Genomic DNA, 141,618 nt, shown 5'->3' with positions numbered 1-141,618 from the left:
CCATTAAATAAAATATGCAGAATAGGCAAATCTAGAGAGAAAGGAAGTGATTGCCCAGGGCTGGGGGCAGAATGAAGAAGGATTGCTGTGGGGATAGGGCTTATTTCAGGGTGGATGAAAATGTTCTAGGGCTAGGCAGCAATGATGGCTGTACGACACGGTAAATGTACTCAATGCTGCTGAACTGTGCAGTTTAAAATGGTATATTTTATGTTATGTGTATTTTACCACAATTAAAAAAAATGTAAAATAAGAAAGAAAGAAAAAAAGAAAAGGGCCAGGTAAGGTGGCTCACACCTGTAATCCCAACACTTTGGGAGGCCAAGGCAGGAGGATTGCTATAGGCCAGGAGTTTGAGACCAGCCTGGGCAACACAGTGAGATCCTGTTTCTACAAAATAAAAAATAGGCCAGGCATGAGGGCTCCCGTCTATAATCCCAGCACTTTGGGAGGCCGAGGCAGGTGGATCTCTTAAGGTCAGAAGTTCAAGACCAGCCTGGTCAATATGGTGAAACCCTGTCTCTACTAAAAATATAAAAATTGGCTGGGCGTGGTGGCGCACACCTGTAGAGGTTGAAGCCACGAGAATTGCTTGAACCTGGGAGGTGGAGGTTGCAGTGCACTACAATCATGCCACTGCACTCCAGCCTGGGTGACAAAGTGAGACTCTGTCTCAAAAAAATATATAAATAAATAAAATTTAAAAAAACATTAGCCAGGAGTGGTGGTGCACTCCTGTGGTCCTAACTACTGGGGAGGCTGAGGCAGGAGGATCACTTGAGCCCGGGAGTTTGAGGCTGCAGTGAGCTAGGAGCATGCCACTGCATTCCAGCCTGGGTGACAGAGTGAGACCCCATTTCTAAAAATGATAATAAATAAATAAAAATAAAAAATAAACAAAAGAAAGAAAAGGCACAAGCAATCTCCCACTTCTGGGCCAGGAGACGGCATGATCATCTTTTTCTTTCTTTTCTTTCTCTCTCTTTAATGTTGAAATATTGTTGGCACAACAAACCAACCGAAAGAAGGAAGGAAGGAAGGAAGGCAGGAAGGAAGGAAGGAAGGAAGGAAGGAAGGAAGGAAGGAAGGAAGGAAGGAAGGAAGGAAGGGAGGGAGGGAGGGAGGGAGGGAGGGAGGGAGGGGGAGAGAGAGAGGGAGAGAGAGAGAGAGGGAGAGAGAAAGAGAGAAAGAGAGAAGGAAAGAAAGAAAGAAAGAAAGAAAGAAAGAAAGAAAGAAAGAAAGAAAGAAAGAAAGAAAGAAAGAAAGAAAGAAAGAAAGAGAGAAAGAGAAAGAAAGAAAGAAAAGAAAGAAAGAGAGAGAGAAAGAGGGAAAGAAAGAAGAGCCAAGCTGAAACCGCTGGAGCAGCTGAAGTCTCGCAGGCATTGTGGAGCATCAACAGGTCCAAAGGGTGCTCTGATTGGTCCGTCAAAGGGTTATTTTGTCTACACAATACGGTGCAGCTGGTTCAAAGCTGGATTTTTGTTTTCATTTTCCCTCACTTTGGCTGGATGCTTTACCTCGGTGAATAAGCAATTTGAGAATGACTGGGGAAAAAATAATATTTTTACTCAAGTCCAGGTTTCCAAATTGCCCAATTAATAGAAGAAGGGGAAGTCCTTTCTTTGAAGGATCTGGCCTGAAGCATTTGGAGCCAAAGTGAGTTTTGGTCCCACCGCAAACGATGGGAAAATGACTCAACAGGAGGTCTGCCCTGCTTCACTCCTCCCTGGGGCCAAGAGAGGGAGTTTCTTATTTAGCAGGTGTACTGGGGGTTATTCATCCTACGGGAAGGGAAAAGCAACCTACAGAAATCCCAGTTGAGAACGGCTAATGAAACTGTGTAACTCCATACAAGAGAACATGATGTAGCTATTAAATACGCGGCCTGCAAAAATTAAAAAAAAAAAAACAAAAAAACTAAAGACACAAAGAAGTATTTTCACATAGACTTGAGTGAAATAGCACTTGAAACTATAGTACAATTGCAAATGTAGGGACAGGGGAAATACTGGAAGCAAACACACCAAAATGCAGGGCTGATTCCCTGGCCAGTCTTTATTTTGTTCTACGTACATTGCAAAGAGCGAGTGTGTTGCTTTTATAATCCAAAAACATTTTTTTTTCCAAATATTTTCAGGGAATATCAAGGACCAGCCTTCCCTTTGAAATGGCTTCCAGCTTGCAAATAGCCTAAACTATTCTTCGCTTTCTGCCTGTAGCTGCAGCCGCGGTGGGGGAGATTGCAGATCACAGGCAGAGAAGCGGCTCGGCTGGGTTGCTCCTGGCCACCTCCCAAAGATGCTGCCTCTGCAGAGAGCCGGAGAGAAATCCGACCCTGGAGAGGCTTGGGTTATGGGCTTCTGGGAACACATAGCCTCCCACCAGCACCAGGGCTCCTTTCTCACAGAGAATCCAAGGGTCATTTTAGATCAAAGTTGAGGCCATTCTTCCTGGAATCTTCTTTCTAATGCCCTCCATTTGTGCCTCCACCCTCTTACTGGTTGTGCGTCCTTAGGCAAGTCATTTGTACCACTTGCCAGTAAAAAGAACCAGTTGTTGGCTGGGCACAGTGGCTCATGCCTATAATCCCAGCACTTTGGGAGGCCAAGGGGGGTGAATCACCTGAGGTCAGGAGTTTGAGACCAGCCTGGTCAACGTGGCAAAACCCCATCTCTACTAAAAATACAAAAATTAGCTCGGTGTGCTGGCAGGTGCCTGTAATCTCAGTTATTCGGGGGGCTGAGGCAGAAGTACAATTTGAACCCAGGAGGTGGAGATCGCACCAGTGCATTCCAGCCTGGGCAACAGAGCAAGACTCCATCTCAAAAAAATAAATAAAATAAGCCAGGAATGCTGGCTCACATCAGTAATCCCAGCACTTTGGGATGACGAGATGGGCAGATCACCTGAGGTCAGGAGTTCGAGACCAGCCTGTCCAACATGGTGAAACCCTGTCTCTACTAAAAATACAAAAAAATTAGTCAGGTGTGGTGGCAGGCGCTTATAATCCCAGCTACTTGGGAGGCTGAGGCAGGAGAATCACTTGAACCTGGGAGGCGGAGGTTGCAGTGAGATGAGACTGCACAATTGCACTATTTGTAAATAAATTAATTAATTTAATTAAAAAAAAAGAGTGGGTTGTTCCAGCGAGGTTCAAATAAGCAAGTCCTGGGGCTCCAACCCAGCCTGGGGTGTGAACCCTGTATCCTGGCCAGTCTGTTCTGGTTCTTCACCTCTCTGGATAGTCCTGTAAGCCAGATGCTCTCTACCAAAGAGGAAATGGGATAGGCTCAAAGAGGTGAAGCCTCCTGCCCAAAGTCACAGAGCTAGAAAACTGCAGAGCCAGGATTCGAACCCAGATGCCTGGCCGCAGAGCCCAGGCTCTTTTGAATAGTTCCTCATTTTCATGTCCACATTGTCCCTCTGACTACACAGCAACTTAAGGATTGACACCACATTTGATTCAGTCAACATTTGTGACGAATCTCTAAAAAATGATAATAACACAGAGACACATATCGTAAGTCCGGGCATGGTGGCTTACGCCTGTAATCCCAGCACTTTGGGAGGCCAACGCGGGCAGATCACTGGCCAACGTGGTGAAACCCCATCTCTACTAAAAATATAAAAATTAGCTGGACATGGTGGCGGGTGCCTGTAGTCCCAGCTACTCAGGAGGCTAAGACAGGAGAATTGCTTGAACCTGGGAGGCGGAGGTTGCAGTGAGCCAAGATAGCACCACTGCACTCCAGCCTGGGTGACAAAGGGAGACTCCATCTGTTTTTCATACTTTGCTTCATTTAATCCTTTCATCAGTCCCTGAGAGGTAGCTATTATTATCATGCCCATTTTATAGATGAGCAGATGAAGACACAGAGAAGTAAACTGACTCACCCTACATCACACAGCTGTGGAGTCAGGAGGACATGAAGCCAAAGGTATCTGATACGGTTAAGATGATCAGTTTCACAGCTTGGGTATTGCAGTTGGTGTCTACATAGGACCAGGGGTGTTAAATTCTACACTGACTGTTTGCCCTGGGTGCTTTCAGCTAACAGGGTCACCATAAATCTTGATCCTTGCTTACAGCTGGGTGGCCATGCCCTGGGCCAGAGTGGTTGGCATGCTGAGTCTCCCTTACTAGACAGAGACTGTGAGAGCAGTGAGTCTGCCCAGCTGTGGCCAGTGGCCAACAGCCAGCTGTGGATTGGTGGACAGCGTGGCCCAGCTGTAGATCAGCGGACATTACCCAGCGACAGGAGACAAGAGAAGATGCTCTTTTCCTTGCAGATCACGGATGTGGCCCACGGAGGAAGTGTAGGTGTTCACTTGCCAGCCTTCCATACATCATGGTGCACCCAGAAACTGATACGCTTAGGGACAGACAAGACCGCTTGCAGCTGTAGGCACCTGGCACAGCCACCTGCTCCCACCAACACATTCCTGCCCCAGGTTCAGGGGATCCACATCTTGGCATAAGAAGTGGAAGGCTGTGTTCAGGGGGATCCCTCTCCCTTCCTCACCCTTTAGAATTTACTTTTCACTCTAAGGAAAAATAAATAATTTACCTCAGAAAGGCTTTTAAAGGAACTCCCAGTTCATCCCAAGGAAGTACTGTTTTAATGTAGATTCCCAGCTTCAATGTAAAGACATTGGTGCCAATGAGTACATTTGAATGGCCCATAGTTTGCAATTTGCAGCAATCCAGTATCAGTCAACACTTTTTGTTAATGTATCTTTTAGAGAATAAAGAAAACTGATAAAACTGATAAAAGATAAAACATATCTCCATGAATCTTCTCAATAATGCCCAGCTCCAGAAATTCAGAACAGAATAGAATTTCCAGGTTTCAAATCATGGATGCAAGCTTAGGGACCATCTGACCTCATCATTAAACAGAGGAGCACACCGAGGCCCAGAGGGGAAGTGACTTACCCAAGGTCACAGAGCGAATTTGTGCTGGAGCCCAAGTGGGTACCCAGGCTCCCCACGGTTCTCAGACCAGCACTGCCCAGAGAGGTACAAGAAATAAAAGTAATTGTCTAAATTGCAAGGAGACAAATACAACTTCTCCATCCCCAAGGAGAGTGAATGGACGGAATCTTTAAAAGCAAAATTGCCACAAAAAGTTTTCAAAGACTTTCCTAGCCTAATATATGTAAAGAAATCTTTGGAGAGTCATTCCCCATTAATCAGCTGTCAGCAGTGTTCTGAGGGAGGGGAGGGGAGTTGAGGATGGAGAACACTAACTCATTTCCCAGAGCCTGTCTTCAGGATTTCAAAAATGAGTTTAGCAGAGCCAGCCACTTTGGGGGCATCTGAGAAAATGAGAAATACTTCTAACACCCTCAAATGCTCTCAACCCACAATGGTACCTGTGATTTAGTGACTCTCACACTTTAGCATGCATACGGATCTTCTGGAAGGTTTGTTAAAACAGATTGTTGGCAGGGTGCGGTGGTTCATGCCTGTGATCTCAGCAATTTGGGAGGCCTAGGTAGGTGGATCGCTTGAGCCCAGGAGTTGGAGACTAGCCTGGGCAACATTGAGAGACCTTATCTTTACAAAAAATACAAAATTTAGCCGGGTGTGGTGGCTTGCACTTGTAGTCCCAGCTACTTGGGAGGCTGAGGTGGGAGGATCACTTGAGCCTAGGAGGCAGAGGCTGCAGTCAGCGGAGATCATGCCACTGCACTACAGCCTGCGTGACAGAGGCAGACCCTGTCTCAAAAAAAAAACAAAAACAAAACATAGACTGCTGCCCACACCTTCTCCATCCATGCAGAGTTTCTGATTCAGTAGGCATGGTGCAGGGCCTGAGAAGTTGCATTTCTATCAAGTTTCCAAATGAGGCTGATGCTGCTGGTCCATGGCCCACACTTTGAGAATCACTGTTTTGTGCTCTTGATGCTGTTTGGATGGCTCAGACAAAAGGGTGAAAACCAGTTTTATGAACCTGGGAGCAGAATCCCACAGCAGTTGGGCACAGAACTCAAAGTCAAGCAGACGTGGCTGGGACTGGAGGTCTGCTGTAGACTACAGGAGTCCAGCCTGTTGCTTTTCTTCCCTGGTGCTTGGCTCTGGGGCTGACACGCTGTGGGTGTCCAATAAATGTGTCTTTCTGGGTGCTGTCTTTGCTTTTAGGTGGACGTAAATTACACCAGTGCCTCCCACTCCCTAAAAGGAAGGGAACGGAGAGATGGCACAAGAGTGTGGAAACATCAAGAGTGGCCATGGCTCTCTTGGTTTTTCACTTTGACATTGGTTTAGGAGCAATTAGGTGCTGAAGCCTGAACATGGATCCAAAGTCCATTTATTTTCATTGTAATAATTTTCACATGGGTGTTCTTATTTTTTAAAGTTGTAACCCTTGGCCGGGCACAGTGGCTCACGCCTGTAATCCCAGCACTTTGGGAGGCTGAGGCGGGCGGATCACAAGGTCAGGAGATCGAGACCTTCTTGGCTAACTCGGTGAAACCCCGTCTCTACTAAAAATACAAAAAACTAGCCGGGCGTGGTGGCAGGCGCCTGTAGTCCCAGCTACTTGGGAGGCTGAGGCAGGAGAATGGCGTGAACCCAGGAGGCGGAGCTTGCAGTGAGCCAAGATCGCGCCACTGCACTCCAGCCTGGGTGACAGAGCGAGACTCCATCTCAAAAAAAAAAAAAAAAAAAAGTTGTAACCCTCACCAGGTGTGGTGGCTCATGCCTGTAATACCACCATTTTGGGAGGCTGAGGTGGGCGGATCACAAGGTCAGGAGTTCAAGACCAGCCTGGCCAACATGGTGAAACCCCGTCTCTACCAGAAATACAAAAATTAGCCAGGTGTGGTGGTGGGCGTTACTGGGGAGGCTGAGGCACAAGAATCACTTGAACCCAGGAGGCAGACGTTCAGAGAGCTGAGCCCGCCACTGCACTCTAGCCTGGCAGCAGAGCGATACTCCTTCTAAAAAATAATAAAAAATAAAAAATAAACAAATAAATAAATTTATATATATAATAAAGTAAAATAAAATTGTGACCCTCATTATAGAAAATTTACAAAATGTTTGGAGGCAAAAAGAAGAAAATAGCTATTACCCATAACCTCACCCCTTAGGAGTACTCACTCATCATTTGGGAATACATTCTTTGGGTGCTATTTTTCCACACAGAAGTATTTTTTTTCTTAAGTAGAATCATGCTGTTTGGGAAGTTGCCTTTTTTTCACTCTATGTTCCATGACTATTTTTGCAGGTCATGAAATTTTTCCAGGTACAAATTCCAAGGGGTGGGATATAGTTCCATTAAGAACATAGACTCAGCCAGGTGCAGTGGCTGACGCCTGTAATCCCAGCAGTTTGGGAGGCTGAGGCAGGCGGATCGCTTGAGCCCAGGAATTCAAGACCAGCCTGGGCAACATGGTGAAACCATGACTTCTACAAAAAATGCAAAAGTTAGCTGGGCGTGGTGAGGCACATGTGTAGTCCCAGCTACTCGGGAGGCTGAGGCTGGGGGATCACTTGAGCACAGCTAGGTGGAGGCCGCACTGCACTGTGATTGCACCACTGCACTCCATTCTGGGCAACAGAGTGAGACCCCGTATCAAAAAAACAAAAATAAAAATAAAGAACATGTATGTAGACTCTGAAGCCAAACTACCTGAATTCACATTGGCATCTGCCACTTACTAAATAAGGGAAGTTGGACAAGTTACGTAACTTCTCAGTGTCTCCGTTTCTTCACCAGTATAATTGGGATGATAGTATTTGTACTTATCACAACAGTTGCTAAGAGAATTCAATGAGCTAATCTATGTAAGGCATTTAGGATGGTTGCTAGCATGAAGCTGAATTTCTGGTGGAATATGGGTTATAGCCTAAAAACACTACACATTGTTGCCTCTTATTATGTGTCCTTGTAATGGCCTGGAGTATTCCATTATATGGATGCTTCATAATATATCTGTCAATATCCTATTGTTAAGAATGTTTACTTTTTTCCAGCTTTCCCTTTTAGAAAAAAAATACTGTGACGTACTTATATCTTGGCACATATGCATGTAAATTCCTAGGCATACAAAGTGACGTACTGAGGATGGTTCTAAACATTTCTAGAGCTTTTGAAACACACTTGCTAAATTGCCCTTCAGAAAGCATAGCAATTTACTCTGCCACACAGTATATGAGTCACACTTTCCAGACCTCTCAGTCATCCTGGTAGTACCATTCTCCCCTTCACAACTGCCACTTAGATGGGCTGGGCATGGTATCTCCTTGTTTTAATTTGCTTTTCTTTGAGGTTTCTGGTAAGACAGACCATTTTTCATATACTACCAGCCCTCGAGTATGTCTTTCATAAAGTGCCTGTCTACGTCCTTTGCCCAGAGATTGTTCATCATCCTTATTGATTTGTAAGTGCTCTTTATATAGCAAAGATATTAACCCTTTGCAGCGGAGGCACTGAAAGCTTTCAATCTAGTTTGCCATTTGCTCTCAATTTTATTTTCAGTGTTTTTTTCTCCCCCTGTGTGTTACTTTGTTTGCCTCAGATCCCAGCCATGGGAGCCATAGCCTCCTCCCCCTCAGCATCTTCTCTGCCCAACTCCACCAGCCTGGGGCCCTTTTAAGTCTGCAGCCTGGGGCAGTCTCTTTGATTTACTGCCCCCCACATAATGAAAAACCCCAGATTGGAAAGTGGTCTATCAGGTCTTTCCAGAAGTTTAAAACGACCCCCAAATCCACTGGATTCCTACCCCTGCTGGCTGCCTCATAAGGTCACAGGTCATAGGTCATCACGCCCCAATGACCCCCAAAAAGGGATAACTCAAGCCCCCTGGTGATAACAGTTGATACCAGCCAACAGGTTTGGCTGCTTGCTTCTCTAAAGTTCCCTGATAATTTTTGGTGGAATGTAGGTTATAGCCTAGGATAGCAAGAGGAAAAATAATATTCAATAGAGGATAAAAGATAAGAGATGCCCGTGACTGAGCCCTGCTAAGTGCCAGCTGCTCTACATGCATTATCTCTGCAGCAATCCCCACAAGCTAAGTGTCACTGTGCTCGTTTCTTAAAAGAAGAAATGGAAGTTCAGAGAGGTTAAGTAACTTGCCCCAAGAAACCCAGCTCCTGAGGGTTGAAGCCAAGATTAAAATTTAGCTCGTCAGATTTCAAAACCTGTGTCCTCTTCCTGAGCCTCACTCACCGGGCTTAACCCCTGGCTCTGCCACATGCTTGTTTTATGACACCAGAAAACCCCTTCACCACATTAGTCCCCAGTTTTCCATCATCTGGGGCTAATAACAGCTTGCCTCCACACCATGCAGTATCAAGACAGGAGCCAAGTTTTTAAAAAAACATAGACATGAAGACTCCATAACTGTAAAATGAAAGCTTACCTTTGACAAAGGTACAAATGGCACCTTCGTAGATGAATTCTCAGAAAATAGCCGTTAATTCACTTACAACCTTACAACTTGTATCAGTCATATATAGTCAGATATTTATATTTACAGAATGGATCGCCAACCCCCTTCCCGTTCCCACAAATAGTTTTCATTTATTCAACAGATATTCACAGTTTTCCAGGTCCTGTGGGAGAGAGGACTGTCTGTAACCTTAAGGAGTTTGCACTGATACACAGATGCACACACATACACACACATGCATTCTCCATTCTCACCTCCATTTGAGTTTTCCTTTACAGTGCCTTTTTTTTTTTTTTTTTTTTTTTTTGAGACAGAATCTCGCTCTGTGGACCAGGCTGGAATGCAGTGGCACGATCATAGCTCACTACAACCTTTGTCTCCCAGGTTCAAGCAATTCGCCTGTCTCAGCCTCCCAAGTATCTGGGACTACAGGTGAACGCCACCACGCCCAGCTAATTTTTGTATTTTTAGTAGAGACAGGGTTTCACCATACTAGTCAGTTTGGTCTCGAACTCCTGAACTTAGGTGATCTACCTGCTTCAGACTCCCAAAGTGCTGGGATTAGAGGTGTGAGCCACTGTGCCCAGCTAGAGTATCTTTCTCTTCCATGGCTTGAAACCTCTTGACTCTCCAAGGTCTTAGAGACACAGAATCCCTGCATTCACATGAAACTGGTTCCCTAACGAACCCGGCCTTCCTGACGCATGGCAAACCTGTGTTCACCTGAGTCCCCGTACCTGGGAGTGCAGTCAGAGCAGGTGTGGCCCTACCCTTTCAGAATGTGGCAGCCAGTGGCCAAGTGCCAAGGCTCATGCCTGTAATCGTAGCATTTTGGGAGTCCGAGGCGTGCGGATCACCTGAGGGCAGGAGTTCAAGACCAGCCTGGCCAACATGGTGAAATCCCTTCTCAACTAAAAATACAAAAGTTAGCTGGGTGTGGTGGCAGGCACTTGTAATCCCAGCTACTTGGGAGGCTGAGGCAGGAGAATCACTTGAACCAAGGAGGTGGAGGTTGTAATGAGCCAAGATTACACCCTTGCACTCCAGCCTGGGCGACAGAGTGAGACTCCATCTCAAACAAAAAACAAAAAAAGAACATGGCAGCCAGAGCCAACCCTGCATTTGCCCTGCAGAGCCCATTCTGCAGACGCAACTCCAATCAATGTCCTTCAGGATCCAACTGTATCTGCCCAGCAAATGAGACTCTTTTTCTCTTTGAAACCAACATTACCTGAGTCCTTAAGGATAATCTCAAAAACATGATGTTGAGCAAGACAAGCTTCAGAATGGTGCCTAAAGTATACCGTTACATAAACTGTAACAACCGTTTATTTTAATATACATATGTAGTAAAAAATATGGGCCAGGAGCAGTGGCTCTTGCTTGTAATCCCAGCAATTTGAAGGCCAAAGCAGGAGGATTACTTTAGCCCAGGAGTTCAAAGCCAGCCTGGGCAACATAACAAGACCCCATCTCTACAAAAAAAGATTTAAAAATTAGCCGGGCATGGTGGTGTGTGCCTGTAGTCCCAGCGATTTGAGAGGCTGAGGAGGGAGGATCGCTTAAGCCTGGGAGATGGTGGCTGCAGTGAGCTGTGTGCGTGCCACTGCACTCCAGCCTGGGTGACAGAGACCCTGTCTCAAAAAAAAAAATTATAAAAGCATGTACATTAGTTTCCTGTGGCTGCTGTAACAAATTCCTACAAACCTGGTGACTAAAAATAACAGAAACTTACGCTCTTAAGGTCTGGAGGTCAGAAGTCCTCAATTACTATCTCGGGGCGGAAATCAAAGTGTCAGGTCAGCAGAGGGCGCTCTCTCCGGATGCTGCGAAGAGAATCCCTCTCTTGCTTCTTCCCGCTTCCAGTGGCTGCCGGCATTCCTGGACTTACGGCCACATCACCCGTCTCTGCCTCCATGGCCACATTACCTTCTCCTCTTCCATGTGTGTCAAAGTTCCCTTTTCTTCCCTCTTATAATGACACTTGTGATTGCATTTAGGGGCCGCCAAGAAAATCCAGGATAATCTCCCCATCTCATGATCTGTAACTTCATCACATCTGCAAAGACCTTTTTTCATTTGAAGGTAACAGTTACACGTTCCAGGGATTAAGACCTGATATTTCTAGGGGCCATTATCCAGGCTACTACAGAATGTAGAGAAACGACAGATGCCACCTTAGTGACTGTGCTTCCTTCCGGGGAGAGAAGAAAGGGACCGAGGCAGGAAAGGGGTACTCGAGGGTGTTGACTGTGGCCCTAAATAGTTAATGGTAAACATTTATTAAAATAAATAAATAACTTAAAATTTAAAATTTTAAGCCCTGCTTTCTCCTAGCTATGCAACCCTGGGCAATTTATTTCACATCTTGGGACCCTTATCTCATCTGTCATATAAGGATGCTGACTTGTATTAGGATTAAATAATATAATGAATGGAACATGCCTAACACAGTGTCCGGCTCATTGTGAGTACTGAGTTACCATTATGATGATTATTATTTTTTAAAGACAGGGTCTCACTCTTGTTGCCCAGGCTGGAGTGCAGTGGCATGATCATTGCTCACTGCAGCCTCCATCTCCCAGATTCAAGGGATTCTCATGCTTCAGCCTCCCAAGTAGCTGGGATTACAGGTGTGTGGCATCACACCTGGCTCATTTTTGTATTTTTACTGGAGGCGGGGTTTCACCACGTTGGCCAGGCTGGACTAGAACTTCTTTTATTTTATTTATTTTTTTTTTTTTGAGACGAAGTCTCACTCTGTCACCTAGGCTGGAGTGCAGTGGCACCATCTCAGCTCACTGCAACCTCTGCCTCCCAGGTTTAAGAGATTCTCCTGCCTCAGCTTCCTGAGTAGCTGGGACTACAGGCTTACGCCACCACGCCCAGCTAATTTTTTATTTTTAGTACAGATGGGGTTTCACTATGTTGGCCAGGCTGGTCTTGAACTTACGATCTCAGGTGATCCACTCACCTCGGCCTGTCAAAGTGCTGGGATTAGAGGAGTGAGTCACTGCGCCCTGCCAGGCTGGTCTAGAACTTCTGGCCTCAAGTGATCCACCTGCCTTGGCCTCCCAAAGTGCTGGGATTACAGGTGTGAGCCACTGCACCCAGCCCATTATTATTATTATTGTGGTGGTGGTTCTACCTTTCTGAAATTGAGGAGCATTTTCTACAATGCATCTGTGGGTGCCAGCGTGTGCATATGGGCGCGCACACACACGCACACACACACACACGCAAGCACACAACCCTTTCTGAGCAAGAGAAATAAGTTTTTCTGCTCCAAGCCCTGGTTTCTGAAACTCAGCATTGGTAAGGGGGTGGGTACTCAGGCAAGCTGGAAACTACAATGGTAGAAGCGGGGGGAGCCCTTTGCAAAGGTACTTTTTGATCTGCTCTAACTGCCACTATAGAGAATTAGATGGAATTCATTTTTATGATGAAGGAATTAATGGCTATGGAGAGAATCGGGTTCAGGTGGAAGACTTGAATCCAAAGGAGGGAATAAAGCCTTGAAATTCAAATGAAAAATTATTATATAAGCATAAAGGAAACCTATTTTACACCTGTAAGACTAAATGTATAAATATGAACCAACTGCTCCCTCTGGGAAATGGGGATTGTGCTTTTAATTCACCTAGACAAATATGCAGTGCATTCTCACTTCCACCTATACATTTCAATGAAGACTGGGCACCCGCCAGGGGCTCCTGAGTACCCCTAGACTGGCCACCTCTTCCCCAGGCTAAGCACCTTCTGGCCCAGCAAAAGCCTCTCTGGCTTCCGCAGAATGCCCAGAAAGCAGGTGAGGCTCTCTAAGCTGCAAAATCCTTGAGCAAGGTCATCTCAAAGGCTGCCTCTTGGCAGTAACATTCTCTGATCCTACAGTCCCACACCCCCACCAGGACTCCCAAGGCAGTATGTAAAATTTCACAGTCATCAGAATGTTTCAGCTTCATTCATTCATTCATTCATTCATTCATTCAATAACGCCTCTGAGCACCCACCACGCACCAGTCTCTGTGCTCAGTGCTGAAGATCATCTGGTTTACAAAAGAGAAACTGATGCTGCAAGAGAAGAACAGAAGCAAGAAAGAGCTTTGAAATCTAGGAGGCCTAAGTGAAAAATCTCTTCCCGGCCAGGCACGGTGGCTCACACCAGTAATCCCAGCTACTTGGGAGGCTGAGGCAGGAGAATCGCTTGAACCCAGGAGGCAGAGGTTGCAGTGAGCCAAGACTGCACCATTGCACTCTAGCCTGGGCAACAAGAACGTAACTCCATCTAAAAAAAAAAAAAAAAAAAAGAAAGAAAGAAAGAAAAAGAAAAGGAAAGAAAAATCTCTTCCATACTGTCTGATAACTCTTTGATCTTGGACTCACCTCTGAGCCTCCCTGAGTCTATTTCTTCCTCTGTAAAAGAGAGATGCTGTTATCTTCTACTTGGGGTAGCCTTGAGATTAAGCAGACTCACTGTCAATTGTGTGGCACAGAGTGGGCATTCCAAAATTCTAATTGTGAACGTGAGTACCCAAGGTCAAAGAAGAACATAAGCATCCAACTTCAAGATCGTTCAGCTCTTTACTGTGTACCATCTGTGTTCTTTCAGACACTGAGCTCCGTCCCAGAATTGCAGAGATAAATACAAAAAAAAATCCCAGTGGCCAACTATCAAGGAAGTAGGAAACAAGGAGGCCAGCTTGCGTTGAGTGCCAACCAACTGTAGACCAACCATGACGCTAGGCGTTTTCACCCAACTCATCCATGCTCCTTCCGACAGTACAGATGGCCATGTTTTGAGTTCTGTTGGAGCACTGTTCACCATGCATATATGGCCATGCACCCTCGTGGTGCTCCAAGGGACAAGTCTCCAGTTAACCTGTGAGGAAACCTTAGCACACAGAGAGCAAGCCAAGGTTCAATGTACTGGATCATTCATTTGTCCATTCATTCACCCAATGACGTTTATTGAGCATCCATTATGGCACATAGGATACAGTGATGAACATACAGAACAAGTACCCTTGTCCCTGTGGAGCTTCCATAAGCTTCTACCAAGTCCATCTGTATGCTTCTCCTGCATGTGGGAGAGGAAAGACCCCTCCCCGTGGACTGAACCATGATAGGGGAAGGAGCACCCCAGGGAGAGAAGGAAGTAGGAGTCCTGCAAACCAAGCAGGAGACGTGCAAGCAAGAAAACTCAATTCCATCAGCTTCCTCTTCTCAACAAGCCAATCTAAGGTGGAATACAGGTGGCGTTTGATCTTTTCATCCTCATTCCCATCCTGCCTCAGCCCTGAGAAAGCCTGGGGGCCTGGAGGCAAAGTTCGCCTGGGCTTGTGGGCTTCCTTGGAACTTGTGCACAGCCCGGAGCTCCAGGCCAGCCAGCGCACTGGGCTCACCACCTCCCTTTGATTGTTTGATGAAAGTGCTTTGAAGGTCCTACAGATGCTCTGCTGTGATAAGGTAATTGTCCAAGGGCAACATCTACAACCCATTAAGGCTGGACTTGGTGCAAATTGAACTTGGAGAATGCACCTCGGCACCATCTGACACTTGGTCTTTTGTTTCGGCAACTGGGAGTTTGGGAGGAGGCTTTCCTCCCGAGGCTTCCAAAGGGTGCTAAGAAAGAGAAATTCCTGTTACACATGTGCTACCTCACATCTCTGCATGAGCATATGCACTTGTGTGTACACACATGCACGTAAGTACATATGTAGGCACACTCATACTCTCTTGTATACATGCTTTTGTATACTCTTATATAGGTGCACACTTGCTCTCAGCCTCACATATTCATATGAACGTATCCCAGTACACCTTCATCCCAATGCATTCCCCTTAAACCACTGGGACCAGACTGGGGCAGGCTGGCAGGGGAGGAGGGGTGTTCTCTTCTTCCTGGGAAAGTTCTTTCTCCACTTCAGAAATGGAAAGGAAAGACGGATTCCCAGGCACGGGCAGAGAAGAAAAGGCTTTTACAGATATCAGGGACCACTCTGTAAAAATAGCTTTAACCACATCTCTGAAAGCCAGTAGAAAAGCATTAGTAGGAGAGGTAAGTGCAGAGAGAAGAAGGAAGAGGAGTAGGAGAAGCACCTTGGCCCGTCCTGGGTCTCCTTCTAAGCTTCAGCCTCGCTTGTCTTTACTTCCAGTACCTCAAGAGGTAAAAGGCTCCCAGGACCAGCCTGACAAAGAGATGAAGGGAGAAGAGGGAAAAATGGAGGAAAAGAAAGCGGAGAGAAGGAGAAAAGGAGGAAGAAGAAGAAGAAGAGAAGGAGAAAATGAGCAGACATGAGAAACAGGGAGGAGAAGGAAGAATGGAGGAAGGAGAAGCAGGGAGAGGAAGAAGAGGAGAAAGAGGAGGGGAGAAAGGAGAACACCAGGAAAAGAAGGAAAAGAGATGAAGAGGGGCCGGGCACCATGCCCCACGTCTGTAATCTCAGCACTTTGGGAGGCTGAGGGGGGTGGATCACCTGAGGTCAGGAGTTCGAGACCAGCCTGTTCAACATGGTGAAACCCTATCTCTACTAAAAATGCAAAAATTAGCCGGGCCTGGTGGTGAGTCCCTGTAATCCCAGCTACTCAGGAGGCTGAGGTGGGAGAATTGCTTGAACCAGGAAGGTGGAGGCTGCAGTGAGACAAGATTGCACCACTGCACTTCAGCCTGGGGGACAGAGTGAGACCCCCGTCTCAGAAAAAAGAAAATAAAAAGAGGTGAAGAGGAGGAGGAGGCAAAAGAGGAGGAAGAGGAAGAAAAGGGAGGAGAAAGAGAAAATAGAAGAGGAAGGGAAGGAAGAGGAAGAGAAAGGGCGAAGGAAAAGGAGGAGAAAGAGAGGAAGGAGGAAGACCAGGAAGAAGGAAAGGAGGAGGCTCACCCGAGAGCCCACTTAGCAGTAGGCCTGGGAGAATCCTGGTTATTATTACTGTTGTTGTATCTTTACTGATGTTGTTCTTGTCCAGTTCTTGAGAACTGGAATCCAATGCATACTATTCCATTATTCTGGGGAAAATGAAAATGTCGAGCAAAATTTCAACTTGGTTTCCTTTTCGTTCCTATTCACGTTTGGGCAGATTGTTTCAAGGTCACCCCTAGAAGAGTCCCACTTCTTAAAAGAAAAGCATAATAATAAAAGGTCGATGCTTCTTGGAAATGTAGTGCTGAGAAATTCCAGTCTCCGAAACCTGGAAGGAGCCTCCCGAGAGTCCTTTGTTCCTGGATGTTCAGTTTCCCTCCCCACCCCCACGCCCACCCCCTCCTGTCATTATCAAACATTTGAAGACTGAATAATTCCATTTGTTGATGTCTTTGGCCTCCTCTAGCAGAGCGGAGCAGGCCGGAGCCTCTGAAAACGCAAAAGGCCCCCAACGAAATCAAAACCCCTGGTTTTCAAGGTGGATTTATCACCCTTTAAAGGAATATTTATTGGGTAATCGCTTTCCAAAAGTGCTCATGACACAGGGGTCTGAAATAAAGAGCGTCCTCTCCCTTGGGCGGAGGGAAGAGGCTGTTGGCCACTTGGGTACAGGGAGGAGGGAGCCCCTTTGTGGCCTATGTCTTGGGAGGGAGCAGCCAGAAACAGGCCAAGTTTCCCCAGCTGAACTCAAGCTGGGTTCTTGCTTCTGTACCTTGGGCCTACTTATTTCTCTCCCATTTCAGTTGGGTTTGGAAGATGCCACTTGGAAACTTGGGAAGAATTCCTATTAGCATTGTTGTTGCCCTTAAGAAAAGGGAAAAGGAGGAATGCAGAGATTTCAGACCAGACAGGGTGAGCCAGAGATAGGAGACAATCATCCAAACCAAACCACACTGAGATGCGAATGATTGCTGGGGGATTAGCAGGGTGGACTGGGCCCGGAGATGCATTCCCAGACCAAGCAGAGAAGGAGGATCACTTCCCGAAGGTCTTTAGTCAACCTCATCTGGACCAAAGGATCTTCCCAGGGATTCAGGTCTGAGTTACAGCCCAGAGAGCAACGGAGGCCCATACATACCTCAGGAAACCATGGAGATGGGAGACACGGTGACAAGACAGACGGTCCCAGAGAAAAGCCGCTGGGGTGAAGCCAGAAAGGCAAGGAGGAAAAGAGAAAGAGAGACCAAAAGAATAAAACAGATGGAGGAGACCGTAAGATAGACTGAGGGACACAGAGAGACAGGGAAAATGTTTGTGTACGAGAGAGAGAGACAGAGAAAAAGAGACAGAGAGAAAGAGGGTGAAAGAGGGAGAGGAGAGAGAGGGACAGAAAGAGGGGGTCAAGGGCTAAAGGAGAACTTTCTGGAACAAGTCCTGCCCAGCCCACAGACTCAGAAGCCCCTCACAGCCTCCCTTACAGCAGCAATTGGAGGTCTTAGGAGTTGATTAAGCCTGCATGGGGGTGACTTTTTCTAGACAAGGGGGTAAGCAAAGGGAAACGAGAGGAGGGGACGCTGCTCTCCCCCACCCCCCGCTACAGTTCCCAGGTGAACCCCCCTTTTCCCCTGCTGGATGTGAAATCGCCATTTCACCCTGCCACACTCCTTAATTGTTGCAAAAATCATTTGTGAAATTGGTCTCCAACAGGCAAGAACGGCCACGCTCATTCCAATAGACAACCCTCCCCTCAACCCTTCCCCCTGCAGCGGCCCGTGGAATCCCGGAGCTGCAGAAACGCTGGGGGTCTGTGTCGCTACTGGACCCGCCACTGTTAGGTCTTTTGTGGGGAGGGTGAAGCACCACGCTGTGGGCGAGATGGCCCCAGTGCAGGACTCCTGAGGTTCTGAGGGTCCCTGGCAGCAGAGGTGTCCAGCTGTGCACTCTCCCCACTCGGCTCAAGATGCTACATGAGCACTGGCCAGAAGAGAGGGAGCCTCCCACCCTCGGCACACCCTGGAGGTCTTTTCCCACTCTGAGAAGTAACCTAAACACACACTCGCACATTCCTGACGCACGCTTGGAGCCATATCAAGGCAACATGGAGGTGACCTCAAAGCAGAAATACAGACGTGGACCCTCACTTAGAAACACACATTTACTCAAACTGACCCCAAACAGACCTACACACAAAACCCACCTACACCTTGACACACAGACCCGGGCACAGGGCTATATTCACACACAAGCACACTGGCATATTCCACAAATACAGGGAAGAAGTGCTTTCAAACCTTCCAGGCAAAGAGGACAACTAGTGACGAATGAATGGATGAATATGCAATACACCTAATACATATGTGTGTGTCTTATATGTGTGTATGCATAAGTGTATATGATACAAATATATGTATATATACACATAGAGAATATATATTCACCTATGGAGGTCAAAGCAGGCCAGGTCCCCAGCAAGGCTGGTGATGTAAGGGGTTGCCATCTTCCCTGGGCTTAAAGCTTGATCTCCCAATCTCTCCTGGGGGAGGGCCCCGTAACTTGGGCCAGGCAAAGTACCCTGGTGTCCACCTTCCAATTCTAAAGTTACTTGGCATTTCCCTTCTCAATTAGAGACAGTGTGAACTTAACAAGTTTTTCATCAAGGCCCCCATTCCCAGAAGGCCCCACCAAAACCTGATGAGCCCCTTGTGCTGGGAGAGTGGGGAGAGGAGGGAGATCTGTCACATGCTGAGAGGGGCAAAGGTCACAGGTGAGGCAAAGGGGAGGGATGGGGACACCCTGGGGCCAGCCAGCAGTGAACCCCCCAGGCTAAGACAAGGCTGACCCCACTGCCGGGAGAGAGCTGGCAGGGGGCGAGTTTGAGGGCTGGGTTCATTTTATTGTATTTTGCCTCTAGCGTCGGGCCAGAGACGCTCTTTCCCCCAGGAGACAAAAGGCCTGCAGTTGTGGCGTCCTGCCCCGCTGGGAGGGCGTTTCGGCCCCCAGGACTCAGTGTCCTGAGGTTGAGGCTGCTGGTCACCCTGGCTTCAGAGAATGAAGAATTCCGGAACCTCTGATCTCCCCACCCTGACTCCCGATCTTTCCATTGGGTCCTCCCCACAAACCCACCAGCAAGGAGCTCAGAGTTGATGAGCTCAGAGCTGTACCAAGTCTTGACACGCTCCCTCCCTCCCATCTCCCACCTCTTTGGGCCCCCAGATCCTCACACCAGCACCAACTCTCTGTAAACCCAACTACCTGCTGGAAAGGAGTTATGGGCCCGGCCTGGGGGCCTGAGGAGGATGGCGGCGGCTGGAGATGTCTGCACGGGGCGGGGCTGGAAGGGGAGGAAGAGACCTGTCCCTAACACTTGGCAGACCCACTTTTCCAAGCCTCGGAACCAGATACGGTTACTGGGGGCTTCTCAGAGCGGTGGGAAGGTAGAGTAAGAACTGGACACCGGGGTCTGACATTACACAGAAAAAGTCAGAATTCCTCCCTTCAAGTCACCCTAGGCCGGTTCCAGGGGAGCCTCACTGGAGGAGTTTCAGAGGATATAAGACGAGGGAGAAGATGAGAAATAGGGCGGACTCTGCCCCTGGGAGGCCAGAGAAAAGACCAGACTCCAGAGAGGCGCCGGACCGGAGGCAGACATTCCCATAGAGCCGGGACTCCGAGAGCGACCGTGGGCGACCTGGGGGCCGGGGACTCGGCGGATCCGGACCATTCATCAAAGGAAGGCACTGGGACAAAGTTGGCCTCCTCCCCTTCTCCCCCAGCCCCCAACTCGCCGGGATCGGCTCCCTCTGTTTTCACGGCGGTTCAAATTCTCCCCCAAAACGAGGTCGAGCCGGGGATTAGAAAAGAGGAAAAAAAATATTCGTTGGCTATTTCTTTTCGTTATTGGTCCTCCGCTCCCTTGTGCCCTGGCCCCCTTCCCTCCTCATGAATAAAAGAAAAGTCCGAACCTATCAGATCGCGTTCACTGCCTCCTCCTCTCCTCCTCCTCCTCCTCCTCCTCCTCCTCCTCCTCCTCCTCCTCCTCGTACTTCGGTGAACACTTTTGCACAACTTACCCATCTGATCACTCGCGCCCCCTCGCTTTTCCATTTCTCTTTCCCCAACCCCGTCACCCCTGTCGCCTCTGTCCAGCCCCGAAACCCGAGGAGGCTCCTTCTTCCGTCTGTCCCCGGGTCTCCTAGGGGACGGGGGGTGTGAAAGCTGGTGTGGAGGGAGAAGCGAGTGTGGTCTGGAGAAAGAAGGCGTGGAGAAGAGGGAGGGAGCGAGAGCGAGAGAATAAATATATAAATAAATACGAGAACGAAATCCACTCCGCAGTCTCCGGGCTCGGAAACTTTGGCCCCGAGCGCGAGAGCGCGAGAGCGCGGCGCTCGCCACTCCGAGGCTGGCGGCCCCGATTCCGGCCGCGTTCCCCAGGCCCCCCTCAGCCGTCTGGCCTCGTCTCCGGGTTCTGCCAGGCGCATCAGCCCGCACAACTTCTGGCCGAGCCCAGCCGGCAGAGGCGGACTTGGGGTTGGAGTGTTTGTTTGTTTGAACTTCCTTGTCGTCGCCACCTTCCCTCCCCCCAACCTCCGCCTCCACCTCACCCCCCTCCCCAGCTTCTGGACGCGTTTGACTGCAGCCAGGGGTGGGGGGTGGGGGTAGGGAGTGTGTGTGGAGGGGAGGGAGAAGAGGTTAAAAAAAAAAGAAGACGAAGAAGACGGAGAGAAAGAGATCGCAGCAGGGGTGAAGGCAGCGGACGGGAAGCGATTTTTGCCGACTTTGGATTCGTCCCCGGCGTGCGCAAGAATGGCGGCCCTTCCCGGCACGGTACCGAGAATGATGCGGCCGGCTCCGGGGCAGAACTACCCCCGCACGGGATTCCCTTTGGAAGGTAAGAACGCCCAGGCTGGCCTCGCCGCGACTCCGCCGCCCGGAACTCGGGTTCCTTGGAGAGGCTGCGGTCTCCAGGGGACGGTGGCGGCGCCGGCAGTAGCAGAGGGATCCCGTTCTCTTCTGGGTCCCAGTCCGGGCGCGGAACCCAGGAACTTTCTGGGACCCATACTTGTCCGCTTCTACGTGGGTTTCACTGACCGGCGGCCTTAGCTTCGCAGGTCGCGAGCTGCCGGCCTTTACCCGCAGGGCTGAACTTCTGGTAGATTTGGACTCCTAGTAAATATCAGGTCCCGGTGAATTTCAGCTCTTTCCACTATTTCCATGCACTTCCCTGACAATTTCTCGGCTCTCCAGACTCTCTGGCTGCCGGCTTTCTACTCTTGTTTTGAATTTTTTTTTTTCCACCCCGGGATTGGTCTTCCAGTCCTTTTTATTTCGAACCACCTACCATGGGTGATACTTTATATGCCTCAACTACCACGGCTATCCATTTCTTCCGAAGCCACACTCAAACACTCCTGCTTTTCCCCCTGGAAACAAACTAATTGGAAATAATAATTAGTAACGATTTTCCCCCTAAAACTTTTTACTTGGGCTTCCGCACTCTGGAAATCTCCCGGGAGAGAACCTCTAAACGGCGAGGTTTAGAGAACCTCTCAACGGCGAGAGGGGCACGGCAATGTCCACACCAGGGGAAAGAGCTGATTTTGTAAAGCGTCCTTCCTAAATATCCAGCGCCCGCCCGGGGAGAGCTGAGAGGACGGGCGGCCGCGAACCGGTCCCGGCTGGAGAAAAGGCTGGGAGCGCACCGCCGAGAGACCCGCTCCTGTGTTTTTGTTTTCTTTTTAAACTAACGGAAGGCCTCAACCTGTCACTGAGGGATCATTTGGCTTCTGAGGGTAGGTAGCCTAGGGTGTCACAGAGAAGTCGTTAGAAATACGTGCGACTCTTTTTTTTTTTTTTTTAATTACTCTTCTTGTAATCGTATGAGTCCCTGGCGCGTGAGGAAGGGGAGAGAAGGCAGGGAGGGGGTGGGCGGGCTGGCAGCCTGCGATCCGGTAGGAGCTCCCTTGGGCAGCGAGACGGCGCCGGGTCCCTGAATTAGACAGAGGCGAAGAGAGCGGCTCCGTGATCAAGTGCGCGCCGGCAGCCACGCAGGCGGGAGAGCGCGCAAACCCGGGGATTTGCAGCGGCACTCTCCTGTAGCGAATGCAAGTAAAACAGGCGGCTGAGGATGCGCGGCGGATTAGAACAATATTTGCCCAACATGACGCAGAATACTGAGGAGAGCCGAGTGCCGGTCGCTAAAGAGGCTCTTGAATATAAAGTTGGGCGCTCGAGAGCTCTTGAGCGCTAATGGCATATCCCGCCACGGAGACCGAGTGACTCTGACTTTGCGACGCACGATTTCTGATTAAATCCGAGGGTGGCTTCAGACACCGACTTTTACAAAAAGAGGTGGGGGGACCGGGAGAGCAAGGGAGGGGGCGGTAGGAACGGCCCAGCAGCGGAGCCTCTTCTCGCCTCCTCCCTTTCAATTATAGTCAGCTCCCTCCACTCCCGCGGCTGTGAAATCGTTCTAATCTTCCAGATCTCCGCAGCCGCTGAGTCCCCAAATTGGGGGGATCGAGGCTGGATTAGTGCTCTGGGTGTCCCCCCAACCTTCTGTGAGGAAATTGTGTAGACTTCGCATTAAGGCGACCAGGGCGTTCTCCCCTCCCCAGTACACACCAGGGATGCCTGTCTTCCTGGTTCCCAAAGTCACCCCCACCCGGGGACTATGTCCCATCTGCCTACCAGCCTCGCAGAGCCTGCAGGCACCGTTCATGGATTTGTGAGGCCAAGTGAACTATTTAATTTCGGGGCTTTGGGGCAGTGGTGTCCTAAAATTGTCCCAAAACGAAATTAGGACTTCGAGGGTGGTTAGAAGCAAAGGGAGTCACCCAAGGGACAACCAGGTGCCCTTGGAGGCAGCAGCCAACAGCATATGTCACCAGTCCCTCGGCTGTGCCTCAGCTGTTCCCTGGGACAGTTCCACTGCTCTAGCCAGAGCTGTAAATGTAGTAATCAGTCAGCCCTTTCTAGCCCCCGACAAACTGGATCATTCATGACTACCAGGAGTGTAGAACTGACCAGATGAGCCACATCACACCCGTTATTGGCCTCTCCAAGACGCAGGCAGGCCTGCAGCCCAAGCTTCGGCCTGAGGGACAGAGAGTCATTGGTCCCAAGATCTCTAAGGCTTTACCAGCCTGGTGGCTCTGCTGTCTCACCCCCGTCTCTCTCCCTCCCCTTCTGAGCAGCATTCGAATCCCCCAGGTGTGTCCTCATCCCTGGTAGTGTGGCAGGAGTTGGGGGTCACAGCATCTGGAGAGATTCTTGCAGCCATGACTCCTCTATCCATCTCTGCAGGAGATTTCCTAGATTTATGACAGTTGTTTCTCAAACTACCTCCCTACCAAAGCCCCAATGTGAGGACCACCGGGATCGCTGTCTGAGGTCTTGGGGCTCAAACAAACAAAACTGGAGTCAGGGAATGAACTCAGTGTCTGCTCTCCGTCCTCACCCTGCGCCTCTCTTATTCTGCATCTCCCCTCCCTTCTCCAGTGTCCACTCCGCTTGGCCAAGGCCGGGTCAATCAGCTGGGAGGGGTCTTCATCAACGGACGACCCCTGCCTAACCACATCCGCCACAAGATAGTGGAGATGGCCCACCATGGCATCCGGCCCTGTGTCATCTCCCGACAGCTGCGTGTCTCCCACGGCTGCGTCTCTAAGATTCTCTGCCGCTACCAAGAGACCGGGTCCATCCGGCCTGGGGCCATCGGCGGCAGCAAGCCCAGAGTGAGTGTCTTTGCCACAGAGGCTGGCAGCTGGCTTCCCATGGTCCGGGGGTCCTGGTTGTGGCCCCTCTTACTACCTCGTGTCATCCAGTGGCACCAGGCTGTAGGAAAGTAGAGCTGGAGAGTGTCTCCTACTCCCAGGTATCCTCCCATTGTTTTCCTATTATTTGAATTTCTCAGAGATGGGGCTAAGTAAGGTCTAGGTTGTCCAAGACCTTGAGGCCAATGAGCCATTCCTGGACTGTCCCCACATTTGCCTCAACCCCTGTCACCTTCCAAGACCAGAAGACATCTTCTCTCAGTCTTTCCTGAGATAATGATGGGGACCCTGGGGGTCCTAAGTAGAGTTTTTTATTGCCTATCCCTGTCTCACCCCCCCCCCACACACACACACACGCCAGCAGACCCCCAGCTGCCTTCCTGGGAGCCAGGAACCAGTTTCTTGAAAGGATAAAGCCAGTCTCTTGGGGGATGAGGGGACACATGGTAACCAGAACCACCAGCCTGGTCTAGGGCTCTTAAGAGGTGATATTAAAAGTATTTCCCTCCCCCCATCCCATCTTTCCACTCCTACTCTCCCACCTCCACTTCTGAAGCAGGTGGCGACTCCGGATGTGGAGAAAAAGATTGAGGAGTACAAGAGGGAAAACCCGGGCATGTTCAGCTGGGAGATCCGGGACAGGCTGCTGAAGGATGGGCACTGTGACCGAAGCACTGTGCCCTCAGGTGAGAAGGCAGCTGAGCCGGCAGAGCTGGCCCAGAGAGTGGCCGGGGCTCCAATGTGGAGGGCTGGAGGTGGGAGAGAGGGAAGGGGAGATGATGGTTGACTGGGAACTTACTGAGAAGTTGGGAGGAAAGGAGTACAGAAAGGCAGAGAATTAAGGCATAGGCATAAATCATAACAGAATGGAATAAGATGGAAAGAAGGAATAGGGAAAGAAAAAAAAGTTAAGAAAGAGGAGAGAGAAAGAAGAGAGAAAGGGAGGAATGAAGCAAAGAAGGAAAGAAGGAAGGAAGGGGCAAAGAGTTAACCTAGAAAGTTGGATGATAAGAGAGTCCCCCTGGAGGCTTTCTCAGAGAAAACGGCTTCAATAGATGGATCTGTCCTAGGAGGGTTGATGCCCATGGGCTTCCCTGGACCACCATCTCGGAGCTATCATTTCTGCTCTGTCGCCCACACCAGCCATTTGAGTCCTAAATGTGGAGGTCCCAAATCATACTGCCTGTGAGAGAGAAAGTGATCTGGGGTGTGTGTGTGTGTGTGTGTGTGTGTGTGTGTGTGTGTGTGTGTGTGTGTGTTTGTACATGTGCATTCAGGCATGCAAGGCCAGGATGCACACCTGAGTGTGGGAGTGACAGCAGGAGCTGGAGAGACTCCAGGGAAGCCCTGGGACCTCTCAGGGGTGTGGGTGAAGTGCACCTAGGCAGATGTTAGTGTAAGGCACAAATGCTTGCAGCATCTGCATAGGAATGCACAGTCTAACTACCCTGTGAGTGCCAGGGGTGTGAGTCAGGCTTCTCCAAGTGGGTGCTTGTTATGGAGTACGTGTTAATGCCTATGTGTGTGGAAGAGGGATGAATGGATATCTGTAAGGAAGCAGGGGGCTTCCTGACTTTCTTCCAGGGGCCCAGGCCACCGCGTGATCCTCTGCTCCAACAACTTATACTTGCTCTTTTGCCTTTGAATTTCTGAGGTTTAGTGAGTTCGATTAGCCGCGTGCTCAGAATCAAGTTCGGGAAGAAAGAGGAGGAGGATGAAGCGGACAAGAAGGAGGACGACGGCGAAAAGAAGGCCAAACACAGCATCGACGGCATCCTGGGCGACAAAGGTAGGGAACTTCCAGGGACTGCGAGGCCCCAGCCCGGGTTTTCCCACGGTCGGGTGTGCGGGCCAGTGGTTCGCTCCCGCCGCCGGAGCAGGCGACCAGAAATCCAGCGGGGAAACTCTCAGGCTGCGGGGCAGCCGGGAGCTGCTCAGGCTTTGCCGACAGCGCCCCCTCAGTGCGCACCTCGGATGCAGGCTAGATGCGAAGCCCGCGCCTTCTTTGCGCTATGGAGGCCGGGCGCGGACGGCCTGTGAGTCCCGGGAGAGTCCGGTTGCGGGGCCGTGAGCCTGGTCTACCCGAGTACTGCGGAGAGTGCGTCCTCCCGCGCTGGCGTTTTGGCTGCTACTCTCGGCGTCGATCAATTATCTATAGGAAACTTGGGCAAGGGGGCGAGGGGCGGGGGGCGGGAGGGGGGGGGGAGCGAGGAAGGAGGAGCCGGCCCGCGGCTCCCTAAATGAATTTGTTAACCAGACCCGCACACGCTCTCTAAACGGTCCCTTGAAACCCCGCCTGACAGTTGACTGACCGCTGCAATCAATAAAAATTAGCTGGGGCCCCGTCTGACTCAGCCCGGCGTTGCCAGGGCGGACTGGGGGACAGAGGGTGCCTTCCTCTGTGGCGTGCGCCGGCGGGGCTGGGAGTGGAGGCCAAGTTCCCAGATGCCCAGGGTCGGAGGATCGCAGTGGGGGAGATACTCAGGCTCCACACACCCTCTTCCCATTCTTAGCACGGCTTCCGCCGGCAGGCTGGAGTCCGAGCCCTGCGCCATGCTTTTTCTCAGGACCAGCTAAGGAAGGCGTTTAGTTTTCAAGCGCCCGCAAGCCCGGGAAAGGGGATTGTGCTTTTGTCTCTTGACGGGAGGAAGTTTCGAGAGAAAGAAGGGAAAGTTCTTCCTCATTACCCTCTCCCCTTCCTAATTGCCCTCATAGTTCCCCTAAGTCTCTTTGAGACTTGGTAACTGCGCGTTAAGGGGTGACAGGGAGATGGAACAGAAGCAGAAATGGAAGACCCAGAGTCACAAAGACTGACAGTTAAAAGAAAAGGCCCCAAACACACACTCGGGGAGGCGGCAGGCTGAGGGAATCGGAAAGACGGTGGCCATGGGAAACCGCAGACTGATTGCTTTGGAAAAAGTGGCCAGTGCCCTGGAACCTGAGAGCTTGCAAAGAGCCTGTGTTGTTCCAGTTTCCCTCCAGAGGTTTCTCCTAGCACCCCTCTCCTCACGACCCAAGCACTCCTAGCCCAGGTCTCTCTCCAGTTCTCAGAAGACCCTCCCAACCTTGAAGATGAACTTCACAGACAAAGCGGGCTTGCTAAGACAACTCCCATCTACGCCCAGCCCCCACAGGCGTGGTTCGAGGAGGAAGGATAGGGGGCCGGGCAGCCCTGTGCGAGAGCGGCCTAGGGCGAAGGGAAGGGGCGGGCTATTGACACACAGGGCCCCTAGTGATGCCGCAGTTCCGTGGGACAAAAGGGCGAGGGAAGAAAGGGAGTGAGCTGTGCCGGGCACCCCGCTGTGCCCGGCCTGCCGAGGGGCCTCGGGTCTGCGGCGGGAGGCAGCCCTGCACTGTCAAGGGGTCCTTGGTTAGGCCAGTCAGCCCAGAGCCCTGGGACACCTGCCAGAGGACCCAGTCCTTATTTCAGTTCCCACTGGAAGGAGACTAGATGGACTTTTTGTAGGCTGTGGAGGGGAGGCATAGAACTTGAATAATCTTTCCTGGGCAAATAATCTTTCCTGCACAACAGACAACTCTTCTGAGAGTTATCCCAGGGAGAAGCAGAGGAGGTTTGGTTTTCCTTAGAGAGACTTTAAATGTGTTTGCACGCAGGGAGTATACCCAGTTCAATCTGTGAGGAAGCACAAATAGGTAAATTTCCTCTGAGAAAGAAGGGAAGGGAAGGAAAGGAAGAGGATGGAAAGATCGTGCGGTCTGGAGGATTCCTCTGATTTCAGGAAATTCGGGGGCTTTCCGTGCTGGCCTGGGCTCACCACACCAGCTAACAAGCCACTTCGCTGGACAGAGGTTTTCCCTGCAGCAGGAAGCACCACGTCTCCAAGGGTTTAAAGAGGAACCTGTGCCAGATGCGGGAGGCTGAGGACACAGGTGCTGAGTCTAGAGCAGCTGAAGAAATGAAATGATCTGATGCAGTGAGTCTGGTGTCCAGAAAGTCCCGCAGTTTTTGCGTGACGGTGGGCGTGCTGGGTGCGGTGATTGTGCACTGAATGGCTGTGTAAGTGCAAGCATCTCTTGGTGTGACTGTTTACCCACGGGCCTTTGGATCTGAATGCTGTAGGTCATATATCTGTGCAAGTGGAATTCAGCATAGGTGTGCAGGGAGCGTGTAGATGGGTGTGAATGGGCAATATGATGGTGCAGATGAGAGACAGCCATCTATCCATCTGTGAACAAATTGTGTCCGTTTCCTACTTGAGTTCCTGGGCCAGTCAGCAGGCGCCCCTGTGAACCCCTCATCTCTCTCCCAGGCCCCAGACATCAGTTTCGTGGCCAAGTTAAAGGTGAAAAGACCTTCCAATCTCCATCTGAGTCATTCAGGTAGGGAGAGGCTGAGATGCCCCATGGCCAGAGCAGGGGGTGTTGTGCGCACACACAACTTTGTTTTGGCTTCTTGCTCTTGAAAAATGCTTTCTCTGGGGGAGTTGCCCCTCTCATGGCAGGGAGCCGCCAAAGAAGGGGTTTAAGAGCTCTCCTCTTTAAGCACTAAAGAGAGATCCCTCCCTGAGTCCGTTTTTTCCTATCGTCCGCTTGGCATTTAATAATGTTAAGACTTATTAGAGCTGGTAATGAAAACTGGGACTGCTGAATAGGAAACTGTGTTGGAGAGGGGTGTAATAGCTTCCAGGCATGGTAAGAAACTATTTATCCGCAATCAGTTCTCACTCTCAGAGTTTGAAGCACAAACGTTAAGTTGAAGGGTTTTAAAGCAGATTAAATTGAGCTTTTATTTCTGTGCACTTTCATCTCTGAACAGCTCACTCCTGCTCCCCTTGGGCTGATATTCATGAGGCTGTTCATATTTTTTTTTTCTCTTATCCTTGTTAAGACTAAGTTATTAGGATTGTTGGTTGTGAGTATTCTCAGACCGCTGCCGATAGGTGCTTGCCCCAGCCAAACTCGGCTCACCTGGAGAGGGAAGTGGACAGTTCCTTGCCCCCATGCACTTAGACTCCCTCCTCTTCACCCCTTTCTCTGAGGATCAGGGGATAGACAGGCCAGGGACCCAACAGGGAGGGGATTTGAGGAGAGAAGAGAAAGGAAAAGATTTTTCACAGAATCTGAGCTCAGAGATTCTTGTGGGGAATTTGATAGGGGTTTGCAATGGGTCAAACCATTCCTCAGTGGGAGCTGAGGTAGTGAGTGTGAAGAAATAAGCAATAATATAAACAACAATAACAGCAGTGACAAACAGCAAGAACACCAAAACCGCACGCATCTGACAGTGCACCAGTTGAAGCCAAAACTGACTGGATGGGACGGGGGCTCCACTTTGTTCTCCAGGATGGAAAGGCCAATGAGGTTACAATTAATATGAAATATAGGGAAGAGTTACAATGTGAGAAAAAAGAAGCAGTAGTAGTGGAGGCAGCATTTTTCTGGGGGTGGGGGGGGAACCCTGGGGGTGTCCAAGTCCAGCTGGAGAATTTGTAGACTTCCTGGGTGTGAAAGACCATCTGAGATGGGGGGAGGGTTGGCGAGGAGGGCGTGTGAGGCAGATTTGTTTCTCTTTGCATTTTTCCTTTATTTATTTTTAAGGCAGCAAACTTACAGGTGTGGAGTGGGAAATGACGGGGAAGGATCGGAAAGGAGGGGAGAGACCGGAGTGTGGGTTTTAGACACTTGTAAAAGGAGGTGGGAAACAATTTAATTTGGCAGCAGCGATAGCTGCTAATGCGGTTTTCGGTCGTTTGCTACACTGGAGGAAGCTGTTTTGATTGTGTGTACAAGGACCTGCCAAATTTAATTAGGCTCCGGGGGAGCCAGTGAATAGGGGAAGGGGGGCACGGCTCCCCTCAGCCCACACCATTTTTTCGGCTTCACACCTGGAAGGGACATTGTTTACGGGATCTTCGAGAACCAGGAAGGGGCGGGGGCGGAGAGGGACAGGAGCCTTGGAAGAGGGGGCGAGGGAGGGGACGAGGATAGTCCATTTATCACGAAACAATCTGCATTGATTTAAACCAACAAGTTCCCTCCTCTGTAAATGTGTGTTTAGAGAAAGGTAATTGACACTCCACCAAATCAAAGGATTACCCCGGGTTGGCAATCTAATCAAACAGAGTCCAGGCGGGATTTGAAGCTGTTCAGAGTGGGATCAGCTTCGCATAATGGGGGCTCGGAGGAAGATGGGAGGGTGTCAGGCAATTCCCGGCTTTAGGCAGCGCTCGGCGGTGGATATCCAGTGCGACCAGAGGGAGAGAGGGAGGGGGCGCGGGAGGGGCCCGCCGGGCCGGGGGCTGGGGGGGATGGGGCGAGCTGAGAGGGGAGTGCGGAGCTGGGAACGTCCCGGCGGAGGCGGAGGGGGCTCCCGGCGAGGGGCCGAGCCCACACTGAGCTGACAAGGCTCCCCTTTTCTTCCCTCCATCCCCCCAACCGAAGAAGAGAGAGGGGGAGGCGGGAGCAGAGACTAACGAGGAACAACAATGAGGAGATAACTATTACAAAGGCAAACACTGGCGCTCGCGCGCTCGCAGCCCCAGAACCCGCGGTAAATAAACAAAGTCTGCAAACTGTTTGCTAGATAAACTCGTGCCTAAATCGAGTGTGACGGGCAAGGAGAGAAGAGACAGAAGGAGATAAGGTTGGAGGGGGAATGAACGAGCATAATCTAATAGAAGACATTTAGAAAACAAACTTTAAACAAGGGAGAACAGGCGAACGGAGGGCAATTATCCGCCCCAGAGAGCGAGGGAAGCCGTCGGAGGTCTGGGAAGGGGTGGAAGGGAGGGGACTGGGAGCTGCGGAAGAGCCGAGTGTTGGGGGTGCCTTTGGGACTCCGTGGGGAGCCAAGAGGGGCTCCCTAGGGCGCACAAGAAAAGAGGCTCGGTTCCCGGATTGAGTGAGGTTCCCGCGCTCATCCGGTCTTGGAACGCAGGCACGTCTAAACCGGGTGGGGTCCCCCGCTGCGAGGGCGTGCGGGTTTTGTGTTTCCCTCGGGGCACGCACCGCCACACATCGGCTGTTTCAAGGCGTTTGTACCTAAAAGGCTAGTGTGCACGGCGCAGCGGTTAAAGGAATTAGATATTTACCAGTTTGAAATAAGCCTGGCTAAGAAGAAGAGAGAAGAGAGAGACATTGAAAAGATGAGGGTGGGGGAAGACTTCAAACGAATTCATCATTTGGAATGGTGGAGGGGAGATTTACCAGACAGTATTGGGAAGTTATTTAGATATTAATAACACATTTTCCTGAGGCGCGACCACGGCAGCCATCTGCGCTGCTCTCGGAGCTATTTGGCTGGGTAAAATATGGGCGTCTCAAATGTTGGGAAGAGATAACGCAATCAGGCTAACCCTGGTCCTAAGACTGCATCGCAGCGTTAAACCCGGATTAACCTCCCCCCCAACTCCCGCGGCCCCCTCCCCTTTCACAGCTTTCCAAATTTTCAGTGGAATTTACATGGAAGGATTTAAAAGCACATATAACAGTAGCCTTAAAGCAGTAAGGTGATTATTTGGGCTTTTTTTTTTTTTTTTTTAAGAACGTCTTTCTGAAAATGATAGTTGTCACACGTTACATTATGTATAAATAATATTATATAAAAACATATTTTTATACAGGAAAAGAGGGCTGAGCAAATGAGATTTCCTACCAGGTTACCTCTTTGGAGTTTCTATTTGCCATCATTCTATCATCATCAACAAAGTTGATGAGGCTTCATTCTGTACTGTTGGGCAAGAGCGCCTAAGGATATAAACATGCAATGTACCAAGTTCTGGCCGTACCCTTGGAAGCTCAGAGTCTAAGACCAGACAGAACTCACAGCCCTGAAAAGACAATGCCTGGTCGAGGGAAGGGTTTCTGCACAGAGGAGAGACCCCCAAAGAAAGCTTCTCCAGAGGCTGTGGGGCCTTGAAGGCTATGACTAAGGAGGGGGGGGCACATTCCAGAAATTCCAGAAAAAGTATCTCTTCTCTCCCTTCCATTGCAGACTAAAGGGGTAATTAGGAAACTCAGGATGAGGGTAAGAGGCGCTTGGAAGACTGGGATACCCCCCTCAGTTTTTGCTGTCCGGGGCCTTCCCTCTTTTCCCCTTCCCCCAACTCTGGCTGAAAGAGGAAAAGGTGGAAATGGGGTCAGCGCTTTCTGACCTGCTCTGGAGCGATTGGCCCCGGCTGGGGTCGGACAGGGGGAGGGAGGGAGGGAACTAGCCTTCCCAAATCGAATCAAGGCAGAACGGTGACCTAAGGGGGAAACTTCGCCATTAGTAGATAGATCTCTCCAAAACTTCAAACGAAGTGGGGTGGGGGAGAGGTGAGGCAGGGAAGGAGTCCAGAAGAGCGCAGGGGGAAGTACCAGCATGCGAAGGGGAGGGGCCTGGAGGAGGAAGAGACGGGGTCGAGGGCAAAGGGGAGGCGGGGGCCAAAGGAAGGGGTGTGGGTAAGGGGATGCGAAGAGAGGGGGTCGGCTGCACTTGGAACTTCAACCCCTGGGAGAGGAAAAGCGTCTGCGGGTCCCTGCAGCCTCGGGAGGGGTGAGGGGAAGTTGTGTGCGCCCCAAGTCCAGCTCCGAAGAGGCCCCGAGGGCATTACAGGGCGCCTTGGGCACGCGTGCCAGGCCCCGGTTTGGCAGCCGAGCTGAGCGAGGGTGGATTGTGAGGACCACTGGGGCCGCCGCGGGGCTCTGCGTGTCGGCTGCCAGGGAATTGGCCGATTTCCCTAGTCTGAGGGTCAGCGAATGGACCTTTCCATGGCTTGGTCGCCCTAGTCCTGGAGGTGCGCTGGGTCTGAGTTCCGGTGGAGACCAAGGGAGGGGTGGGGAGAGGCAGCGGAGACAGAGAGCCACAGAGGAGGAGAGAGCTAGAAAATTCAGAGTGAGAAAGGCTGAGCGCAGCAGAAGAGAATCTTGCGTACAGTTTGAGGACGCTGAAAAATGCGGAGGGGCCGAGGGAGGCGCCGAGCAGCAGGAAGAAAGACAAAGAGATGCAGAGTCACCGAGAGGCTGACCCTGGGACGGGCGGATCAGGACAGCCAGCGGGACCTAGAGACAGAGCCCGCGGGAGAGCATTGGCGGAGAGGGCGAGCGCGCAAAGCCGGGCAGCGGCGAGGGGAAGGCGGGAGGCGGGCGAGCCGCGGCCGCCCTTTTGATCCTTCGCGGCTTCCCCTTATCAGAAGCGCTTTCGGTGACATCGGTACAAAGGCAGTTCATCATATTACAGCACGTCCCGGCGGCTCGCTGAGATCCTGCCGCTTAATTAGAGGCGAGCGAGCTGGGCTGGCGGGGCGGGAGGCAGGCCGACCCCGAGGCGGGGGCCCGGGTTCCGTGCTCCAACCCGGGGCGCTGGGCAGGGGCCAGCCCGCGTGCCTGGCGGTGTTGGGACGTGGAGTGAGGGGGAGGCCGGGAACGGCATTCAGAGCCTCGCTAAATTAACAGGACGGCCCGGGCTTCACTGCCCGGAGAGTGAAGCTCGCCGCCTTCCAATTTAGCCGCCGCCCCTTCTAAGTTGTCGGCTTTGGGAAGGGATGGCGCTCTGGTCACTTTCCCCGCTTCCAGGATGTGAACGCTGCGGACTGGAGGGCGAGTAAGGGGGAGGGAACCCAGGGTGAGCTGAAGGCTCAGTGCAACTCCGGGTCCAGGTCGCACCCACCAGCCCCCCGAGGTTGTGTTCCATCCCCTCCTCCCACAGCTTTGCTCTCCATCCGAACACAGGTGGGCGAGGGTGGAGCAATCTGAGAGGGGCAAAGCGCATCGTGGTCGAGGTTCTAGTGTCCATCCCGCCCGCAACTCACTAGCAATATCACCCTAGACAACCCATTCAAACACTTTGGGCCTCAGTTTCCTTCCATGAAAAAAGAGAATTAGCTAAGACAAATGTTATCCTTTTAGGGGATCCTGGATCCCTTTAAGAATAGGCTAAAACCAAAAAATAATTTTAAAACCTTGCCATTTACATACTTACATACTTTCATACAGGCATAATTTTTCATCTGGTATAAAGGGGTCTTTGGGGCTTCTAGAGGCCACACCCCATTCAGAACCTCACATCCGCGTGCTTCCTGATGACTCCCGTATTCTCCAGGGAGCTTCTGATTCCAGGATCAGGAAGCTCAAAATGAGGCGATGGGGAGGAGGGGCACTGAGATTCTGCCCTTGGTCTGATCCTTGCTACTTCCTCCCCTCTCCAAAACAGAGAAGAGAGCTTCTCTCCCACCCCACTTGGTTACTGGGAGGGTCCTTTGGGAAGCGTTTATATGCTGGTATAAGCACGTGTGCTATGCTCACCTTTTACCTATACCACCCAAAAGAGAAATTTTCCTCTGGAGTGTATGTGTGTGAATGTCTTCATTCATTCTGCAAAAATTTTGTTGAGCACCTACTAGGTGCCAGGTATTGTGTTAAGTGACCTCAAGAAGGTCCCTGCCCTCATGGAGTTCTGAGCCAGGCGGTGGAGACAGAAAATAAGCCCACGAATAAACAGATGTGTATCATGGATGTGTTTGTTGTGTGTTTACCTGGATATCTTTGTGGGCTTCCCTCTTTGCAAGGCTGTCTTGTGTCTGGGTGTTTGTGCATGGTTTGTGTGTGTGCGCGCACGTACGACAGCAGAGTGTGTTTGTGGGGCTGGGGCTGAATTTGGCAGGCAGCCCCCAAGCTGACCTCTGGAGTGGCCCGAGTCAGGGAACTGGGACTTGCTTCGCCAAGGGTTCGAGGGAGAGGCGGAGGGAGGAGCGGCTGGACTAAGGAGCCTCTTGCCTTCACTGCACTCTTTGTCTGACACCACGAAAAGACCGAAGATCAAAGAGGCCCCCGGGCCGGACAGAAAAAGGGGTGGGGCGGCGGACGCGATAAGTAGCTCGGAAAACTCCACCCTCAACTTTTCTGGGTCCTTTCCATGGGACCCAGACCCTCCAGAACCTCACCCAAGTGGGCGAGTGGGCGGCCGGCGATGGGTTTTCTACAGTCCTAAGCCTCAGCAGGGCGACAGGTGGAGAGGAACAGCTTCGGCTCCAGGCTCCAATTCAGATGGAGGTCTTTAGGTGACTGGAGAAGGGGGAAAGAGAGCAACATTCGGAAGTTTTGTGAGGTGTGTGTGTGTGTGTTTGTGCTGTGTGTTCTGTATACATTTGCAGGGAGATTGTGGGTCCGGATCAAGCCTCCTGGTTTCTTGAAAACTTGTCTTAAAGTCTGCTCTGGCTTTACCTGGGCTGCAGACTTGGGAGCTGGAAGGAGTCAGGAGGAGTCCTAAGGAAGCTTCTGGAACCTCTTGTTCTCAGTGGAAACCTGCAGAAGCACCTCCCTCTCCCGCACTTTCTTGTAACCACAGACCTAACTCAGGAAGCTGGTCTCTAAGCCACCTGGCAAGGTGCTTTCCAGCCTTCTCGAGTTCCCTCGCCCTGCAGCTCTCCTTCCCCCCCCGGACTTCTTGAGTTTGAATTCACCCTTCCGAAGGTCTAAAAATACTGTAGAAAAAGAAAGTCCAATTTGGGGGGATATACCCCATCCTCCATTCTCCTGCTTCCCGCTGCCTGCAAATGCCAAAATTCAAAGTGCCCACCCCTCCCACCTTTTCGATGGGGGGAGATTCTGAAAGACTGAAGAATCCCAACATCTCTGGGATTTGTTAGAGGTCCTCGGAGTGAACCCTAAGAAAAGAGGCCTTGGAACTTCCTTTAATAAACGGGGCTGAACCTCCCTCTCCAAATTTGGTTCTGGTTGGGACTTTTTCTCTGGTGGCTTGGTGGCCCATACAGGGGACACGGAGAGGTTCGCCCAGAGCTGCCTGTTACAGGAGATAACTGCTGTAAATGGCCCCCTTTGCGTCGACCCTCCTTCCCAAAGACCAGGTCTTTTCCGTTTCGGCGGTGCCTGAGCCTCAGTTTCCCTCTCTGATTAGTGAGGCTAAGAACCGCTCCTGGTCTCCCCAGGCAGCAGGAAATTAGGGCCGGGAAAGCGGTTTGGAAACTGGTCAGCGGGTGCAGGCGGGGAAAGGGTGGGAGGCGCCAGGAGTTTGTCCTCCTCCCGGGGCCGCCCCCTCCCCGCCGCCCTCTCGGCGCAGTCCCCGCTCGCGCCTCAATGGCCACTTTAGAAATACAAACAACTTTAGAAATAAAGTAACCAAACCCCCGAAAGGGGCTTTGAAGGGGCGAATGCCTGGTGGCGCTTTACTATGGTGTGGGCCGAGGCCCCGGCCTAATCCTGCTTTCATTTCCACCGACGGCCGCGGGGGAAGCGCTCCCGGCCTCCCGGCCCCTCAGGAGGCTGATTAGGCCACAAAGAGCCCCCATTATCCCGAGAAGAAAACCGGGGGGCGGCGCGGGGCGGCGCGGCGCGGGGGGAGCGGCCCGCCCGCGCCCGGGCTATTGACTTAGTGGATGAAGTCAAGAGCGGGCACGCTGGAAGCCCGGGGGTGGGGGGCGGGGGAGGGCTGGGGCCTTGGGCGGGGGATCCCGGAGGTAGGGTGGGGGGAGGGCTGGAGGGGGAGGGGCGGCCCGCGGGGGAAGGGGCGGGTGACGGAACAAAACAGGACGCACAAAACCCACAACAAAACCGAGCTCCGGGCGAGGGGAGCCGGGCCCTGGTGCGGGGCCTCGTCTGCTGAGCTTGGCTGGGTCGGCTGCCCGCGCCGGTCAGCGGAGGGGAGGGGGGCAAAGGACCTGGGCCCCGCCGCCCCTGCCGCCTGGGCTGGGTTGCTTACTTGGGATGGGGTGGTGGAGGAAAGGAGAAAGTTGCAGCCGTTGGACGGTCTGTCGCTAAGTGCTACATGGCTTGGGCACGCGGCCTGCGGCTCAGGCTCTCTCTTCCTCCTCTGTGACCCCAGGGAGCTGGGTACAGAGGTCTCCAAAAGTCACCCCCACTGTGGCGGCCTGCGAATCTGTGATCGCAGCTATGGAGGATGCTGTAGAGGAGATGCCTGAATTGGGGGAGCAGGGAGGGGGGAAGGAGGCAGGGGATTGAAGGAGAAAGACAAGTACCCTGGATTCTGAAAGATCTGGGTAACTTTGAGTGAAGCATTCTGAGAGCCTTGATGTCCTCTTCTGCAAAATGGGTCCATGAACACAACCTCAAAGTAGGCTAGGAAGTGTAAGTGCTATAATTACATGAAGTACAGCGTAAACTGGGAGGCTGGAGAAATATCACTCCCCCATCCTCTTCTACCTCCTCGTTTCCTCCAAGGCTTCTTTCAATCACTCACCTATGACTTGAGAAATAATAGGGGCCTTGGAAGAAACGGGCTGTGAATCCATAAGTGATCACCAAATGTGGGCACGGGTGGGGTGGGGGCAGATGCTCAGCCAAATGCAAATAAATAGTATCCCTCCTGATCTACAGTTCTATACAGGAGAAATAGGCCTGCTCTGTGGGCAGCTCCTCATTCAGCAGAAGGTCAAGAGAAGAAGGTAGAAACACAGAGCCAGTTCCCGGAGCCCAATAGACACTGTTCTGTGTGTGGAGGGACTTCCGTCCCCCTGATGGCTTCTGTCCCCACAGGCAGAGGCTAGGCAGCCTTGACTGACAGGGTAGGGAGGTGGGGGTGAGTGCTCTGGTTTGAGGACATGGTGAAAACATCCTCCAGGTATAAAGGAGGCAAGTAAGGGTATGTGACACAGGCTTCTACCTGACTGGCCCCCAGTCACCTCCCCTCCTCAACCAGAGCTGTTTTCCCCACCCCCAGCCATCTCCCAGAAACAGGTCCTTACTCCAATGATTTGGAAGTTCTTTGAAGGCAACGTCACTCTTCATCCATTCACTCTACCACTTTATTTTTGTCTTTTTTTTTTTTTTTTTTTTTTTGAGACTGGGTCTTGCTCTGTCACCCAGGCTGGAATGCAGTGGTATGATCACTGCTCAGTGTAGCCTCAACCTCCCAGGCTCAAGCGATTCTCCCACTTCTGCCTCCCGAGTAGCTGGGACTACAGGTACGCACTACCACGCCTGGCTAGTTTTTGTATCTTTTTGTAGAAACAGGATTTTGCCATGTTGCCCAGGCTGGTCTGGAACTCTTGAACTCAAGTGATCCTCCCACCTTGGCCTCCCAAAGTGCTGGGATTATGGTGATGAGCCACCATGCCCAACCATTCCACTACTATTTATCAAGCCCTAGATAGTGTGGGATGTGCTGAGGAGGATACCCCCCCCCACCCACTGGGGTAAATTAAGGAGTTAAGACTTATTCCAAGGGCAGCGGGGAGCCATGAAGGATATTTCAGTAGAGGAGTGATGGACTCACCGAGCCGAGAATGTACCAGAAGGTGTGGAGATACCAGCTAGGAGGTCAAAGCTGTGGGAAAGGAGCAGAGAGGTACAGAGGGGCTGGAGAGCAGAGGATGCAAGGAGACATGGTTAGGAGAGGGCTGCCCCAGCTGGAGATGGAAGAGGAGGGAAGCAGCCCATTCCCATACTCCCCTGACTGATGCCCAGGGGGTACTGAGCCCGTTACTGGCTGCTAGGTTAGTTCAAGGGAACTTGGAATTCCTCTGCGGGCTGAGATTACAAAGGGTGGAGTCAGACTCAAACAGGCCTTAGAGGTCATCTGGGCATTTTACAGATGGAAAAGCTGAGGTCCAGAGGGAGGGATGTGAGGGAGGCCAAAGGAGGAAAAGGCCACTCTGGTCTGCTGGCAGTTACGCGCAGATACAGGAGCAAAACAAACTGGCAGAAGCTTTGCTCCCAGGAATTAGGAAGGCATGGAATAAGGACAACCACAGGAAATGTGGCCTTTCCCCATCCCGCAGTTCATCACCCTTTGTGTTTAATGTGACACATGCCTTAAAGTTCTAATTCACAGAGGGGGAGACTGAGGCACAGAGGGTTGATTAGCCCAAGGAAGTAAGGGGAGGAGGGTTCCCTTCTAACAGGCTCTGCAGGACTCTGACACCTTTGCCCTAAGAAGCCTGAAGGGCAGCAAGAACCTCCTCTTCTTACCCCATCTGGACATTTGCAGCCCCCAGCCCCCTCCCCTGTTCTTCATAAACCCCAGATTCTCAGGTCTAAGGGAGACTGTGGTTCAAGCCATTGCCACTCCCACCCCACCCTGCTACCACCCACACTCCCAGCACCCATAAGCACCTACTGGGATCTTGAGCCCTGCTAGATGCCACAAACTTGGCCTGCTGAAGGGTTGGTCTGTCTACCATGCTGGGAACAGTCCTTTTCAACAGCAAGGGAAAATGCAGCTGAGAGGGAAAAGAATCACAGATTGTGGTTAGGGTTGGAATTCAGATCCTCATGTAAATGGCCCCATGCAGAGGCCCTAGCCTGAGCACTAACTGCTATGTCATTCTGGAAGAGTCGCTTGGTGTCTCTGACCCCTGGTCCTTTTGTCTGAACAATGGGCAAGGCAGGATCTGCCTAGTGGTTTTCAAACTGTGTTCCATGGAGACAGGATTCTCAGCCTCGGGCCAGCCTTTGAGCTGTAATACTCTGGGCATGTGTTCAGTGGAGGGGGAGCAGTGAGAAAACAGCCTGGCTGCCTATGGATAGAGGAAACTCCAGGGAGCCAGGGCTTTGTCCTGGGAAGAGCAAGGACCACTTCCCATCCAAGGCTGCTCTGGAGGAAGGTGAGGGGAAGAAGCTCTGTATACTCCTGGAATCAGAGCCCTTGGGCTGTGGTTATTGGTCTTCAGAGATAAGGTGATAACTGCTTATCTGGTGACAAATGATTATCCTCCTCTTCAATTCCTCTGATTAGGAAACTTTCTCTCCTGGCTGGGAGGTCTCTTTGGACGAAGGGCAGAGCTGATCAAGAGACACTGACATCTGCCTCTTCAGTCCCTGCCCGGCTTGCTGTGTGATCAGAAAGCAGTTACACACTCTGTGCTTCATTTTGGGGCCTGCTGGAGCAGCTGGGTTGCAATGCCATCCTAGGATGGTGCTAGAAGGAGGATTCAGTGCAGCCTGCGGGGGATGGAAGGAGCAGGAGGGCAGAGGGCAGAGGGCTGTGCCCCAGAGTCATGCAGGTACTTTTGCAAGGCATGCACACCTGGGTGCTTTCTTGATTTGGGACATCCAAGCACAGTGGCTTTGGAGCAATCTGTCCTGGTCATTCTGACGGCCTCCCCAGCAAGAGCCACTGGTCTCATGCACCTCCTTTTTTTACAGATGGAGAAACTGAAACCCAGAGAGGGGAAGGGATTTGTTACCTGTTGCATAGCAAACAGAGAGGAGTCAGAAGAGAGACCCAGTCCCCAAACTATTAAACCAGGCACCATGAAGGGAACATTCTTCCAAAGTTGCTGGGTCCCTCACGTTTTGTTATGGTCACCTGCCCCCAGAGGATCCCATCTGCCAGGATACCATGATGAGAACAATGGGGCTGGCAGGGCAAGACCTCTGCTCTGTCCTACTGTCCCCAACTCCTGCTTGTGTCATAGATGGTCTCCTAGACACTCACTGTCATCTCAGCTCTGGGCTCTGAGCCCTTGTATCCACAGGCAACTTCCCTGCATGGAAGACCCCCTGGACTTGGAATCAGCAAGACCCAGGTTCCTCCCCATTGCTGCCCCCACCATGTGCCCTGAGCTGTGGCTTCCCCTCTCTCAACCTTAGTTTTCTCATCCAGGCAATGGGAGCAAATGCATTAAAACACAGAAAGGCTATGTGATGCATAGGAAGTACATGCTTAAAATGAGATAAAAGACCTGAAAGTGATTTGTGTGAAATAGATGATCCCTAAAGATCTATACACTGAGAATTTCCTAAGTCAAGAGCACATTGTTTCATCGGTGGTTCTAAAATGTATATGCATATATTTTTATAGGTTTTTGAAAGATGTATTGCAAAAGTAATAGGTACTTGTAAAATTTCACATTGTAAAAAAGTATATAAAATAAAAATTAAGGATCCTTCTCTATCCCTAGCAACAGCTTTGTTGAGTTGGGATATAACTGTCTAGATTTATACAGTGATATATAGATCTATCTTTCTATCTAGATCTACCTATCCATCTATCTGTTTAGATGCAGATATATATTTGGAGGAAAGTGGTGTCACATCAGCTTAACTTGGGGGCAATAGCCCCTTCAAGGGGTGACTGTGAATCCTCAGAATTAATTTATCAGTGGTGGGTATGTGTCTGGAGAGAGATTCCAAGTGTTCCAGAGCTCAGGGTCCCCCAAAGGTTAAGCATCCTGAGTTGGAAGATTTGCAGGTGTTTGTTCTTTCAAAGATCCCTCCCTCCCCCGCACCCTCCCTCCAGGCCTCACAGTGCCTCCCCACTGCCCCGCTCTCTCTCTACCTCCCCACCTCCCCCCCACCCCCGCCCGCCGCCTCCTCATGCACCTGCTGAGGCTTCCGGCCTCCACTGCTTCAAAGAGGCAGGCTGGGCTTTACCTGCCTGCCTCGGAGAAAAACAGCCTGGTTTGAAAGGGGAAGTGGCATTTCAGGCACTTAATTAGACCCGGGACAAGAATGGAAATTGGCTCTCAGGTCAGGCCAGGGGGAATTGTTGGGGGATTAACACCCAGGTAAACCCATCAAGGCTCACCGGCCCCCTGGCAGGAGGCAGCAAGAGAATCCTGGGCAGCAGCGGAAAGGCTGGGCTGGCTGGGCCTACAGCCTGGGAATCACATTCCAAAGTGGGGTAGGGGGGTGTGCATAGCTGGTAGAAGGTGGGAGGGAAAGGGAGGGCCACTGGCTGCCTCCACCCTTAACCTCAACCAGCCCTCTTCTCCTCCCACCCCTCGCCCCCATTGCCCCAGGAAGGTAGAGTTAGAACTACTGTTTTATTCCTACAGCAAAATGTATTGAGAACCCACTATGTGCCAGGCGCTATTCCTAGGAGCACAGCCGGCAATAGCGCAAGGTCCCGGCTGCACAGAGCTCACACACTGGGGGTAGATAGGCGAGGAGCAGGTTCACCAATAAGGAAAGGTTTTCAGAAGGTAGATAAAGGCTTGAAGAATATAAAGCAGAATTGTGATAGAAAGGGACTGACGGTGGAGTGATGTTTATTAATACTCAGGCTATCAGGGAGGCCTGCCACCAGAAGAGGTAATACTTGACCTGAAACCTGGATGGCGGGAAAGAGGTAGCCATTTATTGAAAATATCTACTACTTAGGACAATGGCCAGTTGAGAGCTGACTGCATGCGTTAAGTGCTTTGCATTAATGAATTCATCAGATCCTCCCAAGAATACCTTGAAGGAGAGATTATTAATTAAGAAACCCATTTGTAGATACAGAAATTGAGGCACACAGAGAGATGCCTCAGCTCTTTGGGTCCACATGGGCAGGGCCATCTTGCTGGACGCCTGTGCTCTCCACCTGCCCACCTCTTGCTATGTGCCAGGAACTGCGCCAGGTGCTCTATACACCTCCCTTAACTCTCCAGCCATGCCCCGTGGGTATCTATTTTCCCAATTTTATAGGTGAAAGCACAGCTCAGAGAGGTTTACTCAGTTGCTTGGAGTCACACAGCCAACAAGTGTAGAGCCAGTAATTGAAGCCAGTACAACAAACTCTTCCTGCTGCAACACCTGCGCTTTTGCAGGCATTGACTTTGGAATACCCTCAGCTAACTCACAGGGTCCTTTGTCCCTGGGGAATGGCCTTCCCTGTCTCCTTCAGGGAAAGGGTTTCATCCTTCAGGGAAGATTCATCGAATCAGGATTTGCTGTTTGTTTTTTGTTGTTTTTTTTTTTTTGAAATGAATGGACTTCCTGGCCCGCATTTTGTTTTGCGCTTGGGTTTATGAATTGAGGAATCACAGTCAGCCTTGGAAATTAGTTGCAAGATAAACATTGCAGTCCTGGTTAAGGACTTAAGAATTGTCACTTGTGTGTGTATATTGTTGTTGTTGTTATTGTCATTGTTGTTGTTGCAACGGTGCTGTGTACACATGGTTAGTGTGGATCAAATTTGGGGAGTTAGGAAGGCAGTGGAGTTGGTTTGTGGTTAGACTTGGGGGAGATGTTGCTTTCGGTTGTTGGTGTGCTGATGGCTGTGTCTCTGTGATATGGAGTGTACCGTCTGAGTGAGAATGTGTTCAGGGGTCTGTGATTGTATGGATATGGGTATGTAGCTGCTGATGACATGGATGGAAGGATGTGTCTGGGTGTGTTTCTGCAGAACAAGTGATACCTGAACCATGTGACTTTGTCAATTCCACCATGTCCAGGCGCAGGTTAGGGGGTTTGTTCATCACTCTGAACGTTATCTGCCCCCATTTTACAGATAGGAAACCAAGACTTAGAGAGGTCATCTAGCTGAGAAGTGGCTAGGCCTGGAAGGGAAACCAGGGCTGCCTTCAGAGTCCAGCCTCTTTTCCCTGCTCCCCAGGAAAGGTTTAAGTGACAACAAAAGGTTTAAATGCCAGCATGCAGCGACGCCAGCGTCGGTCACGGGGCCTGGCAGACGTGTGTGCGGTCACATGCATGTCCCCTTTCTCATTCTGGTGTCTCAGCTCCTGCCCATTCCATGGGCCCCCAGCCCAGCCCTGTCGCAGGAGGACCTTTCTTTCTCGGGATTGCAAATACACGAAAGATGAACGCTGCCCACAGCTGGCTGCAGTCCTGAACAATGGCAAGACCTAGGAAGTGAAGAAATTGCCCCAGGAGCACAGCAGCCCGGTCCAGAGAGGCAGTTCACAGAGTCTGCCTGCTGGCTCTGGCTCCAGTGGAGTGAGCCCTCCCCACACCCGCCAGCTCCACACTCCCCGCTGGAAGGATCAACAGTCTGTAAAGAAATTCTCCCTAGAAAGAACACTTCATTAAGTGCAAGTCCACCGCCTTAGACCAGTGATTAGGGGAAAGTTAAAGAAGGGGGGATGTCCCCTCCCGGGGGAAATATGCGATAAATAATCACAGGTGGGAGAGTGTGAGGGCGGGGCCTGGAATCCCAGCTCCAACACTGTTCTCCAGAATGGATGGCAAAATGCAACACAGTAAAACAAACCTGGTGCTCATGTGCAATGCCTTCCTCCTTCCTAAATCTCCACTCACCTACTTCTTCCCAGCGAGTGGCAAGGTGGCAGATGCCATCTGAGAACTACCCAGGGTAGCAGAGGAAAAAACCACAACATCGGGTGGGCTGCAAGGTAGCTTGTTCAAATTTGCCAGGCTGTAATAATTAGAGATGAACAGAGCATGCTCATGTCCAGCTGGGAGGGAGCTCTGGAAAGCAAACTTGGAATTCTGGAGGATTTACCATGAGCCAGACCCAGCTCCTTTAATTAGCAGATCCCTATGAACGTCACAGGTTTTACTAATCCCATTTTACAGATGAGGGAACCGAGACCCAGTGAGGTAGTCACTTGCCTGAGATCACAGGGCTAAGGAAAGAGGCAAGAGGAGGCATTTGAATCCAGGCCTCTCAGGCTTTGGGCCTGGGGCCTCCTATCACCCCTGGGGTGGCAAGGGAGGAGCCGATCAAAGGAAGAACTAATCTTGCTTGGCACGTGCCTACAATGCCACCGTGATATTAGTTCTTGGGCCAGAACCATATATGCATTCCTTTAATTTGGGCATCATTGTTATCGTTTAATTTTAATTCTGCTTACTTTTGTCTGGAGCTAGTCAGGTTTGCACAAACTCCTTCCCAATTCATCTCATTACTGCAAAAAATAAAGACTGTTATTTTCAATGAAGACAATGTGACTCCTTCCTAGCGGCCAGAAGCTGGTCTCCCTGGATTCCAGTTTCCACGGTCAGAAACAAGGGCTGCGGCCGGTCCCAGCCCATGACTACAGAGCTTAGAAATGCAGGTGGCACGTCCCCTCCATAGATGAAGCCACTTAATTACCACGCAATCAATATGCAAACAAGTGCCAAACTGGGTTTGAATCAAATTTCTCATTGGGGACTCAGTGGGGGAGGAAAGTCCAGCCGAAGGGGGGCCAACCAGGATGAGCTGGCAGGGAGGGGGCTTGCAGGATGAAGAGATGGGCTTCAGCTGGGACCCAGGCACCTGAGGGCTGCTCCAGAGTCCCCAATGTCTGGCATGGGGCCCGTCTCCCATTGAGGGGAGCCGGGGCCTATGGCTCAGGGCTGCAGTCGGCGGGAGGGTTTCCAGGCCTGTCAGCTGAAGTCTGGCGGCCTCCGCTAATTCATTTGACTCGGAAATCTCGACTTGACCAGGTTCCCCCTCCCTTCTTTAAAACAAACTCATTAAACTTGTCAACACTCATTAGGCCTGTAAAACATTGAACTAGAGCCACTGGGGAGACTTGGAGAGGGGGTGTGTGTGTGTGTGTGTGTGTGTGTGTGTGTGTGTATCTGGGAGTGTGCGCTCCAAAGCTGAACCAGGCCCTGGGAGACCCATCTCCGAGGCTTGGCAGGGGCAGAAGCCACCTTGGCTTGTTCATCTACTTCCTTCCTTCCTGCATCTGTGTTTTATCAAAGGCAGAACAGCATGGGGATTTGCAGCATCAGACTTGAGCTGGAATCGGCCTTTACCCTCTTGGCACTCCAATGCAGCCCTCTCCTTACCCTTGCCAGTGTGTCAGTTTACCCAATCTGTGATATGGGTATTATCATAACGAACCCATCTCACTGGGCTGTTGGGAAAATAATGTGTCTAAAGCACTTATAACAATGCCTGCTGCATTTGACTGGTAGCTAGCGCAATGACTGGTAGCTATTATTCTTCTTGTTGTGATTGATGATCAAAAATGTAAGAGGCAAGTCCAGGCGCAGTGGCTCACACCTGTAATCCCAGCACTTGGGGAGGCCAAGGCAGGTGGATCACTTGAGGTCAGGGGTTCAAGACCAGCCTGGACAATATGGTGAAACCCTTTCTCTACTAAAAATACAAAAAAATTAACCAGGTGAGGTGGTGCGCACCTGTAATCCCAGCTATTCGGGAGACTGCGGCACGAGAATCGCTCGAACCTGGGAGGGCAGAGGTTGCAGTGAGTTGAAACACTGCCACTTCTCTGCAGCCTGGGTGACAGAGTGACACTGTCTCCAACAAATAAATAAATAAAATGTAAGAGGCGGCTTCATTTAGCACTTTGAAATTTGGATTTGGAAAGATTCAAGTTTGAATTTCAGCGTCCTGGTGTGAGGCTCTAGATCAGGGACCAGTTCCCTGAGTTTCAGTTTCCCAAAGTAAAATGAGTAAAATAAAATGCATGCAAAAAAAAAAAAAAAGGATAATGAGGCAAGACATGGTGGCTGATGCCTGTCATCCCAGCACTTTGGGAGACTGAGGCAGGAGGATTGTGTGAGCCCAGGAGTTAGAGAGCAGCCTGGGCGACACGAACTCTCTCTCCACAAAAAAATCAAAAAATTAGCCAGGCATGGTGGGGCACGCCTGTGGTCACAGCTACTTGGGAGGCTGAGGAGGGAAGATTGTCTGAGCCTGGGAGGTCGAGATTGCAGTGAGCTGTGATCACACCGCTGCACTGCAGTCTTGACAACAGAGAAAACCCTGTCTCAAAAAATAAAACAAAAATAGAATCATGGCAAGAAGTGAGTTAACACATACGGAATCAAAACTAGTGTGGTGTCTGTTGCTGTAGGAATATTAGGAATGTCCTTTTCTCTTTGTTTCCCTCCCTATCCAACCCACACCCCCCACCTTACCAGGCAGCGCAGAATCAGGGGGACAGGTTGAGATCCCATTGCTTTGGCACAGAGCATGGGGGAGATCAGAGGCTATACCTTCCTATGACCTAATCCGAAAGTGAGGCAGATATGGGCTCCCAGGAGAGGGGCTGCAGATTGAAACTCCACCCCTAGCCTAAGGGTGGAGGTCCCTATGATCTGAGAAGCAGAAGCCTCATGTGGAGAGGAAAAAGTGCTTAGAGGAGACAAAACTGGCCCCATCTCCTCCACCTTCCGCGAAAAAGCACCTGCAGTTTTAAAAAACTGCCTGATGGTGAAGAGACCAAATGACCCCAGATCTAGAAAGGGAAGCCAGAGGAAGGGTTCCTGGCTGCTGTTGCTTTCTGTCAAGAAGCAAGAAGCTCCTCTTCTCAGCCCGCACTCTCTGAGCTAGAGACCTGGTCTCCTCTGCCTCCTCCAGGCTGCCAGCAGGACCCAGCTCCACTAGGCCCAGGGACACTTACAGGGAGGCAGAATTCAGGGGCCCGATGAATAGCGGTTTTGTCTGGGCTGCCTTTTAGGGTCTGCAACTGTAGTGGTGGTGTGTTCTTTTTCCCTTGAAAGCGGGGTGTCTGCAGGCTCACACTGTCTCCCCTTCGCCTTCTTATTGAGAATGCCCCCTAAAAAAAAAAAAAAAAAGACGCCAGCCTTCTGCTATTTTTCTTCTCTCTCTGAAAATGAGAACATCAGCTATTGAAGCGGATTGATGAACTCTTCCCAAAAGTTTATTAAGGGAAGGTTAGACAAAGGCCCCAGGGCCCGCAGGCGACTGAGCAGTCAGTATATATACTGGGCCCTTTTGTCCCCCCAGGGCCGACGCATGAATACCTCTCAATGGCCCTCTTTAGAGTGACAAGATCAAGCCAGACAACGGCTTGTTAAAAGGAACTGCGAGCTGTTTCTCTTTTTCCAGCCCAAAGCTCCGTCCCCCACTTCTCCTGCATTAATGTACATCTGCAGCGGGAGGAATAATCGGCTGGAATTCTGTCGGTTTTGTGTGGGTTTTTCTTTTTTCTTAAACACACCCTTCCTCCTCCTCTTCCCTGCCCCCACCTGCCCCTCCCCGCTCCTGCCCTCCCCCTCCCCCGACAAAGGTCCTGGAACCATATGTTACTGCACACATCCTGGCTGTGTCTTCGAGGGACTCCAGGGTGGGTATTTCCAGAAGACAGCGAGAGAAGGGGGTTCTGAAGCTTCTGTTCCTTCCAGTCCATGCTTATAATAATCACCCCGTTTCCGAACACTTACTGCGTAGCGGGGGCTGGACTAGGGACCCAGGTGTGCTATCACCTCTGCAGACTTTTACATCAAGATAGACGTTATTGGCCCCCACGTGATGGAAGGGAAAATGAGGCAGGAGAGAAGTAACTTTCTCAGGGAATCACCTCGGATGCAACTCCAGGCCTGTCCCACTCTTGGGGGGCTCACCCTGATTTTCAGCTGCTGCATTTGCGACAGGGGTTAAAGCCAAAAGCAAATCTTAGCCCCAGTTCTACAGCAGGCTTCTGCCCTGGCTGACTATGGCTCAGGCAGCTCAGAGAAAATGTGTTCTGCAAGGAGGTTTGTTGGTAGAAGTCTGACCCCAAGGACACATGGCTGGGCAGGGCTGTAGGAGAGCTGGTTGGAGTTGACAGTTCATAAACATGAAGTTGCCTTGGGAGAAACCTTTCCTCATTATGAGTGTTAAGAGAACTGTTGCTCAAACAAGCCAGGGTTATGCAAACATCCAGAATTTCCTTCATTTGGGCTGGAGACTGTGTGTGCATATGTGTGTGTGCATGCATGTATATGTGTGTATACACATATGTGTGTGTGTGTTTGTGTGCATGCATGTGTAATGAATGTGTGCATGCCTGAATGTATATGTGTGTGCATATGTATTTCTGTGCCTGCATGTGGCTGTGTGCACATGAGCACATGTGTGACGTGTGTGTGTCTGTGTGTGTGTGTACTGCAGATTCACTGTCCTAGTGAGTTTTGTTCTGTGTTTCCAGCTCCTGCGCCAAATTAGGACCTTCTTTGAGAGCAAGGACCAGCCAACTACATTTTATTCTGCTTTGAGCTCACCAATTTAGTGCCAGTGCAATGCCATATGCAGAACAGGTGCTCAATAAATGCTCCCTAACTCGATAATTTCTCTGAGACACCTGAGCAGGAAAGGGGAGGGGACAGCCAGGCCTCCACTGAGGATTGAGGGCAAACCTTCCCCTCCCCCTCCTTTCCACTTCTCTTCCTCCCTCTCTCCCAATCCCACATCTGTCTTAATTTGGGTGCTACTGAGGGGGCCTGAGAAGGGAGTGTCCCTAATGATCATGGTTTAGAGAATTCCACCCATGTCATTCACCTTCACCTTCTAAGGAGCTTCCCTGCTAGCAGGGCCAGGGAGGGCATTTGAACTCACCTTCCCTGGTGGTTTTTTCCCCTGGGGAAACAGAGAGTGGAAAGGAAAGGACCTTAGGCAAGCAGCCAGGTGGGGGGAAAACTGCTCTTGCCTGAGAGGTGGGAACCCTGCCTCTGAGTCCTGGTAGGCAGGCAACTGTCCCATTTGGCCTGGACTTTCCTGGTTTTCTCACTGAGGGTCCCACATTCCAGAAAAGCCCTCAGTCCCACACAGACTGGGATGGTTGCTCACCCTACCCCCTGGGGTGTAAGGATCAGTCTCGTAGGTCCATGGGGGCTCAGGTACCTGTCACATGGAATGGCCTCAACCTCCTCCCACCTTTGTTAAGGAATGGGTGGGAAGGGAAGAGTGATTGGAAAAGAATTGGGAAAAGCCCAGCGGGCCATGTACTCGAGGGCCTTACCCTTCGGCATCTGCCCCTTGTGTCGGGTTGTTGAGGGGAAGCATGAATGTGGGAGGTAGGAATTCATCCATGCTCGTGGGTGGAATTGGAGCCCGGGGTGTCCTCCTTATCAACGCTCCCAAATTGGAGCCTCCGTCAGAGGAGGGGCCACTAGGATAGGGCCAAATGGACCTCCCATTTGGAACTTGGCTCTCTGACTTAGACCAACTCAAGTTCGAATCCTGGCTCTGCCACTTGCTGGCTGGGAGGTTTTGGCCAAGTCATCCCCCGACCTGTGGAAGAGAGGTGATACCACTTCAACCCAACTCTGCCCAGGACAGACCAGGCCTCCGACACATGCCACATTCTTCTCTTCCTTTCTGTTCTGCTCTTCCCCCAGATACCTTGTATTTTCTGGCTTAAGGACAGAATTAGGAGGGAGGAAAACGGAAAATCCAGATGCCAAGTCCTTCCAGGGAGACCAAAGCGGGGGCTGAGTGAGGCCTGGGAGGTGGAGGGAGGGCTGTCGTGGAGTCCTCATAATTTAAGAAATCTGCCTCCCTTCCGCGCCCCAAGTTGAGCATTACTATTTCATGGATGATTCAAGTCTAACTTCCCCCAAGGAAGGGCTGTGACCCCTGACCCCTGTAACCTGTGTTTACCACGTTCAAAAGCCCCTACTAGCCCCAGAGAGCTGACCTGAGCTGGGACCAAGGCACCAGAGCCAGCAGGGCTATAAACAAGCCTGGCTCCTTGGGCTCAGGAATCCTGAGCGAAAAAACAGAAGGGGGCTCAGAGGTGGGGCCCAGTCCTGGCCTGTGAGCCAGTGGCTGAAGGGAAGGGGGAGAGGATTCACAGGGGTGGGGGACCTGGAGGATGAGTTAGGGGAGAAATGAGCAAATAAGGAGCTATTTCCTCTCCTTGACCCTCGGTTTTCTTGGCTGTAAAATGGAGCAAAAGCTACTTTGCTCGTAGGAGTTTTGTAAGGCTGAAGTAAATAGTGAGTGTGAGGGCTTCAGAGTGCTAGAGGGGAAAGTGAAAAAGCAAACGTGTGCTAGAGCGGGGGCACAGAATGGGGAGGGGGCCAGAGGATGGAGGCTTAGACAGTTGACACGTGGTTGTTAGATGATCGGTAAATCTCTGTTGAGAAATAAATACCCAGAGCTTGGCTGAAACAGAGCAACGTGGGTCCGTCCCTGCCCTCAGAGGCCCCCTTGCTTGGGGTAGACAGGCAAACAGATATCCCTCCCTTCAGCGTAAGGGTTGCCATGGGGAGTAGGGGGCACAGGGGCTGTGGGAGAGTCCGGCTTTGGGGTCCATGAGGTGGAAATGAATTAGTCTTTATTTTTTCAGACTCACATTTCCTGTGCATCTTTGCAGAAACTTTCTGATCTCTCCTCCCAGCCCAAACCTGCCTTTGGTGTGTCCACATCTCTTGGATTAGACTTTAATCCTCCTCCAGCTCCTTGATGGGCACGCAGAGGCTGAGAGGATAGAAATGGCCTTTCCCAGAGCTTGCTTCAGGACTGTCTGGAAGCCTGCACCCTAACTCAGCCCTTTGCCCTGCCCTGTAACTGCAGACAAGAAATGACCTCCATGAACCTCAGTCTTCTCATCTGTAAAATAGGGCTAACGACACCCACCTCACAGCGTCGGACAAAGCCACACGCGGTGCCTGGCACACAGTAGGTGCTCAGAGTGTGGGCCTGGAGCCCATGCTGACTTTCTGGCTGCAGCACACAAGAGCTGGGGCTCCCTCAGCCAACTGGGCCTGGCCTTTGAAGCTTAGTGCGGCTCCTTATTATGCAATTAATTACCCAAGGACAATGGAGCACAGTCCTGCCCTCTGCCCGCGCCTTCCAGTGGCAGGGGGTGGGCGGAGGGCGCCGGGAGGGGGAGGTTAACCGGCTGCCTGTTTGTTTATGGGCACAGGAAGCTTTATTGGTTTCACACTCCAGCCTGTTCTGAAATCAAAGACCATTTCCAGGGAGGGGGTGGGAGTCAGCCACTTGGACCTCAGTGAGTGGCTTTGTTTATTTTGGGGGCCCTGACTGAGCACAACCTGGTCTCTGCCTGCACCAGTGTCCTAGAGACCTGCTCTGGGGTTGGTGCTTCGCTGGGGGTAGGGTGGGTGCTGGGGTGTTGTGGGGGCTAGTGGGGAGTGGGGTGGAGGGCAAGAAGGCAGCTCCTCCTGCAGGCCTGGGAGGAAAGGGAGCTTTGGTTTCCCAAAGCCTGGGGTGAGTGCTGCTGAAGTTATGTGACCCGGCCTTGGCCAAAGCCACTCCTGCTCTCTGAGCTTTGGTGATCTTGCCTTCAAAACGGGCCTAAAGATGACGACCCCTGCCCCAGCCGTCTTGGAGGATGCTCCGGGTAATGCTCATTGGTGTGGTTCCATGAGGCGACCTTTCTGCAGTCCAGGAGTTTGCGCTGCTCCTTTGTTCCTTCTTTAGTTCATTCATTCCTTCAGTCACTCATTCTCTCACCCTGTGAGAGAGCCTGTAGCTCCACACCACACTTCTGCTTGGAATTAGAGAAAAGAAAGCTGGTTTCTCAAATTCAAAAACACCGTATTAGTTTTAGTTTTTTGTTTGTTTTTTTGTTTGTTTTGTTTTTGTTTTGAGACAGAGTCTCACTGTCACCCAGGCTGAAGTGCAGTGGCACAATCTCAGCTCACCGCAGCCTCTGCCTCCCAAGTTCAAGCAATTCTCCTACCTCAGCCTCCTGAGTAGCTGGGACTATAGGCACACGCCATCATGCCCAGCTAATTTTTTTTTTTTTTTTTTTTTTGTATTTTTAGTACAGACGGGGTTTCACCATGTTGGCCAGGCTGGTCTCTAATTTCTGACCTCAGGTGATCTACCTGCCTCAGACTCCCAAAGTGCTGGGATTGTAGGCATGAGCCACCATACCTGGCCTGTTAGTTTTTTATATTGAAAGAATCACATATTATTGTGAAAAAACAAAAAAACAAAAAACCTCGAACACTTAAAGAATATAGAAAGTAAAAGAGTTTGTCAGCCTCTGCTTCCTACTCTCCAGAGTTAAATATGATGAATAACTTGGAAGTCTGATCTTCTAGATGTTTCTCCACAGAGAAACGGGCACATCTATACATATGTTTATTTTGACAAAGTGGGACTGTGCAACAGACACTGTTCTGGACTTAATCAGTTAATAATGTGTCCAGGACATCATTTTCCGGAGGCTGGTTCCTTCTTGACACCTCTCCAGTGATGGGTTTTATCGATTGTTTTAGTCACCTTCAACCTGATGATAGCTGAGAATGGATGTGTCTAGCCTTGGGCTCATCACTTTCACCTGTTAACTGAAGAGCCATAGCTGTGCCCATTGTACAGATGATAAGACCAAGGGCCAGAGAAGCTGGATGATTTCTTCAGGTCTCCTGCTAGAAAGCAGCTGAACTGGAATTTGTGGGGTTTGTTTTGTTTTGTTCCGTGTTTCTTTTTCTTTTTTTTTTTTTTTTTTGAGACTGAGTCTCGCTCTGTCGCCCAGGGGTTTCACCGTGTTAACCAGGATGGTCTCGATCTCCTGACCTCATGATCCACCCGCCTCAGCCTCCCAAAGTGCTGGGATTACAGGCGCCCGTGTTCCGTTTTGTTTTTGAGACAGAGTCTTGCTCTGTTGCCCAGGCTGGAGTGCAGTGGCATGATCTCAGCTCACTGCAACCTCTGCCTCCCATGTTCAAATGATTCTTGTGCCTCAGCCTCTTGAGTAGCTGGGATTACAGCCATATGCCGCCACGTCCAGCTAATTTTTGTATTTTCAATAGAGGTGGGGTTTCGCCATGTTGACCAGGCTGGTCTCAAACTCCTGGCCTCAAGTGATCCACTTGTCTCGGCCTCCCAAAGTGCTGGGCTTACAGGCATGAGCCACCGCATCCAGCCTGAACTGGAATTTGAATTTGGGTTTTCTGACTCTCAGTCCTCTAGGATAATTTGGGGTAGGTGGAGGAACTGGCCCTATCCTAAGTTCAGAGGACAGACTCCAGATAAGAAGTATAACAGCTTGTGGTGAAAGATACGTGGTATTGACATCTCCCCACAGGTCAGGAACAGTTATGACTTTAACAAAGCCTTGAAGTTCAGGCCAACTGCTACCAACCCATGCCAGACAGCTTCTTAGTGTCATAGTCTTCCCTTTTCCCTCCCAGCAAGAAAGCACAGAGGTGAAATGGGGGTTTAGAAAGCCCCCACCCCACCCACTGGCCTTAATAAAGTGGGATTCCAAGGCTGCAATTCACTTTCCCAATCCAGGATCTTGAAACTCACAGCTCTCCTAGATCGTTGTACCAAGATTGGGATCTGGAGCTGAAAAGAGCTTCTCCAGCAGACACTCCTCAGATGTCAGCTCTGGAAGCATCCAGTTTGACCCTCTCACTTTCACAGATGGAGGGGCAGAGGCCCCAGGAAGGTTAAGTGACTTGCCCAAGGTCACACAGCTAATCAGTGGCAAAGCTGGGACCGATTCCCTTTTGCTGGAAAGATGATCTCATGCCTCTGAGGCGGTGGTGACCTCTTTTCTGGACCCTGACAGCCTATGGCCACGTCTGAGTTTTTCCTTCACAACTGTTGAAAGTCTTCCAAACCTCGGGGAGGCTGGGAGGTGTAACAAATCGGGAGCTGGTGACCTGGAAGAGGGAACACCATGCCTGGGGAAGGGGAGGTAGGAGGGCGAGGCAGCCTTGCGAAAGTCCAGTTACCAGGCTGTCACAGCCCTCTCATTTGGCCAGCACTTGGACAACATGAATGTTTATGAAGCTTGTCCCAAGCTGTGATCCCTACAGCCCTCTATGAACTAGCCTCGTCACCCCTATTTTCCACATGGGGAAATCGAGAGGCTCAGAGGATGACATCCATTGCTCAGAGTCCTAAAGTAAGTGATGGAATGTCAGATCTGGGGTGAGACAGGGGAAGCTTGGGGCCATCTAGTCCTATGCCCCCATTTTACAGATCAGGAAGGTGAGCCCCCGCAGAGGGGAGGCTAGGAGCTCCCTGTTGTAATGCTCATTTCCGTAGACATATGCCAGCCTCCTGGGCATATCATGGTGAACCCCAAATCCTGAAGGGAGACAGGATCATGTGTTCTCTTTCCAGGGAACGTGCTTCTTGACAGGGCCCAGCAGGAAACACTACCCTTTGGTTCTAGTGATTCTAAACCTGGTAGTGTAGTGTGGTGGCTATCTTGAGTCAGCTGGACCCAAGCTCCAGTCTGGACTCTACTGTGTGTCCTTAGGAAGATGGCATCATCTCTTTGTGCCTCGGTCTCCTCAAGTGCAATCTAGAGCTCCATTATAGGGTGGTTGAGAGGGTTAGATGATGTGATGTGTGCACACAGCTTAGCAGTGAGCCTGGGCACAGTAAGTGCTCAGTAAAGGTTAGTAGCTTATTATTATTTCTTAAATCAGGGTCTAGTGAGGGGGTGGAGGGTGTCCCAGCTTTCAACTACAATGGCCTTAACAACACACCCGTGGCACATGACCATCACAGGTCTCTAGCCAACCTGCGAAGGTGAGCAGTGAGGCGGGCTTGTGCCTGGAACTAGAGAGATGCAGCATGAGCGGGCTCGGGTGGCATTGCTTTTTTTTGTTTGTTTGTTTTTGAGACAGTGTCTCACTCTGTCACCAGGCTGGAGTGCAGTGGTACAATCTCAGCACTGCAACCTCCACCTCCCTGGTTTAAGCAATTCTCCTGCCTCAGCTTCCCGAGTAGCTGGGACTACAGGCACACGCCACCATGCTCAGCTAATTTTTGTATTTTTAGTAGAGATGGGGTTTCACTATGTTGGCCAGGGTGGTCTTAATCTCTTGACCTCGTGATCTGCCTGCCTCGGGCTCCCAAAGTGCAGGGATTACAGGCATGAGTCACCGCGCCCAGCATTATTATTATTATTGTTTTAAACAGAGTCTTGCTTTGTTGCCCAGGCTGGAGTGCAGTGGCATAATCTTGGTTCACTGCATACTCTGCCTCCTGTGTTCAAGAGATTCTCCTGCCTCAGCCTCCCCAGTAGCTGGGACTACAGGCGTGTACCACCACGCCCAGCTGATTTTCTGTATTTTCAGTAGAAACGAAGTTTCACCATGTTGTCCAGGCTGGTCTCAAACTCCTGACCTCTGGTGATCTGCCTGCCTCAGCCTCCCAAAGTGCTGGGATTACAGGCGTGAGCCACCGCGCCCAGTTTGGGCGACATTTCAGCTGCAGAAATGGTGACGCTTTCCTGTAGAAAAACGAAAGAGGCTGGGCATCATGGCTCCAGCCTCTAATCCTAGCACTTCGGGAGGCTGAGGCAGGAGGATCACTTGGGCCCAGGAGTTTGAAACCAGTCTGGGCAGCATAGCCCCATCTCAATAAAATAAGACCCCGTCTCAATAAAAATAAAAGAAAGGTGGTGGTTCATTTGCACCTCCTTTCCCCCAGGCTGTGTCCATCTAATTCATTCTGTTTCAAAATCATCATTTAATTTAGAGGGGAAAAAATACCTCTGCAGACCAGGGCTGAAGGCCAACTCCAAACCTTGGGTCTGTCCCCCACACCTTTGCACTTAGTGGCCTGGCTGTGGTCTAGGGGAGGCCCTGAGCTTGCTCTGACCTGTGGGGACCTTATAGGCTCTCCAAAGAAGTTGTCAGGGAAGGAGGTGGCATAGTCTCTGTCACAAGCCTCAGAAAGGCTGATGGCACAGATGAACATACCTGCAAATATCACAGTCTTCCTAATAGCTGCCCAGCAACATTTTTAGGGATGCTGAGGGCCTGCGATCAGCCCTGATCCTCTTAGCTCCCCATCTGAGTAAAGGTGATGCCAGTCAGTGATTATGGGCAAAGGCTTTGGGGTGGAGGAAGGGGTTGGTGGGGCCCAGAGGGTGACTGAGGGAAGCATCTGGCCAATCACAGAGCCCCGACACCACCCCATTCCCCAGCAAAGTCCTCGGGGTTCAACCCTTCACCTAGGCGCTGTGTGGCAGCGCTCTACCTGGAGACAGGCTTTGAAAGTCAATTATTTGAAACTGAAGAAGCCAAGGCCTCCCAGGCCTCTCAGCATTCTCAGAGCAAACAAACTTTTGGCAAGTTCAGAGAAAAGGAAGCAGGATTTAATTTCCTCTTCGACTCACCTGGGGAAAAATTCAGACTGCTTGGTGGTGGGGGCATCAGGGACCTTGGCTCCAGGATAGGCTGAGGGAGCGGGGGTCCTCTGGGGTCGTTGAGAAAGGTCCCTGAGATGCTCTATAGCTTCTCCATAGCAGCTGGTTCTAGAGCTAAGGGCTACCAAGTTTGGATAGTTCTTCCTTTGGTCTGACTTCATTCCCTCCTGCTGCAGATCAAAAAAGACAGCTTCCCCCTTGCTCACCAGCTGAGCCGAGGAATCAAGTTCAAGTCCTGACCCTAGCTGTGTGCGCTATCAGATAAGCTGCTTTACCTCTCTGTGCCTTTCCTCATCTATAAAATTGGGGAAAATAATAATTGCCCCCTCAGAAGTTCTAGGCCAAGTGAAAAATTTTACAAGAAGGGAAGAGGTGGGGAGAAGTTTGTTCAGTGGTTGGGTTTTGCGTGCATCCTTCAGAGAGTGGAAGGAAAGAAGGAAAGGGAGGGAGGGAGGGAGGGAGGAAGGAAGGAAGGAGGGAGGGAGGGAGGGAGGAAGGAAGGAAGGAAGGAGGGAGGGAAGGAGGGAGGGAGGGAGGGAGGGAAGAAGGAAGGAAAGAAGAAAGGAAGGAAGGGAGTGAAGGAGGGAAGGAAGGAAGGAAAGAAGGAAGGAAGGAGGGAGGGAGGGAGGAAAGAAGGAAGGAAGGAAGGGAGTGAAGGAGGGAAGGAAGGAAGGAAAGAAGGAAAGAAGGAGGGAGGGAGGAAAGAAGGAAGGAAAGAAGGAAGGAAGGGAGGGAGGGAGGGAAGAAGGAAGGAAGGAGGGAGGGAGGGAAGAAGGGAGGAAAGAAGGAAGGAAAGGAAGGAAGGAAGGAGGGAGGGAGGGAGGAGGGAGGAAGGGAGGAAGGGAGGGAGGGAAGGAAGGAGCTTTGGTCTGCACACACCCTGGAGCAGCAGCCCCATAAAAGCGGATGTTTCCCCATGAAGCCAGATTCTCGTAAAACATTGGAGCGCCAGGAGGACAAATCACAGAACGTAGATGCTGGAGGATGCGGTGGAGGGATTGAGATTAGATGTAAGGAAACACAAACCTGTTAGTATCTACAAGTCATAGAATCCTGGGTTGAGGGGGGTGGAAATTTGAGGACCATTGGAAAGAACTCTACAAATGTGGTAGAGGCAGGGAGACGGTGTCAATGACCTTCCCACTCCACACCCAGGAACTCTGGCCCACCTGCCTACTTATGTGGGATCCCTGTCCCTAAGCCGGTCTAACCGGCACTGGGGGTTGAGGAAGGTCCAAGCTTTGCTTTCCTCTTTCCCAAGCCAAGACCAGTGGGACACATGCCCTCTTCCCAGGTCCCAATCCTCCCTTTTCTCTTAAGAATTAGCTACATGCCTCCCAGCTGAGCTATCAAAAGATGCTTCCTCCACATCCCAGTCTCCTAACCATGCTGCCTCTGGAACCGAGTAGAATACGGGAAAATTCCAAGCAAAACCCAGGAGCCCAGGAGCAGAGGTCCTCAGCCTTGGCTGCACACAAGATTCATATGAGGGAGCTTTTACAAATCCCAGTGCCCAAGGTGCATCACAGCCCCATTAAATCAAAATGGACAGAGGGTGGAGCAGTATTTTTTAAAGCTCCTTGAGCGATTCCAAGGAGTAGCCCAGGCTGAGAACTTCTGGCCCAGTGTCAGAGCTGTGGATATTTCAGCCATATTAGGTGCCTGAGTCACACCCTCTGAATTTCAACGTCCTGGCCCACACAAAGCAGGCACTGTCAGGACCATATCACAGAGCTGTAAGGCAGACAAGAAGAGAAACCAGTGTGAGACAGCAGTGCCTGGCACCTAGTAGGTGCTCAGTAAATGCTTGTTAAAAATAATGATGGCCAGGTGTGGTGACTCACACCTGTAATCCCAGCACTTTGGAAGGCCAAGGCAGCCAAACTGCTTGAGGTTAGGAGTTAGAGACCAGCCCTAGCAACATAGTGAGACTCCATCTTTACAAAACATTAAACAAAATTAGCTGGGCATGGTGGCCTGTACTTGTGGCCCCAGCTACTCAGGAGGCTAAGGTGGGAGGATGCCTTAAACCTGGGAGGTCGGGGCTGCAGTGAGCCTTGATCTTGACACTGCACTGCAGCCTGGGCATCAGAGTGAGACTCTGTTTCAAAATAATAATAATAATAGTAATGACATAACAAAAATAATAACAGCTCCCATTTTTGCAGCACCTACCTGGTACCAGATACTTTGCATGCATTTGCATAAACTTTTCTCGGGACCTGAATGATTCCTGGGACTGGCACCACTTTTCCCAAGAGGAGGGCTGCCTGTGTGCTGGCTTGAGGCAGGCGGGTGTGTCTGGAAGCCCTGGAGCAGGACCCTGGCTGGTTCTTGTTTGGACACATCTTAGGTAACTTTTGGCAAACAGTGACTCAGCCGCCTTGGCTGTAGATGAGTTCTTCCCAGGCCAGGCCTGGCTTCCTCAAGTTTCCTCCTGCAACATGTCAGGGCCCAGGAGGATGCGGTAAGCACCTGTGTCGTTTTTCCTCGGGGACCCTTGGGAGGGATTGGGGGCCAAGGGACAGGGGTCTCTCCTTTCTTTCTGCTTTCTGATGTGCTTGTTTTGCTAGAGCATCCTCCTGCCTCCTAGATGCTGGGGCTCAGAGAGGCAGAGTGAGCAGCCCAAGAGCACCAGGATTCAAACCTCATTCTCAGTCTCTAAAGTCATATTCTGCTGGTAGCAGCCTCTGGTTCCACAGAGCAGGGGAGCAGATGAGGAATCCGTAGGCTCTTTAGAGCTCCAGAGCCGGCGTCCCAAGTCAGTGGCCTTAGGACTTAGCAAAAACAGTGACCGTAGGGTGGCACCCTCAGGTGATCTGCTGTCGGCCACCCCTTCACCTCTTACTGACACACCCCCAGGGTGTATGAGAACCAGTCCCAGCTCTCTCACTGACTGCTGTGTGACCTCTAGCAAGTCACATTCCCTCTCTGGGCTCAGTATTCACATCCGGAAGACAACAAGTTGGGACTAGGTTGTCTCTCAGGTTGCTCCCAGCTTGAACCGACTCTTTTGATGCAGAAAGGATGTCTCGGGCTTTGGAGACAAAGTCTATATGGGGAAGCTGTCCCAAAAGGGAAGGCTGGTGCCTGCCCCAGACCTCAGTACAATCCCATACTCTGCAGCTAAGAAGTTTTGAGACGTGGACAGCAGCTTGGCCTCTCTGAGCTCTGGCTGCTTTATCTGCAAATGGAATGATAATGGTTGCAACATAGTTGTCATGGATAAAGGAGCTAATTCACAAAAAGCCCTTAACAGGGAGGCTGAGGCAGACGGATCATGAGGTCAGGAGTTCGAGACCAGTCTGGCCAACATGTTGAAACCCCATCTGTACTAAAAATACAAAAATTAGCTGGGCGTGGTGGCACGCGCCTGTAGTCCCAGCTACTCGGGAGGCTGAGGCAGGAGAATCACTTGAACCCGGGAGGCAGAGGTTGCAATGAGCCAAGATCGTGCCACTGCACTCCAGTCTGGGTGACAGAGCGAGGCTCCGTCTCAAAAAAACAAAAAGAAAGAAAGAAAAGAAAAGAAAAGGGCCCTTCACACCTCCTGGTACATAGGAAGCGCTTCTATGAGCTGAAATGATCACCGATGAGGATTTCTCTGCATCTTAGACCCCCTGCCTATAAAACAGTACCTACCTCGTGGAGCCACAGCAAGGCTAAAATGCAACAGTGAGTGCCCGTAGCTTGGTGTCCAGCAAATGATCCCAGCTATTGTAAAATCAATTATCTGCATGGGTGTGGCTGAGTCTCCTGTTTCCAACCCCCATCATGAGAGCAGCGACTGAGTAGTGGAGCATTGCAGGGCAGGGTAGAGGTGGCTTTTGTTTGCCCTACCCAGGGTGCCAAAGACATTCTGTTCCCAAAGTCCTGAGTGCCCAGTCCCAGGGGACCTGCCTCTTCACCTCACACCTCTTCGGCTGTGGCCCCACCAGCCCTAGCCCAGGCCTAGTTCTCCACTAAGCACCCCTTCACTCTCTTGCTTTCCCTCCGGCCTGAGCTCTCAACCCCTAATTCATGAAACCTGTTGACTTAGGGCCCAGACCTGCAGCCCCAGGCATCCGTCCGTCAGTCTATCTGTCCATCCGTCACACCGGAAACTTTGCTGGCCTCTCTCCAGGGCCTGACCAGAGGGTGCCAGCCAGGCGGCAGGGACTGCAGGCCATGGAGACGACAGCCCGGGCCGGTGTGGGTCCCTCCACCTGGCTCCTTGTCCCATCAGGCACCACTTAAGAGGATGTACTGTTACATGTAGAGGGCGAAGGCAGAGCTGGAGACGGCCTTAGAAATGGAAATTGGACCCATTTGTTTATAATTTACTCTCTGACACTTAACGGGAACCCGATGGGACCAATAAAGGCTCAGAACTCACCCAACTCCTGCCTCGAAAGTGCTGGAGTCAGTCCAGTTCTCTGGAGGCAAACACATCGCGAAGCCGGGCAAACCGCTTGGCTCGCAGCACCCCATACCCCCTCGCTCCCTCCCTCCTCGCTAAACTTCTGAAAGACCCCTCACTGTTCCCTAGCTCAGCGGGCCTGCCAGCCTTTCCAAGCTGTGGGGCAGGAAGGCAGCAGGACTTGCTTTCGAGGTAGACAGGGGCCTAGAAGGCAATTCGGGAGAGGTCTAGAATATTCTGGGCACAAGGTAGGCAAAGAGAGGGGGCCAGTGATGGAGGAGGAATCCAGTTTTCAATTTTCCTCAACAGAAAAATGAGTGCATGAGAGACAGAATAATTTTCCACTGTGCAGGCCCTAAGTGAAACCTCCTTGAGACATTGTGAGTTATTAAAGAGGAGGAAAGAAAAGAAATGGTAAAATCAGTTTGCCTTTAGCAGAACTGTACAATGCACTCTTATTTCCAGGGGAATCTAATTAGAGGGCAGACAGCCGAGCCTGGAAGGGGAAGAAAGCCAGAGGTTGGGGCTGGGAGGCCCCGGTGGGCCAGGTGGGAGGAGAGTGTGATGGTGGAGGTTGGGCTCTGGGAGAATGACCTTGGAGAGACATATTCCCTCCCAGCATCTTGGAGGGCTCAGCAGGCCTGGATTCAAATCCTGAATCTTGGCCCTGCCTTATATCTTTGGGTTGCTGGCTTAATCAGAACCTCTACTTTCTTTATTTTAAAATGGGAACAGGCCAGACGTGGCGGCTCATACCTGTAACCCCAGTGCTTTGGGAGACTGAAGCTGGAAGATCACTCGGGGCCAGGAGCTGGCATAGCAAGACCCTAACTCTAAAAAAAAAAAAAAAAAATTAAAAATGAGCCAGGCGTGGTGGTCCCCTAGCTGCTTGGGAGGCTGAGGCAGGAGGATCACTTAAGCCCAGAAATTAAAGGCTGCACTGAGCTAAAATTGCACTACTGCACTTCAGCCTGGGTGACAGAACAAGACCCTATCTCTTAAAACAAAAAAGTAAATAAATAACTAAATAAAATAGGAAGAATAAAGTTCCTGTGGGTGTAGTTGTCAAGATGAAATGAGGGAATGTCTGAACAGAGCTTGGCAAATACAGGGCACTCTGTGAGTCTTTGTTTCTGTCCCTCCTCATTCACCAAGGTACTCAGCTTGATATCCAACCCTAACAGCTTCCTCATCCCATGCACCCTTGATAATACCCTTCACTTTCCAGAATCTTCCTTTGCCGTCTCCTGTTCTTTCACCACTGCCCCTCTGAATCTAGCCACCAGGTCCCCTGGCATCCTGGTATTACAGGTCTAGCTTAGCCTCTGAGGCCACCAAGCCATCCCCTTCCCCCGTCTCTTACAGAATACATAAGATTCTTATAATAAAATATCAACTTTTTTTTTGTTTGTTTAGAAAGATAAAACAGGAAATAAATGTCCTCAGGATTGTAAGGGTGCGTCATGCACCCACCCAGCAGAACCATGGCTGGCAGAAAGTGTGTGTCCTTCCACATCAATTTCAGGAAGCACAAGGTGCAGCATCTTCCCAGGATACGCATCCCTGTCTCAGGTGCAGCGTCCCCTCCTGCTAAATGCAACCCCAGACTGGACAGCACTGTTTCTGTTTTGTTTTGAGATTGAGTCTTGCTCTGTGGCCCAGGCTGGAGTGCAAAGGTTAGATCTCGGCTCACTGCAACCTCCGCCTCCCATGTCCAAGCAATTCTCCTGCCTCAGCTTCCCGAGTAGCTGGGATTATAGGCGTACGCTACCACGCCCGGCTAATTTTTGTAGTTTTGGTAGAGGGGGGTTTTCACCATGTTGGCCAGGCTAGTCTTGAACTCCTGACCTCAGGTTAGCTGCCCGCCTCAGCCTCCCCAAAATGCTGGGATTACAGGAGTGAGCCACCGCACCCGGCCAGAGCACTGGTCTTTCATGCAGCCTCTATCAGGGCTATTTAGAGCAAGCACAGCATGGCGCTGATGCGGGGAAGAGGAGGTAAAAGAGTGTGGATGCAGCAGCACTGGCACACGCAGAGCTGCAATTTCCAAGGCCTCCTCACTGCCCTCCCTTAGTGAAACGGAGATGGAGTGGCAAGGGGTCTGTAGCATGGGTTCTGACTCTTGACGGACCTGGGTTACAGTCCTGACCCAGCCACATATAGCTGTGTGACCTTGGATAAATCACTGCCCCTCTCAGAGTCTCTTCCTTAGGACTGGTTTAATATTGATGCCTACCATACTCACAACGGGTGTGCTTGGAATAATGCCAATTATGAATGCAAAGCTTAGTACCTGGCATAAGGCAAGAGCATCATAGACACCCGTTACCACTGTTTTATCCCCATGGAGAGGACCACGTGCTTTTCAGAACTGCAGAGCCCAATCCCACACTGTTAGCTCCTTAAATGAACACATTTTTGTCCACCCCCAAATATCTAGAAGCATGACTTTGTGCCCTCTCAGAAGCAGTGCGTTTTCAGAATCTACCACCTTCCTGCTAGTTTAATGTAACTAACCTATGGCTGGCAACACTGTTGGAAAATAACATTGTTTATTTGATCAAGACTCAGTAAACTGAGCTCAGAGCAGTAATTGCCCCAGGGTGTGAGTAACAGGTTTTATTTTTATTGATCAGAAAAATGTTTTTTATCTAAAACACATCAAACTTTTAAAAGGCGTAAACAGCAGAATCAAATTGAATTTTAACTCCTTTAAAAAGTGTCTCCTTCAGGAACCCATTCCAAAGATGTCCGACTCTTTGCAGTGGGGTACTCAAACCCCAGGATGGATGAGGCATTCCACGGGCAGGGGAGGTTGTTTTGGAGCCATAATGAAGACACTGCATTTGCATTTGGGGGCCCTCTGAGTGGCTGAGACATCTGGAAGCAAAAGGGGGAATTTGATGGAGTACCTGTGTTGGTCATTCCTCAACCTCTTGGAACTTGGGCCCCTTGGAACTTGGAACTGTTCAGCTGGCTAGCTGGGGCTTCCAGCACGGGGCCAGGTGTCTGCTGTTGCATAAATACATCTCTATTGAAATTACTGTACAAAACAATCGCAACATACTCACCAACAATCACGTTGGCTTGAAGAGCAAACTGTTTGGAACATGGCACCTTATTGCACAGATCTGCTCATATGAGAGGACTCAATTCTTTCATTCCTTCAACAAATGTCTGTTGAGCAATTACCATGGGCCAGGCCCTCTTCCGGGCATTGAGGATAAAGCAATGAATACAACAGATAAAAATCCTTATCTTCATGGAGCGGACACATGGTTCCTCCAAGTAATTCAAGAGGGGAGGCTGGAAGACAGCTCATGGAAGAGGTAGGTGTCAGGTGTGGTTCCTGACTTCAGCCTTTTAAAGGCCACTCTCCTGATACTCTAACAGCTCTTTTCCCCTTGTGAATACCAATGACACACCTGATTGCTGAACACAAAGGGAAAGATGGTGAGGAGAAAACGGACTTAGGAAAAGAGCCAGGATGGAGAGAAGGGGTGAAAAGAGGTGATTCCAGAGCCCGGAGCAGGCCAGGAGGCAGGCTTCCAGGCTGTGGTCTGTCAAGAATCTGATGACACAGCCACCATGGCGAGTTGCAGGAGCAGGGGCAGAGAGAGAAGTTCCCCCTCCAAGCTCGCCCCCTTGGCATCATCTCCACCCTTTCCACGTGAAAAAGATCCAGGGCTTTGGAGCCATGAGGGGCTAGGACTTGGCACCGCTGTCTGTCCCTCTTTTTCCACTGTGGCGATGGGTGAGAGGGGTTGTTTGTTTCTCCCTACGCTCTTTTTCCCTTTCACAGAGCAGCATGGTCCTGCTTATTTGCTGTTGCTAGTTTTCTCTGCATTTCTATGGAACAGTGGTTCTCAAACTGTGAACCACCCCCCCCACCCCCACCAACAGCAGGGGCAGCATCATCTGGGAACTTGCTGGGAATGAGACTTCCTAGGCTCCCTCATGGGGCCCGACAACCTGTGTTTCCAGAGGCCCTCTAGGTGATTTGGATGCTGCTAACACTTGACAGCTCGTCTAGAAGATGTAGGGAGGTGGCTTGCTTTACTTAAAATGCATTCATTGGCTTTGGTGTCTGCCCCACCTGGGTTTGAAAGGAGACTTTGCTGCTTAGCATCTGAGCAAGTCTCCACATCTTTCCGAGTGTTTGAAGGAGTCCTCTTCCCATGAGATGACTGTGAAGATTCTATGAAAGGATGCAGTGCCCACTGACTTCCTGGGACATAGTAAACCCTCAGTAGCCCCCTTCTTTCCTCAGTGGCTGCCTTACCTGACACACGCCAACCATGAAAAGAAGCTGAAAGTGTCCAATAGGCACATGCCGATGGCCTTGGAAAAATCAACCTCACCAACTTTGACAGCAACAGAACCACAGCATCTTAGAATCGCAGAATCTTAAGATGTTAGAACCAAAAAAGGGCTATTTAGCCCCACCCAGCCCACCCAGTTTTATGGGTGAAGGAACAGAGGCTCAGAGAGGCCACCTACTTGGCCAAGGTGACATAGCATGTCAGGGCATCTCTCCTGTCCCCAGCCCAACTGTATGCCGGTGTTGTCCTGGGCTCTGGAGGTGGGGTAATGAATACATCAGATACAGCCCAGGCCCCCTTCTCAGGCTGCCCCTCCCACCTGCTGTCCTGCTCTCTGAATAGCTTTGCAGAGACTCCCAGCCAGGAAGCCAGAATGAGCCCCCGGCTGCTTTTTGTAAACAGCTTTTGAAGTCTCGTTTTCTGTCACAGCTCTTATAACTAGCTCAGAATGGGGCTCACACCTGTGTTCAACCCTGATGTGTTGAGTGAATTCATATCTTGAAGGCATGGCTCTAAGTTCGAGTCTTTCTTTCACTTCTTCTCTCAGTGGTGTTTCGGGGGGCAGGAGTCTGGGTAGCGGGGAGATGAAGCAGGCCCCAGGATCGCTCCCCTGATCAGGGCAGGTGACGGCCCTCACTTAGCCTCCCATCTGCCCACCAGCATCCCTGCACCAGGAGCTGGTTCCAAGCCAGGTCCGCTCAGGACCAAGTTTTCCAGGGTTGGGGCCTCCGCCTGACATAATACGTAACAGTAATTAAGAAATAAGCCACCTCGCCCAGCTTCACAGCAATCATTTGGCTAAGTAACTACCATGGTCCAGTGCCTCAAAAATCACCATTAGAGTACGCTCCTTATGGCCATAAAATTTCTCGTTTTCTGCCTTTCACCAGCCTCCCCCTGCCATCTTCGCCTTGCTTTATTTATACATTCGTCCTCAAACAATGGCAATAAACTCTTTCCCAGAGTGTTGCAAATCAGAAATTTGTCCACATTTTTCCACCACCTTCCACTGTGGACCTGCTCTGCCTGGGAACGGCCCAGCCAGGCCAGCTGGAGAGGGCTGGGTTGCCGTAGATTGATGGGGGCACGACAGGATGGGGTTGCTGGGGAGAGAGGGTGGGGAGGGGGCCAGCGGGAGAATGCACCATGAAAGGCCTCTCGCTGCCCAGCGACCAGCCGGAGACACAAGGGGCCCATGAGTGGCGGGGGGAGGGGAGGGGAAGTTGGGGGAGGAGAGGGGAAGGGAAGGATAAGGCTTCCCCACCCCCTTCTCCTAAGAGGAAAAGAGGGGGATTGGGGGATCCCGGGAGGCAGGGCAGGCCCCAGGCTGAATGGGAGGGTGATGAAATTGGTCCTTCCCCTCCCCCACAGGAAGCAGATGATCTCAGGGCGTCCTGTAGCTCATGCTGCACACCACACAGCTTAGGATCCTTAGGATCGTACCCCTTTCCGAAACTCCTCAGCACCCCCACCAGTCAATGATCCTTTCTCCAGCAACAGGCATTGTTGAAAGCCGGCCTCACTGTATGCCCGGCACTGTCCTGAACCCTGGAGATGGGGTTTATCCATCAGATACAGCCCAGGCCCCTTCTCAGGCTGTTCTTTGAGATCCAGGAAGACCCCTTGGTTTTAGGGGTAGGGAAAATGCGACTCAGAGAGGGGTTTAGACTCAGCAAAGGTCACACAGCAAGTTGGAGGTAAAGTCAGGGACAAACTTCAGGGTTTCAACCCCAGTCCCCCTCGTCTTTACAACCAGCCCACAGGCTCCTCTGGGCCACGTGAAGAGTCCTCTCATCTAAATGGGGCATGCTATTGACTGGAGGTGATTTGGGGGACACTTCCGCCATGATAACTCGTGTTTTAATCTGGCGTTCCTGGAGGCAGTAACAGGGGAAATAACCAAGTTAATGGCTTTGGTATTGGTGTCTCCAGAGCACCGGTGAAGTCTGTTTCATTGGGCGGGCTTCTCAGGTGGAGATTTTATTTCTAAGGGGGGCGGCATGGCCTCCATTATAGCAACTGCCCCAGTGGTGGGCGTGTTGGGCTTGTGTTTCCAGCGATCCTGCTTGACTTTCTCATCAGCACTGCAGGACCGGCGCACAGCATGCCCATCTTTCAGAGAGCACGTCTCTTTCATGGTGGCAGGATCCTGAGACCCCTAGTTCCCGTCGTGATGAACATTAACTGCTGTAGCTTTTGTTAGTGTGGTTTGTGAGGCACAGCTGGATGCTTGGTAAACACCTGTGGGGCACATGCTTCTCTGTACACCTTGCTAGGTGCACAGAATGTCAGGTTTCAGAGTTTTCCTGGGAGGCCTATTTGAAGGAAGATAGAAGTGTGGGGATAGACGGGAAACTGGAAGGATAGAAATAACTCCAGAGGGAAAAGAAACTGGTACAGAGTCCTGGGGGAGAAGCTCCAACTTTGGGGAAGCTTAATCAGTTCTTCTTGCTGTGCGTGTGATGACGAGGGTGGCTTCTTTATTTAACTGATGGCTGCAGTTCCGATAGACTGTGATTAAAAGCATTCTAGCCGGGCACAGTGACTCACGCCTGTAATCCCAGCACTTCGGGAGGCTGAGGTGGGCAGATCACGAAGTCAGGAGTTCAAGACCAGCCTGACCAATATGGTGAAACCCTGTCTCTACTAAGCATACAAGAATTAGCGAGCCGTGGTGGCATTCACCTATACTCCCAGCTACTCGGGAGGCTGAGGCAGGAGAAACGCTTGAACCCGGGAGGTGGAGGTTGCATTGAGCCAAGATCGCGCCACTGCACTCCAGCCTGGGTGACAGAGTGAGACTCCATCTCAAAAAAGAAAAAAAGAAAAAGAAAAAGAAAGAAAAGTAAAGAAAAGAATCATTGAGCCAGGCACAGTGCCTCACGCCTGTAATCCCAGCACTTTAGGAGGCCGAAGCAGGTGCATCATCTGAGGTTGAGAATTCAAGACCAGCCTGACCAACATGGAGAAACCCCTTTTCTACTAAAAATACAAAATTAGCTGGGCGTGGTGGCGCACGCCTGTAATCCCAGCTACTCGGGAGGCTGAGGCAGGAGAAACGCTTGAAGCCGGGAGGTGGAGGTTGCAGTGAGATGAGATCGTGCCATTGCACTCCAGCTTGGGCAACAAGAGCAAAACTCCGTCTCAAAAAAAAAAAAAAAAAAATCCTAGAATGATAGGAACTGCAGAGATGTTCTTAGTCACCCTGCCCTCGAGCAATGCCCAGTATAATAAAAAATAGAGTTTCCACCCTCGAGGAACTCCCAGTCTTATTATAAAGGCACATCTCTACCCTGGGCTGTCCTCAGTTTGATGGGGAGATGGACTTTCCACACATATCCACATATCCACTGAAAGCTAATTATTAGTCTCTAGCAGGAGTTGATACCAAGGGCTGAGGGGACGGCACGGGCAGCAAATGCCACAGGGATTCAAGCAGAGTTCTCTGGATGTGGCAGTCTCTGAGGGTTTCATGGACTATGTGGCTTTCGTGTCCAGACTGGGAGGAAGGTGGGGTTAGACAACAGGAACTAATTTGAAGGCAACATCCCAGGACACAAGCCGGTATGGAGGCTGGAAGTGGGTCTGCAGGGGGGGCATGTTTGAGCCGGTGCCGGGGACCTGGCACAGCAGGCTCAGAAGTGCCACCTCGATGGTTAAGAGGGCACTGGGACCGACGCCTGGCCTTCACTGTCATTCTGCCATTGAGTTACTTAACCCCTTTGAGCCTCAGTTTCCTCACCTGTAAAATAGGGCTAATGGAAGTACTGATGAGCATTGTAGTGAAGTGATGTGACTTGCTACAGGAAAGGTGCTTTCGTAAGGTCAAAGCACACTAGCAGTGGTTTGAATGCTTCTTCCCCTGTGGCCTTCACACCCAGCCCCACCGGAGGACACTGCATGGGTTCACAGAGCCCCGTCTCCAGGGTAGAGTGAGCCCCAGGTTTAAGTCCTTCTTCATGGCTGAGCCCGGAAGCAGGGAGTTACATGGGCAGAGGGAGGAGGCCGAAAGCCATTTTCCATCTCCACCTCCAAACAACTTTCCAACTGGACACAGCCCCTCTGTCTCCCAGGGCTCCAGTACTGTGGAGGGGTGAGGGCGTAGGGACGGGGAGAAGGAGGGTCCCGCAGGCTTGGCCTCTCAGGCACGTGGTCCTTTCACAGTCGCTCTGTGGGGCACGGATGGGTGATCGGGCTGCCTTTTCCTCGCCATGTCGGGCAGCTTCCTCTGGCCACTGGAGCCCCAGCTACTGCTCTTTCCCCTCTGCTGATTTTGAGACCTCTCCTTAGGCCTCCCCTGCTCCAGCTTCCTGGGCGTCTGTCTTCCTCTGGCCCCTTAGTGCCTCCAGCATTTACGCTACAGCTGAATCACTTACCTGAGACCACCTGGCCCCTTCTTTGTAGGTACATTTTGCATCCAGGACAGATTTCTGGGGAAAGGATGGGATGGGATGGACGTGGGGTCTGTGGACATGGCTTGGGGTGTGCAAAGCCTCCACCGTGGAAGAATAAGGAAAGGATGACAAACGCATGTTCATTCATTCAGTCATTTGCTCATTCATTCGTCCGTGCATTCATTCCTTTGTGTTTTGTGCCAGGCAAATGTGCTTGCCTCTGAGGGACACAGAAGTAAAATAGGTCCACGCTACATGGAGGGGCCAATAATAACAATAGCAGCAATAATAACAGCTAACATGGATTGGGTGCTTACTGAGTACCTGGAACTGTTCTTGCCTTGCAGTAATTCCTTTCATCTTTGTGCATGACAACTCTATGGGGTTGGTACTATTCTTGTCCTCATTTTACAGATGAGGAAATTGGGTCCCAGAGGAATGAAGTCACTTTCCTAGGTTAGTGGGGGTAGTCGTATCAAGGGTACCCCATTCTGTGTGTTTCTCTAGGTTCCCTCCCCTGGAGCCACACCAGTACCCTGGGGAGTAGGCAGGGTGGTAGCTCTTACTCCCAGAGGATGGATAAGCAGATGGAGATTCCAAGAGAACAAGTGACAAGTGACATGCTCAGGGTCACACCATAGGTCATGGATGAGCCCAGAGTGCCAGCTCTCCACCTGCCAGGCTGCCGTTTTGAAGGAGAGGAGAGACTGGGTCTGGGAGTGGTGGCTGGCAGGCTGGCTAGCCCAGGAGTGCCCGTCACACACAAGGCTGGGAGCTCAGCCTCCATCCAATTTTCCTCACCTCCCCTCCTCCTTTCTGTCTCCCATCACTCTCGCCCTTTAGAGATAACAAGAATGAGGCTTAGGACTTAAATATACCTGGGAGTTATGGCTGGTGGGAAGATTCCAAACTCGAACCCAGGTCCATCTGACCCCACTGCCTCTACTCTTCTCACCTCTCCCCCACTGCCAGCCCTTGCTACCTCCACCACACTCTGTGAGACAGGACCAAGCAGGCAAGCCCTTCAGGAGCAGCATAGTGACCTCTGCTCTGCCCAGCACAATCGTTGCTCTCCCTACTGCTTAAATAACTTGGGTGAGTAAATGATTGAAATAACCCACGAGAGAAGTTAATGAGAACTAGCGAGCAATTTCAAGATGGACTTAAAGTCACAGGAAGAGTGTAAAAGATTTTGAGCCAGGTGTGGTGGCTCACGCCTGTAATCCCAGCACTTTGGGAGGCTGAGGTGGGCAGATCACTTGAGGTCAGGAGTTTGAGACCAGCCTGACCAACATGGAGAAACCCAGTCTATACTAAAAATATGAAGTTAGCCGGTTGTGGTGGTGCTTGCCTGTAATCCCAGCTACTCGGGAGGCTGAGGCAGGAGAATTGCTTGAACCCAGGAGGCAGAGTTTGTGGTGAGCTGAGATTGCGCCATTGCACTCCAGCCTGGGTAACAAAGCAGGACTCCGTCTCAAAAAAAAAAAGATTTGACACTGAGCTCCTCTTAGAGTAGGCCTGCCCCTGCCCCCCAAGGTGCCCTCTTAAAATGTCCCACCTCGTCCTCCTCACTAATCCACAGCTGCCACCCCTTCCAAAACTCCATATTAGCTGCACAGGACACCAGCATGATAAAGAGACTGAGTTGGAAGGGTCCTCATGACATCTTCAGCTTCAACCTCTTGCTTCATCTTCCATATGTGCTTTGTGCTTGGTACACAGCTTGGTGCAGAAGAAAGAGCTCTGGGTCTGCCACGAGAATACAGGGCTCTGAATTCTGTCCGTGCAACTACACAGTACCATTTCAAGCGGTACTACTTCCTTCTTCCTAGAAAGGCTTCTTCCTGGCAGGAATGTATACACAGTGCCCTCTAGTGTCTAAGGACAGTACCATGCTGCTAGCACAAAGCCAGAATCAGAGAATGCCCCACTGCAGTTTCCCCTTGCATCAGATTTTGTGGTGCAAATCATCTACCTAGGGCTTAGAATTTTATTTTATTTTATTTTATTTTATTTTGTTTTATTTTATTTATTTTTATTTTTATTTTTTTTTTACGGAGTTTCATTCTTGTTGCCTGGGCTGGAGTGCAATGGTGCAATCTCCGCTTACTGCAACCTCCACTTCCCAGGTTCAAGCGATTCTTCTGCCTCAGCCTCCAGAGTAGCTGGGATTACAGGCATGCACCACCATATCTAACTAATTTTGTATTTTTAGTAGAGACGGTGTTTCACTATGTTCATCAGGCTGGTTTCGAACTCCTGACCTCAGGTGATCCACCCGCCTGGGCCTCCCAAAGTGCTGGGATTACAGGTGTGGGCCACTAGGCCCAGCCGGGCTTAGAATTTAAAAATCCGGCCTGGTGGGGTTCGATGGGAGCTCCCTGGAGAAGAAAAAGTTTTGTCAAGTTTTGTGAACAAGGGAGAGTCCAACTGTGGCTTTCCTAAAGACACTCTCCTCCCTCCCTCCTCTCCTTGAGTTGGGAGAGTGAAATTGAACCTGTGGGCTTCTCTCAGTCACTGGGAGACAGCGTAGGATTTGGAGTCAGACAGAGCCTATTTGGATCCTCATGTTGCCAATGCTTCCTGGCCCCCAGGAGGCCTCTGGGGCAGCCAGAGAACCTGGCCACCGAGCCTGAGGCCTGGGTTCTGGTTAGGGGCCGGCGGGACCCTTCAGATGTCAGCATGGAGGGGTCTTGCCCTTTGCCTGCTGTTGGGCCCCATGGAGGGGGAGGAGCCACGTCGCCCCCTTTCTAGAATCCCCTTTGAGAAGAAGCAAGAAGTGCTCCCCACTGAATCAATGCCACCTCACCCTGTCTTCTTCCCAGTAGAGAATTGGGGGTGTGGGGAGCAGCCTGAAGTGGGTGGGACTCCAGCCCTGGAAAACCCCACATTAGAATCCCCACCTTCCACCTTCTGGACAGTGGCCCTGGGCAAGTCCCTGAGACTCGGCTCCTGTCCCCTCCTCTGGGGCCAGCAACTTGGCTGTGTAACCTTGGTCCAAGGGTTGGAGATAATGGACTCCCCAGATGTGCTGTGGTCTTAAGACATACCCGGCCCCTCCTAGGCCTGCCTGGGAAGGGGAGAGAGAAGGTACTGCTGGGCTGTGGGGGCAGGGTAGGCAGGACCTGGGGAGTTGATGGAGATCCCATCTGTCAAGGACGGGTCTCAAGGGGAAGGTGCAGAGCCCCCTCTCTACTCCTGTACCCTCACTCAATCCCCTTCTCCACCTGTCCCTGCACTACTGCCCAGCTGCCTGGATGGGGCAGGGCACCTGGCTGGGGTCCCTGTTCACCAGGACAAGAGAGTACATGTGTGGAGGAAGAGGGTGGGGGTCAGGAGAGTGGTCAGGTACAACCAGAAACCAGAGCAGGGCTAACTGGTCAGGCAGTTGGCTCAGTGGCTCCATCCAGGACCTGACCTCCTCTCCACCCGTCTCCCCTGCACCCCTAGAGTAGGGCTGGGTTGATTTCACCTTTGAACTCCCAGATACTGGGACTGAGTGAGTACACAGACACATTCAAAATGAATCAAGCGTGGATAGTTTTGCTCTGTCCCATCAATGAAAATGCAGCTATGGATACCTTAGACCCAGAGGGAGGAGAGCACCGAGGAAGGCTTACCTGTCAGCACAGTTGTTTTTCTACATTTCATTTTCTTTGAACATTCAGCTGTTACCAACTCAGCACTACTTTATGTGCTGTAAGATACCAACTCATTTTATCATCCATTCATTCATGCAACAAATATTGAGTGCCCACTTTGTGCCGAGCATTGGAGATTCGGCAACGAACAAAAGGACAGTCAAGAATGCCCATTGGCCAGGTGCGGTGGCTCATGCCTGTAATCCCAACACTGTGGGAAACTGAGGTGGGTGGAGCATCTGAGGTCAGGAGTTTGAGACCAGCCTGGCCAACATGGCAAAACCCTGTCTCTGCTAAAAATACAAAAATTAGCCAGGCGTGGTGGCAGGTGCCTATAATCCCAGCTACTTGGGAGGCTAAGGCACAAGAATCACCTGAGCCTGGGAGGCGGATGTTGCAGTGAGCTGAGATCAAGCCACTGCACTCAAGCGTGGGCAACATAGGGAGACTGTCTCAAATAATAATAATAATAATAATAATAATAATAATAATGTCCATCCTTGTGGAGTGTGTGGTGGGTGGTGGACGGGTGCTGGGAACAGATGCCAAAACAGAATACATAGCACGTCTGACTGTGATATGCGCTGAGGGAGAGTTGGGGGTGTCTCTGTTATTATCTGTGTTTTGCACATGTGGGGGCCACAGAATCCAGTCAGACTGAGCCCGGAGCCTGTGCTCCTCAGTGCCCGCTCTCCTTGGCCTGACCAGCAGCAAACTGCAGCAGTTCACCAGGCCATGAGGAGGGCAGGAGGGGACGTAGGCAGAGGGCACAGCTTGTGCGAAGGCCTGCCATTGCGGGGGGAGAAGGTGGTGGCTGGAGTCCAGGAAGAGATGGGGTGGGCAGACGCCAGGACAGGTTCCAAGCTAACAGGGGCTCAGGATCTCCTGGCCTCAGTGCTGGGCTGGCTGCATGGGAGCCATGAAGGGAGAGGAGCAGAGATTAAGGACAGTGCTGGCTGGGTGTGGTGCCCAACACTGAGATGAGCACCCAAAAGGAGTGTGAGCAGAGGAGGTGGACTGTAGTGGGACACTTCATCCTCTCCTGGGCTCCCAGGGAGGTTTAACTTGGAGTCCAAGCCCCTGCCTCTCGGTCCGATCCCCCGTCGCCTTGTCCTTGTGTGCGGTCTGACTCCCGCAGCCATGCCCAAGCCCGACGCACCGTGCGCTGGTTACAGCTGAGTGGTTCCCTCGGAGGGGCAGGGAGGGCTCCTGCCATGGCCCCGGTTTGCTGGGCCCCCAGCTGAGCTGTAAATGACTTTTCCATTTTCTGAGACCTGCGCCCAGGCCTGTTTGGTATTCAGGGAGGCCTGGCCCACTCTCGCCAGCTCTCAGCTCTGCCCGAATTACTTGATTAAAACGCATATCAACTATTATGTGATTCGTTTCTCTGCCACAGCTCCACGCCGGGGCCTATGTTAAACTGTAATAAAAGCTGGGTTGGGAGTCTGCTGGAGAGGAGAGCACAGGAGCACGGGTGGGAGGGTTTCTGGGGGGTGTGAGGGAGGCTGAGAGAAGGACCCCAAACCTCAGGGTCACTGCCGGCCTCCACTGATCTGGGGTGGGTGATTTAGAGATGGGTCAGCTGCTTCCTGGTCCTCTGTGAGCTGGGTAGGTCCAGAGATTGTGGCCACTTTAGTTCAAGGATTTTCCTCTGGCAAAAGATAGAGGAGGGAAAGGGTGGGGATGGAAGAGAAGCCACATTGGTTTTCGGGATCAGAAATGGAATGTTCCATCACCCGGGAACTTGCTGTAGCCAAATTGGCCTTCTCTGGACTGGACTGGGAGTCCTGAGTCCTGGGTTTACTTTGCAGCCTCACTGCCCTGGGACTCCACTGAGTATCTGTAAAATGGGGATAACAGTGCCTGCCTTCCCCTCCCCTTATTGGGAGAGACTGTACTGGGACAACAAAAGGCCTTGTAAACTGTAGAGCGCTGTGCACAAGTGCAAGGGGGTGACTGCTGCAGTGTGTCAGAGTTCAAGAGGAACGTTGTGATCACTCTGCCAAGCTCTATTCATTCAAGAGGCCTTTACTGAGCACGTGCTGTGTCCCAGGTGTAGTCCCTGCCGCACTCAAGGATCTCCCAGCCCAATGAGACCCACAGAACCATAAACGGTTGAGTTCAGTGTCTCCTGATGAGCTTTGAGAACCCCAAGGGGGGGGGGGACCGAAATCACCTTGGATGGGCCCAGGAAGCTTTGCTGGGGGAGGTGATCCAAGAGCTGGATGGTGCTGGATGAGCACTCCCAGGAAGAGGGAAGGCGCTCTGAGCAGAGGAAGCTCGTGTTCAAAGGCATCAAGGCAAGACCCACCTGGCTCACTCACTCACTCACAGAAGCTGTGAGTGACTGGACAGGGAACTGCATGGGATGGTGCGGTGAATGGGGGGACACATGGGAAGGGCTCATGGTGGTTGAGGCCTTGCTGGCATGGCGGAGGCTTCCTGGCACACGCTGGCAGTCAGTGATGGCTTCCAGAGGTCAGTGGCTGTGAAAGGAGGCTTTGAAGGGGAAGGGAAAGGGAAAGGCAAAGGCTGGGGGAGAGATGACGAGAGCTTCCCCCAGCAACCTTCCATCCATCACCATCACCATCACCATCACCTCAGCCTGGGCTTGACTCTGCCTGGAGCTGAACTTGCTCCTGCCCACCCCAAAGCTTTGACAACCCAAACGGCTCCTAGCACCTCCCGCCCCTCATTCTGTCCCGAGGCTCTGCTTCTCTAACGAGTCACAAGCTGCCTTGATGTTTTACGTCTGTCCTGCGCCCTGGTTCATCTGGCAGTGTTTCCTCCACTGGACTGGAAAATCCCCAGGACAGGGGTGATACCTCCTCCATCAGACTGGGAGCTTCCTAAAACAGAGGCTGTTTCTCCCCCATGAGATTGGGAGGTCTCTCAGGTAGGAGCTGCAATTCTCCTTTGCTCAGTATGGACCGCCCCACATCCGTAATTAGAGACAGGATCCAGGAACCCAGAGAGAGCGTCTCTCCCTGTATCCTTCTCTTTTGGGACAATCTCCAGACCAGCACTCCCTGGGACCATCCATTCCTTAGCTGTTTGAGAGTGCGAGGGCAGGAGCCCAGGCTGGCCATGAGGCTGCTCCCTCACTGCGCACCCCGAATCTGGCTGCCGTTTAATGAATGCATTCCCATGTTCACTCCCCCACATCCCTATCCCCGAACCCAGGCTTCACCAAGGTACCAGCTTTTGGTGCACAGAAGACTCAGCCCCAACCAGCAGGGCCTCTGTGGCCAATTCCACCTAATCCTGTTGATTAACTCTGAGGCTAAATGGTTTCCAGGGGTGGGGAGTGGGAAGGGCACCCCAAGAAAGTGGGGGTGCAGGAAGCTGAAGTGAGGTTGATGTGGTGGCAGTGGGGCTCTTTGTGTCCCTTCTCATGCTGCTTTGGCCCTGTACTCCCCACTCTGTTTCCTTTTCTGTCATCACCACCGTCATTGTCCTCATCATCAACAATAGTAATAGCCTTCATGGGTCCTTGAAGTTGCAAATTACTCCCATCATCTTTATTTTATTTTATTTCATTATTATTTTTTATTTTTATTTTTTGAGACAGAGTCTTGCTCTGTTGCCCTGGATGAAGTGCAGTGGCATGATCTCAGCTAACTGCAACCTCCACCTCCCAGATTGAAGTGATTCTCCTAGCTCAGCCTCTCAAGTAACTGGGATTACAGGCACACACCATCATGCCCGGTTAATTTTCATCTTTTTAGCAGAGACGGGGTTTCACTATGTTGCCCAGGACTGTCTTGAACTCCTGACCTCAGGTGGTCCACCTGCCTCAGTCTCCCAAAGTGCTGGTATTGCATGCATGAGCCACCACACCAGGCCCCATCATCTTTATTTCACTCCATTGTCAAAGCCATCTAGGGAGGCATACAAGGATGTATTGTTATCTTCATTTTTATAGCTGAGGAAACCAAGGTCCTGAGAAGGGGAGCGACTTGTCCAAGACCACACAGCTAGGGAAAGACAGAGCCCACAAGCCAGGTCTCAGGCTGCCGAGACCAGGACTCCTGATCAGGCCAGGGCTGTCCCAGAGGCCCTCAAACTCCCTCCCAATCTGTCCCTTCCTGCCATTTCCTCTCCAGGGCTTACTGGTTGTGTGTCCTCCATCCAAGTGACTGAACCTCTGTGAGCCTCGGTATACCTATTTGTAAAAGAGTCAATAGTCCCAGCTTCACAGACCTATGAAGGCTGGCACAGAAGTTTCTAAAATGGGGGTCTCTTCCCCTGAGCTTGGCCAAGGCGGGTGGTGGAAGCTCTTTTTCAGGGGTTGAAGTCACAAACAAAGTGCAATTCTGTTCTCTTGAGATCTCTCTGGATCTCAGTGGACAGCGAGACAGAGCTCTGCCCTCCCCACTCAGTGTCCAGAGGGTTGTTATGGCAACCTCCAACATCCCAGAGGATCATGCCAGATCCTCTTGGACAAGAGAGACCTATGGGCCCTGCTTGGCCTTCCCCAGTCTGGTCTTCAGTCTGGGCATCTCTCTAGATCCACGGAGTTCCCCAAATCCCTGCAGAATAAGGAGTAGGAAGGACAAGGAGACAGGAAGGAATTAGACCTAGAACTCCATGGTGAGTCTAGAAAGCTGCAGGTGACTTGCAGGACTGAGGGATCAGCTGACGCATGAAGGCACTGAGGCCGGGGCTCGGCAAAAGCACCTTGAATTTCATCTATCAGTGGCATAAAGCAAATGTTGGTCCTTTGCTAACTGCAGTCATGATTTTGGTCACAACTCTATATCTTGTCCTATTATTTCCTTAATATTTTACTATATCCGAAAGCACCTTTAAAAACCGAATTCAAGGATACTAATGCTCTTATAAATGGAAAATGAGTATCATTTCCTATAAATAGATGGGAACCATAAAAACCATAAATAGCATAAAAACAAGCAACGTTGTTAAATTCTACCTAGAGACTTGCACATGGGAAGCTGTGAGCTCGGGGCCTGCCCTCTCTTTGTTAAGAAGAGAGAAAAACTGTGTTAATGACTGTCTCAGACTGTGCTGGCCTCAGTGGGGCCACCAGCCACGCGTGACTATGTGAATTTGAATTAAAATTAAATACAATGAAAGATGAAGTTCTTCAGTTGCAGTAGGGAAGTTTCAGATGCTCAAAACCCCATGTAGCTAGTACTGCCACATTGAACACTGCGAATCTACAACGTTTCCCTCATCGCAGAAACTCTTATTGGACAGCGCTGCTCTAGAACTGAATGGAGACTCAGTCAGATTAGTATTTCCAGGCCAGGCGCGGTGGCTCACACCTGTAATCCCAGCAATTTGGGAGGCCGAGGCTGGCGGATCACCTGAGGTCAGGAGTTCAAGACCAAAGTTGGAGACCAGCCTGGCCAACATGGCGAAACCCCGTCTCTGCTAAAAGTACAAAAATTAGCCGGCCGTGGTGGCATGTGCCTGTAGTCCCAGCTACTCGGGAGGGTGAGGCACAAGAATCATTTGAACCCAGGAGGCGGAGGTTGCAGTGAGCAGAGATGGCACCACTGCACTCCAGCCTGGGCGACAGAGCAAAACTCCATCTCAAAAATAAAAAATAAAAAAGACTAGGATTTCCCCCAGGACAAGCCTGTGCCTCCTCCATCAGACTGGGGCTTTCCGAGGGTAGGGCCTGTGTCTGCCCTCTGACCTCTGTGAGGTCAGACCTCACAGCTCTGAGGACAGTCTCTGCCCAGAGATTGCACTCCCTACAACTCTGGTCCCCATCCCACTCAGCTCCTCTCTGAGCTCAAGTGTCCTCACTGGAGAACTGAATCTGGTGCCCCATTCCCCATCCATGGGCTGGCCTCCCTGCCTGCCCGACAAATGCCTGCTTCCTTCTTCTGAAGCCCCAAGGGCTGGCTTTCTCAGTCGCCGTCAGAACACTGAGGTTATGCAGTGCATTTCAGGAATTGAATCCTTGGCGTTAGTTGTATTTGGCTCTGAGCCCCAGACATGGTGGGGAAGGGCCCCCAGAATGGCAGCTGTGCCCACCGTGGTCTCCCCACAGTGACTGGGGGGCTGGGCAGCTGGCAGCCCCGGCAGGAAAGGCAAGGGTAGAGGAGGGTGTTAGACCTGACCCCAGGTCTCTGCCCTTGGGGATGAGGCAGGCCACGATGAAGGCAGGACTCCCTTGCAATCCGTTCCTTCGCTGTGTGGCACAGCATCATAGTCAGAGACCACCTGGCACTGGCCAACAAAAAGCAAGGATAACTTCCCAACGGACAAGATAGCAGGATGGAAGCAAGTGGGTACAGGGCAGAGAGGCATTGCCAAGATGGATGACCCTCCAGACGCATGACCTCCCACACCCCCAGGCCACACCCACCAGCTTCCTGGCTATGAATGTGGCCCCATGATTAAATTACCCAGCATGCCTTTTGACACGCCAGGCCTTTGCATGTGCTCTCCCCTCTGCCTGCAGTGCCTTTCCCTTCACCTCCACTTAACATCTAAGGCTGTACTAGTTTCTCTTTTTGTTTTTGTTGAGGGGAGGAGGGGATTGTCCCTTGGGGGAGGAGTCTAGGCCTATTCATGTAATTAACACTTGAAGCGATTGGGAGGAAGGGATCTTTGTATTGGTGGAAGGGGTCAGGGCGGGGAGTAGTGTTTCAGTGCACCTCACATTACCTTTCTGGGACTCAGTTTCTCCCATCTCTGATGCAAGCATGAGGTCTCCCAAACTCTTCTAGCTTGACTCAGGCTGAGTGCGCTAAGCCCAGGGCTCAGGTCCTACCTTGCCACTGCATACCTAGCCTCTTCAGGTGCATGGCAAATACTCAATACTCAATAAATGCTTTGGGGGAGGGAGTGAATGAGTCAATGACAAAAAATAAAAGTGCTTCCAGGAATACCAGAGATGGAGAAGGAGAGGAAAGGGGAGAAAGAAATGAAGGCAAAAGAGAAAAAGGAGGAAGAGGAGTGCAGAGGAAGGAAGGTAGCCTCTGAGTGTCTGCTCTCTTTTCCATCTTTCTTTCTGCTTCCGCTTCTCCATGCTCCCCGCGGCTCCCCAGGGGCTGCTGAGGGGCAGCTTCAGAACCCTAGCTGGGAGATGCCCTGCTAGCATCCCCTCTGCTAGGTCAGAGATGGGCAGGAGCCACAGGATTGATGGGGACAGGGAGCTGGTTCCTGGGTATCTCAGTCCCAACAGCTAAGGAGGCTGAGCAGGGGCTTCCTGCAGCCTCCTTAACTTGGGCCCAGGGCTGAAGCAGATTCCTGGCCTGATAACCCCAACCAGGCCTGGGAAGTGAGCTGGCTCCAACCTTCTGGGCTCTCCAGGCCCAGGAAGCAAAAGGCCTTCACCCACCCCCAGTCTCCATGGTGGAAATTAGTGGGGATGATGGGATGGGGTCCATGGCCTTGACCAAGGTCATTCAGGTGAGGTCTCCTCTAGCCTAGGAGGATCATTCACACAACCCTGGGACATCCCAGAGAGAGCTTGTCAGTGGAAGTCACCTAATCCAAACCCTTCATGTCACAAATGGGGAAAGTGAGGCCTGAGGAGGGGAGGTGGCCTTCCCAGGGTCACTGACATTTAGGAGCAGAGTCAGGCCTGGAATCTAAGCTTCTTGATGGGCAGCTCCGGATGTATGCACTTTTTCTTTTTTTGAGACAGGGTCTTGCTCTGTTGCCCAGGATGAAGTATGGTGGTGTGATTGGCTTACTGTAACCTAGAACTCATGGGCTCGAGTGATTCTCCCACTTCAGTCTCTTGAGTATCTGGGACTACAGGCATGCACGTCCACACCAAGCTAATTTTCTTACTTTTTTCTGGAGGTGGAGTCTTGCTATGTTGTCCAGGCTGGTCTTGAACTCCTGGGCTCAAGACCTGGGCTCTAGCAATCCTCCTACCTCAGCCTCCCAACATGCTGGGATTACAGGCATGAGCCACCATACCTGGATGCCTTTTTCTTAAAGTCAGGATTATTGAGGTATAGTTAATATACAGTAAAAGTCTGCCCTTTTAATTGAGAATATAGCTCTATGGATTTTGTCAAACGTATCTCACCATGAAACCATCCCTTGAGTCTTATGTCATGGACATCCTTGCATGTCAGTGAAAATAAACAAAATGCCCAACCAGAGGGGACTGTTTTGTTGTTGTTGTTGTTGTTGTTTGTTTGTTTTTCCCTAAAGGGAAAGATTTTGCAAGAAAGTATTTAAGCAATACTCTAGGGTTGGGCATGGAGGTTGCGTCCCATCCTTCACATTGATAAACAATGCTAGGGTGAACATCCTTCTATCTTGTGCTTGGGAGGAGTCTGATCCTCAGTGCAGTGATGGCTCCTAGGTGGGCACGAGTGTGCCTGGTGGTCTCCTCCCAGACCTGATCACCCTTCCATCTCTCTAAGCCCCTGCCCTCTCCCTCCCTCTCCTCCCGCTGCAGGGAACCGGTTGGATGAGGGCTCGGATGTGGAGTCGGAACCTGACCTCCCACTGAAGCGCAAGCAGCGCCGCAGTCGGACCACATTCACGGCCGAGCAGCTGGAGGAGCTGGAGAAGGCCTTTGAGAGGACTCACTACCCGGACATCTACACCCGTGAGGAGCTGGCGCAGAGGACCAAGCTGACCGAGGCGCGTGTGCAGGTGAGGAGGCACCTGCGGTGTTGGTGCTGCAGGTATACTCCAGAGATTCAGAAGTTTGGGTTGGCCAAGGTCAGTGGGTTTAATAGGACCTCTCAGGGGGGTTTACAACAGGTTCAGGGGGTTGTGTAGACAAGTAATGCCACCAGTGCAGAGTTAGTAGGCAGCAAATGTTGATTGACTGAGAGCTGGACAGCCCAAAGAGGAGGGAAGAATGGAGGAAGAGATAGAGGGAAGGGGGAAGAAAAGGAAGAAGGGGGAAGGGAAAGAAGGATGAAAGAAGGAATGAAAGAAGGGAAGGAAGCCAGGTGCGGTGGCTCACACCTGTAATCCCAGCACTTTGGGAGGCTGAGGTGGGCGGATCACTTGAGGTCAGGAGTTCAAGACCTGCCTGGCCAACATGGCGAAACCCCATCTCTACTAAAAATACAAAAATTAGCTGGGCATGGTGACGGGCACCTGTAATCCCAGCTACTCAGGAGGCTGAGGCAGGAGAGCCACTTGAACCTGGGAGGCAGAGGTTGCAGTGAGCCAATATCACACCACTGTACTCCAGCTTGGGCGACAGAGCAAGACTCTGTCTCACAAAAAGAAAGAAAGAAGGGAGGGAGGGAGGGCATTAGTTCAGCCAGAAGAAGGGGTTTGGGGAGTATAAAAATCTCCAAATCTCTGATGAGCAGAGGAAGTGATCAGGAGGAAGATTTCCAAACAAGCCTAGCTTCCTCTGATGGGTGATGAGTGTCCCGTTACCGGAAGCATGCAAGTAGGATGGGCAGGCCAGTTCCTGGCAGGTTAGATGCATCAGGGCAGGATGGGCAGACCCCGAAGACCCTGAACATCCCCTCCATGGCCTCAGTGTGTGGGAAGGAAGAGGAGAGAAGAGCAAGAGCCTCTCGACAGCTCGAGGACGGCCCCGCCTGCTCTCTGTCGGTGGGTTGAGGGGCAAAGGCCTGCTGCAGGGGGCCTGGGGGCATTGCCTCACCTCCCCAGGCCAAACTCTCAGATTCCAGGAGGCCTACAGTTGTTCTCCAAGTGCAGGAGCCTCTCTGGGGGCCTGGCTGGAGAGGGCTGAGGCTAGAGGATTGCGGATGGAGGAGGAAGAGCCGGGACAAGTCGTGATGAACGGCTCCTGTGGGAATCCATTCCCCAGCTGTCTCCTCCATGGACGGGGAGGCGTTGAGGGAGGGGAAAGATCCCCATTACCAGAATCTAAGCAGTGCTCAGGGAGTCAGAGCAGCCTGCAGAGGCGCCACCCCAAACTGCTGACGGCAGGCATTTCCACCCAAGAGGAGCCAGCCTTTGGCCGGCACCCACTTAGCCAGTGGCGTTGCTGGGGCTGCTTCTCAAACGTGACCTAGTGGAAGCTCGGACCACCTTGTCAGGTCAGCATGGTCACCCCCTACAAGCCATGGGTGCAGAAACTGGAAGTTCAGAGAAGCAACATGCCCAGGGGCACAAGCTGGATGGGGGCTGAGCCAGGCCCAGCTGCTGGCAAAACCCACGTCATTTCCATCCAGGGAAAGGAACAAGCTGAGTCACAAGCTGAAATTTGAAAGCAACTGGGACAATCCTAGAAGCAAGGGACCTTTCAGCACTCCAGGACCCAGCAGACACCCCTGCACCCCCTTGTCCCCACTCCCAGATTAGGGGCCCTTTGCTTCCTTTGAGGGAGACCCCAAGGGGAAGGAGGCAGAAGGCAGCAGCCAGCTCATCTCATTCCCTCCCCTCCTGACCGAGGTGATATCCGAGCTGGCTCCAGGCCTCCCTCCCGCTCTGATCCTCCTGCAGCTGTTCTGGGCACATTCCTGGGCGCTTTCTCGTTCCCACGTCTGGCGGCCACGGTGGCTTCCCACCACCTTGAAGCCTGACTGCTCCTTGTAAAATTTCCTGGCTGTCAGAGCAGTGCTTTTATTGGCCCAGGGGACTCAGAAACAGGTGTCACTCAAGGTCCACGGAGGGAGGGGGTCTGGGAATGGAGAAGCAGCCAGAGTACAGGCAAAGCCATCCTGAGGGGGCGGGGCCTACCTCCTGCTTGTTGACTTCCTGTCATACTCTATGCTTCCCCAGTGCAGGGAGCTCCCTCTGGGTCAGGGCAGGGACTCCTCATTAGACCAGAATCTCTCCCAGGGCAGGGCTGGATCTCCCCACTTGGCCTGAGAGCTTTCTCAGAGAAGAAGGAACAAAAAATGTTGAGTTTTTAAAGAATAAACGGCCAGGCATAGTGGCTCACTCCTGTAATCCCAGCCCTTTGGGAGGCCGAGGCAGGTGGATCACCTGAGGTCAGGAGTTCGAGACCAGCCTGACCAACATGGAGAAACCCCATCTCTACTAAAAATACAAAATTAGCCCGGTGTGGTGGCGCATGCCTGTAATCCCAGCTACTCGGGAGACTAAGGCAGGAGAATCGCTTGAACCCGGGAGGCAGAGGTTGCAATGAGCCGAGATCATGCCATTGCACTCCAGCCTGGGCAACAAGAGCAAAACTCTGTCTCAGAAAATAAAAATAAAATAATAATAAATAAATAAATAAAATAAAATAAAATAAACATTTAGCCTGGAGAAGTAGAGACTTGAAGGACATAGCTGCTCTGAGAGTCCCCAAAGGGTAAGCCCAGGGCAGGGTCAAGAGAGGAGCATCTAAAGTCCAATACGAAGGTCTGCAGGAAAGAGCTCAAGACTGAGAGCTCAGGGTTCCTGCCTTTGGTCAGCTGTGCCACCTTCACCAGGTCAATTTCCTTTCCTGAGACTTCGTTTCCTATCTGCTCATAAGGGGATGGAACCCAACAATCACTAAGACCCTTGCATTTCTAAGATCCTTACTTATTGACAATCAGGGATGCTTTGCGAGGTGATGAGATTCCCATTACCAGAAGTGTTCAAACAAAAACGCAATGTCCAGTCAATCAGGGACCCTGAGGTCTTTGAGTTATGACCTCAAAGTCCCCTGAGTACTGCTTAGATTGTATGGCTTCATACATTTTAGGTCTTGGTCTTTGATTCTAAAGGTCTGTGGTTCTGGGATTTTGCAATCCTATAATATCTCATCTCAGTGGACCTGGGAGATGGGTGGGTTGGTGGATTGGCTCAGGGCGGGCTTGGAGCCGAATACCTAGATGTGGATTCCAGCTCTATCTCTTACCCTCTCCACCGTTCACCCATCTCTCACCTGCAAGATGATGATAATAATGTCTGCCGTGCTCTGAGGATTAAATGATTACATGTTAAAAAAAAAAAAAAAAAAAAAGAGGAAGTACTTGCACACAGAAGGGCCGTAAATGGGAGTTGTTCTTACTAAAACGCTGCCTGTTCTTGGCAGCTCCAATACTAGCCACCTTTGCAGCTCCAGGTACGTTCACCCAGCAGTCATTTATGGAGTCTTTGCTGTATGCCAGGCGCAGTTCTAGGCATTGGGGATTCACTGGGCAGAAAGCTTTGCCGACTTGAAGCTGGCATTCTCATAAACACGTGCGCAGGTAAACATGATGTCAGGCGGGGATCTGGTCACCAAAGAGTGGCCTGTTTTCCTCTCTGGCTCCCTCAAGCCCTGCTTCACTGCAGGGGACGGGAGCCTCTGCTTGAAGCCTGCTGGATGTTTCCAGTGCCTGTAACACGTCTGCCTCAGCCAGGAGAAAGCCAGAGCCACGTGAAGGGCAGCCAAGGGGGTGTCAGGCAGGAGAACCCATGCCTGGAGACCCATCACTCCTTTCTCTGGAGTGACGCATATATCTTCCTTAGAGGTGAACAGATCCATTTTTTCCAGGGTGCCACAACCCTGAGCCTGTGAATTTCTTCTAGAAACAGAGACTGCAGGGCTGATAGGTCCCAAGATCACCCCATGGCCTTTCCCACGGCTGCCTGTGATGACTTCCCCGTCCTTCAGATGATCAGCACCAGGAAACTAAGGCTGTGTGCAGTGCCTCTTTACTTTACGGTCCTTGGAACCCTGCTCTTTGCTTGGGGTTGGGGTGGGATGTTCTGAACAGAAATCCCATCGTGGAGACACTACAGGAGATTCACTAATTAACAACTTACACTGAATCTCTTAATAACTCTAGGTAGCATTCATGGTGCATTTCTTTTTTTTTCCCTTTTTTTATTATTATTATTTTTTATTTTGAGACAGAGTTTCACTCTGTCACCTAGGCTGGAGTGCAATGGCACAGTCTCGGCTCACTGCAACCTCTGCCTCCCGGTTTCAAACAATTCTCCTGCCTCAGCCTCCCAAGTAGCTGGGATTACAGGTGCCCGCCACCACTCCTGGCTAATTTTTTGTATTTTTAATAGAGACAGGGTTTTGCCATGTTGGCCAGGCTGGTCTCAAACTCCTGACCTCAGGTGATCCGCCTGCCTCAGCCTCCCAAAGTGCTGGGTTTACAGGCGTGAGCCACTGCACCCGGCCTTCACGGTGCATTTCTTATGTGCCAGGCATGATGGCTCACCAGCCTACATATGTTATCTTTATTAATTCTCACCATGACCCTGCGAGGTATGTGTGATCCTTCTCTCCATTTTGCAGATGAGAAAACTGAGATTTAGCTAAGGAAAGTAACTTCCTGAAGCACAGTTATACATATACACAGTGAGTACTATTCAGTCATAAAAAAGAATGAGATCCTGTCCTTTTCAACAGCATGGATGGAACTGGAGGTCATTATGTTCAGTGAAATAAGTCAGGCACAGAAAGACAAACTTCACATGTTCTCATTTATTTGTGAGAGCTAAAAATTAAGGCAATTGAACTTATGGAGATAGAGAGTAGAAGGATGGTTACCAGAGGCTGGGGCAGGTAATGGGAGGTAGGGGGAGAAGTGAGGATGGTTAATGTGTTCAAAAAAGGAATAAGGATGAAGAAGATGTATTTGTATTTGATAACACAATAGGGTGACTATAGTCAATAATAATTTCATTGTACCTTTAAAAATAACGGGTATAATCAGACCATTTGTAACACAAAGGATAAATGCTTGAGGTGACGGATACCCCATTTACCCCTGATGTGATTATTATGTTGTATGCCTATATCAAAGAACCCCTCTATCCTATAAATATGCATGCCTACTATGTAGCCACAAAAACTAAAAATTAAAAAAAAGATACAGTTCAAAGTGACTGTGCTGGACCCAAGTCTATCTGCTCAGGTTCGTTTCCTCTGTGCTACATAAAGAGAAGGGCCAGATGGAATATTAGACTTAGTACCCAGATGGCATCCACTCTACCCTACTCCCAGTGCAGAGTATTGAGAGAAGGATCAGAAATGAAGAATAAAACCCAGCCCCTGCTTTCAAAGAACTCAGTCCTGAGCAGAGATTCTGGGTAGGGTGCTGGGGCTGTCACTGTCCCTCTTAGAGCATTTGTTTCCCCCTCTGTAAACAGGCAGCTCACACGAGACGCTGGCAGAGATCCTTCCAGCTCAGCCATCCCAGAGGGTCTCCAGCAGAATGATACTTACCTGTGGCTGACGCTGTTCTAAGCATGTTGCCTGTGCTAACTCATTTGAGGTCCAGAACCACCTAGGAGGTGGCTGTTATTAGCCCCATTTTGTGAAGAAACTGAGGCACAGAGGGACAACAAAAATTTTCCCATCTTAGGAGTTAGAGGCAGAAGTCCATCCCAGGCAGTTGACTCCAGAATCCCTGCTCTCACCCATCCTGTTACACTTCGTGAGAAGGGAGTTGTCTACTAGGAGGGATGTATATCTAGGGACATAGGACAGTGAAGGAAGACGAGATGACAGAATTGGCAACAAAGGCATGCCCTGTCCTCCAGGAAGTCCTCCTGGATTCTGAGAGGCAAAGTTGGAAGCCCCTCCTCTGAACTCCTTATCCAACCTTGCATGTCACCCCATCTGAGTTTACTGCACTGAAAAGCAGCTGCTCTTTGACTCGTGCCCAGGCAAAGGGCAGCTTGAGGGCTCAGACTGGGTCCTGTCCATCTCTCTAGCCTGTCTTGCTTGGCACAGACAGGAGTCCCAGTAAAAGTTTGAGATGGGAAGATGGGAAGTAAAGAAGGAAGGAAAGAGTAGGAAAAGAAAGGGAAGGGATGAGAAGGGAAGGGAAGGAGGAAGAATGCATCCATCCAACTTTATTCAGAATTTTTTTGAGGAAAAGACAAGCGGCACCTAAAGACCAGCTGCTACATAACAAACTAGAGTGGCGCATCCCAAACGCCCGTCATTATCCCACCCACCCAAGATGTTCGCCACGTTCACATATTATCTATATTGTTATTTACTTTTCAACGAAATCAATGTGTTTTAAAATAAAAATGCACAACACTCCCATGAAGGGAAGACGATTGTTAAAACACACACATACACACACACACACACACACACACACACACACACACAAAACACACAAAGGAAAACAAAACAATGTGATTAAAGCCTTTCAGGAAAATGTCACCTGCAAACGCCTGCTCTCCCTGTGTTCAGAAGGGAGATTAGCACAGATTAGAAAGGCGCTGAGGATGCATTAGCACCAAACTGAGACCCCTCTTCCCCGCTTCTCCATGCCCAGGAGGCCTGGGACAGAAGTGGAAGGAATAACTTTCCCATCCTCATGTCCAGGTTATTGAATTCTGTTTCTCTAACAGGGAGCCGTGGCAGGAGGCCCCCTCTTTGGGAAACACTGAATTAGTACAAAGACCTCCCCACACCCTTCCCGCAGAGCCTGGGAGCTCGGAGGCAAGGCCCATTCCTTACAGGGTTCCCTCTCCCGCATCCCTCCCACCCCAGGGTGCCCTGGGGAAGCCCTCAGCACCCTGCGGAAGTGGGGAGAAGCCAGGGCTGTGAATCCTTTGGGAGCCAGTCGTTTTCCTTTCAGGCTTGGCTGCCTCCTCTCCTTTCTCTGTGAAATCTGGACAGATCAGAGCTGGCAGCTCTTGTTTATCCAGCCTGCGAAGCTGAACGCTGCTTTTCCCACCTGGGAGGGATGACTCTAGGGGCACATAAGCGCCCTCCACCCAGCTGCACTCCCCTCCCCTCCCCCATCTCGTCAGAGATGGTACAGAGATTTGGGGGTCCTAGGTGATCAGGTGCCAGGGGAGTCAATCCTGCTTCCCCTTGTTCATTCATTCATTCATTCACTCCTTCATTCATTCGACAAGTATTCCTTGAACACTTACTGAGCTCCAGGCATTGGGCAAGGAATGCATGGCCTCTGCCCCATGGAGCTTGGGCCCAAGGGGGACATTAGGAGCAGCACAGCCAAGAAACGGGCACACAGAATCATTGCTCCTGTGGGGAAGCACACAGGCAGGAGGCCCCCTGAGAGAAGGCAGAGAACCTACCTGAACCCACCTTAGATGCGGCGATTAAGGCGTTGGAGTAGGAAGAAGCATTTCAGCTGAGCTCTGAAGGCCAAAGAGCCAGCTGCAGGAAGAGTGTTCGGGTGAGAGGGAACAGCATGTGCAAAACTCAGGGTGGAAAAGAACCCCCTCAAAGCAGCCCCAGTGTGCACCCTCATTCTCCTCTTTCTCTGACCTGTCCCAGGAAACTTGCAAATCCAGATAACTGAGCTCTAGAAAGCCAGACTGATTCTAAGTTTGAATCGCAGCTCCAACACAGATCAGCTAGGTGGACTTGGGCAAGCAACTTGACCTCTGTGGGCCTTGGTTTCCCCTTCTGTAAAATGGGGATAGGAGAATACGTCTCATGGGTCTGTGTATGGATTGACACGGGAAGCACCAGCACAGGAAAGGGAGACAAAGATGTTAGGTTATTATCCCACTAATGTTTGATAAATCCGTGTGTGTGTGTGTGTGTGTGTGTGTGTGTGTGTGTGTGTGTGTGTGTGTTTCCTATTTCAAGGAGGCCCAGGGTATGTAAGCAAAGTAGGGCCTCAGTCTCCAGACAAAGAACCTGGTTTGCACATCTGGGTCTGAAGTGCAGGTCTCATTCAGGTGGGTTGCAGATGTGTGGCTCCCTCCTGGGGGGCTTCCTGGAGGAGGTGGTCAAGCAGGGCCCCAGCATCCCTCCAGGAAGGAGCAGCTGTAGAGGAAAGAGTACTGGCCTGAGAGCCACACAGGACTGTCTGGGCCACTGACTCAACCTGGCCCATGGACAAGTCACCCACTTTCTCTGGGTCTCAGTTTCCTCATCTGTAAAATGGAGATAATATAGAACCCCCTCACTGGTGGTTGTGAGGGCAGAATGGGGTCATACCTAGGAAAACACTTTGCAAACCATCCCATGCTGCACAACGCTGGAGATTTCCCTCCCTGCAGGAGGATGCTGGCTGGATCAGAGGATGATGGCTTGGGCAACTGGGTCTAGATGTGTTGCAGCTCTCTGCCAGGAACCTGGCCGAGGGGTCTCCATTCTCTGCTCTCCATCCTCCAGGTCTGGTTCAGTAACCGCCGCGCCCGTTGGCGTAAGCAGGCAGGAGCCAACCAGCTGGCGGCATTCAACCACCTTCTCCCAGGAGGCTTCCCGCCCACTGGCATGCCCACGCTGCCCCCCTACCAGCTGCCGGACTCCACCTACCCCACCACCACCATCTCCCAAGGTGAGCATCCCAGCCCCATCCGGCCATCGCAGTGGTACCCCTTCCCTTCTTTCTTTACTTTCACTTACAAAGACTCTTTTTTAATGACCATTTCTTACTTTCATGTAAGCAAGCTATTAAGAGAAAAAAGATGCAATCCTGCCCTTGAAATTCTTGGCCCTAACACAGAGCAGCCAGGTGGCGTCCCCAAGGCAGCCCCTGTGCACCTGTTTAGAACTGAGCTTCTCAAATGGTACCATGGATCTCCCAGGGATGTTACTAAAATGCTGGTCTGGGTGGGGCCCGAGATTCCGCACTTCTAAAAATCCCCCTGGGGATGCCCAGGCTGGTGAGGCATGGACCAGGCTTTGAGCAGCAAGGATTTGGAGCACAGGACACTGGGCTGACCTGCTTTGGAAGGAAAGGGCCAGATTCTCCAGGGACTTTGGGACCATGCATAGTCACAGCCTTTGAGTTTTTAAAATGAGAGTGACATGAGTACATGTGTGCATCTGAGTGCATGGATGAGTGTGTGTGAGTGCATGTGTGTAGGAGTGTGTGCGTGTGTGTGCATGAGTGTGTGCATGTGAGTGCGTATGAGTGTGTACATGTGACTGCGTGCATGAGTGTGTGCGTGTGCGTGCCTGAGTGTGTGCATGAGTGTGTGCAAGGGTGTGAATGAGTGTGTACATGTGCGTGCATGAGTGTGTGCATGAGTGTGTGTGCATGTGCATGCATGAGTGTGTGCATGAGTGAGTGCGTGCGTGCGCATGAGTGTGTGCGTGTGAGTGCGTGCATGAGTGTGTGTGCGTGTGCGTACCTGAGTGTGTGCATGAGTGCGTGCATGAGTGTGTGTGTGCGCATACATGAGTGTGGGTGTGTGTGCATGAGTGTGTGCGTTTGAGAGTGTGTGCATGAGTGCATGAGTGTGTGCACGTACGTGTGTACCTGTTGGGAGGATGTTGGAATCATATTGGAATCTTTTTTTTTTTTTTAGATTATGTTGGTCTCCAACCTATTACCAAAAAAAACCAATTTACAAAGGGGCTTATATAATTCGCTGGGACCTTATTTTCTTGCCTCTCTCTCGAACGATCCATTTTCAGAGATGGAATAAAGGTCAGGGTCTCTTTTGAGGACCGGAGAAAGCTCCCTCCGAGGGATTCCCCCCACTCTGGGGTGAACAGCCCTAGGCCTGGCTGGGCTGAGCGGGGTCAGAACCCTGAGGTCTGCCTGGGAAGGAGGCCTCACTTGGGCCCAGTTCTCCCAGTGGCTTGAAGTATAAGATTCCCTTCTAGGCTTGAAAAGGAGTAGGCAGAGGGAAGAAGGTGAGTGGGTGGGAGAGGCTAAGGTATCAGAGGAGCCTTGGGAGAGGAAAGGAAAGGCTGGGTCCCAGGAGAGAAGGTGAGCCTTGTAGGGGAAGAAAAGTTCCCTCCCCCCAACTCACCGGACCTTGCTCATTCTGTCACCCCCCATGCCCTGTCCCAGCACACACTAGGAATACCACTATTTGATATTGGCCTCATGGGCTGGGCGCAGTGGCTCAGAACTGCAGTCCCAGCACTTTGGGAGGCCGAGGTGGGCAGATCTCTTGAAGCCAGGAGTTGGAGACCAGCCTGGCCAACATGTGAAACTCCGTCTCTACTAAAAACACACACACACACACACAAAAAAAAAATTAGCTGGGCATAGTGGCATACATCTGTAATCCCAGCTACTCGGGAGGCTTAGGCAGGAGAATCGCTTGAACCCAGGAGGCAGAGGTTGCAGTGAGCCCGGATCACACCACTACCCTCCAGCCTGGATGACAAAGCAAGACTCCATCTCCAAAAAAAAAAAAAAAAAAAATTAAATTAAAAAAAAGATAGCTACCTCATAAAGCCTCCTTTTAAATGACTGGCAGGCTGGAGTTCTGGAGGCCAAGAAGAGAGTCAAAGAGCCCCCGCCACCACCACTGTGACTTGGTAAGATAAATTGAACCAGTGCTGAGGGTCCCAGTCCCGGCAAAGCTGCGCAGAGGGGCTCAGAGAGAGCCGAATAATATCCTAGCAGCAAAGAACAGAGATGGCTCCGAATTTAGGCCATTCAAATCCTGGTCCCATCACTCACTAGCGTGGTCATCTTGTGTGAGTGCCCCAAGCCCACCAAGCCTTGGTTTCTTCATCTGTAAAATGGGATTTATAGTCTTGCTTCACACCCTTAGGCAGCATTTGTAATAGCACCTGGCAAGTGGTTGATGCTCACAAAACAAAACAGACCGGGTGGATTAACAGAGTCCCCATCAAGGTTTGGCTTTCAGCCCAGCTGACATTTATTGAGTACCTACTGTGTGCCAAGCACCGAGCAACAGGGGCTGGTGTGCATCTATTTAGGGGTTGTCTGGAATGTTGGGTTGTCAGTCAAGACCTGGCCAGTGCCCAGTGCCCTGCCCAGGAGCTAGCTTGTCTCATCCCAGGTAGCATGAGAGGGTGGTCCCTTCCCTCCAAGGAATAGAGACTGGGAGGAGGAGGCTCATGGCTTGCCTTCTGCTCTCGGAGGCCCAGGGTCCAGGATGAGGTCACTTGCTTAGGACCTCTCTTGGGTCTCTCTACAGATGGGGGCAGCACTGTGCACCGGCCCCAGCCCCTGCCACCGTCCACCATGCACCAGGGCGGGCTGGCTGCAGCCGCTGCAGCCGCGGACACTAGCTCTGCCTACGGAGCCCGCCACAGCTTCTCCAGCTACTCCGACAGCTTCATGAATCCGGCGGCGCCCTCCAACCACATGAACCCGGTCAGCAACGGCCTGTCTCCTCAGGTAGGTGGCCTCAGCCCAGCACCCAGGGTCCCACCGCCACTAAAAAGTCAGACATTTGCAGACAGCACGTGGGTGGAAGCCTTGCGCTCTTTCCTGTAGGAGGCTGACTGGTCGGGGTTTTTGTTCTAGAACCAGGAATCCTCCCTGGATTCTGTCCTGTGCTCTTGGCTTTTCACCAGGACTGACCAATTCCTGAAAGGCAGGACCACGTCCTGTTGGTGGAGAGAATTGTGGATGGGGTTCTGGGCCGGTAACTCTACCCTGATTGGTCATTGGAATTCTGTTTGCTCCTGTGTGATTGGCTAAGTCACTCATTGCCTCGGGGTGCTGGTAGAAGTCACAGGACCTGCTTTGGATGAAGTCAGAGAGATAATGTGGGCGTTGATGGTGGTTATAGGTGAGTTTGGGGAACAGGACTTGATGATGCCAGAAGTCCCAATGAACTTGAGGAACTGATGGGCCTATCCGTGGGGGAAGGGATGAAGTGTCCCCTGCCACATGTCTGTGGTGAGAATCCGCTGCATGTGATGCAAACTGATCTGAAGAGCCATAGTGTGGCCATAGTGTGGCTCTTCAGATCAGGGAAGGCTATGGCGTGGGTCTAAATCCCAGCTCTACTGCTCAGGAGGCTCTGAGGCAAGTCAGCATCTGTGAGCCTTAGTTTAACCCCCATTAAACACAGCCTGTAACTACCCTCTCAACAAGGGGTGCTTGCCGCATTCAGTATGCTAACAGGTCAGAGCACCTAGCCTAGAGCCTGGCACGAAATCAGTGCCAAGTAAATGTTAGTTCTCTGGCCCTCCCAGTGCCAGGACAATGTGATTAATATGGGAAATCCATTACCTAGAAGGAAAATAAAAAGAAATTCAAAGAAGGCCAGCAAGCTACATCCTGCAGGCCATGTCCGTCCAGCTCCCTGTTTTTTGTAAATAAAGTTTTATTGGAATACAGCCATGTCCATTTATTTATGGTGGCTTTTGTGCCACCACAGCAGAATTGAGTAGTTTTAAAGAGATCATATAAGGCCAAGGGTGGTGGCTAACACCTGTAATGCCAACACTTTGGGAAGCCAAGGCAGGTGGATCACCTGAGGTCAGGAATTCGAGACCAGCCTGGCCAACATAGTGAAACTCTGTCTCTACAAAAATACAAAAATTAGCCAGGCATGATGGCAGGTGCCTGTAATTTTAGCTACTCAGAAGGCTGAGGCGGGAGAATTGCTTGAACCCGGGAGGCAGAGGTTGCAGTGAGCCAAGATTGCACCATTGCACTCCAGTCTGGGCAACAGAGTGAAACTGTGTCTCAAATAAATAAATAAATAAATAAATAAATAAATAAATAAAAAGAGAGCTCATGTGGCCCACAAAGTCTGAAATGTTTACTGTCAGGCCCTTACAGTAAATTAAAAAAAAAAAAAAAACCTTGGTCTGAAACATTCCCAAGAATGTTAATTTTCTGCTTGTCTGGATTCATTTCTGTTTGCCTCCATTAATTTGTGTAGTTGAGGGTTAATTGCATTTCAGCTCCATCGTTGATTTATGGGGAAATCCTTGAGTAAGTCCCTTCCCCTTTCTATGCCTCAATTTTCTCATCCATGAAATGGAGATAATCCCAGTATTTGCCTCCCAAGGTTGCTGAGGATTGAATGAGATGATCTGTGGAAGGCACTCAGTTCAGGTCCGGCACAGCGTGAGTGCCCAGTACCTGTAGGCAGCTGCCTGCAGAGCTCCTAATGGTGATGCATCAAGCCCTCTCAGGGTCCACAGTATGAAGGGTGATGCCACTTTCTTGGCTGACCTTGTCCTCACCAGGCCACCCCACTCTCTTGCTGGGATCCCAGGTGAACCAAACCCTGCACGTGGAATACAGCCTGTCAGCCAGAATGTCTTCCCTGGGGACCCCAGTTGGCCTCTTTGGGGTTCAAGCTCATGGCCTCCATTTCATTAGTGCTAACCTTCTAGAGCCCTTGAGTAAGTTCCAGAGCCCTTGAGATGAGTCACAACAGGATCCCTGAGCTGGCTGGGGAAGGACACTGCAGAGATCCAAGGTGTCCACACCCAAGAATGGGGTCCAGGAGCAGCTTGGTGGTACAAAACAAATTTGGAGGAGTGTCCTTAGAAAGCTGAAGAGGGTCTTTGGGGTTCTGTGCACGGCTGTCTTGCTTTGGAGATAGAGGGCCCCGGTACACATTGGCCTGGCCAGGGTTGAGAATCTGGGGCACCTGACTCCGTGACCACCGCTTTTCCCGGCCCTCCTTGTCTCACTGTGGGCTGAGGTTTATCCCCAACACAGGACTGTCACAGGACAAAAGAGAGACTTAGCAAATAAGGGGCCCCAGGCCTCCAGAGTGTGGGTCAGGGATGGGAAACTGACCCATTGGTGTGACCAGTGGATCAAGGGGGAGCATCTCCCCCATGGCTAGGAGGCTTCAGAGTTGGATGAGGTGTTTTTCACCCTTTCCTGGAAGTTCCTAAGTTGGACCCCCAGCCCTCCACCCAGCCCAGAATTTCACTGAAGCTAAAGGCGAGAGACCCTCAGGAGGCCTCCGGCCCATTCCTCAGGGCCGGGAGACTGACATGATGAATTGAAGAAGCTCAGAGGCTCCCATCAAAGGTGTGAAGACAGATGGAGGGTCTGACAGGGGCAGAAGGGACCAGGAGGTGAACAGCTGCTGGAGGAGGCCGGGTGCAGGGGCAGCAGGGCAGGCCGTGTGTGCTTCTGTGCATGGAAACTGCAGAGGTTAAGCTGGGTGCACTTCCTGAAGGATGGGTGCAGCGAGCGGGGTGGAGTTTCTGGGTCTTGTACAAAAGCTCCCGGGCTTGCTAGGCTCCGACTCCCACTGCCCTCCCGCCTCAGTCTGGGCAGGTGGACTCGACACCATCAGCACATCGCTGTGGTCCTGGGGCCAGGAATCCTCTGTGCATAAGGATCTACAGGGAGACGCCCTGTAAGGACAGATCTGCCTCCCGCATCCTCTCTTCCCAACAGGACTGGCTTCTCTATAGCTCACCTGGGCAGGAGGGACAGGATAGGCTTCCCCTCTGGGCTGTGGGGTTGGCACACTGTCCCTTCCTTTCCCCAGGACGACAGGTCTCTGACACATTGCCCAGATATCTGTGGACCTCAAAACTGGAAGGATTTTTTTTCTTTTCTTTTCTCTCTCTCTCTCTTTTTTTTTTTTTTTTTTTTTAACAGAGTCTTACTGTGTTGCCCAGGCTGGAGTGCAGTGGCACAATATTGGCTCACTGCAACCTCCGCCTCCTGGGTTCAAGCAATTCTCCTGTCTTAGCCTCCTGAGTAGCTGGGATTACAGATGCCCGCCGCCACGTCTGACTAATTTTTGTATATTTATATATTTATTTTGTATATTTAGTAGAGACGGGGTTTTGCCATGTTGGCCAGGCTGGTCTTGAACTCAGGTGATCCGCCCACCTTGGCCTCCCAAAGTGCTGGTATTACAGGCGTAAGCCACTGCGCCCGGCCGGAATTTTTGTTCTTACAGAAGCCAAAAGGGCTTACACAGGAGGATGAAGTTGTGGCTCTACCGAGCACCTGGCGGGGAGACTCGGGATAAGCTAGCTGTGCATCACACTGGCCAGCTTGCTACTACTGTGAGGAAGATGTGCCTCCTCCAGTGGCTTGACCCAAGTCCCTTGTCTCAAACCCAGCCTGGGAAGTGGGGACCACGGAACATCAGGGACTCCATGCAGAATCTCAAGGAAAGGCCATTTACTCATCTCATCTCTGCACGTGCCCCCTGGCTTGGAAGGGGGTCACTAACATAATGAATATTTATAGAGTACCTACTATGTGGCAGGCACTGTTCTAGGCACTTGGGATAAATCAGTGAACATGAGAGGAAGACCCTTATATTGTCCCAGTGGAGGTGACAGTACAACAGGGTCAGACAGACAAAAAATATAAGTTTAAAAGGCATGCAGTATATTTAATACCAGTGTTGACAAGGACAGCTGAAGTTTCTGGAGTCCTTCTAACCTTCAGATCCTACTCTCGGTGTTTTACACATATTAATCCACTTAAAGGGTAGAGCCAGGATTCAAACCCATGTCTTTAGAGCCTGAAATCTTTTTCTTTTGTTTCCTTTTCTTTTTCTTTTCTTTTCTTTTTTTTTTTTTTTTTTTTTTTGAGATAGGGTTTCACTCTGTCACCCAGGCTGGAGTGCAGTGGCGTGATCTTGGCTCATTGCAACCTCTGCTTCCTCCCATGTTCAAGCAATTTTCCTGCCTCGGTCTCCAGAGTAGCTGGGACTACAGGCATGCGCCACCATGCCCAGCTAATTTTTTTGTATTTTTAGTAGAGATGGGATCTCACCATGTTGGCCAGGCTGATCTTGAACTCCTGACCTCAAGTGATCCACCCACCTCAGCCTCCCAAAGTGTTAGGATTACAGGTGTGAGCCACTGCGCCAGACCTAGAGCTTGAATCTTAGTTACTTGTTCTGTCTTCCTGCCTCTCAGAAATGCCCACACTTGTACTCTTTTAGAGATTGGCTGGTGCAAGAAGAAACCATCTAGGGAAGCCACCCCCATCTAGGGAAGCCATCCCTTTCAGCTTGGTGGAGGAAAGAGCTCATTCGACTCACGTGGTGGATGAGAAAACTCAGGCCAATGACCTCAGGTTCGGGACCAATGGGCAGAGCTGAGTTATATGGGCAAATGCCTTTCAAGAAGTTTAAATACCCTTGAGGCTTGGTTCCCTCATCGTCTCCCCTACCCGCCCAAGCCCTGGCCTAAAAGGATTAGGGATTAGGCACTCAGCACATGGATGTCCCTGGCTTTGTGCTCTGGGTCCTTCTGAAGAGATGTAGGGAAAGGAATCCTGCTTGTGAGACCTCATTCCTGATGAGGTTCATCTGGGGTTAGGATCATAGACCACCCGCAACCCCCAGCCTATTCTCTCCCCTTCACTCCGGGCTGAGGGCCAGTTACTTAGACAATGACTGTTAGAAAACCACTTAGAGGTGGGGCGCCGTGGCTCACGCCTGTAATCCCAGCACTTCGGGAGGCCGAGGTGGGAGGATCACATGAGGTCAGGAGATCAAGACCAGCCTGAGCAACAGAGCGAAACCAAGTCGCTGCAAAAAAAAATTTTTTTAATTAGCCAGATACAGTGGGGCGAGCCTGTGGTCCCAGCTACTAGGGAGGCTGCAGTGGGAGGATCGATTGACCCTGGGAGGTTGAGGCTGCAGTGAGCTGTGATTGTGCCACTGGGCGCCAGCGTGAGACCCTGTCTCAAAATTAATTAATTAATTAAAAACATAAAACAACTTAGGACGAAAGGAACCTTTTGTAATGTGACTGACTTTGAATAATGTGCCACCTGCAGATTGATCCCTTCATACCAGCCCCTGTCTAGGAATCCCAAGCAGGCCAGGCGCTTAGGGGCAGTGGCCACAGGTAGAAAGGAGAACACAAGGCAGGCCCTTCAGGGGTCTCCAGTCTGGTGGGGAAGACACAGCCCCTGTCCTCAGGAGTTCATAGTCTGATGGAAGAGACAGAACCCTCATCCTTAGATGTCCCAGTCTGATGGGGAAGACACAGCCCCTGTCCTCAGGAGTTCATAGTCTGATGGAAGAGACAGAACCCTCATCCTTAGATGCCCCAGTCTGATGGGGAAGACACAGCCCCTGTCCTCAGGAGTTCATAGTCTGATGGAAGAGACAGAACCCTCATCCTTAGATGTCCCAGTCTGATGGTGGAAGCACAGCTCCAAGAGACAGGTGGGGCAGACAGGCATCAGAAAGTCATTCAGAGCTGCGGTTCTTGGCAGGCTGAGATCCCAAGCAAAGAACCAGGAGAAAAGTTCTGCCAGTTTCGAGGGTCCTTTGGGTTGAAGGCTGCAGGCAGGGTGCCTTGGGCTGGAGGCTTCCTCAGGGCCCACGTGGTATGTGCCAGGTGGGGCTGGGACGTGTGGTTAGCTGGAACTTCCTCATGTCCCAACCTTTTTAAGATGTCAACTATATCAGAGTAGGAAGTGGAAACTGAGGCCCAGAGAGGGCCCCGTCTCCCCCAGATTTTGTGAAACTCACACCGTTGGGTTGACGGCACCCTTGGCTGAGGTCTGGAGGGCACCTGCCATGGCCTCATGGAAGGGGCATCAGTCTCGCCAGCACCGCTCCTGGTGCTCTTTCGTAATGTCCCACGCTCATCGTCTCCTTTGTTCCTTTCTGGAGCTTAAAATGAAGGAACCCATAAAGGGATTTACATATTTACAATTCCTCCACATGCCGGCCTAATGAAGAATATTCTCTAAACATGCAGTTAACCACACGACCACAAAGACAACCAATCAGCCCCTCTGTCCTTTCCTGCTTCTCAATACCCTTCTCTCCCGTCCAGCCTGTGCCTTTAGTAATCACGGCAACAGCAATGGCAGAGATCATGCTTACAGCAGGCCAGGTCTCAATGGGCCTGAATGCTGACCCCACTTGCCCTCCTTGACTCTTGGCTGTTACCTTGTGATCCTCGTTTTACAGATGAGGAAACCTTCCTTGTCCGGGGTCCCCATCCATCCAATCACCTAATGCACATTTACGGAGCCTCTCCCAAGTGCCAGGTTGTGTGCTAGGATCTGGCAAGTGGCAGAGTTAGGATTCCAACAGTGGCTCCAGAACCCACTATACTACTGTGTTGTATCTGCCTGGTGAGGTTGGTCTGCCGGTTCATCCAGGGAAGCTGAGGTCCCAGGTCCCAGGGGCAATTAATGGCAGAGCCAGGTTCAGAGTCACTGTCCCCAAACGCCAAGCTTCCTCTTTCCTCCTGAGACCCACAGAAATCAAGCTCAAGGCTTTACCTTTATTTATTGTGGATGGGGTCTCCTGGGTGCGTTTTAACAGCACATGCCCAGTACTGCCCTCCTGGCATTGTCTGAGGTCTCTGGGCCGCCAGTTCAGCAAGAAAAGACATTCCATCAATGGCACACTTACTGGACGCCAGATCCCGTGTGAGCACTTTGCCTATTTGAAGTCATTCCAGCCCCATGGCACCCCTACTCTTGGGGAAATAGGCTCAGAGAGGTCAAGTCACTTGCTGAAGGCCACAGAGCAAGTGAGTGATGGAGATGGGATTCTAATTCTGGTCTGCCGGACCCAGGAACCTCACCACCACTTGACTCTCAGCAAGACACGACCAAGATAGTCCACTTGCCCTAGGGAACTGGGCAGTGCCACTCACACAGTGGGCACTGGAGATTCCCTACCCCTCTCTCCTATCACTTCCTCTTCATGCCCCCGCCCCTTTATTGGCAACACTGCGTTTATAATAGGCATTTAAAATGAGTCTTGCTGGACCAGGGACGAGGAAGGAGGAGGGAGCGAGAGATTTGTAGGCAGGAAGATGGGGAGGGGGATTGTGGGGTGTTAAATAGCCCAGAATTTTAAAAAAACTGATGCAAATCACTGGTAGAAGAGGAAATTATGTGCAATTACGTCCTGATATTGGAAGGTTTTGCCTGGCCCAGGCAACAAGATCTCATTAACAAGCAGAAAATAAGATTGAAATGGTGTGTAAAAGAGCTGAAAAATGAATTTGAATGCTGCGTTTGTCCACAATTACCCCCTCCTTCACACATATTTTATTGCAATTTTTTTATTATTCTTAATCTCTCCATTCCTCAAAGCAGATTGGGGACATCCTGGCATTACCGGGGCGTCAGGAGGAGGTGTGGAGGATTGCCTGCCCCCCTGAAAGCAGACCCTTCTCTCGCACATTTTCCAAGGTTGGGTTTTGGAGGGATCAGAATTCATTTCTCCGGCTTAGCGGGTTGTAGGAACATGGGGCTTTAACCCCGGCTGCGCGCTCCTCTGCGCCCCGCCCAGCCCTTCCTTCTCCTCCCTTCCTGGGCGATTCTCCTGCTGTCCGCTTACTCCCTTTGCCTTCTCGGGGTCTCTTTCAGGCCTCTGCTTTCTCAGGAGGCCTCTCCTTCAGGCCCCATGGGTAGAAGGAAGCCTGGAGCGGGAGAAACTGCACGGCCTGTGCCAACAAGCAGCCCTGAGTTGGAGCTCTGTTTCTACCATTTACTAAATTGCTGTGTGACCCTGGCACCGCTTGCTTAACCTCTCTGGGCTTCCTTTTTCTCATCAGAAAACAGGGGTGATCATTGCTACCTCTCAGGGGTTGCTGTGAGAACTAAGGGAAAATTCAAATTAGGTGCCTGGCACAAGTAGGCGCTCACTAAATGTGCACTCGTCACACACCCCTCACCTGTGCCCTGGCCTCTACCTCTGCCTCACTGCCATCCCTTCTGTTACCTTCCCTCTGTTCCCTTCTTTTACTTCCCTGCTCTCCTTGAGCCCCTTCAGTTAGCTGGACAATGCTTGAGTCGATTTCCTATCCAGGGCAATGTAAGGTGTTCTGCCGACCTAAGTCTGGGGAGGAGAAGGTGCCAGGTGCAGGGGGTTCCCTCTCTGCAGAAAGCAGGGGAAAGGCTGTTGGAGTTGATGGAGGAGTGCTTGACTCAAGTTAGAAGAACATGGGCTCTGAGTGGTTTTTCCCAGGATTAGGGGAAAGCTAACTGAGTCATCCTCCCACCCTCCAACACACATCCTCACACCCCTCTTTCTCCTCTTCATGACCAGTGGTGATGGTATGGAGTCAGGGGTCAGTTTGTGGAGTGGGCCAGGAGTCTGTGGCTGGATTTTCTTGGACCTGAAGCCGAATGACATTTTTCAGTGTCTGCCCTCCCCAACTGGCCTTCTGTACCCAGCAAGAGCCCAGCTCCCAGAGACTGCCCCTCCGCCCCCATCCAAACCACATCCACCAGCCTCTGGTCACAGCATCAGGCTAACAGTTAGGCTGCCCGTCCACTCTGCTCATCAGGCAGCCCCCAACCCCCTAGGGCTTTTTCCCCCGGCTCTTTTGGCAAGGCCAGCCCCAGGGTAGGGATGAACTGCAAGGCTCAGGTAAGCAGCCACGGCGAAGGTGTGAACTGATGGTCAGTGTGAATTGGTGGTCAGTGTGAACTGACAGTCGCTTTAGTCCCTGGCCCTGGGCATCCTCAGCCCTTCCAGAACCTGGGGAGACAGACCCAGCCAAGACCCTGCTCTCACATCCAGCTCTGTCTTTGTCCACAGTTAACCCACCTCAGTGGGAAAAGCTGAGTTATTTCCCCCCTGGCAGCTCCTCACCAAACAAAACCACCTGCTCACATCCATCAGAGGCCTCAGCTCCAGCCCACAAGGGAGCGGCCTGGGCAGAGCCTCTTCTCCTGTGAAAATAGACTCGTGTTTATGTCTCTGCCTTTCCCACCCCTTTTTCCTGGGTGGAGGGGAATGAGAAGGCAGGGGAGAAGGAGGAAACCTCTCCCGGAAAGAAAGGCCAAACGGGAATCAGGAACTTTCCCAACTGCTGCTGAGGGGAGTGGAGCATGCCTATGAGGAGGCTCTGCTAGGAACTGGGAGGCCTGGCATATTGCCTGGCTTTCGGGGTGACATTAGAGCCTTTGGATCATTGAGGGAGAAGTGGGAGAGCAACCCTGACCTTGCCTCCTTTCTTAGAGAACTGGGTGGGATTCTGGGAAGATACCAGGTCTTCAGCCCACCTATCTGAGTCTGAACAAGAGGTGGGTGGAGGGTAGACTTCAAGGGCCACTCTGGGGCCAGGTGTGGTGGCTCATGCCTGTAATCCCAGCACTTTGGGAGGCTGAGGCGGGCGGATCACTTGAGGTCAGGAGTCTGAGACCAACCTGGGCAACATGGTGAAACCCCGTCTCTACTAAAAACACAAAAATTAAGTGGGTGTGGTGGCGCATGCCTGTAATCCCAGCTACCTGGGAGGCTGAGGGAGGGAGGATCGCTTGAACCCAGGAGGCGGAGGTTGCAGTGAGCTGAGGTGAGGCTACTGCTCTCAAGCCAGGGCGACAGACCAAGACTCCATCTTGAGGAAAAAAAATGGGAGGGGCACTCTGGGCCTCTTTTATGCCCACCAGCAAAACATCGGCTTCCATCCAAACTCCACACCTCCAGAGGGTGTGGGCAGGAGCCGACCTCTGCCCCTTTGCACAGGTGGAGTAGAGGCCTGGTATAAACACGTGGGGAAGGGGAAAATAGCCTGCTTGGAAGCCTTAGATGTTTCCACACATCACTGTTGTCAGGAACCATGGTGTTCAGTAGGACCACAGGCAGCATGGTGGTACTTGGCACACAAAATCTTGCTGTGACACTTGTGTTATAACTAGGTGTCTGGCAGGTAATGGACTACCACCAACTGTTGGACAACCCCCGGGCGTACAGCAGGCCTGGTGAGACACAGCTGCAGTCTGTTCTCAAGAGGATTTTGAGGCAGCTGATCACGTGGTTTGCCCTTGAATATCATTACGTATGATTCTCTTCAAATTCATTGATCTCACTCCCCTTAATAACAGCATAGAGGGAGGCTCAAGAAAGAAACATACATGGCTATCTCTGCTCTTATACTTTGGAGAGACAATACTCCTCATCCCTCCCCAGAGATAAATTAAAGTATTCATTGTGGACAGTGTAGTGTGATTTCTAGTCAGACAGGAAGACCAGAGGAAGTCTAGAGAAGGGAGGGCATAGTCAGAGAAGGCTTCCTGGAAGAGAGGAGTCCCAGTGGGAAGACAGGATTTGCTCAGGGATAAATAAAGGAAGGGGTAGGAGGTTGGTGCTGACCAGACAGCAGCAAATGATATGGCAGATGTTAAAACAGCCACTAATTTAGGCACATCGTGGACACAGTGGAATGATCATACAGACCAGGGCTCAAATGCTAGCTCCACGGCCGGGCGCAGTGGCTCACGCCTGTAATCCCAGCACTTTGGGAGGCCGAGGTGGGCGGATCACTTGAGGCTAGGAGTTCGAGACCAGCCTGGCCAGCATGGTGAAACCCTGTCTCTACTAAAAATACAAAAATTAGCCGGGTGTGGTGTTGCATGCCTGTAGTCCCAGCTACTCAGCTGAGGCAGGAGAATCACTTGAACCGCAGAGGCGGAGGTTGCCGTGAGCCGAGATCTAGTCACTGCACTTCAGCCTGGGTGACAGAATGAGACTTTGTCTCAAATAAGTAAAAAAAATAATAAAAATACAAAAACAAATTATAGCTCCCCTATTTATTTTCTGTGTGATCACAGACAAGTTATATGAGCTCTCAGAGCCTCAGTTTACTCATCTGTGAAATGGGGCCTCTGCCACTCACCTTGCAGGCTTATGAGAATTAAATGAGATTGTTCGTGTGAAACACTTAGTTCCATACCTGGCATCTAGTAAGAGCTTAAGACAATTGCTCCCCTTTCCGCCTCTTCTTGCCCTGAACAGAATTTGAACTCCAGGAGTCTTGCTGGGTTTCTCTACCCAGGCAATTTCCTTTCTGGGCCTGGTCACAGGTTGGAAACTCAGGAGATCCAAGTTTCCTCTAGGCTCTGCCTCCGAACCACCATGGGATCTTGATATAGGCCTTACTGCTGTGGGCCTCAGTTTCCCCATCTCTGCAATGAAAGAGATGGACCAACTGCTAGCAGGAAACTTGCCTGCTCAGAATCAGTGATTCTGTGGGTTACTTGTACATCCACGGGAGTCACAGCCTCCAGATCTGCGGGCAGGGCTGGCCCACCACTCAGTCGTACATCGACACCTCCTTCCTGCCTCCTGGGAAGCCCAGCAGGCCCGGGGTTCAGCCTTCCAGAGCTGCCTGGCTTGGTGGGAAAGAATGCAAATATTGGATTTGTCCTTCTTTCTGATAAGCACAGGGACTGGGGACGAGACAGTACAGCAGACAGAAGGAAGGAAAATGAGGGAGATTAGCAATTAATACAGCAGGCCGACTTAGAGTTTCACAGGCCTGTCCCTGGGCTCCCCTGCGGGGGGGAGGCCGCCGGGATGGTTGGGCAATCGGGCCTGGGAGGCCAGGCAAGATCACAGGTAGGAGAGATGGGGGTGACTTTGAGGGTCCCCAAAGGAGACCCGTGCTCGCCTCTGCCTCCAAGCCTTTGTACCTGCTGCTCCCTTGGCCTGAAACACCTTCTCCAGCACCCCATTGTCATCTCGAGCCCGCCCCTACTTATTTTTTAAGACTTGGCTCCCTTCCACAAAGCCTTCCTTCACCATACCCCCCACACGGTGGGTTAGCTGTGCTTTCCCTGTGCGGTTACCACATTTTATCAGTACGTTAAAAGTATATATTGATATAAGTAATACAGTATGTCTGTATTGCTACGCAGATATTATTAAATAGTAATAAGTAAAATGTTTTAGCACTTACACGAGCCAGATGCTGTGCTAAGTCAGCTACATGAATTATCTCATTTAATCCTTATAACATCCCCGTGGAGGAAGTGCTGGAATGATTATTTCTGTCCTACAGATGTAGGGACAGAGGCACGGAGCAGCTTAAATAATTTGTCTAGGGTAAGTTGCTCATTAAGGCAGGAGAGCAGGGGGGTCAAGATGCGTGCCGGAATCCCAGTGCCTGGGCTCAATTCCCAGCACTGTCACTTCCTACCTGTGTGACCCCAAACAGGCTCTTCCCTGCCTGTTTCCCCTTCTGTAAGGTGAGGCTAATAATCATTCCCGTTTTATAGAGCTAGCCTGAGAAGTGTGTTCATATATGCAAAGCATGCAGGAGAATAGCTAGTATAATATGAGGTAGCTATTTGCAGATGGGGTCTGAGGCTCCAGCAGGTGCCACCAGGGGCCAAGGTCACAGTGAGTTAGCTCAGGGCCAGGACGCAGACCTCCTGTTGCAGAATTCATGTTCCCTCAGCACCTTTGCAGCTGTCTCTTCCACACTCATTTCCCATCTTCTTTCCATCAGCCTTTTCCATCCTGTTCCCCCGCTCCTTTTTGCCCCTCACTCTAGGTTCCTGCCCTGCCCCTACCTCAGCCCCAGGGCTCCCTAACCTTCCCCACCGGCCCTTCTCTCTCCTGGCCCTCTCCCCGGCTGTGAACACATTTCTCCAACACCTTTTTCAGTGCGGATATGTGTCCTTGGCCACCAGGGGAGTTCTGCTAAGGGCAGGGGAGGCTCCTCCCTTGGAGCTTCAGAGAGCATCGGAGATCTGGGTCTGGTCCCCCAGGACATTGCTGGAGGCCTTTGGAAGGATGGTCCTGAGTGCGCCCGAATTCCTGTGCACCTCAGTCCTGTCACTCCCCCGCTCTGTGGCTCTGTCGCCTTCTGAGTGATAAGGGCCTGCACTTTCTTATGAGGGTGGACAGCCTCCCCGACCCCTTAGCCCAGCCAGGCCTGCCTTCCACTTTCTCCTTCAGCCTTTCTTACCTCCCTGTCCCCTCCCAGCCCAGAACTTTCTCTTGGGTTCAGCTGATGGGAAATCCACGTCTGTTTTTTTGTTTTTTGTTTTTTTCACACACTCTCTGCTTCCTATTTATCTCCTTTCCCCATTTCCTCTTTTCTCCCTTCGCGCCCCATTTCCCTTCACCCCTTGTGCGCCACCCCCTTGCTCACTGTCTCCCTGTCCACGTCATAACCCTGAGAATACCTCCAGCCTGAGTCCTCTCTCCACACACCCCCTTCTCTCAGACCCTCATTTCCCTCAGGCCCTGTCTCCTCCCGTAACCAGCCTCGCCTCCACCCGTTCTCTTCCCCCTAATCTCTCTCATTTTCGTCTCTCTCACTCCGCACCCAACAAACACCTCTTCCCCCTCCATCTTCAGCCCCTGCGCGCCCCCCTTGCCGTCTCCTCCGCCCCCGTGTCCCCTTTCCGAATTCCTCCGCTTCTAGTAGGTTCCGAGGCAGGGGCCGGGCAGGGGCTCCCAAGGCCGGGCGGACCCGGGTCCGGGGCGGGGGTTGGGGCGGCGGCGTGGAGGGAGGGTCGGGTGGGGGGATCCGCGCGGCCGCCCCTCCCCGCGCTCCGCCGCCGCCGCCGCCGCCGCCTTTGATCCATGGCCCGAGGCCGCCTGACAGTGGAAAATGCGGGGAGACAAAACCACTCAGTCAAAGTGATTCCCAACAACTGTCTCCCCGAGATAAGGACGCCCTCAGGCTCGGCGGCCTGCTTAATTCCCGCTGCCCGGGCCTGGGATCCCGAGCAGCCGCTCGCCTGGCCGCCCCGGAGACTGCAGAGCCGCCGCTCGCTCGTCCAGTCTTGGTCGCGGGGTCTCGGCCGTCGACGGGCAGCCGGTAAGCAAGACCCTTGCTACCTGCTGGAGAGAAAGGCTGAGAGGCTCCCACGGGAGCTCCCCGTTCCCCATCCGTTCCTTAGGGCCTTCTCCACCAATGCACTTGCCCTTCCCTCCACCTAGAACCTTCTCGCCCCCGCTCTCCTCGCTTAGCCAGCCCTGCTCATCTCTCTGGTCTCAGTTCAGAGGTCGTTTCCTCCAGAAGTTTGCCCTGACCTGGCTCTGGTGGCCAGGCCCCCTCCCATGTCCCTTGTATTCCCCTGGGTAGCAGCTTTGCCTCTGGTTTCTGACTTTTTGGATACCGCTCTCTCCCTCTAATGCAAGGACCCTAGGCTCTTGGCCTGTGTCCCCAGCACAAAGCCTGGCACGGAGTAGGTGCCCAATAAACAGCTGCGAGAATGCCCTGGGCTCTCCTGAGGGTCTATTCTGTGCCCCATTCTGTGCACAGAGGATGCCAGGTGAGCTAAACCTGGCCTCTGCCCTCAAGAACCTTCCAGTTAGTCCACCCACAGACAAGCAAGCAGACAAAGGGTGAACCAGAAGCCTCCAAAGAGGAGGGAGGCCTGGGAAGGGTCTGCAGCCCCCTCGTAGTGGGAGAAATACCGTCTTGAGGGCCAGCTGGCCCGACTCACTGGACAGACCACCTAGAGCCCCGGCTCTGCTGTCTGACCACCCTCCTTGGCAAGCTATGGTTCGACACTGTGGAGATTCCAGAGGGACAGGAGATGAGATTACGTAAAGTGAGGCCAAAAGGGAGCCATCATGATCCCACCTGAACCTCCATGGGGGTGTCAGGGACAGGAGAGCCAGCATGTTTGGGATGATGGCTGGAGGCACATGTCCTGTGGAGGCAGAATTCAGCTGAGCTGAGTTCACTCGGAGCTGGCCAGGGATGGAAGGGGTAACTTTGGAAAGCAGGGAGCGTCCCATCTCTGCTCAGAGCGGGGTGCAAGCAGAATCCAGGCCATACCTACCAAAATGGTTGGAGGGTGAGTCCTTGCAGGGTGGGGCGATTGAGCTAGAGTCAGTGGTTCCTAAACCCGAGCCTCGAAATGATCTGGGAGACCTGTTAAAAATCTTAATTCGCAGACTCCACCCTGAGAGGCTGTTATTGTTGCTCCATGGTGGGACTGGGGAAATGTGTATTTTTTAAAAAGGTACAGTGCAAGGCAGCCAGTCCCAGGCCTAGCACATCCAAAGCATGGATTAGCGAGCTTCCACCTTGTCAACCTCACATGGAGATCTGTCGAAGGCCTCCCTAACCTCAGTGCACCTGAGGGTCCCCGTGCACCCCAGTGGTATCCACGCCTTGACCCACCCTTCCTTCCTTCCCTCCCTCCCTCCTTCCTTCCTTCCTTCTTTCCTTCCTTCCTTCTTTCCTTCCTTCCTTCCTTCCTTTTTTTTTTGAGACGGAGTCTGGCTCTATTGCCCAGGCTGGAGTGCAGTGGCTCGATCTCGGCCCACTGCAACCTCCGCCTCTCAGATTCAAGCGATTCTCCTGCCTCAGCCTCCCGAGTAGCTGGGATTACAGACATGCGCCACCACGCCCGGCTAATGTTTGCATTTTTAGTAGAGACAGGGTTTCACCATGTTGGCCAGGCTGGTCTCGAGCTCCTGATCCTCCCGCCTCAGCCTCCCAAAGTGCTGGGATTACAGGCATGAGCCACCATGCTCAGCTGACCCTTCTTTTCTTTAGAAAACACGTTGGAGGGAGTGTCTGCTTGAAATGACCTGAGATCCCCCTCCCCAGCAATCTCAGAGCTAGAAGACACGTAGAAAGAGTTAACTGGCTGTCTCATTTTGCAAAAAGAGAGACTCACAATGCTCCTGCACACTTTCACCGTCCAAAAAGACTCAGGAGTTAGCAGGGCTTTCCGAGGGCACAGTGGGTGCAGCAATGGCCTTATTGCACGAGGTTGGTTTGCAGCATGTGCGGTCATCCGTGCCTCTGCTCCCAGTGGCTCAGGTAACTTCTGCTTCGACACAGAGCCCTGGGGAATCTTTTCAAGCATCCAAAAGAGGCAACCCGTGTGGGTGAATGAGTCCTGGATGAGGAGACAGGAGACCTGGGTGGGGCTTTTGAGGGAGATCCGCCCCTGCCCTACTCCTGTCTCGCTCCTGTCCCTCCATCCTGCTGCGTGAGGACTGGGGCTCTGGAGGACAGGAAACAGCGTGTGCTCTCAGAACCCAGCCCCCAGGCCCTGGGGACTGCCAGTGGAACTGGCCTGAGGCCAAATGAATGTGACCCTCTCATCTCCCCAGGGGTCTCTGACCAGCGGCATCGGAGGATTAAGGTCCCGTGAGAGTCCTGGCAAATGTCTTATCGCAAAGGGGACACGTCCAGGCTGAAATTGAGACATGATGCCCAGGGGCAGAAGTTCCAGAGCCTCCCCCGCAAGGGGCTCCCTTCCCTTCTTGGGCATAGATAATGCCCTCCTCCGGCCCTGGAACTCCACGGCATCCTTCCCTGAGCCCCCTGGGTTGTGGCTCCAACCCCAGCCAACCTCATTCTCCTTGTCTAGGTCTCTGGGGTGAAACAGATGTCCCAACTGGAGTCATACTCTGCTTTGACCCCCAAAGAAGTGGAGTTGGCATCCCAGCATGGTTACTGATCTCAGTAGCAGTCATGCCACACCACATTGGTTTGGCAGTTGGCAAAGGCGCCTCTACTCCTATTAGCTATTTGGTCCTCCCTGAGCCCTAAGGGCTTGGAATCATTGTACCCATTTGCAGACTCAGAGAGGTGAACTGCATGGTCAGCAGCAAGGGACAATGTTGGAACCAAAACTCCTGGTTTATCCAGATACTCAATTATCTCCTCCAAACTGGGCTGCCAGAACAGGCAGGGTCTGGAGCAGACCCTTGCTACTCCAAGTCTGTTCTGCACTTTAACGAGGTCCCTCCGAGGCTCTACGTGCCTGTGGATGTTTGAGAAGCACTAAAGGATGACCTCTCATGCCTTCCCCTCCTCCCAGCTGTCAGATGCTCCATAAGCTCCCTGCGATGACTCAAAGTGGGCCACCCTGAACAGCAGAGGACAGAGGAAGGAAGGGGCCTGGGAGGGAACCCCAAATCCTTCCGAGGCCCAGAGGAAGAGGCAGGAGAGCAAGGGAGGTGGCTGTGGTTCTGTACTCAGCCAACACCCAGCTAGACCAGGGTATGGGCCTGGCACCCTGGCATGACAGCTCAACCCTGGGCACATCAAGCTCCTGGGTTGATTTGGCAGGTGACTCTAGCAGGGAGGTATGCAGTGGGCAAGGAAGTGGTCAGAGAGACAGACAGACCCAGAGAGAGCCAGGGCATGAGGTGTTGATGGAGAGAAGGGAGGTGGATGCGGATGGACCCATGGAGAGAGGGGAGGTGGGTGCGGACAGACCCACTGAAGCATCATGGAAAGGGAGGGATGTATAGGGGTGGAGGTTGGGGGGAGAGAGAGAGAGAGAGGTAGAGAGACACCTAGAGACCGAGAGACAGAATCAGGAGCAAGAAAACCTGGGACAGAGCAATGCAGAGGCGGGGGCATATACAGGGGCGGGGCCGGGAGAGGAAGAGCCACAGGGAGAGGGATGAATCAAGAAGGCCAGGGATGATGGAGGGGGGACCCCAGAACTGGAGGGAGGAAGGTTCAGAGAGAGGGCTTGAGGGATCGGAGGAGAGGGACACAGACAGCTCTGCCATCAGAGGAACCCGAATTTGAATTCCTGGCCCACCACCTGCTCCCCCATGTCGATCCATGGGAGCAGCAGCAGCAAGCAGGTCCCTTTCTCTCCCAGCCTAGTGACCTGCCAGACCCAGCGTCTCTCCACACTCCCTCCAGCCTCTTCTCCCACTCCCAGTCCAGGTGTCCATGGCGAGGACCTTTTCCCATGCATGGGGGCTGCCCAGGCCTGAACCCCAGATGCCCTGGCCTCCCAGTGTGGCGGTGGTGGGTCTCAGAGCCCTCAGAGCCCAGGGTGAGAAGTCCTGCCCTTTTGCCAAGTGTTTTCCTTTAGTTCCAGATGCCACCCTGACAGGTGCTACCCTGTGATTAATGTCCCCACCTCCAAGGCCTGGGACCAGCCCCTCCTCCCCAAGCCAGAGGTGGCGGTGGGTGGGCAGTGCAGGGACTGAGCTTCCAGAATCCGTTCCTGGTTCCTCCCTCTCCCTGGACCCCCTGTAGCCACCAGCAGCAGAGAGCAGACCCTTCCTCAAAGACACTCTCAGATGAGCCACATGGCCGTGGCTGAGTTTCCCTCTAAGCCTCAGTTTCCCTGGCTCTCTGAAGGTGGCAGTAGTCCTGCTGCTGTGCTCAGGAGGCCGTGCCAGCAGAGATCCCATAGCTCCCTGGGGCAAAGCAGAGAGACTGCTGGGGGCCTCTGAGGAGCCCCACACAGTCTTGATACCAGAGCTGCTAATGGTGGATGTGGGGGTGAAAAGAACCATTTCTGCTCTGTCAGTGATGCAGGCAGGAGAACCTGGCAGTTGTCAGACCATGTCTGGAAACACAGCCTTCAGCAACTTGAAGGCCCTGTGCAGAGTGGCAGAGAAGCAGACCATGGTTACTTCAAAGGAGAGTCATGATTAGGGGCGTTGGCATGGTTTGGGGGACTGCTATCAGAGATAGGGATCAAGGTTGGAGTTAGAATTGGTCGTGTTAAATTGGAGAGTATTATCTAAGTTGGTGGCAATGGTTACCAGCTGTGTAATCTTGGGCAAGTGACTTGACCTCTCTGTGCCTCCATTCGCTCATCTATCAAATGTGGATGACATAGGGTTGGGCCTGCCTCCCAGGGCTGTTGTGAGGAGTAACTGGGTTAACTCACTGAAATGCTTAGAATACTACCTGACATGGGGACAGCATTAAAGAAATATTAGCTTAGGGTTATGGATGGCTGACCTTGGAAGTGTGGTCAGCACCAGGGTCATGGAGTGGGGTCGTAATCAGAGCGGGGGGCCCTGGTTGGAGTTGGGGTGCATGCAGTATAGGATAAGGCGGGGACTCCATTTGCCCAACCCCTTCCCCGTATAACCCGCGGCATCGCCTCCCCAGCCTGCATCGCCAGCGAAAAAACCACTATCTCCTCCCGCATCTCTCAGGGCCCGGGGACTGAACTGAGACAACATCTCTCCGCACCGTCCCCAGCCTCTTGTTTGTTTGGTACGTGGATGCCGTGGGCACGTTTTTGCTAATTTCGTAGCTGCCTTTATCAAATGGGGATTCACAAGCGCTTTATCCTCGATAAGTGGATTAGTCGGTGAGCTAAACAAGAAGGTGTGGGACGCGGGGGCTGCTCCGGAGAAGATATTTGTTTTGCAAAGAATGGAGCCTGTGTTCCCTGCCCTGTGTGGGTGAGGCGGCAGGGCGTCGACGTGGCTGGAAGGGCTGTCTGTGTTCCTTCTCCCAGGGCCCCGGAAGCCCTAACTCGTGGGAACTTTCTACAGTGCAAGCAGGCAGCAGGAGGGAGGCTGGATCTCTGCCGAAAGAGCTCCTGGGTCCATCTGGGAAGGGGAGAGGGAAACTCCAAATGAGACCTGGGTAAACAGGTATGCCGGGGCTCATTTTGAGTTGTGTCACCTTCCTGGGCTGCAGCTTTTTCCTTTGCATCTTCTGTCTTTGTCCACCTTTCCTTTCCTTCTTACCCTTCACCTCCTTTATTTTTGTCGCCTCTCTTCCTCCCTCAAACCCCTCCAAGGGCCTTTTGCTGAGAACTGTAAATTCAGGCACTGATAAGACATGGTTTCTGCTCTTGCAGGCTTCATAGTCCAGTTGGACAAAACCAAGACAACAAATGAATGGGCCCCCAAACGTGGCAGCGAGAGGTGAATCTGGTAGGAAATCCTAGAATGCTTCCAGCTGCTTCCTTAGCCTTGATGCTCTCTAAGGAATGGCCATCTGGTGCTCACAGGGCTTCTCAAACTTCTCTTCAAACACCCGGGATAATAGTTGAGTATGTTCCCCCTGACGCCCTGGGGGTGGGGTGTCACACAGAGTTTCACGTATTCTCTTTGGGAGGCATTCTTTGCCACTGCGGAGCCATGTAAGTTGGGTCATAATAATGGAATAAGCTGGCATCATGTCAAGTTGACTCCTCTCCAGGAAGTTGCGCCATGTTCAGCTTGTGACTTTGCATGGCACATGATGGACGACTGAATATGGGCACTGAGGGGGGATCAAAGATGACTGGGATGTCTGAAGTCTGAGTGACCAAGAAGGTGAAGCATCGTAGACAGAAACAGGGAATGCAGGAGGAGGACCTGGGTCAGAGGTAGCTCTTTGTAGGTCAAGATCAGGAGAGAGACACAAACGCATCCAGAACAGAGGTTGGGCAGAGATGTGGATTTCAGAGACATGTCTCAGCAGAGACCTGGAGATGGAATAAGATGCACAGGGATATAAGACAGAAAAACTGGGAGGTTCATTGCACCCACTGGGGAGGGGTACCAAAATGCTTTCTTTTTCCCTTCCATTTTGAATATGCACAGCCAGGATCTTGAGGTTCTTGCTCTGTGTTGCAGCAAGAGCCTGGTTGAAGGGGAGAGAGGGAGCAGAGACTCTAAGAAGGAAGAAAAAGAGCGGAGCAAAGCATTCGGGTCCCCAGCTGGTCCTTAGCAGCGTCTGTCCTCCCCAAGCTGCCTCCAGCTGAGTGTGATTTTGCTATTTATTTACATGTAATTATTGCTATGAGGTGCAGATATTAACGCTGTCAAGAGCAATTTGCTCTGACATTTTTCACTCGCTCAGTGCCCCCGCCACTCTCGATGGGGCCCAGGGTTCTCCCGGCTCAGGCCGCTGCGCGCTCGGTGGCCCAGCCGGGAACCACCCAGCCGGCAAGGAGTGGCGTCAGCGGGCTCACCCGGCTTCTCTGCAAACTCATTAAGCTTCGAAATTGAATTTGGTCTGGGAGAGGGCTGACTGGGCCCCACTCCACCAGCCGAGGCTGGCTCAAGGCCTCCCTGCTCTGCCTTCCCCTCGCTGGGGGACAGGCCAGTGGCTAAGGCTGGCAGCGGGCTGCAGAGGCAGCTGGTGAAGGCAGTGGAGGGTCATGGTCAGAGAGGTGAGATGTACACAGCCACCATCAGCAGAGCTCCAACATGGCCATGGCACGGTGCGGGCATGGTAGCTCAAACCCTCTCTGTATGCTCCATTACCAGATCACCCAAGAAACCAATCCCTGACTTTGAGGGACAGCACTGCAATTGACAGGTGCACCCCCTTAACTACAGACTGTCCCATGAAGCCAGTCAAACACCTTAGTTATCCTTCAGAGGACGGTACCGTGGGGGTAGGAAGAGGTACTGAGCTGGCCCTGCAGCAAGGCCCCTGGGTGGACACTGGGAAGAGAATCGACTTTCTGTTTACAACTTTTGAGTTCAAGTCCAAACCCCAGTGCTTACTAATTGTGGAGACTGGGGCAAATTATTTAGCTTTCTAGAGCCTCCGTTTCCTGATCTTGAAAACAGAACAGCCATTTTTCATTATATTTCATATTTCATTGAATCTAAGACATCTGATGCTGGCCCTTCCTTGATCCTATCAGAAGGTGGGAACAAAAGCTTTCCACACAGCTACGCAGCCACATAGCCACAGCGAGGCAGTGATGAAGGCACGACGCATCCTGATTTCAGAGAGGTGAAAATGTACGTCTTCGACCTGGTGTGGGGAGGAGGGGCTGGCGGCCCACCTGTACCTAGTAGGTGATGCACATAGTAAGTGCTTAAGGCTATGATCCTTTTTCCATGTGAGCCTCTCTATAACCAGGGGCCATTTTACAAATGGGGAAACTGAGGCTTATTTGTTCATTCATTCCACTGAAGGGATTTTGTTCCTGGGAGGGGGCAAGCTGGGCCTGAGCTATCACGGCCCTGAGTCCTTAACACATTGTGATATGTGCCAGCTTGTCTGCCCAGGTACTAACAAGGCCTCCCTGCCACTGCTCAGTCCCTGCCACAGCCAATCTGCATCCTCGTCTCCACCAATTACTGAGGTGGAGATGCCCCCCGCCCCAACTCCGCCACGCCAGGGGGCCTGAGAGCCCAGACCTCCTCCTTTTCCAACCTGGGCAGGGGACCAGAGTCAAGGAGGCCCTCCTCCCTCCCCTCTCCTTCCTCCTGCCTGCCCCTCCTCCCCTCAGCTCGGCCAATTAGGCCCCTGACACCTGGAGCCGCTGACAAACTGTTTCTGTCACTTGCTCTCTGTCTTTCATTAGGACTGCAGAGGAGGGGGAGCAGGGAAGGGAGGGGGAGGAGATGGGATCTTTCATGCTTAGTAAGGCCAGATACATTAATTACAAAACGGCCATTTGCCGCGTGAAAGTGTGCTAATTAAATTTATGCAATCATTATCTTTAAATAGTCATATCTTTCCCGGCGATCGGCCCCTTCCCCCCAAGCCCCGCCGCTCCGAGCAGAGTCGCTCTAATCCCTCGTCCGCCATTTATCGAGCCATCAGAGATGGTTTCTGAATCTCACTACACCCTTTTAGCGCCAGTGCCCACCAGGGACCCTGAGCCCTTGGACCCATCCTGGCATGGGCACCTTCAGACTCAGGCCGACCCAAGGATCTGCCCTGGATGAGGGGCAAAGCCTTCATCTGGTGTTTCCAGATATTTCTAGATGTTTCCAGATATTTGGAGATTGACATCTTGTAAAACGGACATTGGAAAAGTGTGTGTCTGTGTGTGTGTGTGTGCGTCTTTGACTTCTTGGACAATGAGTGTAAAGCCATTCTGTTCCTCCCTCCACCCCCACCTGACCTCTAGACATCTTATAAAACAGACATTGGAAGAGTGTGTGTGTGTTTGCGTTTGTGTGTGTGTGTGTGTGTGTGTGTGTGTGTGTGTGTCTTTGACTTCTTGGACAATGAGTGAAAAGCTATTCTGTTCCTCCCTCCACCCCCACCTCACCTCTAGACATCTTATAAAACAGACATTGGAAGAGTGTGTGTGTGTGTGTGTGTGTGCGCGCGCGCGCGTGTGTGTCTTTGACTTCTTGGACAATGAGTGGAAAGCCATTCCGTTCCTCCCTCCGCTCCCACCTCACCTCCAGACAGTCCTTAACTAAAAGCCTCCAAGGACCCCTGGGATGGGGAGGGGGCTCTTAGAAACCCACTGGGTTGGTGGATGTTTGCCATATGACCCCTCAATTTATTCTTTTCCTTCAACCAACTCTGTGCTAGACCCTGTGCTCAGGATAAAAAGATAAATTTGTTTCTTCATTCGTGAATTTCCTCGCTTAGCAAATGTTTGTTGGGTGCCTTCTGTGTCCCAAGCACTGGGAATAAGACGCCAAGTCTGTCCCCAGGCAGCTCCTGCCAAATCCAGGCACGTCATGGCCACAAGAAAACAACAAACAGGGTGAGGCTCAGTCTGTTCCCAGGCGGAGGGTTGGGCCTTAGTGAGACTGAAAGTTTCCACGGGGTAAGGCTTGAACACAGGAACCTCACAGCCTCTTTTGGCCGCACCTCCCAGGGTCTCTCCCTCACACAGTAGACAAAGTCTCAGTCGGATGTCTTCTGCTGCAGTTTCACAAATTACCCCCTGTGCTTTCCCCTTCACTCAGACAGAGCCGGCCTCATGAGTCTTTCCAAGTCTGTGTATCAAACTGCACGTGGGAGGAGGAGAAACCGCAACAGAGTTGTGGGTGGGTAGCCCCTACCCTAGTCAGAGATGGCAATGACCCGGTGTTCACCATGTATCCTCTGAGCTTCCAAGGTCCCCAAGCTTCAGCCTGTACTCTGGGTTGGGGCACACAGGATCTGTGCCCCATACATGTGCAATGCTCACATGCACACACACGCGCAGGCAACACTCACACATGCACACACAGTAGTAGCTACTGTGTGCACATACAATAATTATGCACACACAATGTTCATGCACACAATACTCACACAAGCACACATACAAAATTCACACATACACACACAAGTACTTGCACATGCACACAAAAATTCTACACATGCACGTACAATACTCCCATGCACGTATAACACACAGGCACATGCAAAGACACAATGCTCACACATCACACAAGGACTTAGAAGCATCCATACAACACACATGCAGTACTTCCATGTGCACAAGCATGCATGAACACACAGTACTCACACATGCACATACAGTACTCACACATGCACACACTCTCTCTCCCTCTCTGTCTCACACAGGCACATACACACAAACACACACACACTGAGTTAACACTCAGTTAATAAATGACCCTAAGCCACCTATGGTAAATGAAGGCCACAGCCAGGCACAAGGCGATCGCCTTTTAGCATCAGACCAGAAGTCAAGAGTCAAGGGTCCTTGCCCCGATCCTGCCACTCATCCCCCAGGGGATTCTGGGTGAGCTGCAAAGCCTCAGTCTTCTCATCTGAAAAAGGGAGTAACAGTGCTTCCCAGAGTGGTTATGAGGCTTAAAGGGAAATACTTCACAAACTGTAAAGTGCTGTGCTTGTGCAAGAGAATGCCATCAGCCAGGCTTAGAAAAGCATTCGTGGAAGGCTTCAAGGGTGAAAATGAAAGGGAACCAGGAGTCAGAGGGAAGGGGAGCCTCTTGCCCACAAGGCAGGTGCAGGGCTTCGGTGTGAGATGCTGGTAGTGGAGGGGGTGGCGTGTGGAGGCCATGAGCAGAGATGGAAGCTGAAGTGGAAGGTGGGGGACAGGGAGACCTGCAGGAAATCTTGTTTGGAAGCTCCAAGTCAGCACCCGAAGCCCATTACCGCTGTCCACAGGGGGGAAGGAGAGGGAGGGTCCAGATCCTCTTAGTGGAGAATTGAGAGGAGAGGGAGCGAGGGTGAGCAGCTGCCTGGGTAGGTGATTTCTAGCTTGCACTAATCTCAGTGTGGGGCTGGGGACAGGCAGCCGCCAGCAGGGACATGTGTGTGTCTGGGTGTCCCCTGGGGGCTGGAGGAGGGTGAAGGGGCACACAGGTTTGTGTGAGTGAGCTGGCAAAGGCGGAGTTGTGGGGTGGCAGTGTGTGGGTGCATGAGGGTCTGTGTACCTCTGTGTGTGTGTGTCGGGGAGGCCGGTGGATCTGTGGCCAGCGGGGCGTGTATGTGTGGGTTTTCATGGATGTCATTCTCTGCGTGTTCCTGTTGGTGCATCTGTAATGTGTGTGTCTTCCTGCGTGGGTGTCTGGGTGTGTTTTGTGTGCATCCCATATCTTCGCCTGTATGAATATAGATGTGTCATGGTATTACGTGTGTGTGGCAGTTCACAGTGATGTCTTGAGACTAGTGGCTCCCAAACTTGGCTGCTCATTAGAATCACCCGGGAGCTTAAAAAACTCCCAACCTGACTGGGCACGGTGGCTCACGCCTGTAATCCCAGCACTGTGGGAGGCCAAGGCAGCCAGATCACCTGAGGTCAGGAGTTTGAGACCAGCCTGACCAACATGGAGAAACCCCATCTCTACTAAAAGAAAGAAATTAGCCAGACGTGGTGACGCATGCCTGTAATCCCAGCTACTCGGGGGGCTGAGCCAGGAGAATCCTGGGAGGTGGAGGTTGCGGTGAGCCAAGATTGCGCCACTGTACTCCAGCCTGGGCAGCAAGAGTGAAACTCCGTCTCAAAAAAACAAAACAAAACAAAAAAACTCCTGACCCCCCAGACTCCCCAGTGATTCCAGTGGACAGTCAAGATGGAGAACCAGTGATGGAGCAGACAGACCCAGGGGAGCTGCCCGCCCGTCCCTCTTGCCCAGTCCTCAGCCTGCTCTGACAGGATCTGCTTGGAGGTAGAGGTGGATTCCAGGCCCCAGACCCTTAGGAACCAAGGCAAGTTGTGAGCTGGGCTGCCCCAGGTCATCTCCCAGTCTGGGGACAGTTCTTGGTCCATAGAGACACTTCCATGCAATTCAGACAGACAATGCCTTCTACTCCTGGCAAGCTGTGTTCTGACAACGGGAACAGATGGCTCTGAAAATTTCTCCTTTTCTCACCTCTTGTGGAAGTCAAAATGGTGAGCCAGGGCTGGAGGTGGACCTGAGGCTTGGAGATAAAAGTGCTCTGTGGGTCAAGCCAGCAGATCCTTTTGGAACCACACCCAAGACTGGGGGCAGGAGGGAGTGGCAGTAATCCCGGGGGTGCCAAGTCACTCCCCCTCTTTGAGCCTCAGTTTCTGCATCTGTGAACATGCAGCAAACTCCAAGTTGCCTCCCACTTTTCATGTGCATATTTGGGTGTATTTACATGCAAGTGTGTGCGTGTGTGTGTGTTGGATGAGTTTGAGAAAGTGGGCGTGCAGATGGGAAACACTATGTTGCTAGATAACTGGGGCTCTGATGAAAGGCTACTTGACGATCGGGACCAGAGATGTTTTGAGTGAACTCATCGTCCTGGATTCAGGTGTGTGTTCTGCAGGGTGTGGTGTGGGCTGCCCTGTGCAGTGTGTGTTGTGGATTTGTGCGGATTCTAGGCCTTGCTCAGCTGAGACTGGGAGACTCCAAGGATTTGTGCTTCGATGGTTCCTTCTTTCTACAGGGGAGCACATTCAGGCCAGAGTGGGGTGCAACTTGTCAAAGCCACACACTCCTGGCTCCCTTTCCAGTGTGCAGGCCCCAGCTTCTGAATGGGGACGGAACAGTTCTAAGGGGACAGAGCAATGCTTCATTCAGAAAGCACCCCTTGGGTGGTGGCCCCCGTGGCAGAAAAAGATGAAAAACGGCATGGCCCTGACTGAGAGGTGTTCCCAGAGTCCGCTTCCAAGTGCTCATTTCCATCTCAGGCGAGGTCCCTGAGCCACCTGCCTCTTCCCTTCTAATCCTGGCAGAAGAGATGTCAAGGAGTTGAAAAAGGAAGGGGAGGAGGACAGCTGATATTTACCGGGAACTAACAATGCAGCAGGCATGGTACATCCAGTGTACATTTACTCACTTAATCCTTAAAATAACTCTCTAGGTAGCTACGATTATCATCATACCCATTTTATAGATGAGAAAACTGAGGCACAGAAGGTTAAAGAAATTGCCCAGGGTCACAGCTAGTCAGGGCAGATATTCTGACCCCCATGCTGCAGAAAAGCCCTTCTGAGCACTGACTGGCCCAGGCCCAGTGCCCTCGGGGAAACTGTTGTCCCTCTTAGAGCCTCGGGGTCCTTCTCAGTGCAGAGGTGGGGCTCCGTGACCTGCCGCTGGTCCCTGCAGCCTTGACCTGATTCCTGACCCCCACCCCTATCCTGACCTTCAGTCTGTGGGCCCTGTGCCTCCCTCTCCCTCTGCACCCTGCTGCGGCCCCCACCCACCCACCACAAACCCTGCCATAGAGCCCCAGTGATGACGATTGCCCCTTCTAATTGCAGCCGCGCTCCCAAAGCCACGTTCGGTTATCACAGAGGGTGCAGATCTCGAAGCTCAGCCTCCTCAGTCCCAGGCCCTCGGGGCCAGCTCAGGAACGGAGGGAATTAATTACATTTTTCCCATCCCCTTCTTTTAAAGTAGGGGAACGGGCCGGCACGTCCCGGGGGAGAGGGAGGTAAGCAGAGGCTGTGGAAGGGGGGCCCCCACCCCCAAACCAGCAAGCCTCTCCCCAGCGGGCGGAAGGGAGGGTGAGGCTGGCCTCTTATTGATTTAGTCTGGTCGAGGCTGGGACTGATTTGGAGCAGAGGGAGAGGAAGGGGTTGGGGGCGGGGTAGGGGCCATGGCAGGTTGGGGGAAATGGAGGAGGAAGGGAGAGGAAGGGACGGCTGTCTGTCAGCCTGACGGACAGCCCTGAGATTTGCCTTCAGATAAAACCTTACAGATGTGGAGGTCGGTATTGATTTTGAGTTAGTAACGGTAACGTACCAAGAAGTAATACATTAGTGAAAGCAAGGTCACCCGGAAAAAAGTCAAACCCACCCGGGGAGAGGCCTTAGCATTCTTGAGGGGGGTGGATTACTGCATCAAACCTGAACTTCCTCAAGTTGAAAAGTTTGCAGGCTCCGGACCTCAGCTGTGCTCCTAACTGTGGGCCAATGCTTTCTGCTTCTGCAGGCCAAGAGGGGAGCCCTAGAGGTCCCCGGGAAGCCAGAGACCAGCGAGGGTCATTTAGGCCCGTAGGGCTCTGTGCAGTGAGGTTGCCAAACCTCTCCTTGTGTGCTCTCCAGCACAGTTGGTGGCAGGGAAAGAGCACAGCTAGGGACCCGGGAGGCCCGGGTGCAAATCCCAGCTCTGCCACTTATTAGCTGTGTGGTTGCGGCTGAGTCCTTTTGCTTCCCCGTGTCTCAATTTCCCCATCTGCATAATGGGAGTAATGATACCCCATCTGCTTGAGGAGTCCATGAACTGACCAATATATGACTCAGGCCCTGTGGTCTTCATCGGTGAGTGTTCTCCCCTCCCGCCGCTCTCCAGTTGGGTCCTGTCCCATTAGCTTAGACACTGCCCTGCCTGGAGACAGGGGGTTGGATGAAATGGAAGCCCTTTGATCCACAGACCCCCAGGGACTCTGGAAGAGAGTCAGCCGCAGCAGCACATCCTCCATTCACACCTTCCCCAGATGTGGATTTGATTTGATGTTCCAGGGCAAATCCCATTGAGCAAATCCCATTATGGGAAAGTGAGCTGTCTGTTCACGGCCAAGGGTCCAAGGCCTCCTGAGCCACCGGGCACCACCCAAGCCCCTTCTGAGAAAGGACTGCAAGAGCGCTTGCAGCTCCTGGAATTTTCACTCTCCACCTTCACCTTCTTGCTATTTCCTAAATCTGCTGAGTGTATCTTGTGGTTCAGCCCCCTCAGCCCCAGGGACCTTGGGGCCTTGGCACTTGCTGTTTCTCTGCCTGGAAAGCTCCCCTGTCTGGTCCTCTCAGGGCTGTTCTTTCTGGTCTTGCTGGATATCACATCTTTGGGGAGGTCCTGCCTGACTATCCCACATAGCCCCTTATTTTTCCTCCATAGCATTTATCAGTATCATAAATTATATTATTCGTTCACTTGTTTATTGTCAACTTCGTTCCTTAGGCTGACACCACCAGGAAGGCATGGGATTGGCATTTTTCATGGCTGTGTCCCCAGTGCCTGGCTCGGTGTCTGGTATATCATAGGTGCTCAGTAAATGTTTTTAAAGGAATAGGTATGAATTCAGCAGAGGTTTTCTGAGCTCAGAATATGTAGCAAGCACCACGTAGGCGCTGGGGCTACAGAGATGAACAAAACGCAGTTTATCCTGCTCTCAAAGAGCTCAATACTCCAGCACTAGCTCCAGACTGGCACAGAGTAGCACTCTACGAAATGCTTGTGGGATGAATACATGAATGAATGAAGGATATCTTCAAGAAATAACGCATTGTTTGGGAGAGCTGGGATGTAAAAGTGCAAGGTAGAAAGGGGTGAAAGGAGTTGGGACAGGCAGCTAGAGGTCTGGTCACTAGGAGCTTTTGATGAGAGGTAATGGGGAGCCATTGATAATTCTTGAGTGATATTGTCAGATTCTGTGTAGGTCTCTGTCTTAGAGGATGAGCACTGGGTCTACACGTAGCTCTCAGCCTGTCTCAAAGCATCCTCATCCGCTTCCTAACCATCCCCCCACCCCTCCCCTCCCATCATTCCGTCTGGACTTGGCATCTTGGGAATGGGCAGGAGGGAAGGATCAAACTGGAATCTCACGGAGCTGACAAACCCTCCCAGGAGTCTCCCAGCCCCCGACGACTGTCCTGAAAGAAGGGATCTGGAGCCTGTGTGTTTTTTCTGAACCCCTAAGTCTATTATTGGAGTCCAGGCCTCCTTTGAGCAGGGAGCAGGGTCCGTGTTTGTGTTGGGCCAGAAAGGAGATGGGTAGGAAAAGGTCTAGACTGAGAACTCCAGGGCAGAGTTAGATTCCTGAGTTTGCCCTGGGACCTTGCTCTCATCCCCAAGCCCTTAGACACTCTTCAAGCTAAGGAGATCCCATCTTGACAGACAGAAAGCAACAAACACAGCCCTGCAGTGTCAGACACCCTCACATACTCCTACCCCAACACCCTACTGTTGACCTGACCACGACAAAGACCTCAGAAGCACATTGAACACAGAGCGAGCTAGGGAGACCTCAGCTCCCTAAAGTAGTGCTAGTGTCCAGAGGACTCCAGACACTCCCCAGCCCAGCCTCCTGCCTCCCGGGCAGACTTTCTCCTTCTTGCAAACACATTCCAGTGTGTCTTTGCCATCTTGATGAAGTTGACACACCCCTATGACACCCCTATGTCCCACCCAAATCTCCCTAGCTGCGTGGAGATGAAGACTAGACCGTTGACAACCCCAGCTGGTCTGAGCTCTGAGGTCTGAACTCTGGCTCAGAGGGAAAAGGTGGAGGAGGGGAGACCCCCCAGGGCTGAGGGCATGGGGGAAAGAATCAGGCATAGGCTCTGCTCAAGACATTTCAGAGGACCTAAGCTTCCCCCAGAATAAGGGACCCCACCCCACTCACCCCCCCTTAGCTGCCCAGGAAACAAACTACTGCTGGTGCTCGGATTGAGACCCTCTAAAGTAATCAGATGCCTCAACCTCATTCTTTCTTGAGAGCTGAACTTGACATTTTGCAGGTGAGCCAGGGTCAGGCCTGCTGTGAGATCTAGGGAAGCCACGCCCCCTTTGCAGGCCTCAGTTTTTTCATCTGAGAAATGGGCATCCTAGCTTTGCCTCACACAACTCTGTGGGGTTTTGGCTTGGGAGGGTCAAATGAGTTAACTGCTCAGGGATACTCCTGAGGTTACACAGCTGGTAAACGGAAGAGCTCGGTGTCTGTCCCTGGCCCGAAGAATCCATCGACGCCCTCGACTGTGGCGAGGCCTCAATACCTGTGGCACAAGCCAGTAATAAAGGCAAAGGTAAAAATCTTCAGAAGGTGTCTAGTCGGCAAAACGATCACTGCTCCAATGCCCGCAGCCTGCTTTCTTACCCTGAAGGGGGAGTTAGGGAACTCAACTGTGTGCCCAGCAGGGATTGCCACATGGTTCTCCATTTCGGTGCTGGGCAGATTATCAGCAAAGCCGTCCCCAACTCATATCAGGGTCTTCCTCCCATAAAGGGAGGCATCACCAGAAGGTCATCAGGGGCCTGGGCCCTGCAGGTCAGGTTCACGAGGGCCTGCCTCTCCCTCCTGCCCTCTCCCCTGCCCTCCTCTGGACTAACTGGGACACGATGCCCTCTCCCTCCTGCCCTCTCCCCTTCTTTGCTCTGAACTGACTAGTACATTGTGCCCTCTCACTCTCCAGGAGCTCCTGCTGTGCCACCCCCAGCCCCGCCCAAGGAAAGCACTGCTTTTCCCGCCCCCTTTCCTGGAGAGCTGGACAGCAGGTTCCACCTCCCCCAGATTTCCTGGACTGCCAGGGATGACTGGATGCCCTCCTCTGTGTCCTTTGATAGATACGATGCCTGGATCACAATGCCATGTCTCTATGATCTTTGCTAGTAGCTTCCCTCACTCGACCCAGACCCTTTCTCCTCCTCTCCCGCCACCAACGGCAGGGACCATGGCTGTTTCTCCTCTGAAGTCTCAGAGCCTTCAGCTCTCAGCCTGGAGCCAGAGTCACCATCCATGCCTGTTTGTGGAGTAAATAAGTGAACATCCCAGTAAGTGAACACCTGACCTCCATCCAGGTCCCCTAAGCTGAGTTTCTAGAGACAAGCTTCCCCTGGTAGTCTGTGTTGCCAGCACTGACAGTGAGTTCCTATTTGGGGAACCCGGCCAGGCAGGGAAGGAGGGGATGGCCACAGACCTCAGGAGCTGGTAGAATCAAAGGAAGAGGCCTGCAAGCCTCTTTGAAAGCACTGGCTGTGGGCTTTGGTGTCGAAGGGACAGGAAGCTCGGAGTCCAGAAAAGTGGCAGGCAGAGCAAGCCACACACAGTGACCCCAGACAGTTCAGAGTCCTGCTGTAATGTTCGTGTTAGAAGATGGGGCCATCCCAGTCTGATGGGGGAGGCACAGTTCTCTGAGCTTGGAGAACTCGCTGACTGATGGGAGAGGCCTCATTAGCCAGTTCGTTTATTCATGCATTCATTCACGCATTTATTCATTCAATAGACAGGCCCAGAGTGCCCCTTAGAGCCAGGCCCTGGAGCTAGAGAGGCGAGTAAGGCCCTGCTGAGCTCTCAGTGGAAGGAGGATCCCTGGGTCAGGACCCTCCTTCAAGAGAAACACCGAAGACCAGCAGCCATCCCATGCATGAGGGCATGCAATTCAGGTAAACTGAGGACCTCGAAGCGACAGAGATTTCAAGGGAACAACTCCGGCAAAGAGCATTCCAGGGCCAGCCTGGCATTGTGCCAGTGTGCTCATGTCTCTGGGGTCTGTCCGGTGAGCCTGGCACTAATGGCCTTTTCCCCACAGGTGATGAGCATCTTGAGCAACCCCAGCGCAGTGCCCCCGCAGCCACAGGCTGATTTCTCCATCTCCCCGCTGCATGGCGGCCTGGACTCGGCCACCTCCATCTCAGCCAGCTGCAGCCAGCGGGCCGACTCCATCAAGCCGGGAGATAGCCTGCCCACCTCCCAGGCCTACTGCCCACCCACCTACAGCACCACCGGCTACAGCGTGGACCCCGTGGCCAGCTATCAGTACGGCCAGTACGGCCAGAGTGAGTGCCTGGTGCCCTGGGCATCCCCCGTCCCCATTCATTCTCCCACCCCCAGGGCCTCCTGCTTGTTTGTGGAGAGCTACAAGGTGGTGTCAGGGTGGGGACTGTCCATTTTACAGATGGAAAAATTGAAGTCCAGCAAGACAGAACAGTTCACCTAAAATGACACTGAATTGAGCAAAGCCCAGGACATCTCCTGGCTAAGCCCCTGCTATGGCTCCAACAGAAATATAATACACAACACAACACTTAACATTTCTAGTGGTCACTTAACATTTCTAGTGGCCACATTTTAAAACATAAGAAGAAACAGGCCAGGAGTGGTGGCTCATGCCTGTAATCCCAGCACTTTGGAAGGCTGAGGCAAATGAATCACTTGAGCCCAGGAGATCGAGACCGGCCTGGTCAACATGGTGAAACTCTGTCTCTACTAAAAATACAAAAATTAACCAGGCATGGTGGCACGTACCTGTAATCCCAGCCACTCAAGTAGGTGAGGCACAAGAATCACCTGAACCCAGGTGGCTGAGGTTGCAGTGAGCCGAGATCACGCCACTGTACTCCAGGCTGTGTGACAGAGCAAGACTGTCTCCAAAAAAAAAAGAAAAAAAATTAAGGAGAAGAAACAATGGAATTATTTTTACTAACATTGTATTTAACCCAGTACATCCAAAAGAATATCATTTCAAAATGCAATTCATATATAATTATTGAGATATTTTACATTCTCTTCTTCATGCTATATCTTTGACATCCTGTGTGTGTTTTACCCTTACAGCCCATTTTAATTCCGACACTGAGTTTTCAACAGAAATACTTGATCTGTATTTAAATTTCATATAGTTTAAAATTGAGAAAATAGACTTACACACCCAAAGTGTTCCAAATTGTAAGTTTTCCAACCACTAAATAACCCAATTGAAGACTGGTTTTTGACTTTAAATTAGTTCAAGTGAAATCAACATTTGAAATTCAGTTTCCCGGTTGCACTAGCCGCAGTTCAAGTGCTTGGTAGACATGGGCTGCTGGTGGCCACTGTGCTGGACAGCTCAGTGGGAGACCCTGCCCTTTCTGCCACAGGGCATGGGAAAGCTGTGTTTCCAGCTCTCTCCTCCACTCCAAACTCTGCAATGGTCCCGTGCACCCATCTCAGCTGCTATCCCCTTTGTGCCTTGCCTTGAGGCAGGGACCGTGGACCCTCAGACCAAAGGCTGGAAAACGCAGGTCTGAACACAGCCTCCGCCACCTGGCAAGGCCAGCAGTGGGGCACGCCCAGATGGGACAGGGAACTGGAGGTCACCAGTCACTCTTCCTGCCGCACCTCCCTGCAAAGGCCTCACCTGCTGGTGTCAAACTAATCAGAAGGGCGTGTGGCAAGAGGGTGAGGCCCCATCCCTGAGGGCATCCTCTCTCCCAGCCCAGCCCTGGGCCAGCCTTTCTGACCTCTGCTTCCTGCCCACCCCCCCAACCCACTCCTCCTCACGTGGCATTGGCCTCCACTGCCAAATGAGGGCCAGCTGTGTTGGCCTCCACCTCCCAGCTGTGTTCACAACCCTTCCTGTGTGTGTACATGTTTGCGTATGTGTATGTACATATGTGTATATGGGTGTTTGTGAGTACATATGTTGGGACATGTTACAATTCGTGTGTGTGTGCATGTGATGCATCTGAGTATTTCAACACCCATGTGTTACTGCATGCACATTTGCATATACGTGAATACACGCATGTGTCATTGGGCACGTGTGAGCATATGTGTATATGACTTCACATGCGTGCACATAAATGAGCATATTGTGCACACGTGATGTGCACATCTGTTTGTGTGTATGAACACATGTGCGCACACATATATGTAAGTATATGTGTCTGCTTAAACAAACATGTTTAAATGTGCATTCAAGTCTGTACATACGGTTGAGTGTGTCTTTATGTGTACCTGCATGTTTGACGTAGGTATGCATGTGTCAATTTGTAGATATGTATAATGAACACGTATGCGTGTGTATAGATGCATTTGAGTGTGTAAATGTGTGACTGTGCATGTGTATAGCCGTGCATTGGGGCATGTACACATGCTTCAGTGATTGTGTTTGGGAGTACCTGTGTTTGGACACACATACTCTGTGTGCAGTGTGTAAACAGGGGTGAGCGTATGAGTGCATGTTTGGGTATGTCATAGGTGTGACTGTGTGTACGTGTGTATGGATGTACATCTGGGTGTAGACATATACCATGTGTAACTGTGTGTGTATGAATGTGTGCGTGGGGGTCTGCGTGTATATTTGAGAGCAGGGTGCATGCATGTGCATGGGAGAATTTCCGGAGGGTCCCAGGGTGACCTCCTGACCCAGCCCATGTTCCTGGGCATGGAGCAGGGCACACATGCTCTTGATAAATATTTTAGAGTGACCTCAGCGGCAGCAGCAGCGCCGGCCTGGGGCGGGGGTTAGTCACACCTAAGCTCGGTGCCCTGATCCGGGGGAGCCTGCTCAATTCGGAAATAAAATTAACCCCAAAGTCAGCATGGGGGCGGCAGGGGAGGGGATCAAAAGGGAAGAGGCCTAGGAGGCGAGAAAGGAGGGTTTGTTCTCTTGCTTGGGCAAAGCCAGCCAGAGCAGCTTCCTCCTCCCCCACCTCCCCCAACTCCATTCTTCTCCTTTCCATCCTCTCCTTCCACTCCCTTCTCCTCCTCCTGTCACTCCCCTTCCAGCTCCACCCCTGCTGCCCTGGCTTCTCTGGGAATAGCTCAGAGCTCCTCTTGGCCACATTCTCCAGCCCTCCCCAAAGGGAGCCCAGCATAGGCCCCACCTCACCCCACAGAGACTCCAGGCCTGAGCTGAGAGGGAAGGACTGGAGGAAAAGTCCCCTCCTCTGCCACCAATTAGTGTGGGCCAGCCACACACTTGCCTCTCTGAGCCTCAGTCTTCCCATCTGTGAAATGGAGGCCACAGATTAGACTTAGCCATCTCAGAGTGTTTCCATTGCACCACCTCCCTCTCCTTTGGCATTTTGGAGGCCCCGAGACACATCGTGTTCCCACTAACCACTTGCCCCACATCCCTGGGCAACTTAATCCATCTGTGGATGGGATGCCCCGGCGTGTGTGCAACAGTCCCATGTCCTGGACTGTGCCCATGTATGCCCAGGTCCACCTGTCATCCCTTGACGCCTGTCCTCTGCCCAAGTTCATCCCACAGGGCACTGGGCAAAATGCGTGCTCCTCATTCATGTCATTCTCTAAGTTATTTGTCCCCAGGTTGCAGGTGCAAAAATGAGGCTCAGAGAGGCTAGGTAGCTTCTCCAAAATCCCACAGCATGGCAATGGTGGACCCAAAGTCTCCTAACTTCAAATCACAGATTTGTGGAGGCCACTCAGCAGCGATACACACCTGAGCCCACCCACGCGTGGATTCACGTCCACGGCTTCACACGCACCTGCATATGGACAGATGCACACGCAGAGAGAGGGGTTTATATATGAGTGTTCACTAATGTGTAGACACACAGCTTTAAGATACAAATATACAAAATGTGCATGTGTAAAGGAAGGAGGAATGGCCGTTTATTGAGCATCTACTATGGGTCTGGCATTTCATCCTCATGCCACCCTATGCAGTGCACGTGGTTATTCCCATTGGATGGATGAGGAACTGGGATCCAGAGAGGCTGTTTGCCCAAGGCCTCCCGGCAGCCCATACCGATGTGTACACAGCCACACCTGCAGCCTGATCCCTGGAGAGCCACCTTCAGGTGTGCATTGAGCGAGCATACACATGGGCCAAACCCTTAGGCACCAGAGTCGTCCCCCTCCTCTCCATGGGCTTCTCATCTTCCCAGGGACACCCTCACTCCTTTTCCTGCTCTGGCCATTGTCCATCCACCTGTCTGTCTTCCCTCATCTCTGGAGGGGTGGGGGCAGGGGCCCAGGGATGGGGCACACGGAAGATTAATATGGCCCTGGTGTTCCCAGAGGCCAGGGCCGTACTAACGATGGGGCTGATAGAACGCAGAAGTGTGAAAAGAATTTTAATAGATCTGACAAGTCTAATAAGAATTTGTGTCTAGAAGGGTCCTCCTCTGGGGCTGCGAGCTGACGAGGCGCTGACGGCTGAGATTGTTTACCGGTTGGCATCACCACCACATCTCCTGCCAACTCCCAATTAATCTAATTTGAGACATTTAGAGCCCAGGCATGGGCACGAGGCAGAGGAGGGGAGATGCGTAAAGACAGAGGGACAGGGAGGGCCGTTGACGGAGGCCGTAATAAGAAATGTCACAGCCCTGCCCTCGCTGGCCCTTGGAGAGGCAGGTTCTGTAGCCTGTTGGGTGCCCTTGAAGTTGGCAGGGTCGTCAGGAAAGTTTGGCTTCCTGGTGTTTCCTTGGCTACCTAGACAGGGCCTGGCAGGCTCCTACTGTGTGCTGGGCCATGGGCTGGTCACTGGGAGAGGCTGACAAGGATAAGGCGCACAGAGTGGCCAGAGGCACAGGCAGGACCAGTGCAGGTTCCTCCATGACACACACTGCATGTGACTCTGGGACAGTGACTTCTCTGTGCCTCAGTTTCCACATTTATAGACGGAGAACACTCATAGCTAAAGCACTTGAAAGAAATGGGTGTGGTCATGCCTGCCAGCGCACAGTAGGTGGTCCACAAGTGAGGGTGCTCGCTTTGTTGTTCTCATTATTATTCAAAGCCAGCGAAAACTAGAACGACCATATTTATCCAAAGGATAGGAATCAGTGTATCAAAGGGATACCTGCACTCCCATGTTTATTGCAACGCCATTCACAATAGCCGAGATATGGAATCAACGTAAGTAGCCATCAACGGATAAACAGATAAAGAACATATAGTATATATACCCAGTGGAATACTATTCAGCCATAAGAAAGAATAAAATCCTGTCATCCACAGCAACATGGATGGAACTGCAGGTCATTTTACCAAGTAACATAAGCCAGGCACAGAGAGACAAACATCACATGTTCTCATACGTGGGAGCTAAGAAGCTTGACCTCATGGAGACAGAGTCAAATGATGGCTACTAGAGGCAGGGAAGCAGGGAGGGGGATGAAGGGAGGTTGGTTAATGGGTGCAAACATACAGTTAGATAGAAGGAGTAAGTTCTAGTATTTGATAACAGAGTAGGGTGACTACAGCTAACAACAATGTATTGTATATTTCAAAATAGCTAGAAGAGAGGACTTGAAATGTATCCAACACATAGAAATGAAAAATACTGGGCCAGGCTCAGTGGCTCACACCTGCAATCCCAGCACTTTGGAAGGCCAAGGTGGGCAAATCACCTGAGATCAGGAGTTTGAGACCAGCCCGGCCAACACGGCGCTGTCTGAAAACTACAAAGATTAGCCAAGTGTACTGGTGGGCACCTGTAATCCCAACTACTTGGGAGACTGAGGCAGGAGAACTGCTTGAATCTGGGAGGCGGAGGTTACAGTGAGCCGAGACTGCGCCATTGCACTCCAGCCTGAGAGACAGAGCGAGACTCCATCTCAAAAAAACGAAAAACAAAAAAACAGAAAAGAGAAATCCTGAAGGTGATGGATGCCCTAAACAGCTTGACTTGATCATTACACATTCTATGCATGTAGCAAAACATCACAGGTACCCCAATAAATCTGTGCAAATATTATGTATCAATTGTTTAAAAAGCCAGAGTTCTCAGCCCACCCACAGGAATAGCTGGAGAGGTTGGTGTGAGAGGCTGGCATGGTGTGAAGTAAGGAGGGGAGGCAGTGGCTGCTGTGACTCAGGGAAACTGTCACCTGCCTCGGCGGTGTGCCCTTGGACAGATCGCTTATATTGCCTGGAGCAGAACATGGGATCAATGTAGAATTTGGGGTGTAGAGCACCTCATGCACTCTAAAATGTTGTGCATGTACCAAGGGTTATTCTCTAGGAGTCTGCAGGGGTGGCTGGGAGCTAGGCTCAGACTGCCTGGGTTTGAATCCTGGCTCCACAACTTATGAACTGTGTGATCTTTGAAGTGGTGCAGTCTCTCAGAGCCTCAGTTCCATCATCTGTAAGATGCAGATACCACCACTACCAGCCTCATAGAGTTGTTGTGAGAGTTAAATGGAAAATGAGCACAAAATGCTTAGAACAGGACCGGGATAGAACAAGCTCTCTGTAAACACTGGCTCTTCCTCTTTCTATTCCTACTGTCCCTCTAAGAATGAGGCTTCTTAACGGGATGGACCCTGGAGTCCGGGTAAGGCAGGCTCCCAGTGGTAGAGTTGGTGTGGCCAGGGCTGCACGGTCCCCCCAAAGCCAGAGATGGGAATGGCCCTACCCTCACACAGAGGAAGGGGCAGACCCAAGGCAGGGCCGGGCTGGCTGCCACCAACTTTGCTCTACCAACTGGGAGCCTGGAGGCCAAGTGACTTCAGAGGAAGGCTGGCAGTCCCCCAGGGCTCAGCTCAGACCCTAGACAGACTTAACTTTCCTCTCATCACCCACCCTGGAGCCTGGTAAGCAGAGGGGCACAGAGTTCAGACACTCCAGAGAGACCCCAGGGCATTTGCACATCCTTTGGGAATGTCGAGGGCCAAGCCCCTGCGTGCTCTGTAACCACCATCTTAAAGAACATTGTCTCACTTCATCCTTTTAGCAGCAGCCCTGGAGGAAGCTGAACTTTGTTTTCCCCATTCTACAGACAAGGAAGCAGGTCTAGAAAGGTCAGGTGATGTGCCCAGGGCCACATAAGCGGGAGGTAACTGGGACTGCAGCCACCTCATCTGCTGCTCCATCTCCTCCTGCCCGCATCAAAGGCCATGTTTGCTTACTAAATCCCAATCCTAGTCTTCCACTGCTTCCAAACCCACATCTCTCGAGCTCACAATGTGCCAGGCACAGTACTAGCTAGCCACTTTGTACGCATTTCTCCTTTAACCTTCATAACAGCTCCTCAGATAGGTGCTGTTACGATCCCCAATTTACAGACAAGGAAACAGGTTTGAATAGATGAGGTGGGATGCCCCAGATCACACGTTAAAAATTGGCATGTGCGGGATTTGAACCTCTGCCATTTGAGCCACTAGGCAATACGGCCTCCCATGGCTCAATGATTGGCACTGCCCACCTGGCCTCCCTGGCCTCATCCTCAGGCCATGCCTATCACCTTTTGGCTCCACCCACCTGCCCTAGGCAGAAACCTCCAACCTTGGGGAAGCATGTGGAATGCTACAGGGTCCCCTGTGGGCAGGTGACAGAACAGGTGTTGAGCCAGGCCTCGTAATTCCTAATGCAGTATTCGTTCCATCTTCCTCTTGCTTCTGGATCCGACAGATCCCAGGGGTTTGGACTGGCCACAGCCACAGATCCCAGCTTGGGAGGCAGCATCCCTGTGCCTCTGGAGGCCTTGGCCACACCCCAGCCAAATCATTTGGTCAAGGCTGATTTCTGTTGTAGCCTCAGAAAGGCAGAATTAGTACAGTCAAGACAGAACACATGTACATGCAGGTCAAGGGTCATCCCTGCACATACACACATATAGAGACAGGTACCTGGCTCAGTTGGAACTCATCTGTACACAGTGCCTGCACATGCACTGGCATTCCCAAAGTTCATCTATTCACAAAGGTGCACACAACTCACACACACATGTGCACGTGTGTGTGCAAATGTTGCTCTTGTGTGGACATTCATGTGCAGGCCAATTATTCAAGGAAATTCTTGTTTCCATTGTTCACACACACAAATATGCACCACTCTCAGGCACGTACACCCTCAGACACTCATCTGTCTCCTCTGGGTGACCAGATGGACAGAGCTGTAAATCTCAGCTCCCTGCGTATCTGTGTCCTGGCTCCTTCTGCATGGATCCCTCAGCTCACCCACAGCCACTCTGGCCTCGCAGCAAAGGTCTTGCTTTGCCTTATCTGTAAGCTGGGCACAGATAGAAAAGGCAGAGAGACCTTGCCCTCATCATTATCTGCACTCAGGGATTCACAGGGCCTTATCCATAGCAGGTGTATGTAGTGGGCTTATTGAGGGGTGGTTAATTCTTTTCTCAGCAACGTGGATAATCTTCTGTGCCTCTCTAGGAACTTACCAGAGAGCTGGGCACACAATGCATTAAATAAATATTTGCTAAATGATTGGAGAGGAGGTGAGAGAAAGAGCTTCATGAAGAGATGGATAGATGGAAGGATGGATGGATGGATGGACAGATGGATGATGGATGAGTGGATGAGGTATGGATAGAGGATGGATAGACAGAGGGCTGGATGGATGGATGGATGAAGGATGAGTGGATAGAAGGATGGATGGATGGATAGATGGATAGATAGATGGATAAATGGATGGATAGAAAGACAGAAAATGGATAAATGGATGGATGGATGGATGGACAGAATGGATGGGTGGATAGATGCATGGATATGGCTGGATGGATGAGAGGATGAGTGGATAGAAGGTGGAAGGATGATGGATGGATGAAAGAAAGGATGGATAGACATGGATGGATGGATGGATGGATGGATGGATGGATGGATGGATGGATGTAAATAGAGTGAATGGAAGAATAAACAAAAAGAACCTCGATTTCTAGCAGAGTCTCTTCTTTTTTCCAGCTGCTGTTGATTATCTGGCCAAAAACGTGAGCCTCTCCACCCAGCGTCGCATGAAGCTCGGGGAGCACTCCGCTGTGCTGGGACTTCTGCCTGTGGAAACTGGCCAGGCCTACTAGGGCCCCCGGGGCGACTTGCCCCAGCCCAATTCCCAGCCCAACCCTAACTGACCCCTGAACCTCCCAGCCTTGCCTCCTCATCCCCCTGGAGTCCTAGGGGGCCAAGAAAGGAACCCACCTGCTTCTCATCACTGGCACCCTGGAGATAGACAGCCAGCTTGTCACTCAGCTGTGGTTAGGGATCCAGAGTGATGCCCTTGGAGTCTGCTCCCCACTTTCCCCAAGGAGGGTTTCTGGTCAGCCTGAAGTCCTCCCCTGTCAAATCCCATGGTGGCCTCTGTGCCATCTCAGGCATGGAGATCAAGGCCCACCTAGAACACCTTGGGCACCCAGAGGAGGATGATGCCTGAGAGGAAGTCCTGCAGCCCTTTGGACCCAACTCCAGAGGGTGCCCTAGCTAGAGGTGGATGTGAAGCATTCAGGGCTACTCTCAGCTGGATGCACTGGGAGCCAGCCCTCCAAGGAGGTTCTCGGGCTCAATGTCAGAATGGCAGCCCTTTCCTCCTCTAGACATTGGGACTCCAGCAGAGAGGGGACCCTGGCTTTGGGGTCTTCCCAGGGGAGTCAGCAGAGGGGCAGTCTCACCCCCACCCAGGAATTTGAAGGACTTCAGAACCCTCCCCAGACACCTCTACTAGGTGTACGGGGAAATCTAGCACAGTCAGGGAGACTGGGGAGACCAGGAAGAGGCTTAACCAGAGGGTAAGGGCACATGGGGGTGGGGCTTGTCAGCCATGGGCCTGCCCAGGATACAAGGACCCAACTCAGGCTTCTGGAAGCAGAGGGCTCTTAGCCTGAAGCCCAAGTTCCCACCATGTCCAACCCATCTGGGGCCTGGGGAACCCACAGAACTTTTCAGTTTCCTTCATTAGCTGAATCAGATGAGATGGGGAGGGGATAAAGTCTTGAGGATACATGAGTGGAGGAGCATGAAGTCGGCTCAGAAGGGACTTTCACAACCAGGTCCCTTTGTTTGTGGGAGGGCAAGCCTTTGTTGCCCAAGGCTTCAGCTCTCTGCCTGCAAGTCCACACCCCAGGGAGCTGAGATTTTGCCCAAAGCCTTCCACAGAGGCCCGAGCCCATCCTTACCATGCCCCATCCTCTAGGAAGAGGCCTCCATCTTCCCCAGATCCCTTTCCGTTTCTGGGGATGCAGAGAGCTACCCTCAGAGCTTTGGAGGAGGGTTCTAGACTGGACAGGGATTGTTTGCCCCACAGACAAGAAGATTCCCCCTGGCATGTTGTTAGGGGCATATTGTTGCCCTGCCCAGAGTAGCATCTTTCAATGTTGCCTCTGTCTTAGCCAAGAGGTCCCTGCCTCCAGATCTGGCACAGCTGAGCTGAGGCAGATGTGACCAGTTTTCAAGCTACCACCCCTGAGCAGAGGGAGATGTCAACAATTCCAGAGGAGAGGGAAGAGGCACCTTCCTTGACCACGCCAGTGGCCTCCTGAAGTTCCATTCTCTTAAGAGTTGGGACCTTGAGGGGATGATTCAAACCCCTGATTCCTCCTTCCTGGGAACTTCTTATCACCTTTACCTATTTATCAAAATCATCATACCTATTTACCATCACTGTCGCTGTAATCTACATTCCATCACCTTTATCAGGTGCTGCTGAGTACAAAGTACTTGGGATGGGAGACACAGCACTGAATTCACAAACATTAGACCAAACTGCTTGTCCCCCCACGTCTTTGCTCAATCCATGCCTCTTGCCCTCAGCCAACAAGACATTCCTAGAGGGAAAGGGCTGCTGCTCTGGGAGTCAACCTGAGTTCCTCCCTCCTGGGGAGCTGGGTTGGCAAGATTCTAGGACAGTCTCCTACGTGGACGTCACCTCTGTGACAAATGTTCACCTGGTTCTCATCTTCAGACTTGGTCATATCAAGCCTGTCCTGGACCATGGCCAGGCTGGCTCATATCTCTGGTTTAGAGAAACCAGTGAATAACTGGAGACAAACAGACTCTTTGGTAGCAGCAGACACATGTGACCCATCACGGTCAACCAAGGTTGCAACCGGAGCGTCCACTGCAGAAGACTTTTGGTTCTTCATGTTCGGGACAAAAAAGAAGGCTCTGTTGTCCCTTGGTAACCCAGTCCCTGCTTTTGTAGCTATCACAGCAGAAAGCAGCTCTTCCTGAAGACCACTCTACATCCACATTCCTTGAATGGCCAATCCTTCCACCTGGAGGCCTGGCTCAGAAAGTGTCTGAGTCTCCTGACACCTTCTATGACTCAGGAGCAGGGATCTCAGGCAGGTGACATCAAAACCACCCAGCCCTATCCCCAGGAGGTGACAGTCCAATGCTAGGACCAATCCCAGATGTCTGATCCCGATGGTGAAATGGAACCAAGACCTGCTTGGGAATAAACCAAATGATTTCTCATAACGTTGAACATAAGTTCTCCCAAGCCATCATCTTGGTAGAAAATGGGACTTATTCCTTGAGGGGCCCCACCCGCTTCAGAAAGAGGCCCTTGATCCTGATAGGTTCTCTCTAAAACCCCTATATTAACGTGTCTGGCCAACTTGGGTCATAAAATTCAGCCTTGTGTTGGCAGTTTGAAACATCACGAGACGTGATGTTGAACGAGAGACACAAGGCCTCCATCTCTTTGGGGCTGACCACAGCCTGAGAAAGAAGGCCTGGGTTCCAGTGGCCAGGCCGTCCCAGATACAACCCCCATCCATCCCTGTAAATAGAATCTGTAGCAAAATAAGAGCTGCTTCCTCCGACTTATCACAAGTCGCTGTTGGTCCTCTCTAAGGGGGGCTCTCTTTTGAGTTCATTGTACAATAGTTGGAAAACGTGGTGATGTGCTGTTCGTTTATAGAAAGTTGACTTTTTATAAATATATATATATATACTAAAAAAGGAAAGAAATCCCCCACAGTGCGTGTCGTGCTAGTGCCAGAGACCATCTGTAGGGATATATCTTCATATTGTGTGTTCAAATTATGCATTCCAGGCTCTAGTGGGTTCTTTCATTCTTGTTCCTTTATTTTTCTCATTGGTATTTCTCTCTTGCTATATAAAGAAAAAAAGAAGTGATGTGTAAGAACCAAGCTATGCTTTTGTACTTCCATTTTATACTTGATTTACCTTTGATGTTCTTTTGCCAGAGGAACACGAAAGGGCAGAGCAAACAGAGAACTAGGGGAATAAGAGAGAAGGAAAGAAGAATGGAGAGAGAGGTTTGCCCAGAAGGAAAATGAAGAGTCAGATTGAAATCTGACTCTGGCTTGAGAACAGGACAGATCCCAGAGTTTGACCACTCTGCCAGAATCCAGTGTTTTAAGATGGAGTTGGTGAAGTATCCAAGATTTTGGATCCTGGGACTCAGTGAAACTCCATCACCCAACTAAAAAGATGTTCTCTGGGACCTCTCTCAGCCTGATGTTCTCGTCAAGCTCCCGAATGTGTCTCGCACTGCTGGACACTTTTTTGGGGGTACACAGCTCTTCTCTCCTCCCCTCCTGCAGAGGCACCAAAACCAAGACCAAATGGGGGTTCTCTAGCCGCCAACTTGAAATGCTCTGAGACTTCCGTGTATTTGATGCTTCTTCAAGTCAACTCTGACATGGCCAATTCCCTGACCTGGGAAATATCTACATAGTACTCTAGATCATTCCTTCTTCCTAGTAACTGCAACTTTGTTGCTTCCATGTTTGACTCACAGCCATTTTCCCCCATGCAGAAGTGAGTGGGTGTAAGTGAGGGTGTGAGTGGGGTGTGTGTGTGGGCATGTGGGCGTGAGGTGTGTGTTTAAATATAATCGCACCATAATTTATTCAGCTATATGGAGTAGTAGATTAGAAAGAGAAACTGGTATTTGCTTTAACTACCTGCTGCTTGTAAGCGCTTCCTCTGTAACTCAGGCGTAACTGTTACACATTAAAAGAAATTAAAAGCATTTTGAAGGTTTCGTGTACTCAATTGATTGTCATTATGCAACTGCTCCAAAAGGGACTCTGAGGGGTGTCCAAGAAGCCTTTGGACCTAATTTAGAGGATCAGGGTAGAAACTGTGTTTCTCTTGCTCCCCACTGTGTCCTCTAGTGCCAAGCAGCTGCGAGATTTCTAGTGAATGCCTAATCAATATTTGATCAATGGATGCTGTTGCTTTAAGCCTCTCTGTGAGCTCACAGAAACAGCACAGTGTCAAAGAATAAGGTGAAACTTTAGGTCTCTTCACCAAAAGAAACTTTTCCTGCTGCTAAGCTTAGAACCCTCGGTGGCTCTCTCCTGTTACAAGGGATTTGGGAGGTAGAAGACAGCTCAGAAACTTACATATTGCTTGGAAGCATACAGGGATTCTCGGGCAATTTTCTGGTTTTGTTCTTTTTAGAGATGGGGTCTTGCTATGTTGCCCAGGCTGGAGTGCAAGGCTATTCACAGGTGTGATCATAGCACACCGAAGCCTTGAACTCCTGGCCTCAAGTGATCCTGTCAGCATCCTGAGTCGCTGGGACTACCAATATGCCTGGCTCTTTTTGAATTATTGATGGCGAGATCTCCAGAGAAAGCTGTAAGGGAATGAAGGAAGCAAGATAGGACAAGTAGAGAAGTTGAGCAAAGAGGTGGTTTTACCTGGCGTCCAGCTTCAACCTGATGCCACAAGGAGCTCTGGAGTGTGGATTGTAGTACCAGAGCAGTCCCACCTTGAGGCCAGGGGCTGGCCTTTTGTACTGCATCAGTCAGTCATTGACTGCTGGCTATCCCGGTGATGTGGGTGGGTGGGTGATGTGTAAGTGATATATAAACTATCTGCCCAAGCATCTCCAAAGTGGCTCTTGTGGGTTGCAAGCACTTCTGCAGAGAAACTAAGCCAAAGGTTTGTTGTTATGCAGGCAGCTCAGAGAGTGCCTGCATTGCTTGGAGGTGTCCATCACAAGTGCTGGGAAAGCAACACAACACATGAGGTGCTGAGTGCATGAGGCCAAGGAGCTCCACAACATAGCCTGCCCTTGGAGATCCCCCACTTAGGGAGCTTTCCTAGAAGCACCCCCTGCCCCCAGAGACCTTTGTGTACATCCCAAGGAAAACTGAGGAATGTAGTTTTCTACCCAGGCCCATGACTGCCCAGAATAAAATCAGGTTTCTGTATATAAAAGAAAAGAGGAGATGGATATTGGATAGACAAGTGTATCAGTCAGCTATTGCCACAATAATGCTGCATAACAAAGCAGTCTCTCTTCCTGGTTTCATTAATCTGCACACCTTATGGTGAATGAGTTTCAAAGCCTTTCCTTGGACAAAATTTGCTAGTGAGGGAAAGGAGTTCCTTAGATAAATGAAGCCACTGAGGTGGGAGGGACACACAGGACAGGGAGACCAAGTGCAATTGCACCTGCTGTGTGGCTGAATCTAGAGAATCTGGTCCTCCTGAGAGTACAGGTTCCACAGCTCCACCATTCCCCTCCCTAGGCTGCCACTGACTTACTCTGAACAGAGATCATTTTCCTACTCCTGACAATGTAAACAGCTACAATGGGGAGTGGGAACCCATTTCCCAAAGGCAGCAGGTTGAGGGGCATTCAGAGCTCTAGTCACCTTAGCTCTTAGCACCTTAGTTCAGAGCTCCAGTCACCTTAGCCACTTTTTAGAAGAACTAAAAAGTACTCCTTAAGTAAAGCCCCACCCCTTGCTACCCTCTGTGTGACCATAGGCAAGTCACTTCCCCTCTGCTGTCTTGTCTTTCAAATGGAGGTAGTCTGTCCCACTGTGCCAGTATAGACTACAGTAACCAACAACCCCAAAGGTTGGTGGCTTAAAACACCAAAGGTTTGCTTTCTTTTCATCCATATTCACTACCACTACTCATCCTAGTCAGCCTGATGGAGACAGGCATCCCCTTGAGCGTGCTGGCCTCGGGTACCCAAGGAAAGACAGAGCAAGTGGATCAGGCACTGGCTTTTAAAGCTTCCACTCAAAACACAGGGCACATCTGCTCACATGCCATTGGCCAGAGCAAGTCACATGGCCACACTGCACTTCAAAGGGAGCAGGGAGGTGTAATCTACCACTTGCCTGGGAAGTGGGAAGGGGGACTACACCCGCTTTCCAGAGGGTTTTTATGAGGATCAGGAGGAGAAGCAAACACCTTCCTGAAGCACCTGCTCTGTGCTCCTCTCCAAGGTGGGCCCTGGAGGGAGGGTGGAGCAGGGAGCCTCATTAAAAAGAACAGGAGACATACATGGCCCCTGCTCTGAGTGAAGGGGAACATCATTTAATTGAGCTCCCAAGTGGCTCCAGGCAGCAGCTTTTTGTGTACCATCAGTGTAACAACAGCCTTGTGAGGTGGGAATTTAACCTCTTGATGTACAGGAAGGAAATCAAGGGTCAGAAAGTTAAAGTCTTGGCTCAAGCTCACACCACTAGTCAGTGGTGAAGACTGAGCTCTCCATGATCATGCCTGATTTTAATATCAAAGCACTGGGGAGATGGAGCAGGGGTCTTGTATGAGGGTGAATCCCCAGGGTCTCTACCACATAGAAAAGAGGTGGGGCTGCCTTCTGCTATGGGGCTCACACCAGAGGGGCTACCCCAGGTCAGGAAGCTCCGCAGGTCACCTTCTCATCTGGCAATGAGACACCTACCAGGAAATGCTCAGGTATTAGCAGTGGAGTGACCCCTCCCAGAATTCACACCACATTCATTCTCTTGGGCATGTTGGCTAGAACTAAGAGCTTAAGAGAGAAACACTAATATTACGTACCAGGTACTCCATATCCATAGTTTTAGTTAACCCTCCCAACATCCTGCAAGATAGGCATTGTGAATCCCATCAGACAAATGAGGACATGGACCCAGAAGTGAAGTAACTGGATCAAGCCTCCCTCAACTAGAAATTGAAGAAGGAGGGATTCAAACCCAGATCTGCCTGATCTCAAATGCCTTGTCCATCATACCAGGCTGCTTCCCCAAAGTCAAGCTATGACACTGGTTAAACTAGAAGCACGGTGCTTATTGAAAGGAAATGTAGCAGTCAGCTATGTCACAATAATGCTGCATAACAAACCACCTAAAAACTCAGTGGCTTAAAACAACAAACATTAATTCTCACATTCACAGGTTTGTAGGTTGACTATGGTTGGACTAATCTAGGCATGGATGGCGTGATAGGCACAATTTTAAGATGTCCCCTAAGATTCCTGGTCCCTGGTG

The 141,618-nt window shown here is 51.5% G+C and overlaps 1 protein-coding gene and 2 long non-coding RNA genes across 9 annotated transcripts; 2 read left to right on the top strand and 1 right to left on the bottom strand.

The window, feature by feature from the left end:
• The first annotated feature begins 20,312 nt into the window (after positions 1 to 20,312).
• On the top strand, positions 20,313 to 138,365 carry LOC105483129 (paired box 7). 6 transcript variants are annotated; one of them, XM_071099444.1, is made up of 9 exons: positions 20,313 to 21,150; positions 23,760 to 23,995; positions 24,591 to 24,720; positions 25,689 to 25,823; positions 81,636 to 81,835; positions 90,174 to 90,339; positions 92,912 to 93,114; positions 125,488 to 125,734; positions 134,333 to 138,365. In XM_071099444.1, the coding sequence occupies exons 1-9, from the start codon at positions 21,066 to 21,068 to the stop codon at positions 134,446 to 134,448; spliced, it is 1,518 nt and encodes a 505-aa protein (XP_070955545.1). In that variant the 5' UTR covers positions 20,313 to 21,065; the 3' UTR covers positions 134,449 to 138,365. The 6 variants fall into 6 exon arrangements, with proteins under 6 accessions (XP_070955545.1, XP_070955549.1, XP_011742102.2 ...); XM_071099448.1 differs by having other exon boundaries at positions 25,695 to 25,823; positions 134,333 to 138,347; XM_071099446.1 differs by having other exon boundaries at positions 20,822 to 21,150; positions 24,594 to 24,720; positions 134,333 to 138,347.
• LOC139356911 (uncharacterized) lies at positions 36,571 to 40,233 on the top strand. Of its 2 annotated transcripts, XR_011609441.1 has the most exons (4): positions 36,571 to 37,078; positions 37,817 to 37,914; positions 39,687 to 39,954; positions 40,097 to 40,233. It is a non-coding gene; the product is annotated as an uncharacterized lncRNA (long non-coding RNA). The 2 variants fall into 2 exon arrangements; XR_011609442.1 differs by lacking the exons at positions 36,571 to 37,078; positions 37,817 to 37,914 and adding an exon at positions 39,051 to 39,555.
• LOC105483128 (uncharacterized) lies at positions 38,152 to 40,265 on the bottom strand. Its single transcript, XR_988051.2, has 3 exons — positions 40,138 to 40,265; positions 39,069 to 39,171; positions 38,152 to 38,276 (listed from the first exon to the last, which is right to left on the bottom strand). It is a non-coding gene; the product is annotated as an uncharacterized lncRNA (long non-coding RNA).
• Positions 138,366 to 141,618: the final 3,253 nt, after the last annotated feature.

The sequence above is a fragment of the Macaca nemestrina genome, chromosome 1, assembly GCF_043159975.1.
Source record: "Macaca nemestrina isolate mMacNem1 chromosome 1, mMacNem.hap1, whole genome shotgun sequence".
Lineage (NCBI taxonomy): Eukaryota > Metazoa > Chordata > Mammalia > Primates > Cercopithecidae > Macaca > Macaca nemestrina.
This window is presented reverse-complemented; position numbering and strand designations above follow the sequence as displayed.

What these genes read in the sequence shown, in the direction of transcription:
- LOC105483129 (XM_011743799.2), top strand. Translation starts at nt 21,066, where the DNA reads ATGGCGGCCCTTCCCGGCACGGTACCGAGAATGATGCGGCCGGCTCCG. An exon ending in CCGAAGCACTGTGCCCTCAG is followed by an intron (nt 24,721 to 25,688) that starts GTGAGAAGGCAG and finishes TGAATTTCTGAG; the next exon opens with GTTTAGTGAGTTCGATTAGC. An exon ending in TGACCGAGGCGCGTGTGCAG is followed by an intron (nt 81,836 to 90,173) that starts GTGAGGAGGCAC and finishes TCCATCCTCCAG; the next exon opens with GTCTGGTTCAGTAACCGCCG.